Here is a 144,179-nt window from a genome sequence, read left to right as displayed (position 1 = left end):
CCCATCCATACTCCATCACGCCCACCCTTGCCTGGGTACATCGAATAGGGATAAGCTAGACTACAAGTCTCACCGTTGCCCATTCTGGCTTGTGGTTAGTACGTGTAAGACTTACATGGTTTTCGGAAAACCGGTCCTTAACTGCCATGGGCACGATTCTCAAAACCATGCACCCACAGCCCACCATAAGCAATATTTTAGTTGTATTTAATCCACATCGGGAGATTAATAATGATCACAACCATTAAAGGTCTATCAATGTCTAATCAATATTAAATAATAAAAGGTGAGCTAGTTGAACTAAGCATGGCTAAGCATTGCCTAAGCCTATTTCTGGTCAAATTAACCCTGGGATAACAATAATAATAGGTGGGAATCAACGGATATAAAGGTAATTGCCCAATAGATAAATAAAATAAATACATTTGCATAAAACAATGCATGTTTGAATGTAAAGCAGGGATTTTATAAACATGGGTTCAATATGTTCAAAGAAGGGTGCCACTTGCCTTGCTTAGACCCATGAGGAACTTCGAGAACGAACGGCACTGCGACGGGGTCAAAACCTACGACAAACAAGCCAAAACAAGAAAAACAGGCTATAAAACGACTGAAACAGAGAAAGAAACTATTTTTAATGGATTCTTGGCATTTTTTCTTGATTTAATGAAACTTAAATGGACCTAAACGGAGACTAGATGAATTACTTATGAATTTTAGAAGTTTTCTGGGTTTGTTAGCTAAACATAAAAGTCCTAAATCAATTATTGCGCAATTAAATGGGGCGCTGACGTCAGCGAGGAGAGAGGGAGGCGCTGACGGCTGACAGGTGGGGTCCACCTGTCAGTGAGGGGGAGAGGGGAGGAAAGGCTGACCGGCGGGCCCGAGGGGAGGAGAGAGGAGAGAGGGGGGAGAGTCGGCCGGCTAGCGGCTGGGGCCCGCACAGCAGAGGGGGAAAATAGCGGAGGGGGAGAGGAGTTCGGCCGGGAGAGGAGGGAGGCGACGGCCGGCCGAGTGGGCGGCGGAGGGCGGCGACGGCGACGGCGATGGCCAGCGGCGCGAGGGCGATGACAGTGGGAACGAGCGACGGGGAGGGGCGACGGCGGCGGACAGCACGACGATGCTCGGCCGCATGGCGGCGACGGCGCGAGCGACGGTAGCGCGGCGGATGGCGGGCGCGCTCCGGCGGCGAACGGCGGCAACACGACGGTGACGGTGAGGCGACGAGGATGGTGGGTGATGATGCGGCGGCGATGGCTGGCGACTCGCGGCGCCCGGCGTCGACGACGCGGCGAGGGCACGGCGGCGACGGCGGAGGGCACGGCGGCGCGTCGGCGAGGGCGAGGCGGAGGTGGTGACGCGGTCGAGCGACGGCTTGCGGCGTTCGGCGGCGAGATCGACTAACGACGGCGAGACAACGGGGCGCGGCGGCAGCTTGAGCGACGGGCGAAAGGTGGCGAGGCGGCACGGGGGAGGGGAATTTATAGGGGAGGTGGCGCCGGCTAGGGCGGGGGCGGCGGTTGGGGAGGAGACCGAGTCGGCGACGACTGGATTCGGCGGCCGCCGTTGCGAGCGGCGGAGTTGGAGTCGGCGGCGGCGGCGCGGGCTCGGTCCGGCCGACCGAGGGAGGCGAGGCAGACTTGCACGGGCGGGCGCGGCGCACGGGCAAATGGGCCGGCGGCCCAGGAGGAGGAGGGGGAGCGTGCGCGGAGGGGAGGAGAGGGGATGGGCCGGCTGGGCTGGGCTGGCTGGCTGGCTGGGCCAGCCCAAGGAGGGGGGAATGGAAAAAGAAAAAGAAGAAAAATGGAGAGGGGAGGAAAAAGGAAAAAGAAAACTATGAAGAAAGGAGGAAAATTGCACTTCGGCCCAATTTGGGATGGAAGGGAAAAAGAAAGAAAAAGGAGGGAAAAAGGGAGGCCCCACTTTTGCCGAATTTTAAATTAACTTGTTTGGCAAAATTTTATACTCTGTAATTTAAGTTTAAATCTTGTTAATCGATTTGGAAACACGATTTAATTAAATTAATTCCTTTAGAGGGATTTTTCATGAGTTAATTAAGCCAATTATTATTTACGGATTTCTTTTACGAATTTAGGCTTGGGATTAAACTCCGGGCGTGACATAGAAGTAGAAAACAATTAAGATGTTTTCTGACCGTGTTCGACCGCTTTCATCCCTAATGATGACTAGCAGAACCCAATGTTATCTGCACGGTGCATATCTAGCATTAGTACTAAGAACCTTAACTTCAGAATTAATATACACGAAGGGTATTGTGTTCTTACTGTTGGTTGTGCGCACATGATGTACTCCTTGTCTTGTTGGGGCCATAAACACCGGTTCACATATTCAACTACGTCATCAAAGCCCTGTCATAAATTAACCTCGTTGATCATCGATGAACACGGAACACAACCTTGTTACCAAGGTGATGACTCCTGATCCAACACAACCTTAAATCATGTATGTATTAGCACTAATTTATGTAGGAGGCAGTTCATTAAGCTAGGAGTAAGGATTGCACTTACAAGGAGTAGCATTTTAGAAGTCTGGTGTCCAACTTCCGGATCCTGAACAGGTCGAAGAGGTCATTAAGCCTATAGTTACATATGCAGGCCATGAGAAGAACGACTGGTAGTCGTGATGTCCAACTATGGATAACTCCCTCATTTTCCACTTGGCATTGCTCAGCTCCATGTATTGTCTATGTAGCTCTCTACAAGCAACGCCCATCGGGACTAACAGATTGTCATCAACCAATGGCATGCCTAGTACAAATTGGGTTGGCGCCTTCGGGGCTTTCTATGATTTACTGATCACCGCTGAAGTTGCAGCCATGCCCCTTTTTGGTGCCGGCACCGACTCCTCAACCTTCTACTTGCCTTTATCGCCCCTGTGGTCATGTTTCTGTGGGCCCTTAACAACTGGTGGGGAGCTATCGACCTTTCTTGTGGTCTTGATTGGAGCCATGTTTTTAGCAATGTCTTCCAAATCCATATCAGGTACATCCGGTGAATGCGGTAACGACATTGCCGGTCCACGCGGAGCCTCGATAGAAAGCTTTGACTTGGAAGACTTGGGACGTGTGAGCTCCGTCGGTCAACTTGGATGAGGAGTCATCTTGACAACTATGTCTTCCTTAGGCCATTGTATGAATGTCTTGCACGCATCGCCCAAAGTCATGATTTCATCGTTTGGGGGCACATGCAGTGGATAGGCTGACCACTTATCTTTTACTGAATCGATGTACACCTTCGCTTACCCAGATAGCAGGGCTGCGCCATGGACCTTTTCTGTCACCGAGGCTTTCAAAGACATGCCCTTGCCGACTTTTAGAGCAAAAGTTGGGTGCACCCTCACCAATAGGGCACATTGCGGTATGTTCTGCATTTGCAAAGTTCGCAATTAATATTTGAACGTGCAAAGGTGTTGGAGTACATTTGCTCTAACAATAGGGAACATCACCTCTATATTGTCCACTGCCGCTAGTGCTGCAACAGGGAGACCAGGGGCTGACATCTCTATGGATGCATAACTGCTCCTACCAGGGATAGGGCTCGCGTCATGATGTCCCGAGGAGTTAGATGAAAAACATGTGGTGGGCCTTAGGCTATGTTCATGTCTACCAGGACCTTGTTAACCCTTTCTTTCGCCTTGGCGTCCATGCTTGCCTATAGCTCTTGAATTACCTCCACCTTAAGCTTAGCCTTCAAACGAGCGTCCCACTCTTCCTTGGAGACATTTCGTTTCCTATATTGGGAGCTGTACTGTGGCAGGCCATGCTTCTAGGGCACGTCGACGCCAATTCCCCGCATCCAGCCAGGATGTTCTTTGGTTCTGAGTGTCTTCGTTAGAATGTCATCCACGCGCATCTTTGGCACGGACTCCACCTCGCTCTGTGAGTCTTGTTTGGCAACCAAATACAACTAGAAAAAAGTGAGAAAGGTTGTTAGAATCATTAACCATATACAGACGGTAATTACTTAGGCTATGGTGTGATCTTACCAGGTCTTGATAGACGACGGCATCACTTTTGTTCTCAAATGTGATGGAGCCGTCGCGGTTGACCTTCGCAACTGCAGCGGCGGCATCCTCTTGGGCCCATATCTACTCCTTGCCGATGTAGCCGACCATGCCTAGACGATGCAGGTGCTCATTCTGCTGTTGTAGTTGGCGATGTGCCTCGCTTGACTCCCTAAACTTGTCCGTGTTCTTCATTTGGCAGAATTGCTCCCACATTGTATCCATAATTTGAGGATACTTGACGAACGACGTACGATTGCCGAGCGGGATGACGTACTCGTTTAGGAGTTTGGACTTTCAATTCTTCCAAGCTTTACCCATCTTCTGGATTGCCTTCCGCTTAAGCCTGTCTTTTGCTTTATCCAAAAATGTGAACCATTTCTCCATCGCCGTCCAAGCTCGCTCCTTCTCGGCTTCCGAGACCTTCCTGATATCCTTATGTAGGATGCCAAAATTGTCATGTGCCGCCAGTCCGCAGCAGTTAGACCATCTTCCTATCACACTCCTCGGCGCTGTCGGCCTACCACTAGCATCGACCTCTCTTATGACCTGCACTGTGGTCGGCCATTTATTTTGTGTCCGAGGGTTTCTACTCGACCTACTTGCACTAGCCCTGCTGACATCGAGGTCTGTTGTTCCTCTGGCGCATCTGCAACAGAGACAGGAAGTTGGTGTTGCAAATTTATCATGTGTTGCACATTTGTTCTACAATTTACCTTCAGGTTCGAGTTGTTCAGCGGTCGTTGGCGTCGACGGACGACCTGCCGGGACCGTCTCTAGACTTGGGTCCTCTTGTTGTCACGCCCAGAAATTTACACCAAATTTTTGAACAATAGCATGTATTAAATCTCGGTCCAGGCATCAGCCCGAGTACACACTATGACAAATTAATACAAAGTTCCATGACTTAAAAACAAATAAAAACAATTATCTATCGAAATGCAGCGGAAAAGAAAAACAAGACTAGACCATCTAATCTTCAGCTTCAGCTGGCGAAGACGGCTCCACACCACAGGCACTCTCGACGGCGGACTGAACCTTACTTCAACCTTCGGAACAACCTTCTTCTGGGACCGGCTTTGGCACTTGCTCTGGTGGGGGAAAATTAAGCAAGGCTGAGTACAAACCACCGTACTCAACAAGTAACACCCGAGAGAGGAAGAATAATGAATGCAATAAGGTAACAAGGATAGGCTAAGGTAAACTTGCACAAAAGCTGCAGTAATTTAGCAAAACGGTAAATAGAATAGACTGAAATAAAAGTAAAGTAACAATTAAAATAATCATCCACTGTCCAACGTTACACCACGTTGAAACAGGCCCAAACCACTGTCGAACGTTACACCACGTAGCGACAGGGTCAAACCAGTTCCAAGATTAATAAAATTATTAAAGAGGTTCAACTAATCCCAGTGAATCTGTCAGTTCGCCCAATAACCGCGGGCACGGCTATTCGAATAGTTTTACTCTGCAGAGGTGTACAACTTTACCCACAAGACATGGCTGCCAAGCATGTTACCATGCCCCAACGTATCACCACGATACCTCAGTATGGAAACCATGATAAGACCTTTCACCTAGCCCTCCCTAGACAATCGCACCACACTCTAGGTTTCACCCCCTCCTTTACACCAAGTCGAGCAGTCCCCTCTTGTGCCTTGGTAGATCCGGAAGCAGGAGAAGCTTTCGTTACACCACGATTGCCCGTCCATACTCCATCACGCCTATCCTTGCCTGGGTACGTCGAATAGGGACAAGCTAGATTACGAGTCTCACCGTTGCCCATTCTGGCTTGTGGTTAGTACGTGTAAGACCTTCAGGGTTTCCTGAGAACCGGTCCTTAATTGCCATGGGTGCGACTGTCAAAACCATGCACCCACAGCCCACCATAAGCAATATTTTAGTTGTATTAATCCACCTTGGGAAATGAATAATGATAACAACCATTGAAGGCGTACCAAAGTGCAACAATAATTAAATAATAATTGGTGAGCTAGTTGAACTAAGCATGGCTAAGCATTGACTAACCCTAATTCTAGTCAAATTAACCCTGGGATGACAATAATGATGAAGGGATCAACGGGTATAAAGGTAAATGCCCAATAGATAAATACAATAAATAGATTAGCATAAAACAATGCATGTTTGAATGTAAAAGCGGGGGATTTTATAATCATAGGTTCAATATGATCAAAGATGGGTGCCACTTGCCTTGCTCAGACCCACGAGGAACTTCGGCGACGACTTCGAGAACGAACGGCGCTGCGACGGGGTCAAAACCTACGACAAACAAGGGAAAACAAACAAAACAGGCTATAAAACTACTGAAACAGGGAAAGAAACTATTTTTAATGGATTCTTGGCATTTTTCTGGATTTAATGAAACTTGAATGGACCTAAACGGAGACTAGATGAATTACTTATGAATTTTAGAAGTTTTCTGGGTTTTTTAGCTAAACAGAAAAGTCCTAAATCAATTATTGCGCAATTAATGGGGCTGCTGACGTCAGCGGAGGAGAGAGGGGCTGACGACTGACAGGTGGGGATCACCTGTCAGTGGGAAGTGGGCGGTTGACACGTGGGCCCGATCGAGAGGGAGGGGCTGACGGGTGGGACCCGCTGGCCGGTGAGCGGGAAACAGAGAGGGGAGGAGGGCGCGGCCGGCTGGCGGCGAGCGGCGCGACGGCGCGGCGGAGACGGCGAGGGCCGAGGAGAAGGGGGAGGTGGCGACGGCGATGACCGGCGGCGCGAGGGCGTCGACGTCGGCGACATCGACCGGCGACCGGAGGGCGACGATGGCGTCAGCGAGCACTGGCGCGAGGCGACGGGCGGCGGCGCACTGCGAGGCAGGGGTCACGGTGAGCGGTGGGGTGGCGGCGACTGAGAAGGTGGCGATGGCGAAGGTGGTGACGAGAACGGCGACGACGAGTCGGCGCGGAGGAGGCGGAGACCGCGACGGGGTGGCGCGGCTCGGAGCGGCGACGAGCGGCGGGAGGGAAAGACGGTGACGGACGCCGGCAGCGGGGCTTGGCGACCGTGCGACGACGGTGACGAAGGGCGGAGATGAAGGTGGTGGTGGGCGGAGGGGCGACGGCGACGCAAAGATGACGATTGCGACGAAGTGGGGAACGGCGGCGTGAAGACACGGCCGAGAGGGGGAGGGATCGGGGCGACGCGGCGGTGAGTTAGCCAGCAGCGCGGCGGGCGGAGGAGCTCAGCGACGGCGTCGCGAGGGAGAGGGGGAATTTAGAGGTGGCGGCTACCGCGCGTAGGGCGGGGAGGCGGTGACGGCGCATCGCGGCGACGGCGGCGTCGGCTGGGCGGCGCGCGCACGGAGGAAGAGCAGGGGGGATGCAGCAGGGCGGCGGTGCGGGAAAGCGGGGGCGGCAAAACGACGGCGTGACGGCGACGACGTCGGGCAGCGACCCGGCGGCGGCGGTGCGTGGCTCCTAGCGCTTGCCGACGGCACGGGGAGGTCTGCAGCGGCGGCGAAGAGGGAAGAAAGAGGGAGAGAGGAGAGGAGAGCTCACCAACGGCGACAGAAGGCGACAGCACGTCGGCGAGGAAGAGGCGGAGGTGGAGACGCGGACGAGCGGCGACTTGCAATGTTTGGTGGCGAGATCGGTCGACGGCGTCGAGACGACGGGCACGACGGCGGGAGGGACGAAGGGGCGGCGACGACGCTCAGGTGCACACCGGCAGCGACGGAGACCGGCGGGAGATCAGCGAGGTAGGGGCGGCGGTGGTGACGCGGGTGGGCGGCGACGTCCGACGGTCGACGAGGAGATCGGCGGCTGGCGGCGACGGAGGGAAGCTTCGGGCGGAGAGGGGAAAAGTGGCGGCAGGGCGGCGGCGCGGGGATTTTATAGGGTGGTGGCGCCGGCTAGGGCGGGGCGGCCAGTGGAGACCGAGTCGACGACGCGGCGAACTCGGCGGCAGCGGTTGCGGCGGCGGTTGCAGCGGCGGCGCGGCGCGCCGGAGGTGTCGGGGCGGAGGCGGACTCGGCCGGTGCGGCGCGGCGCGGGCGCGGGCGAAGCCTGGTCGCTGACAGGTGGGCCCCACCTGTCAGTGGCACGGGGAAGGAGGGAGGCGAGGCAGACTTCGCAGCGAGCGCTGGCGAGCAAGCGGGCCGGGCGGCGGGAGGGACGAAAGCGCGCGCGGGAGGAGCGGCCGGCCGGCGGGGAGTTGGGCCGGCTCGGCTGAGCCGGCCTGGGAAGGAGGAAAAGAAAAAGAAAAAGGAAAAAGAAAGAGGGAGGAAAATTGGACTTCGGCCCAATTTGAGAAGGAAGGGAAAAAGAAAGGAAAAAGGAGGGAAAAAGAAAAACCCCACTTTTGCCGAGTTTTACATTAATTTGTTTGGCCAAATTTTATACTTCTGCAATTTGAATTTAAATCCAGTTAATTGATTTGGAACCTCGATTTAATTAAATTAATTCCTTTTAGAGGGATTTTTCCTGAGTTAATTAAGCCAATTGTTGTTTACGAATTTCTTTTTATGATTTTAGGCTTGGGATAAAACTCCGGGCGTGACACTTGTGCACGTAGCACCAACGTCGTCAGCAGGGGTTGAACTGCCTGGCCCTCCTCTGTCCCTTAGATGGGTTCTGTCTGTTGACTCCGTGGGGTCATGGAGGACGGGGATGCGGCCGTGGTTTTCATGCTCTATTTATCTGAAAACGCTTACATGGCTGCTATCATTTCAGGACAGGCAATTTCATGTTTTTCTGAAAACGCTTACAATCACCGGTCAACTATGATAGTACAAAGGTATGGCCTCAATTTTGCTCAGAAAATATGCATTAGGGAAAAAAGCCAACTTTTAAACCCAAAAAAAGAACAAGTGTAGATCATCTGTTCTTGAGCATAAAACAACCAACTTTTAAACCTACAAAAAAGAACAAGTGTAGATTATCTTTTGGCGACATTAAATCAGCCGACTTTTAAACCCAAAAAAAAAGAATAAGTGTAGATTATCTGTTCTTGAGCATAAAAAAGCTGACTTTTAAACCAAAAAAAAGAACATGTGTAGATCATCTGTTCTTGAGCATAAAACAACCAACTTTTAAACCCAAAAAAAAGAACAAGTGTAGATCATCTGTTCTTGAGAATAAAAAAGCCAACTTTTAAACCCAATAAAAGAACAAGTGTGGATCATCTGTTCTTGAGCATAAAACAACAAACTTTTAAACTCAAAAATAAATAAGTGTAGATCATCTGTTCTTGAGCATAAAACAACAAACTTTTTAACAAACTTCATCACTGGCCATTACAAAAAAAAAACAAGTCTAGATTCATCCTAAGCATCAAACTCATTGTTAATTCATCAAAAAAATATACATCCTAAGCATCAAAATCAAGCTAGATTTATCGAAATATTCATCCACTACATCAAATTCATCCTCAATTAATACTAAATTCATTCATTGCATCAAAAGAATTATAAATTCATTCTAAGCATCAAAGTCATTCTTACTTCATCAAACAATACATCATAAATATCAAAATTATTTTTTTACCTCTCCTAACTAAAGTACTTTTGCTAATACTTTTGTTAGTTCTAAAGTACTTTTGTTGACATGTGAGATCCATTATTACTTTTTTCTTTTTCAAAACAGAGTATAAATAAAAAACAGAGAATTGATACCACCATTGAGAAGGTTTCTATGAGTATAGATAAATGATACACCCGGTATTTAGCTATTAGAGTCTACAACAGTAACCCTAATACCACCATTCGACACAGTGACACAAGATCCGAAGGTTAGGGAGCATCATTCTCAAACTAAGAACTATTCTCAAACTAAGCATCATTCCCATCAAAATCATCACACAATTAACATTCTCATGATTGCAATCATCAAACAGAGGCGGCGGCCTACATGGTCCAGGAGAAGGAAGAGGAAGCAGTGAGAGGTGGGGGCGGAAGGCGTCGTCGCGAGGTCGAGGTCGGGGCCGCGGCGTAGATGACTAGGTCGGGGAGGCATCGGGGAAGCTGCACCGATAGCGAGGACGGGGAGGTAGTGTCCAAGGGCGCTGGCTGGGGAGGCGGCGCCGAGGGTGAGGTTGGGAGGCGGCGCCGACGACTAGGTCAGGGCGACGACGTCCTGGCCAGTCTTTGGTCGGGCAATGGGGCGGAGGGCGCAGTTGGGGAGGCGGCTCTGGAGAGGAGGCACCGACGACGAGGTCCGGCCTAGGCGACGGTGCACACATGGAGCGCGGGGAGGCAACGGTGAAGTGTGAGAGGGTGAGTGCACGGGAGTATGCGGGTGAGAGTGCGTGGGGAGGCGGCGGGTCTGGATGATGAAGATGCCGGCCAAACCATAGGTCAACCTTGGTCAAACACATCTGTGACGGCTGCAGTATAAGGCGCCGTCACTGGTACACCTACCTGTGACGGGTGGAATACTTGAAGCCGTCAAAGGTGTAATCACCTTTGATGGCTTCACATCTTCCACCCGTCACAGGTAAGAGTACCAGTGACGACCCCTTATACTGCGCCCATCACAGATGAGTTTGACCAAGGTTGACCTAGATTTCGGTCTGCCTATTCATCATCCACACTCGAGGACTACATTATTTTTTAATTAGTTAGTAAAATATAACCATGATTACTATACTAGATGAATACATGATTAATATTATCAATGCACTAGATTAATTAGTAAAATATACATGATGAATATAGTTAGTGCAATAGACTCATAGATAATTAATATAATTAATCATGTAGATTAACACATGATTAAATAGTCTATGGTTAATTAATTACAAATTATTCAAAATTAGTCGTGTAGATTAATTTTATTTTTAAAAACAACTTTTCCATATGAAACTTTCCAAAAATAATAAACATCTTCACAGTTCGGAAAACATGCATGCGCAAAACGAGGGGTATATTAATGAGCATTCATACACGTGCATGCCGACATAAATTACAAAAATAAGCCTTCCTCATGGTCGACGCGGGCATGTTGAATATCATCTTCTTCTTCCTCCTCTTGAAGTGGTACTTCTTGATCTATGTCATGCACGTGCTGGTTGTAATCATCTTCGTCTGTGATAAATTCTAATCCAACAATTCTTCTTTTCCCTTAGCAAACAACATGTAGCTTCTTGTTACACGGATAAAGTATGTAGAAGACTTGAACAACTTGTTTGGCGAGAACGAAAGGTTCATCCTTGTAGACGTTGTTAGCCAGATTGATAGTGGTAAAACATTCAGCATCAACTTTTACATCGCAAAGATTGCTCTAAGACATCAAGACTTCCCTCACACAACCAACACACGTCTTTTCTGCGCACTTTGTCCTCACTCATGCGCACCCGGGAATGACTTCTCCTCACTCATGCGCACCCGGGAATGACTTCTCGGTCAGTCACCCATCCCAAGATTGCTCTAGGCCAAGCACGCTTAACCTTGGAGTTCTCTCGAGATAAGCTTCTGGAAAAGAAGTTGCAACTTGTTGGTATGAGTATCTATCAAATCCTATTAAGCAGGAACGGTCCATCATACCCACACTTGGGCAAGCAACCAGGAACGTTCCCCTCTTGGCCACGTCCGTGTGTCCAGGTCCGGCGCATGTGCCATGTCGTGTCCCCGCAGGGCCCATGCACCGTGCGCAACATGCCCGCGCCCCTGCGCCCACACGTGCCCGTGAAACCGCAAGGGTCGGCTCTGATACCAACTGTCACGCCCCGACCCTAGGAACCCCCTACGTCGGGCCCGTGCTCTAGGACATCAAGACTTCCCTCACACAACCAACACACGTCTTGTCCACACACAATGTCCTCACTCATGCGCGGCAAGCACGCTTAACCTTGGAGTTCTCTCGAGATAAGCTTCTGGGAAAAAAGTTGCAACTTGTTGGTATGAGTATCTATCAAATCCTATTAAGCCTTGGGATGGGTTGTTACACTCAATGCGTAATCCACTATTCTGCACTGTGCATTTACTGTCTTGCTTGATCATGTGAAAGGTGTATCCGTTTATGTCATATCCTTGCCAGGTTGCGGCGCTCCATTCAGGACACTGTGACAACCACTTTAGTGTTTCACTGGACAAGTTCTGCACGTTCGCAATTTTGTTCTTGAACCACTCACTAAAAGAAGGCATGTGCTTGTTTTTAACCCAACTATCTAATCGCCCTAGTTTGTCGTTTTAGAGAAATCCCAATTGTTCATCAACATATGGCACCACGTCAGTCATATGTGTGAATACCGTGAAATGAGCCTTATCATACACCTTTCGATCCATCCTAACTATTTTCTGTCCAACAGTACCCACACCATCAAGCCTCCCCTCATGATAAGACTGTGGTAATCCAATTGAAGAGGTTTCTGCCAGGTAGTCTACACAAAAATCGATGACCTCTTCCCAGGTGTAACTCTCAATGCATGATGCTTCCCTCGGGGTGGGATCAGTTCCGTAAAAGAACCCTTTAGGATCCCCATATACCTTTCACAAGGATACATCTGCGTCATGAAAGCAGACCCATAACACTTTGTTTGTCTGACAAGATGCACTGGAAGATGTTCCACTATATCCAAGAAAGTAGGAGGAAAGTATATCTCAAAATGACATAGCGTTCTCAAAAGTTCTTCCTATAGTTCATCTAGTCCCTTTGGGTCAATGATCTTCTAGCTGATAGCATGGAAAAAGCAGCGCAATTGTATTATCGTGTGTCGCACCTTAGGAGGCAAAATATTTCTTATTGCAACGGGCAACAGCTGTGTGATAGGAATGTGACAATCATGCGACTTCATTTCTACCAGCTTAAGGTCTTAGAATGAAACGAACCTACTAATTCTTGATGAGTAACCAGATGGAACTTTTATACCACTAAGACATGTCAACAGTTCCATCTTCTCATCTTTTGATAGAGTATAGCAGGCTGGAGGAAGGTACACCTTGCCGGACTTCGTGGTGATGGGATGTAGCTCTGGACGAACACCCATGTCTTCCAAATCTCGTCGGGCGTTGAGACCATCCTTTACAGTGGCGAACCTCAAGATCCTTCCAGTATGGTAGTCTCCAAAATATTGACTTCTTCTCGCACGTGCTCTTATCTTTTTCCTTTACAGCTTTTCTCTTTTTTCCAAACTCGTTGGTTATTCCCATCCTAAGTTGTGCACATCTATCCCTGTTAGCTCTTTTGGGGGTCTGGCTGTATCTCTGTGGCCATTGAATTTTTTTTTCATATTCCTATAAGGGTGATACCATGGGAGAAACCTCATGTGACCCATGTAGACCGTTTTGTGTGAATGCTTCAACCATTTGTTGCTTGTTTCCTCTATACACTGCGAACATGCCCATTTCCCTTTGACCGTTTGGCCAAAAAATTGCCAAGGGCTGGATAATCGTTGATGGTATTAAACACCATTGCATTGAGGTTGAAAAACTCCTGTTCATGTGCGTCCCATGTACGTGTGCCCTCATTCCAAAGCATCGTGAAGTCATCGATTATTGGTTCAAGGAACATATCAATATCATTACCAAGTTGTCATGGTCCTTGGATGAGCATGGCAAGCATAATATATTTTCTTTTGAAGAAAAACCAGGGAGGAAGGTAATAGTTCACAAGAAGAACTGGCCATATACTCTGATGGCTGCTCAAATCACTAAATGGATTAATGCCATTTGTACACATGGCAAAATGCATGTTTCTTGGGTCTTCTGAGAATTCCTGGTCAATTCTATCGATTCTCTGCCACTGTACTGAATTTGCTGGGTGTCTAAGCTTGCTATTGACTTTCCATTCTTCAGCATGCCAACGCACTAGCTTTGCTTGTTCCTTATTCGCAAATGTTCTCTTCATGCGCTCCACAATTGGGAGATACCACACAACATTTGTAGGTCCTCCCCTCTTTGACTTACTTCCTTCACCTGCATTTTTTGCTCGTTTGAATCTACAAGCCCCACATAAAGGGCAAGCATCCAAGTCAGCATATTGATTGTAATACAAAATACAGTCGTTCAGACAAGCATGAATTCTTCTGACTTACAGGCCCAATGGACATAACACTTTCTTAGCTTCGTATGTCATCTGCGGTAATTTGTTCACCTCCGGCAACATGTTCTTTAATAGCTCAAGAAGTTCTGTAAAACTCTTATCGGACCATCCATTACTTGCCTTAAGCTTAATGAGTTCCAACAAGCATGACAAATTGATGTGCTTCAACTTACATCCATCATACAAGGGAATCTAACAACCTTCCACCAACTTACTAAACTTCTCAAAGTCTGTCGTTGTCATCTACGTCTTCAATATCATGCAACATTTTAGATAGACATTCAGTGTCCAGATCAATGGTATCTCCGCCTAACGGAGATAGTACAGACATGCTTTCTCGAGCTGGGCAACGTTCACTGTATTTTGATCCGACACTTTTTGATCAGCTTCAACATCAGGTGCCTCTTGCTCTCCATGCTTGCTCCAACATGTATAATTCTCCATGAATCCCTCCTTATCAAATGAGAATGCACTTCTGTACTATCAGGGATCATCTTTTCATTTCTACAATCGTTACATGGACACGATATATATAGGCTCATCATACTTTTCGTGTCATTGTCCATAAATTTAACAAATTCAGTGACCCCCTCCCTATACTCTGTGCATGAACGATGAGCATGGTATCCACCTCCGATCCATCTGCAATATATAAAATAGAGAAATATTATATGATGTTTGATTGAAAAAAATTTATATAATCAACAACATGGTTCATTTAAGTATGCACTCTTTCATGCTTAAACATGTTGCGAACTGTTTCAATAGAGCATAAAATTGATTTTAGGAACTAAGAATAACAATAGGTTATAGTATAAAACAAATGAAAAATGTGCGATATGTTGGGAATAGCTCCTTTTCATAATGTAAGATGTTTGACTTTTGGAATAGCTGTGTTTCATAATGTAAGACGTTTTACTTTTTTACTTGCAACGTTTGACCATTCGTCTTATTCAAAAATTTAGGAAAATTATAAGTTGTGCTTAAAGTTCATTTGATAAGTAAGTCACAAGCAAAACAAATGATATTTCTATAATTTTTTGAATAAGACAAATGGTCAAACATTGCAAATAAAAAGGTCAAACATCTTACATTATAAAAGTGAGATTATTTTTTACCTTCAATTTCTTCGAAAATTCGCCCCCAACCCTCCCAACCGAATTGTGAATAGTGCTCTAGTCGAGATAGAAAGCAGTTGGTGGTATTTACAGCACCAACTCAACTCAAACGGGCTGAACCAACACCTTAGATGGTCTTTCAGAAAAACCAGTCACATATGATAGGATGCCACCTGGGATGGTCTGAAACTGAAAAAGCCGTCGCAAAGTGACAGCATACCAGTAATGGCTTAAGCACTACGGCCCTTCACAGGTGTCACGCCCAGAAATTTCTCACACGAATTTCTGAACTTAATTGTGTATTAAAATCCATGTCCAAGACCAGCCAGGGTACACAAAAAGACAATGTTGATTACATAACCATCGTTCTTAGAAACAACTAAAAATAACACTTATTCTAACGAAAATGCAGCGGAAATAAATGTATACTATCTCCTGCGGGTACGGCTCCAGTCCACAGGCAAAGCTTCGACGACAGACCAGCTCACTCCTGAGAGTCACCTCCATCGGATTCCACTTCTAACTCTGGAGGGGGAATTGGGCAAGGCTGAGTACAAACCACCGTACTCAACAAGTAGCACGGAATAGAGGGTAATAAATGATGCATAAGGATCATCAAGGACAGGCTTAGGGTTAGTTGCAATAAAGCAACACTTAAATAAATAACAGAGAATAAACCGAATAAAGGTAATTAAATACATTAAAGGATAAGTAAATAACAGTTGTAAAATACCACAACACTGTCCAACGTTACACCACGTTGCAACAGGCCCAACCACTACTCAACGTTGCACCACGTTGCAATAGTCCCAAGCGAAAGCCAGTTTACCCAGGTCATTAAGGGTTCAACTAATCACAGTGAAGACGGGAGTTCGCCCGTAACCGTGGGCACGGCTATTCTAATATGTTATACTCTGATCAGAGGTGTACTACTGTACCCACAATACACGACTCCACTACACTTGAACGTGCGCCGACATACCACCATGGCATACCGGAAAGGAGACCGTGATAGGGCCCGTCACATAACCCTCCCTATTTAATCGCACCGCACTTCAGGTTTCACCCCCTCCTTTACACCAAGTCGGTCAGTCCCCTCTTGTGCCTTGGTAGATCCGAAAGCAGCAGAGGCTTTCGTTACACCACGATTGCCCGTCCATACTCCATCACACCTACCCTTGCCTTGGTACGTCAAATAGTTCGAAGCCATGCTTCAAATCCCACCTTACCCATTTCGACATGTGGTTAGCACTAAATTACTTCCAGGGTTTCCCGTGAACCGGTCCTTAATTGCCATGGGTGCGAGTCTCAAAACCATGCACCCACAGCCCACCATAATCAATATTTTAGTTGACATTAACCCGAACCGGGTAGTGAATCATTATTACAGCTATTCAGAACTAAGCATGATTAAATGTGATCCCATGAGCTACTTGTTCTAAGCACGGCTAAGCATTAACCTAGGCCTAACTCTAATCATGTTACCCCTGGTCTAGCATCAATAAAGTTGGATAAACAACGGCATAATAATAAGGTTTACCCGAAAAATAAATACAGTAAATACTTTAATTAAAACAATGCATATTTGAATAAATAAAGCGGGGAATTTGCAATAATGGGTTCAATATGATCACAGATGAGTGCCACTTGCCTTGCTCTGGCCCCTGGCGTACTTCGGCGATGATCTCGAAGTAAATCGGCTCTTTGGTGGGGTCCGAATCTAAGCGACAAAGCACAAAAATAAATCAATTATTACGTAATTAATGGGGCTGCTGGCGGCTGACAGGTGGGGGCCACCTGTCGGTGAGGGAGAGAGGGAGGGACGGTCGGCTGACGAGTGGGGCCCGCTCGTCAGTGGCCCAAAACAGAGGAGGAGAAGGGAGGTGAACAAGGCCGGGAGAGAGGCGACGGCCGGCGGAGCGGGCGACGGAGGGCGATGACGGCGGCGCAGGCGACGCCGGCAGAGGGTCGGCGACGGCGATGGCGACGACGGGCGACGCGAGGGCGACGATGGCGGCGTGAGCACGACGACGGCGGTGGCGAGGGCAACGCCGGCCGCAAGACGACGGGCGGCGGAGGACGGCGTCGAGGACGACGGCGACGGCACTCGGGAAGATGGGCGTGTCACCACATTGGCGTGGCGGTGCAACGTCGGGTGGCACTCTGGCGGCGATGTTCGGCGGTCCACGGCGCCCGACGACGGTGCGGGTAGCCCGGCGGCGGCGGCGGGACGATGGGAGAGGAGGAGAGGGGAGGTGGAGACGCGCACCGGTGGAGTCAGAAGCGGCGGCAAGTTCGACGGGACTTGGCGGAGGTAGGGACGCGAATGAGCGGCGGCTTGCGACGTTCGGTGACGAGATCAGCCGACGGCGGCGAGGCGACGGGGCGCGGCGGTGGAGAGGATGAAGGGGCGGCGAGGGCGCTAGGATGCCCACCGGCGGCGGTGAAGGTCGGCGAGGTCGATGCGGAGGCGGCAACGCGGCTGGACGGCGGGAATCGGCCTCCGGCAGCGAAATCGAACGGCGGCGGCGAGCTTGGGCGTGGCGGCGACTCGGGAACGGGTGCGGCGGCGCGGCGGTGGCTCAGCTTTATCGTGCGGGGTGGCGCGGTTAGGGCGGGGAGGCGGTTGGAGACCGAGTCGGGCGCGGCAAGGTCGGCGCCGGCCGTTGCGGGCGGCGGTTGCGGCGGCGCGGTGGTGGCGTGGAGTCCGGGTCGGTCCGGCGCGGGAGGGGGAGGTGATGCAGACCTGGCGCGGCACGAGTGTGGACCCAGGCGAGCTGGGCCGGCGGCCTAAGCGGAGGGAAGACGGCGCGTGCGCGGGCGAGCTGCCGGCTCGGCTGGGCCGGCCGAACAGAGGAGATGGGCTGGCTCGGCTGGGACGGCCCGAGAAGGAGGTGAGGAGAAAGAAAAAGGAAGACGGAGAAGAAGGGAGGGAAATTGGACTTCGGCCCAATTTGGGAAGGAAGAGAAAAAGAAAGAAAAAGGAGGGGAAAAAGAAAAGCCCCACTTTTGCCAAATTTTAAATTAATTTGTTTGGCCAAATTTTATACTTCTTCAATTTGAGTTTAAATCCAGTTAATCGATTTGCGAACCTCGATTTAATTAAATTAATTTTTTTAGAGGGATTTTTCCTGAGTTGATTAAGCCAATTATTATTTACAAATTTTCTTTACGAATTTAGGCTTAGAACAAAACTCCGGGTGTGACAACAGGTGATGGAATGTCACTTTTGATGGCTGCCTATGTTGGCCCGTCAGTGGTATCCATCACCAGTGACGGGCTACTGCCGGGCCGTGTTCATGCCGTGGCAGGATGCCTCACCTGTGACGGCGGACCTTACAACCCATCGAAGGTGTTGGATACCACTAACAGGGCCGTCGGCCTGTCAGTCGTATCCCGTAACAGGTATGTGGTTCTGGCATAGTGCTGCTATAAAATAAAATACAAAATCAGTGATGGATCTAGCCAATGATATTAGGGGGTCTGAACAGTTATATAGAGTTTCAGATCCCTTTCTATTTGTATTTACCATAAATTTTAGAGGGATCATTGTGAGGGCTGAAATGACTTTAACGAGAGTAGCGGTGGCTCAAGCCCCCACTGCCACCATGCCAAATCCATCAAAAAAAATAGTGCTCACACAGGATAGAGATCAGGCAATTTGCGGGCAAGCGTTGAGAAATTAATCAGGCAAAAACTAAAAAAATAGTATACCACAGACGACTGTACTCAGCACGGCAACAAATGTACGGAGCCGTGCTATCACATGTACGACGACCATGTACAAATAAAGAACACATCTAATGGTATGTTCTAGAACATGCACCTTGTGATCACGTGCTGACACCATGTGATGGCCACTCTATCTGTTTCGTATTGTTTTGACAGTACACGAGGCATCCACGTGACTCTTACCGTTTACACATGAACTGAAACAGTAGATCATTAGTTCGTTTGTAAGTCCAGCTCTTGCAGAGGTCAAATGTCTATGGTAATTATAGGGGCTTCATCGTTTCGCTTATAAAAAGATATATCAAAATGCCAAAAATGATTATTTATCAAGAAAAATAATTTGTGTAAAATTTTTACATATATATATATATGTTTATAGTAATTGAAAAATCAAATGTTATTAAATAACTCATAATATAAAATATAAAATTAACAACGAAACTAAGTTTCAAAATTAGAAATTATGGTTGCAACCGTGAAACACTGAGATCCAAAATATCCTATAGATTGAGACGTAGTGTAGGATGCTACTCGATTGGCACGCTGATCGGTGTAGCCAATTTACCAAAGTCCGATTCGAACTCCTGGATATAGTGGTGGTGCTTTTCATGTGGACTTTTCCTAATGTCACAAACTAATTAGAGTAAATTTTACTAATCTATAATAGTGTAATCTAACTATCATAAAACTAGAAATTTAGGTATGTGTACTTAAAAATACACATTTAAGATTAAATTTATTATAAGACTATAGGTTTAAAGTCCTGCTTCACATAGATATAAAAATTGTAATGAGGTTAATTATAAAAAACTTACAGATTTATGACATAATTAAAATGGTCTAAATAGTTATGCGATTCGCATCCATATATACCCTCTCTTGGCATAACATTATATTTATTGAAAAATATAGGTTTAGTTTTATGCATCAGTACGAGCTAGATACTACGGAGTACTATCTCCGTCGCATATTAAGTTCATTTTTCAGTTTAGATATAATGCCTTGACTCTTGATCCTATTTGAAATATTTTTGTGATTAATAATTTTATTGTTACTAGATGGCAAAACGTGAATACTACTTGTTGCGTGACTAATTTTTTTAGTGTTTTGTATAAAATTTTTAAATAAGACAAATGGTCAAAGCATTGGATATATAAATCGAAAAATGAAGTTATTATGGACTTGAGGTAGTACTATATAACTTCAGGACGGGTCAACGACCGAGATCCCATGTGAGCAGAATATCAACTAGACACAGCTGATCGAGAGGCCTCGGCTACCATGTTTAGTTCCAAAAAACATTTCTTAAAAACATCATATCGAATCTTTGGACATCTAAATGAAGCATTAAATCAAAGGCGGATTTAGGGGGGGTTAGCGGGGCTCTAGCCCCCTACACGCTGGATTCCCTGTGGAAAATAGAGGGGAGGGGAGAGGGAAGAAGAGGCTGAAGGTTGAGAAGGTAATCAGCCCCTCCAATCTTCGAATTCTAGATCCAGCACTGTATTAAATATAAATGAACATTAAAAGTAATTACGCAATTATGTGAGAAATCATGAGACGAATCTTTTGAACCTAATTAGTATATAATTAGCCATAAGTGCTATAGTTACCAACATGTACTAATGATGGATTAATTAGACTTAAAAAATTCATCTCATGATTTGCTGGCGAAATCTGAAATTTATTTCGTAGTTAGACTACGTTTAATACTTTAAATGTGTGACCGTACGTATTGTTGTGACAAGTCTCCAAAAAAATTTTTGGAAACTAAACACAGCCTAAAAATAAGCTTGCTGCAACGGTAGTACGGCAGGGGTTTCACGCTAGTACTTCCGGTACTGCATCAGTACTTTTGTTGGACACAAATTAGTTACGCGCTATTGGGTGGTTATCACGTTGTGGTAATCAGATAACCACGTGGGTGCGCATATCGACATACAAACAAAAAGCTCTCCGCTCAAAGAAAAGATAAATATTTGATTATTTTGTTTTGCTCTTGCCTAATTATTATATTAATGGCTAACAGTCGATCGGATGAAACTTAGAGGCCGCGGCTTGTGTGTTAAAAAAACAAATCGACTCCTCTGTACTTAGCTAGGTGCTGGTTTAGGTCTTTGTTGAAGCCGAAAATATCTTGTAATTAAGTACCTTTTAATCTGTTAAACCGACATGTACTCGGGATTATATATGCAGTAGTTATTATGCCGTGAGGAAAATTTTTGCGGAAGCCTTGGTTGGAGAGCGAGGAGAAAATTAAAAATTAAAATAAATAACAGGCAACTAATTATGTTATTGACGCCACCGGTGAACAAGTGTTACCGTTCCACTTAAGAAATGGAGCATCAGGGCATGTTACTCCTGCAGTTACGATTGTCTTGTTCCAGTAGTTCAGTTGTATGTGGCTTAATTGGTGATGTTTGTCCAAGGTGAGAGCACTTGGTTTAACGGAATTGAAATCGTTACTATACGTCAAAAGTTTGCTCAACTATGGATTCCCTCATTTTTAAACTGGTGTAACTATCTCTTAATTTTTAATGTGGAACAAAATTGCAATAATATCCTCTAAATAAATATAAGGTGTGGTCAAATTTAGCACTGCCTACAATTTCTCATGTACAATACATAGTGCTTGTACCAGAAAATTCCAAATAATAGGAATTATATTTAAATATCAATCAAATGATCCCATTTTTTCTAATAAAATTTAATTACGTTAAACTAATTTTGATAAAATATTATATGAAATAAATCTTAAAATATCTGTGTGTAGAGTGACCTTAATTTCATCCCAGGAATTGGTCGACCTACCTTGCTTGCATTTCTAGGCATTAAGGCCTTAGGGGGCTTCTCCCATATACTTACATAATAGTGTTAAGGATATATGCAGTTTAATATGTCAATATTTGAGCTGATTAGATCAAACCTGGCAAACGAATTGCGACCAAGATATCGATCCAGTACGTATCGTTGCACTTGAAAACTACTCCTCAAGGAACTGTACGGAAAGATTGGTAGCTCCGTACAGTTGTTAGGATTTACAACTAGTATGCATGGATGTCGACATGCTGCACTAAGTCTAGTTGTGTATCCTGTTTAATATTTTAGCTGATCTGGATGAAGATACTGAGTGAGAGATAACCTAATCTTTATATGTACATGTGTGTGTGTATATGAACCGCCATTTATTGATCGCATGCGACAAAGACTTTCGAACGAGCTGGTCTGGCTTGAAGTCTTCGAGTTGACATCTATTTTTCAGAAACTACAGGTGAAGTCATCACACATGTACGGTAGAATCGTCCCTTACAGGCTGTGTTCATTCATTAATATAAGATAAAAGATGAACAAATGAAAGATTTTCAGATGGTTGCCATACTTATTTAATGGTATAATTGATAGAGTTACCTACTAAAAAGCTTAAATTCTTCTTTTGAAAGATAAAATTCTAAATATAAACTTCTTTAGATAAAAAAACACATCCTTTAGAAGTTCAAAAAATATACGTGCGTAAAACCTAACTAGGAATAAGCTGACATGAACAGAACTTTTCTGTGCTTTGGATCCCGTTCAATATCTGATTGTGTCCTACCACTGATACCAGGATCCAAATTTAAATTTTATTGTGGAAAAAACTTTAAAAATATTTTTTGAATACTCCTACCACTCTTAACTATATATGTGTGTATGGTCTCAAGTCATCTGCTAGTTATCTGAGTTAAATTTGTAACTTGTACTAGAAGGTGAGATTCGAACTCTAAATCTTCTCTCCTAACCGACTGTTGATCCATACGTTTGGATATAGATACTTTTCCAATCATATATTTGAGTATCTAAATGATATCAAATGAAAAAATTGTCAACTACAAAATTGCAGATTTCATCTACAGCTATAATTTTCTTACAAATTTTATCTCGATCTTAGACCGTATAAGATTAGATTAATATCATAGACAATTAATACTGATTTTGATCGAGGTCACCTTCATCAGAATCTGGATATTTTACCCAAAAAATGACCATGAACTAGCACTTATGAGGCACTGATCAGACCCATATCACACTGTTAGTGTAGACATCAACCAGTACTGATATTTAGGATAACCGACGCTATTGTCCTGGCCAAGATGAGAAGTTATGTGGTAGTGGACTAAAATTCAAAAAACATCCAACTAAACTTCCGACAGATTTATTAATTAATTAATTTGTAATAGAAGATCATTAAGAGATAATGATGATTAGCCGTAACGGTCTGCTCCCCACTGCGCGTGTCTTGAGCGGTCACTGGAGACGTATGTTCTTGGCTGCACACAAGGCTGCAGAGTGCCATAATAGTGAGCTGTGTCTGGTGTTACAGTAGATTGTTTAGACCAATGCTGTTTCTTGTGAAGTCTTGAAAGTTTACTAACATCTGTAGTAATGTTAGCTTAGAATAGAAAAAAATATTCATCCATGTATTGAAATGATTACTTGAGTTCAGCTTTAATTTTTGGATGCAGTGACTTTAATTTTCATGGGATATTTTTGTTATAAAACTAGTCCCGAACTTAATATCAACAGCTAAATGTGGAAGCGATCACCACTCAAGATCGAGTCATGACGACGACACCGTGAGACGATATTTGTTACCGAGGTTCAGACAAGCCTATTGCAACAAGCACGACCGGTTGGCTATGCCACCGACGGTCACTCCCTAAGACTACTTATGCTCTTGTTATCGTGCAGTTACTACAGGTATGCCTTCCTACACCTAACTTTCATTGTCTTCTTTATACACAATTGGCCGAGTGAAGAGTGCATTCACGCGTCAGCCATCTGTTTAATCAAGGTAGACTGGTTTTTAAAATGGAGTAGCTTAGCTTAGCTACAGGAGTAGTAGCAGTACATAGCCTCCAAACCCCAGGTGATAAAATTAGACAATCTCTAGAAGAGATTAAGCAACCCCAATCCTAAGAAGAAATTAAGCAAGCCTCCACTGTCTCCTATCCTCCCTCCTCATAGGTTCCTTTCAGGTTGTTTCCCTTTCTCTAAAGCTATATATCAAGATAGCTAGCGTATACCTTGTTCTGTGGTATCAGGACGATCATGATACTGGTGACGAAAGTGAGTCCATGGACAGGCGAATCGATCGATCTCCGGCTGGTCGGCGTTGAGGCGGCGCTGGTGCTGAGCTGAGCGAGTCGCCGTGATGGTTCGAGGGAAGACGGTGATCAGGAGGATTGAGGACACGACGAGCCGGCAGGTGACCTTCTCCAAGAGGAGGAGCGGGCTATTCAAGAAGGCAAAGGAGCTGGCCATCCTCTGCGACGCCCAAGTCGGCGTCCTCGTCTTCTCAAGCACTGGTCGTCTCTATGACTACTCCAGCTCCAGGTGATGTGTATTATTAATTAATCAGGATTCGTATGTACTTATGTGATTTTGGTAGCTCGCTGCCTCGTTTTAGGGTAATTAATCATGCATGGTTCAACCAGATTAGCTCTCGATCGATGCATCTTCCTTTTTTTATTTTTTACCTTTGCCTCTTCCTGCCAACAATTTCTAGCATATACACCATCTCGATCTATCGATCTATTAGCCATCTCCATCTATCAACATAACACGTTTGATTGTTTCTGCATGCATTCTATTGGTGTCGAAAATCACCAACAAGCAGTCATCAGAAACAATTTGATGAAAAAGATAATTTTTGCACTTTTGTGGCGACAAACCTTTAAACAAGCTGGGAAAGAAATTAAACTATATGAATATACTCCTAGGCAAACAGAAAAACAACGATCATATTAGGGGATTTCAAATGGCCTCGATCCTAAATATGTAGGGCGTCTTGGGCTCTCTCAACCGAACTAGGCTTAAGTACCACCGTGAAAATCTCTCCTGCTTCCGGCTCAGTCAAAAATCCGACTTGGTCTGATCTTGGCCTGCACGTGCAAAAACTTCTATCCGTATGGTTGTGAAGCAGCAAACATGCCATCTTGGGCTAGCTTTTGGGGTATAGAAAGACTTTCTCCCAATTGGACCAGCGTCTCCCGGTTTTGATCTAACAAGTGATATTAGAGCTAGCCTACAATTTCTCTAGTACCCGTGCACACTCGTATGGTGTAAGTCCGAAGCCTAGTGGACCGCGAGCATGAGACTGTATGTGCCTATGTGTTAGGCTGGTCAGTGGACCACGGGTTTGACGCCAGCCCATATGTGCTCATGTGTAAAGCCGGTTAGTGCTAAGGGGCACCAATTGTGTGATGGGGGAGATTGTTAGGAATAGTCACATATTAGAAGTTTAGGCAGAGTGACACCAACTTAAAAGTGGAGGCATCCTGCCGATTGGGCCGGCCTCTCCCGGTTTCGGGCCAACATTCTTTCCATAGCTTATTTTTCAATCAGAAGTGAAAAGAAAATGCCATACGCAGGTCCTGGGGTCTTTGCATTATAACAACAATTTTGATCTCATATTTTAGTCCTTCCATAAACATTGTCACAAAGTATATGGGATCTACATCCTTTTCATATGACATCAATTAGTGCAAGATACTATCAAACTTCTCTATATCTTCCAGCACTAAGCCCCACTGTCTCATATGATACCTGTGTCTAATCAAAGATTGATGACGATCTCTGATTTATTCCTGCACACCCTTTCAACAAACTGCAGAATGATAGTCAACTCACATCTTCCCTCACGGATTGCAATAAAAAGTGTAGTGTTACCCATAAAATTCATGGTAGCTATCTTAATCCATTTCATCATATAGACTCCATAAACATGAAAGCAAATCATTCATCTGTTTCTCGATAGCTAGCGATTACAACCATCAAAAGATGGAAACGTCAGGGTGGTACACATCCTCCCATTTCTATGGATGTTAAACCGTGGAAACTAGATGCATCTAGGGTCCTAGTTATGGGGATTGCCAAAAGATGGATAAAACTTACCCTATGTTGGGGTGCCTGCTCCAGCAATTTTCATAACTAGCATATTGCCTGTGCGTTGAGACAATACTTTATTTTAAAAATATCATGAACATCCTATTAACATTATTTTTTGACATGTATCATCTTTTAACTGCTACATGTATTTGTTATTGACGTGTGGACCTATTGGTCCCATGTTTTTTTCCTTCTCATAAAAAGTAGATTTGGTGTGAGTGGTTGACATGTGAGATCCACGATCATTTTTTAAAAAAAATAGAGTATAGATAAAAATAAGGAGTTGGTGTTGGCAGTGGCAGATTCATTGGCATGAGCCTCCACCACTACGAAAGTTTATAGGAGTATAGATTTGTTGGAATTTCTCCACCTTAACTTACAACTCTTCCGTGGAGAATTATAGATGATCAACCTGCTTGTCTATCTTAGGTGGTGTTTAGATTGAAAAAATTTTTGGGAGAAGTGTCGCGTCAAATGTTTAACCGGATGTCGGAAGGGGTTTTTGGACACGAATGAAAAAACGAATTTCACGGCTAGCCTAGAAACTGCGAGACGAATATTTGAGTATAATTAATCCGTCATTAGCACATGTTGGTTACTGTAGCACTTATGGCTAATCATGTGCTAATTAGGCTCAAAAGATTCGTCTCAAGATTTCTTCCATAACTGTGAAATTAGTTTTTTGGTTCATCTATGTTTAATGCTTTATTTAGGTGTCCAAAAGTTTGATGTAATGTTTTTGAAAAAAAATTTTGAGAACTAAACAAGGCCTTACAAATACGATATTAATTTTACTACCATTTTCGATGCCTCCTTAGATCTTCAACTTTCCTACCAAAATATCGATCAATGAAAGCATGTGTACTAGCATAAGTACTTCATGGCCCTAACCAAGTCTAATAGACAAATAAAATTTACTAGATGCCTAGACCTATTTAGATATGCCATCAATATATGTTTTATCCTTAGACTCATAAATATTATTTAAAGTAGATTCAATTATACTTTCTTCTTGAATTAGATATAGCCATTAGTGTTTTATCACCAAAGTCATAATTGTTCATTGAAGTATTATACTTTCTTCCTAAATAGCTTTAAGTAACTCCGGTACCACATGGAGTAGTATAACAGAGGCACGTTAATGGACCTTATTCCATAGAGATTTGCTCCGGTCTAACAAAAATTACCTCGAGATGTTAAATCGTTTCCCACCATTGGATCTAGTTCGGTAGGATGTGTACGGTTAGATCCAACGATCAGAAATAATTATACCACGATATACTTTTTGTTGGACTGAAGCAAATCTCTATTCCATATGTTTACAAAAAGGCGTCACATTGAGTGCGCCATTATATAGTCCGGTGAATTAATCTTCTCTGGCACTGGCAACCTCAGTTTGTCTTAGGCGGTGTTTAGGTTGAGAAAATTTTTAGGAGAAGTGTCACGTCAAATGTTTGACCGGATGTTAGAAGGGGTTTTCGGATACGAATGAAAAAACGAATTTCACGGCTAGCCTAGAAACCGCGAGACGAATCTTTTGAGCCTAATTAATCCGTCATTAGCACATGTTGGTTACTGTAGCACTTATGGCTAATCATGGGCTAATTAGGCTCAAAAGATTCGTCTCAACATTTCTTCCGTAACTGTGCAATTAGTTTTTTGGTTCATCTATGTTTAATGCTTTATTTAGATGTCTAAAAATTCGATATGATGTTTTTAGAAAAAAATTTTAGGAACTAAACAAGGCCTTATGTCCTCTGAAGTTCCATTCACATTGGCTAGAGCTGGTACATACCCACTGGGGGTTAGCAGAGGTAGATACCTTAAAACATACGACAAAGCCAAAACCAACTGGTACCGGACTGGTTATAGAAACCCTCTTCCCTATACTGAAAATGTACAGTACCCGGGTACAAGCGCAAACTCAATTGCATTGAATATTTTTTTCATCATTCCAAGCCATACATCTCAAAATTTTCACTGTTCATTATTCTTGCACTTAATTGAATTAACCACGGACCGTATAATCTGTCTCTCAAAAAGAGGTAAAGAAATTAACCATACGCCAAGATCAATGGTTGTGTTGAGAATAACTGATCCTTTCATTAATATTTACCGGAAACATGGTTTAGTACAGTTATATAATATTGCATTTTCACATTAAATTATCATAAAATAATATTGTAATTAATTCTTGTAAAACTAACAATTTGCTAAATTATGTTAAAAACCACCATATTTCTATGTTCTAAATTGGTTATCGAAATCAACAAATTGATCTTTTTAGATTATAAGTTCAGTGTATAAAAAACTGAACTAAGCAGAGTAAAAAACTTTCATTTTAAAAATATTTAAATTGAATATTCTTTAGTCACACTTCTTTCAAATGTAATGTGGATAAATACTATTATTAATCCATCATGTATTTCGTGGAGTGAAAGAATGTACTGCTTTGACTAATTTACAATGAGAATATATGTACCATACATTATTATTAGCAAATCTCGCTACCTAATTACTATTCCACTACTTATATTTTCCTCTTAAACTAGATAAACAATTATCTATTAAGAGATTTTAATAGGCTTCACCTGTGTACCGCAGCATGAGAGGAGTAATAGAAAGATACCAACAGATTAAAGATGGTCAGCAACTAATGAGCGCGAGCACGGAGGCCAAGGTATGACATTATATCGTGCATATATATATATATATATATATATGCATGTAAAACTTATACAGTGCTCTGAGCGCTACGTAATACACAACGCGTAACACAATACAACCATTACTATAGAACCGGTTATCTTTGACAGACATAAATTCATATTTGTGACAGATAATGGTCTGGTCAGTGATGAGTGGTTACTGATGAGAAAAACCTATCATTGACAGGCCAACGTCCGTCACCAATGGACATCATCTTTAACGGGCCAAAAGTAAAAGCCGTCACTGATATGCTCATAGCCCATCACGCATGACTCATCTTTGATGGGCTAAAATTACGGCCCGTCACAGATGAGTCATCATGACGGGCCACGAGATACGGCCCGTCACGGATAACTCATCTGTGACGGGCGCTTATTACGGCCCTTCACGGATAGTGAAATACACAAAAAAAATTTGATTTATTTTGTGGCCTCACGACGTTGCTCGCTATGCTCTCAAAAAAAATGAATGAAGCTATATATATATTCTCAGAACCCCCACATATATATCCATCCATACATTATTTTAATTTTAACACTAAAATAAAAACTACAGCCCGTAGAAATTTTTCTAATCAGTAGTGCACTAAAATAAAAACTACAGGCAAGTAATTAGTAGTGTACTAAAACTACATTCAATTAGTAGTACACTAAAATAATTTCTACTCCAAGCCGCCATCGGATCCCCCGCTCCCGCCACCGGTCGCCCCTGCTCCCACCGCCCACTCCCACCTACAGATCCGGGCAGGACAGGGCCCACGTAGCAGCCCACTTGTTGTCGTCGTCGGGGTCAACGCCGCCACCACCACCCGTGTTGTCGTTGCCGCCCATCGTCGGGGTCGGTGCCACCGCGGAGGGGACAGTCCGAGCGAGGGGGCGACATGCGGGCCACCACGCGCACGCCGCACACTCGAGCTCGACGCCGAGAGAGGAAGTGAAAGAGAGGAAGAGGAGAGAAAGAGTGAGAGATGAAGAGAACGAGTGAGGAGAAGGAAAATATATCAGGAGGAGGAGGGAGAGAGGAGGGAGAGAGGAGGGGGAAAGATAAAAATTTTGAAGTGGTGAGGAGGAAAAGTTTTCATTGGAATTCTTTGATGTTATCTTTGATGGGCCATAGTTATGGCCCATCACGGATGACTCATCCGTGACGGGACTTTATTTTGGCCCGTCACTGGTGAGTGTCATCGGTGACGGGTGTTGATTTTGGCCCTTCACGGATAAGTCGTGTCAGACGTAAATTTTGTCCCGACACGGATGATATGTCATCGGTGACAGGCCAAACTGAATAGAGCCATCGGGCCTTATTTTGGCCCATCACGGATAACCCGTCAAATTTGCTAGGTTCTGTAGTAGTGAACTAAACCAGACCCCACACCACCCACCAATAGAACAACCACCTCGCTTATACAAGATACAGTTAAATTTTAACTATTTGAATTACTTGCGTAGTGCTTCGAATAAAGTAAGTCAAGTTTTGACTCAAACTGGCGAAGCCAGTTATTTTTTTAACTCATACTGGATGTGGCACAACACGATTGGGTAGACGACATGCTTGTTTAAGTGAGTTATTTCTTAACTCTATCACGCATCACGCAACACTGTGCTAAATTCGAAGCCAGTTATTTTTTACTCATACTGTATAATACGACATGCCTATTTGAGTGATTTATTTTTTAACTCAATCTCCAGGGTAGGATATTATATTCTTGCCGCTTATTTTATGGCAATTACAGAATTCATGGCAATGAATCTTCAACGAATAGGCACATCATAACCGACATAGTTATTGCTGCACACAACTTTTCCGGGCATTTTAGTTTTATATCCGTCGATGGGCAATGATGACGTGGACTTAGGGTAAGAGATACAGATGATGAGGACGCCATGCCGATGGACCAGTTGGCTAGAAAGTAAATGAGTCGTCTTGAACAATGTTTGATAAATTCAATAAATTATTTTTTATCCAACTTAGTATATGGAGTTGTTTTTATATACGTTGTAATGGTTATTGTTTTGTATTGTTTTGGATAATTTCGCTATGGCAGCCACAGGTGTTACATTTATAAAACGGGAAATAGTGATGTATAATTTTTTTAGTACTAAAAATCTATCTTAATGTACTTTAGGTCGTCCATTTTACGATATATCCTTTTTTTACTGAAACAACGATAGCATACAAGTAGATCATAAACACAACATGTACCCCAACATGCTTTAAAACATTCACCAAGCTAACTCCCGTGTAAACAAAATTGGTTTAAAAAAGATTAAATAAAAATGCTCACATGTTCTGTGATGCATATGTTTTAAACAGTTATATAGTGACGAGGGAGTATTCTTTGGTTGACAAATACCACAAACTCTAACACAATGAAACAAAATTACTTGTTGCGTGCAAACAAAAATCGTAACAAAACATATGGTCGTGAACACCAAAAGAGTGTGCATGCAATATAAAAGGAACCGAATACAACCTCAGCTATGTTTAAGCCGCTTGAACCGGGTGGTCAATGACTAGGCATCTCGCGGCAGGGTCTGGTCACATATCTAAAGTTGTATATGTCGTCACCGATCATATCAATGTCATCGTCGTCAACAAAAGTGGGGTGTCGAATGATTGTATCGTTAGGGTCTTCAAGTGGGTATAGGTTGTCAACGTTTGACGATTGTGAAGTACATGGGGTAGACATGTATCCGAAATCCTTGGCATAGATCATGCCATCTTCTTGCGTCGACGGTGACGGCTGGAAAGGGTTGGGGGTGACGGTGGAGGAGGCCTCGATAGACGAAATTATTCTGGCAGATCACATATTTCGTCGTTGTGTTCTAGCGTGGTATGAGTGGTTGGGGTGGGTTGGGAACACTCGGCAGGAGCCTTTTCGGTGCTACACGATGGATGTTTTTCTTCTACGGTTGAGTTGGGTGCGGACTAATGGTGGCGGGGTATGTAGTTTATATGTGGCAACTAATAACGTGATTTCATTCGCCAAAATTCGTGGTGAGAAAACATAGCAATTTTGTTTTAAATGTTAGTTAGCATTCATGAAGGCAATCACTGAGTTGGAGATATTCATTACTTATTTTACACATGACAAAAAGTTAAAAAAAATAACTATATGCTAAATCAAACCACGAACAACATATTAGCATCTCATATAGAATGTGCAGAAGAGTTAAAAATTTACTCTACGTGGATATTATCACAACCATCAGATGCCTAATTAAAAGTTTAATATTAACTCCACGTCAAGCACTCATACAACATGGACATTAGTTAAATTTTAACTCCACGGCGTATCGTAGTAAACAACTTTAGAAATAAAAAAACAACTCCACGACTTAAAAATAAAAAAACAATTCTCTATCGACATCCCGCGAAAAAGAAACAGACTAAAACTCGAACTAATTTTCAACTGGCGATGACGGCTCCACATCACAGGCATTCTTGATGGCAGACTGAACCTCACATCACCCTTGCGAATAACCTTCTAACTTTTGCTCCGACATTTGCTCCGGTGGGGGCAAAAAATTAAGCAAGGCTAAGTACAAACCACCGTATTCAACAAGTAACACCCAACAGAGAAAAATAATGAATGCAATTGGGTACCAAGGAGAGGCCAAGGTTAAGTTGCACCAAACAACATTTATTTAGCAAAACAATATGTAAAATAGACTGAATAAAAAGCAAAGTAAACATGTAAAATACTCATCCACTGTCCAACATTACAACACGTTGGAACAGGCCCAAACCGCTATCCCGCGTTACACCACACTGCAACAGGGTCAACCCTCTGTCCAATGTTACAGTACGTTGCGACAAACACAAACCACTACCAAAGTTACACCACATTGCGTAGGGTTAAACCAGATCCAAAGTTCACCAGGTTATTAATGGTTCGACTAATCCTAGCGAATCTGTTTTACTCTGATTAGAGGTGTACAACTTTACCCACAAGACATAGTTTCACTACACATCAACGTGCACCGGTGTATCACCACGATACCACGGAACGGAAACTGTGATAGGACCCGCCGCATAATCCTCGCTATTCAATCGCACCACATTTCAGGTTTCGCCCCCTCCTTTACACTAAGTCGGAAAGCGCCCTCTTGTGCCTAGGTGAATTCAGAAGCAACATAGGCCATCATTTACCACGATTCCCATCCATACTCCATCATGTCTACGTTGAATAGTTCGAAGCTACACTTGAAATACCACCGTTGTCCACTCTCGCTTGTGGCTTAGCACTAAATTACTTTCAGGGTTTCCTGCGAACCGGCCCTTAATTGTCATAGGTGCGAATCTCAAAACCATGAACCCACAACCCACCATTAGCAACATTTTAGTTGGCATTAACCCTGACCGGGTATTAAATCATAATTAAGAGCTATTCAAGTCTAGCCATGATTAAAGGGTTCCCATGTGCTACTTGTTCAAACCAGAGCTAAGCATGACCTAGGCCTAACTCGACTTGAATTACCCCGGGTACATGAATAAAGATGGATAAACAACGGCATGATAGTAGGTCAAAGCCCAGAAAATAAATACAATAAATACTTTAAGTAAAACAATGCATGTTTGAAAGAATAAAGCGAGAATTTATAATAAACAGGAGCAATATAATCAAGATGCGTGCCACTTGCATTGCTCAGCCCCAGGAAGTATCTCTGTGACAATCTCGAAGTAACCCGACGCTTCAATGGGCTCCGAATCTAAGCGACAAAGCACAAATAAGTAAAACAAGCACAAACTCTACAGAAACAGCAAAAGAAACTATTTTTAATGGATTCTTAGCATTTTTCTGGATTTAATAAAATTTGAATAGACTAAAACAGAGACTAGATGAATTAGTTATGGATTTTAGAAGTTTATTGTGTTTTTAAACTAAACAGAAAAACCTTAATCTAATTATTGCACAATTAATTGGACGATGACATCAGTGGTGGAGAGAGGAGACAAGGCTGACAGCCTGGGCCCACTGGACACAGACACAAGGGAGGGAGAGAGGCGGCCCTACGGCGGGGCCCACTTGGCGGTGATAGAGAAAGAGAGAGGGAGAGCTGACAGCGCAGGCCCAGGGCGGCAGTGAGAGTGAACAGGGGAGGGAGAGGCGACGCCTTGGCCTATCGGGTTTGGGCAGCACGCGGCAGCGACGGTGGCCGGCGAGCGATGGCGATGGCCGGCTGACTGGCGGAGACGGCTGACGGCGCTAAGCTGCGGCTGTGGCGAGCGAAGGCGCTCGGTAGCGGCGGTGGTGGCATGGCATGGCGTGGCGATGGCTAAGCACTGGGTGGCGACGACAGAGCAACGATGGCATAGCGGCTTGGCACGGCGGTGGCAACCGGTGACGACCGACACAGAGGTGTCACGGCGGCACGGTGGCGACGGGTGCGCGTGAGCGGGCGATGTACAACGGTGAGCCGAGGGAGAGAGAAGGCGAGGTGGCAGGGTACTCCGATGGGGGTGGCTCGGCGAGTGTGTGGCGACCGGCTTGGTAGCGACGCAAGGTTCGATGCGGCTAGTGGCGACGAGCAGTGCTAGGTGGCAAAGGGCAAGAGGCTATGCAGGCGATGCGGCGAGGTGTCGCCGGCCTGAGAGCGTTGCGGCAACAGCTGGGGAGAGAGTGGCGGCGGGCTCGACCAAACTGCAGTGACGGCCAACGGTGGCATAGTGGAGAGGAGATGAAGGGGAGGGTATCGGGGAGAGGAGGTAAAGGGAGCAAGGGGCGGCGATGGTCGGGGAAGGGCGGTGAGCGCGGTGCAGCGGAACGGGGCGGCGTGCGGCCGTTGACTCGGCGTGCGCGAGTGGGAGGCGGAAGAGAGGAGGAAGGGATGCGGGCTTACCGGCGTGATGACAACGGCGAAGCGGAGGAGGAGGGGGAGGAGAATATGCTCATTGACACGACGACGACAATGGCGTGGTGGAGAAGAGGTGGCGTAGCGCAGCGCAGCACTTGATGGTGGAGATCGGTGTCCGGCGGCAAATTCCGGTGGCGGACAACGACATGAAGCGGTGGTGAGAGGCGAGCGCAAGAGGGGAGCGAAGAGGGGCGGCTGTATGGTAGGGGGGTTTATAGAGATGGAGAGGTGACGGTGATTGCGGTATTACCTGTGGGGCCGAGGAATTCGGCAGTGATGCGGCGCGTGACTTGCGGCGGCCGTTACGCCGGGATTGGCAGCGGAATTATGGCGACCAAGATTGGTGGCGGTGGCTGCGAGTTACGCGCACGGCGAGGCTGGGACACGGCGGGGACGCAGCGTGCGTGGGCAGGGTGGCTACGCGGTGCGGATGCGGCGGCGCTGGCAGAGGTGGCAGCGCAGTGCGCACGACGTGGGCATGGCAGCGGTGCGGCGTTGCGGCGAAAGCTAAGCGAGGCAGCGCAGCATAGACGCGGGTGAGCTACACAACATGGCGGAATGCGAGCGCGAGGGTGCGAGGCATGAGCACGCGCCGCGGCGAGACGACGGCGCGATCCGGCGGCGACGACGATGGCCGCAGTGCGCGGAGCGACACGGTACGTGAGGGCGGGTCGTCGGCCGGAGGTGGAAGGCGATCCTGATAGGTGGCATCCACCTATCTGTGATCGGGAGGGAGGTAAACCGGACCTCGGGCACGGGGTTTTGGGCTGCAGCCTGTTTGGCCCAGGTTGGAAAGGGAGAGAGGAAGGGGAGAGCAGGGCGAGCTGCGCTGGGAGAAGAGCTGGGCCGGCCCAGACAAAAGAGAGGGAGTGGGAGGAGACATGCTGGGCGGAGGGAGTGGTCCGGCTGGCTGAGGCGGTGGCCTTCTGGAAGGGTGGAGAGGGAAAAGGGGGAGTGGGCCATGGGAGTACCGGCCCACTCGGCTCGGAAAGGGAAAAGAGGCAAAGAAGAGGGAAAAGGGGAGATAGAAAGAAAGAAAGAAAGAAAAAGGAAAAAAAGAAAGGGAAAAGGAGGGAAAAGAAAGAAGGAAGGAGGGAAAAAGAAAAGAAAAAAGTTTTGTCTCTAATTTCGCAAATTTTTATTAAGTTTATTTAGGGGAATTTTATGCTCTGTAATTCAAATTTCCGTCCTATTAGTCATTTAAAATGATTTCGGGACTTTTTAAAATATCCAAAAAGTTTCCAATTAAATCAAAATTAATTGCACTGGGTTTTCCCTTGAAATTTATTAACAAATTATTTTTAATTCATTATTTTATTCCTTTTTGGCTAGGGAAAAACTTTGGACGTGACATATATAAAGAGAGATTTATTAACGTCCACCTATGATGGGCCAATATCCTTAGCAGTGTTGGGAAACGCCACCGTCAATACGAAGAGGTCATAGATATGTGAAGTTATCTCAATCGGGCATTTGGCCGTCATGGATGATAGTTATCTCAATCAGGCAGAAGCTCAGGCCCGTCGCGGATGAATATGCTTCTGTCGGCTCTAGAGTTCATGCCTGTCACGAATGGTGACATCTCTAATGGGCATTTAGTAATGCCCGGTCACCGATAAGTCGAATAACCAACAAAATAAAATCTTTTTTGGGGGCTAGCCTCAGGCTTTTGCTAGCCATGCCCGTTGTGACAATGACAACATAGATATATACATTTCCCTTCCCAGCACTAGTATAAGTATCAGCATTTCCGAACATCGAACATTCAACATTCACATATCCCATCACAACCATTTGAAGATAAAAAATTACACATAATGGTACACATGTTTGCTTACACCCAATGTGTCAAGTTTGGGGCGAAAATGTTGCAAAAAAAGAGAAATTCAGTTTGTACTCAACAAAAGAAATCATCCGCGCACGGGAAATTACAAGTAAAAATCCAAACGAGCATGCACCATCAACCGTTGATCATAGCAACTGCAAATTCAATTGCGAAACTGATCCATAGTTGCACATTCATCCACAACTTCCTCCAAACCTACTTGGTTTGCATCCGCCTCGTCGGCAACATAATTTGGGTCCTGATCACATCGAGTGAAATCCTTGTCACGAATGCCACTAACCCTCACGGATTTATGCAATGCACAACAGACAACTATGATTTGGGTTTGCTTGTGAGATGCGTAGGTTGGTATCTTATTCAACATCTACCACTTCATTTTCAGCATGCCAGACGACCTCTCTATCATATTTCATAGAGAAGAGTGTGCATAGTTAAAGGTCTCTTCTTTACCTTGTGGTGCACGGACACACTCCTTTCCCTTATACTACGTTCCCTTATATGTAGCAAGATATTCGGCCTGTCAGCATACCTAGAATCAACTAGGTAGTACTTTCCTACAAAATTAAACATCATGTTAGTTAGGGTTTCAATGTTCAACAATCAACATGTACGAAAGTAGCAACAAAGGAGTGTACTACCTGCCGGGGGGTGTGGAAATAGATGTCCATACGTCGACATTGTATCCTCAAACACTCTCATGTCTTGTACAGATTCAGGCCAACTAGCAAGTACAAAAGTAAATCTCATGTCAAAATCGCAAACGGCCATGACATTTTGTGTTGTCATGCCTTTGCGACTCATGTATTGCTCCACCTTATTACCCGGGACAACACACGGTACATGAGTCCCATATATGGCTCCAATGCAATCCTTGAAGTATGGATAGAACCTACGATTCCTTAATCTTGGATGCATCTCTGTGAAGTGCGGGACCCGTGGCTTAATGACATCACTAGCAAGCTTGGTCATGGACTGTAAAACTTTGTTGAACATGCTGCTAACAGTACCCAAAGACCCAAAAACCTCTCAAACCTGTCTTGTGCTTACCTGACAGACTGTGGTACCCCTACCATCAAAAGGAAAAAACCAAGTGCTTCTATGGACGTTGACTTTGCACTTGATTTTAGGCCATAAAACTGGACCAACAGATCATGCAATCGATAAAACATACCTGGACTCATTCTAAACATGTTGTGGCACCTCTACATATCATTCAATTTATCATTAACCCATTCCAAATAAGATATTTTAGGTGTCCTATATTTGCCTCTATTAAGGTGCTTGTCAATGTCTACAGCAAGGTGGCACATACCAGACAGCCATGCCACGTGAGCGTTAAATGTGGTTACGAACACATCATCTGCCTCCTCGGTGTCGTTGTCATTGAGATCGTGTTCTACATCCTCTTCCACTGCATTACTGTGAACATGCTGCATTGCCCATGTTATTTCCATAGCGCAACACATGCTTGAGGAAGAGAGATGCAACACATGCTTGAGGAAGAGAGATGCAATATTACAACAATATAGGAGATCTAGGTATTGACCCTGACTTGTTTCTTGATCATGATAAGTCGTCCTTCATGGGCTAGTGTCAATGAACAAGTCCATGATTATCACACCCCAACCCTAGGAACCCCCCTAGGTCGGGCCTGTGCTCTAGGACTTCCCTCACACAACCAACACCCATGTCTTTTCTGCGCACTTTGTCCTCACTCATGCGCACCCGAGAAATGACTTCCCGGTCGGTCACCCATCCCAAGATTGCTCCAGGCCAAGCACACTTAACCTTGGAGTTCTCTTGAGATAAGCTTCCGGAAAAGAAGTTGCAACTTGTTGGTAAGAGTATCAGTATCTATCAAATCCTATTAAGCCTTGGGCTGGGATGTTACAATGATACTTTTGTTCTTGATGGTCTCGACGACCTCGGGGAACAAGGTAGGGGCATGGCTTGGATGAACTCCGGACTCCTTGGCCAGCTTGTTGACAAGCTTGACCTTCTTCGCACGGCAACAAACGTGCTTGTCACATTTTGACGCGCTGGTTATCTAGGATGGTATGTAGGGACTGAAATAGGTTGCGACCCATCTCATGGTAATCATTCAAGCTGTTGTACATGGCACAAATAGTTGGACTCATCGACCTTTTCCTTAGGCTTGAACCAGTTGTACTTGTTTTGTTTCCCCACTTATGGCCATGGCTCCTTGGAGTGAGATCTTCGTCTTCATTTTCGAATTCGTCGTCATCATCGGAGTTTTCGTAGTCGACAGGCTCAGTTGCAGTTGCAACATAAGAAGTGGATCCATTGACCGCGACTCCCTGAAACATCCTATCCATTTTAGGCAGATAAACGGGAAGATCGGCCTTGAATTTCTTCCAATCCGGATGTCCCTGCAAACATGGCAATGAAAGCATTTGTAAAAGCAAAAAGCTGCAAACATGTAAGATGCAATTGTCATAAGAACTTCTACCTTTATGTTAGTATCCTACAACTAATCGGGGGCAACAATAGTGCCATCGGGATCCATCCCTAGGCCCAAGCCTGTGCGGAGCTTGTTACAAAAACTCCACTGAGCCCTAAGCTGTTTGAATCGACCGTGGAACTTCTGCTTGTCATGAAGCAGTCCGGTTGGAGAGTAGTATTGATTTATAATGTGCTTCCACCCGGAGTTGTTCATGACACCCTTTATGTAGTTCTTGATATCAATTTGATGGCACCATAGCGAACAAAATGGGAATGTATTCTCGATGGACCAATTTGCCTTTGACTTGCTAACCTAAAGTGGGTACGACACAAGCAAATTGGTTGTATGAATCAAATCATATATAACAAGCTACCACCTAAGACAGTTGTATGTGATGCAATATATGGACTCCCTTCGACATTACCATATTTATTCGCAGTGAGTAAAAAAAGGGTGGGGGTACATACCAAAAGGTTGTCGGTGTCGTCTACGTAGTCCGTACCCCTAGAATGTCCATAGCTTCATGTCAGCTGCGTGGTCCACGGCCACCGCCAAAACCTAGGGTGGCCAAAGCCGACTGTGCCCTCAGCCGGTGGCATTTTGCGACACACGGTTCGGCGCGAATCGACCAGCGTCGCGTCCCGAAAGTTGACCTTGTGGTGGCATGGGATGAGATCCCTCCTTGAATGTTGCCATCTCCGCCCAGGGGCCATCGTCATTGAGGTTGAGAGACTGCATCCTAAGGCAGCCATGGGGGTTCCCACTACTCGAGGCCCCGTGAATGTTCTAGTTCGGGTTCTACCTACTCGATCCAGCATGGGGGTGGGGGCCGGACACCCACGGCTTCAAGACGAAAAAGGCTCCGGAGCCGTAGGGGCTGTCACCGGTCCGGGTGAAGCCTCCGGAGCCGTAGGTGCATGTCAGGCTCCAGAGACAAGGCCGCCGCCGGTGTGGTCATCGAAGCCGCCGTCCAAGTCAGCATCGAACCCACTGTCAATGCCGCCGTCGAACCCACCGTTGATGCCGCTGTCATTGCCGCTGTAGAAGCCGCCTAAGGGTCACCGCTGGTCCGGTCCACACGTGACATTTCCGAAGTCGGCACTGGGCGTGTCGCGGATTGACTCTTTAAAAATGTATATTATAAAAATGTATTAGCAAAGTATATTATTGCGGAATTAAAAGAATTATGTACCAGCAAATTAAGTCAACAAGCCACTGTGTGCATAGTACTAAGCTACCCTCAGATTTTTCATCGACTGTAATCTGTGGAACATAGTACTAAGTTACTATCATAGCAATATTATGCATTAAGTCTGTCTTATGCCGCATTCTTACTAACACATCTTTTATCATTTTTCGCACGTATGCTTCGCGAACTACTAAATAGTGTGTTTTTTAGGAAATTTTCTATAGGAAAGTTGCTTTCAAAAATCATATTAATCTGTTTTTCAATTTTATATAACTAATAATTAATTACTCACGTAGAAATCTATTCATACATTTTTCGCATCATCTTATCTTCCCATCATCACATCATCTATTCATGACAACTTCTATCTAAGCACTGCATGCATCATCTGATGAAAAAGGCGACAATGCTGCGGAGGAGCAACCTCTGGCGGCAAGCTCGGGGAGCAGCGTGACCTTGCTATGGGATGGAGGCAGCCTCAGTGCGGACCGGCCGTCAGGGCAATGCGGCGCCGATTTTAGGGACGCCGGCGTGGTCAGGAAGGCCTCACCGACACGCCAGCCGGCGTGCTCGGGCACGGAGGAGGCGCCAGTGTGTTTGAGGAGGAAGCGGCACCGACGTTGTTGACGAGGAGGCGGTGCCGGCATTGTGGACAAGGAGGCGGCGTCAGCCGGAGGGCTAGCCTCGGGGATGATGGAGGAGGAGGCAGCGGTAGCGGCGGCAGCGTGGCTGAGTCTAGTGAGAGTGAGCTACAGAGTTACGTATAGATCTGGATTTGAAAAAAAAAACCTTGGTTAGCATATCTCTGTAGGGCATACATGTCAAGCCTGTCACGGATGAGTGTCTTCCTTGACAGGCGCAAGTACTACAATGGGTGTTGTCACGGCCGCTTACTTATCTCAATTGGGCCTTACTTTGAGCCCATCACAGATGACACTCAATCGGCTCTACAGTTTTGCTCGTCACAAATGAGTATCATCGGTAACAGGCTATAGATATGTGCACCTTGTAAGAGTATATCTACGACGGTGTTCGTTTAGGCCCATCACGGATGTCACATTACTGACGGCCCACAAAGCATAGTCACGTGACAGACCGTCACAGATGACCGAATCTGTACTAGTGATATATAAATCGAAAGATACCGGCATCCAATCTTAATGTGAAATGGAGGTCCCTGAATATCCTGGCTGCGCACTTGTGCCGGCTATGTGACAACATCTGCCTGTCTTCAGAAATGATAAGTTCCAAAATAACACACTAGGAAACCAATGAAGGGTCAACTAGTCATCTCCAATAGTTTATGCAACCGTGGGAGAACAGTTTCTCCGTATCAAATGGTTCAATAACCACTAACAATAAATATTTCAAGATCTTAAAAATTGCCATTGAATTGTTTTGGAGTAAGAGTTGATATTAGAATTTACATGGATGTTTCTCTGTGCTTACCTAGCGTATTATAGTAAGCCTTACAAACAACTTAATATCCAGATGGAGTGCATGGTGTTTACATTTTGAGCATGTACATATATACTCCCTTCGTCTCTAAATGTTTAACGCCGTTGACTTTATTATACATGTTTGACCATTTGTCTTATTCAAATTTTTTTTAAAATATGTAAAGCTATATATATGCATAAAAATATACTTAACATAAATAAAATGATATAAAAATAATTCATTTGAAATTTTTTGAATAAGACGAATAGTCAACGCACATAAAAAAGTCAACAACGTCAAACATTTAGGGACGGAGGCAGTATAACTAACTTGAGTACCTAGAAGACCCTATATGACTGGGAAAAAATAAAAATGCTTTACAATTGATGTTAAAACTACCTTCGATTTTTGATAAAAATGAATTTGACTTATTTTTAATTTGCAGTATGTATTTGAATAATCTCGTTGGGTTGTACTACATTTTCATGTTCTTGAAAATACTAATGTATTAAGGATTGCTATGTTGTTGCTCATGCTAACAGTTTTGGCAAGCGGAAGCAGAACGTCTCAGAGAAGAACTGCATAACTTGCAAGCAAATCATAGGTATGACCACCAAATATTCTAAACTGATAAATTACCATTCTTCCTTAAAATATACTTGTTTGCATATGCCATATTCAGAAATTGTGTCAACTATGTTTGGGAAAAATCTATATATGCATGTATTCCACATAAATGGATAATATATTAAGGTTGTATTATTTCCGTGGATGAAAGATTATTTGTTTTTAATAGTTGTTTAATGGTATAAATGATGGCACTAAATATTATAAAGTTGAACATCTACTTTAGAAAGTGAGATAATTAACTTCTATGTAAAAACGTTTTTGCAAAAATACATGGTTTAATAGTTTGTGAAGCATACGTACGTGTAAAAGCCACAGTTTAACATCGCTGCAAGGCCGCAACCTAAGTAGTGCAAGAAGAATGGAAATTACTTATTATACCGATTAATAACATGCAAATATTACAAAGGAAACCGCTGCAGGCAGCTACTAGGACAAAATCTCTCTGGCCTCGACGTGAATGATCTGAAGGATCTGGAAAACCAGCTTGGAACAAGCCTGCTAGACATTCGTGTAAAGAAGGTAGTATAGCCCATTCCTTTTCTGAAGATGAAGAATGCGAGTGCATCTAACAATGTTTTTTACAGGATCAAATCCTGGTTGATCAAATTGAAGAATTGAAAAGGAAGGTTGGTCCATAACTACTATGTACAGTTAATATTATAGCTCAAAAACCATTAACAATGAATGAACTGGTTTTCTCAATACTTACAAGTACATAATTAGCCATGTATGAATGACTATACAATTATATGTATGTACACCAGGAAAGCATCATGCACAATGAAAATGTGGAACTAAAACATGAACTCAACACGATTCGTCAAGAGAAAGTTAATTTGCATAGAAAGGTACATTGGAACGGAGCCAACACTCCATAGTCAGTGTTCCATAATGCGAGGTATTAAGAATATGGTACGTAACTATATATATTTTTTCTTTCGTTTGCAGGTGTATGGAAAACAAGAACTAAATGCAGGACAGAGCTCTGTCACTATGAATAGCACCGATGATGAAAAGGAAATTCGCCTGGAACTAAGCCAACCACAAGTTGCAGGAAATAAGCAACCCAAAGCAACGGAATTCAGGTAATATCTGGTACTTTGTCATAAGATTAATTGCAACATTTAATTTTCTAGTTGGCACTTGAGCTTATGTTATTATAACTAAATTAAAATTCAATAGAGGCTTCGATGAGATTCATGACCTGCCAAAGATGTCTGAGAAGAGTGATTTATGAACAAGCTAGAGGCCAGCGGCCAGCCATGACTGTCACGAGAAATTACCATTTCAAGGATTATCAATATACATCATACTTGTTAGCGTTGAAGTGGAAATTCTCTATAGATGGTGGATGAACAACGATGTATTTCGTTAGTACCATCTGAACAACTGTGATTTTTTTGTCGATGCCATTCATTGTGGGATTCTGTACTGAAGGACTATTAATAATCATGGTCGGTCCGGAAAATCTCAGCAGGGCCATTTTGCATTCTATTCCAAGGAGATAACCTTTTAACAACAGGAGCATGAACCGTCTCTTCTCGTGCTTGTCATTCACCTCATTCTATGCCACAGGTGTCCATGGGCAAAACATCGAGGAAGCGCGTCATGTCTCAAATAAACATGATCGATGTTAGCAAACGATCTGCAAATAAACGACGAACACAGTAGATCAATCATACAACACATAAGATTTACTGTGTAAAACCATCCTAAAGCATGATAGAAAAAACCGTGGCTTACAAGAGGTATATATAAGGTGAAACCCTAGAATTCGTACCTGAATCTGCTTCGCTCCGGCCCAAGCCTCCTGGCGACGGTCTTGCGTCGCTTCGCTTCGTTGAAGTCGGTCATTCCACTAGCACAAATGAATTTGGATCATAACTCAACAAACTCCACCTTGAGACAAATTCGTTCTTGTAGCATAAACCAAACCTTCACCCTAAACACAACAAACAAAACACTTTCGACACCAAATAGCCTCTTGGGCTAAACAGTTATACCACCTAAGCTTGAGAAAAACTCAAACTTAGCAACTCAAACTTTGTCATCATATCAGCAGGATTATCGTAAGTGTTAATCTTACATATCTTTAGTTTACCTTGTGCGACTACATCGCGAACATAATGGTACTTGATGACAATGTGCTTTGTTCTATTATGGAACATCTGACATTTTGTAAGGTATATATGGCACCTTGACTATCACAAAATAGGTTGATACAAGAATTAGCTCCACAAAGTTTAGCAAACAATCCTTTCAACCAAACTACTTCCTTACCTGGTTCAGCAATATCCATGTATTCTGCTTTAGTTGTAGACTAGGCAACAGCAGGCTGCAATGTTGTCCTCTGAGAGATCTTCTCTTATCCAAATCAGCAACAAAGTCAGAATCCACATAGCCAATAAGTCTCTTATCAGTTCTGCCAAACTTTAGGCAAGTATCTGTTGTTCCTCGAAGATACCTGAAAATCCACTGAACAGCCTTCCAGTATTCTTTGCCAGGATTAGCCATGTATCTACTAATCAAACACATAGCATGAGATAAATCCAGGCGAGAACAAAGCATGGCATACATCGAAGAACCAACAACACTAGAATATAGAACCTTTGACATGTATTCTACATCCCCATCAGCACTAGCACATTGTGAGGTTGATAATTTAAAGTGAGGTGCAATACGAGTACTAACAGGCTTTGCATCATACATATTGAATCACCGAAGAACCTTCTTATTGTAACTTTGCTAACTAAGAAACAACAAACCAGAATGTCGGTCTCTAGTAATTTCCATATCTAGAATTTTCCTAGCAGCACAAAGATCCTTCATATCAAACTGACTACTCAATTGTTTTTTTAATGTAGTAATTTCTCCCTTGCTACTATAATGATGTCTTGGCAGCAATTAGCATATCATCAACATATAACAGTAAGTATATAGCTAATCCATTAACTAATTTAATGTACACACAATTGTCATATTTAGACCTCTAAAAGCCATGTTACAACATAAACGAATCAAACCTTGTATACCACTGACGAGGAGACTGTTTCAAACCATATAAGTATCTTTTCAATTTGCAAACATAATCCTACTTACCAGGCACTATGAACCCTTCTAGCTAGTCCATGTATATCTCCTCCTCAAACTCTCCATGTAAAATGCAATCTTCACATCTAACTACTGAAGCTCAAGATCATGCATAGCAACAATACCGAAGAAAGTACAATGAACTATGCTTTACAACTGAAGGGAACACAACATTATAGTCAACACTAGGAATCTGACTAAAGCCTTTTGCTACTAACCTTGCCTTAAACCTTGGAGGCTCACTTCTGGACAAATCCCTTTCTTTTGAAGATCCATTTGCAACGGATAGACTTCTTCTATTTTGGCAACCACACAAGCTCCCATGTGTCATTCTTCTCGAGAGATGCATCTTGTCCTGCATAGCTGAAATCCACTTCTCACGATCACTAGAAACAACAACTTTAGTGTATGTAACTGGCTCATGAGTATTCTCCACCCGTTAAACACAACTCAAAGCATAATGAACCATATTATATTTCTCAATTAAATCGACTGGTGGTCCAACACTCCTCGTTGGTCTGCTATGTGCAATAGATTGATCTTTTGGCTACAAAGCAGGGGGTGAGTGTTGAACATTATCATGATCATCTACGTGCTCCACGTCCATGCTGATAAGTTGTTGCTCCTCATCAGAACTATCTGGTATGACATCTGTGGACAAGCTGTCATTAAACATAACAGATTCATTGGAAACAACACTCCTGCCCATGAAAGTATTTTTAGTTTCAGGATTTCATAACTTATATCCTTTTACTCCTGAACCATAACCAAGAAACAAACACTTAATAGCTCTAGGCTTAAATTTTCCATTATCAATATGAGCATAGGTCGTGAAGCCAAAAACTCTCAACTCTAAACAATCAGCATGCTTACCAGCACACACGCCCATGCCTGCTGTGAGTCTAACCCCCCCCCCCCCCCGCTAATAGGTCACCCACCGACAGAGTCCCCTTCCCCGCGCACCGACAGGGTCCGTGTCGCCGTTGACTCCCCGCAACCGCCGCCACCGTTCTAGCCTCCGCGAGACCCGCTCGTGCCCGACGAGGACTCTAACCACCTTCCCATGCGCCGCCGCCTTAACCCTTCAGACTGATCCCGCCGCTCATCGCTAAATGCCTCAACCGAGCGTCGTCACCATCTCTGCCCCGATCTCACCGACTCGCCGCCGTCCTTCTCGCCGCCGGTGTGCATTCATCTCCCCTTCTTCTCCCTCCTTTCTCTTTGGCCACCGCCACTGACCCGTGAACCATTGCCCCGCGTCCGCGCCACCCCGTCACCAACAACGCCTACCTCGGTGTCATCTTACGTGCCTCACCATCACCATTGCGCCATTGTTGGTGCCCGTGCATCTCCGACGTCGTCGCGTGCCATGTCGACTTCTCGACGTCACCGCCTCCTTGGACCTCCTTCGCCTTCGTCGCCGCCGCTCTCCGCGTCGTTGCCAGTCGTCACCGCCTGCCGAACGTTGCACCGCTATCCCCACCGCCTCCCGCCAGCCGTCGTCGTGCCCAAGCATCGTCGCTCTCTCCCCTCTCTATTTTCTTGTCGCCGAAGTGTGGGCCCCACTCATCAGTTACACACCTCCCCTCTCCCTCTCTCTTCCTCCGCCCCGGGGGCTCATTCGCTGATAGGTTGTACCTACCTATCAGTGTCGGCTTGCCTCGGTGCTGACATCCATGCCTGATTAATTGCGCAATAAATTGATTTAGGACTTTTTAGTTTAGTAAAAAAATGCAAAATACTTCTAAAATTCATAGCTAATTTATCTAGTCTCTATATTCAAGTCTCATTAAATCCTGAAAAATAACAATAATCCTATAAAAATACAATCTTGTGATGTTTCAGCAGAGTTAAAGCATGTTTTGGTTGTTTTCGTGTTTTGTCGCTCAGATTCGGAGCACGTGGACCTACCGATTTACTTCAAGATCATTGTAGAAGTACCTTAGGGGTCTAAACAAGGCAAGTGACATTCATCTTTCATCATGATTTTCTCCTATTATTATAAAATTCTCGCTTTTATTCAAACTTGAATTATTTATTTAACGTACTTACTTTATTTATTTTCCGGCCTTTACCTATTTATGACGTTCTTTATCCTTTAGTATCTATGTTATACCAGGGGTAATAAAAGTAGAGTTAGTACTAAGATTTGCTTTGCTTAGTACAAGTAGCACATGGGATTATATTTAATAAATGATAGTCTTGAATTGCTGTTGATTTAATACCCGTTCAGGCTTAATGCCAACTAAAATATTGGTTAGCGGTGGGCTGTGGATGCATGGTTTTTAGAGTCGCACCCATGGCAATTAATGACCAAATTGCAGGAAATCCTGGAAGTTATATTAGTGCTAACCACAATCCAAAATGTGCAACGGTGGAATTTGAAGTATTGCTTCAAACTGTTTGACATACCCAGTCAAGGGTGGGCGTGATGGATTCAGGATTGACACCGCGATGGTCTATGCTGCTTCTGGATTAACCTAGGCACAAGAGGGGGATGCTCGACTTGGTTTAAAGCAAGGAGCAAAACCTGAAGCATGCTGCGATTGAATACGGAGGGTTATGCGACGAGTCCTATCACATGTTCCTATCTGGTGTGTCATGGTGTCATGTCGGCGCATGTTCATGTGCAGTGGAACTATGTCTTGTGGGGGTACAGTAGTACATCTCTGATCAGAGTAAATCTATTCAAATAGTTGTGCCCACTGTTGTGGGCGAACTGCCAGATTCACTGTGATTAGTCTCACTTTTAATAATTTGATTAATCTGGAATTAGTTTGGGACTGTTTCTACACGGTGTAACGTTGAACAGTGGTCGGGCCTATCGTAACGTGGTGTAATGTTGGACAGTGATGTTGCTAATTTCAATTACTTATTTATTTACTTTATTTTATATTACTCTATTTCAATCACTGTTGTTTATTAAATGCTGCTTTACGCAAATAACCATAGCCTGTCATTGTGATCCAATGCATAAGATATTACTCCTTTTTCGTGCTACTTGTTGAGCAGCGTGGTTTGTACTCAGTTTCCTAATTTCCCCTCAGAGGTAGAACTCGACTCAGACGGAGGTAACTCTTAGGAATGAGGCTTAACCAATCGTCAAGTGTTGCATGTGACTACAAGTCCATATTAATCTTTTTCCACTGTATTTCGTTAGACTATTTATTCAATTTCATTTGTTTCTAAGAAGTGGTTATGTAATCAACATTGTTAATTTGTGTACCCTAACTGGTCCTGGATAGGGGTTTTACTGCATAGTTAGTTCAGAAATTCGTGTGTGAAATTTCTAGGCGTGACATTGACTTCGAATGGCCTCTACCATTCTAGTTCTTGTCACGATCATTATGGTCATTGTAGATTTTCTGCTCAGATCTACCTCAGACCTGGAATGCTTATCCCTTAGAGGACAGCGCGTCAGACTGAACCATATTTTTCATCTTCTCCTTGTTCTGGAGTGCCTTATAAACTTCTTAAAGGGTTAGTTCATCACGGTTTTGTAGTATGGTGTCATGAAAATTTGCATATGAAGTTGGCAGTGATCACAAAGAGACCTAAATCTTCATCATCAAACTTTACCTCAAACGACCCTAGGTCGAAAATGATCTCCTTGAAGATTGATATGTGATTCAACATTGAACCACCCTCCTGCAACTTGTGCAAGAACAACTTCATCTTCATATGTATCTTACTTGTTAGATCCTTAGACATGCAGATCGATTCCAATTTCAACCAAAGTTCTGTAGCAGTTTGTTCCTACGGCACGACACTTATTGCAAAATATCATTAGATAGATGAAGTTGAATTAGCGACAGAGCCTTACGATCTCGCCGCTTCACTTCAGCAGTCCAATCAGCCTTGCTCTTGCCAAAGCTTTCCAGCGCCTCATCAAGATCTGACGATTGTGCCAGACTTGCCTGCAGCTTAACTTGCCAAAGCAAGATTCTCGTTTTGTAGTCTATAGTAGCAGTAGATCAAACTTCATCGATGCCATCACGAAACTCTAATATGCAAGGCTCTGATACAACTTGTGAGGAAACGATCGGCAAATAAACGATGAACACAATAGATCAATCACAAAAGGCGCAAGATTTAACGTGAAAACCTTCGTAAAGCAAGAGAGAAAAAAGCAAATATCTTCACTATATCGAAATAAGGTTACAACGCCGCACGACGGCTTACAAGAGGTATATATAAGGTGAAACCCTAGATTATGTACCTGAATCCACTTCGCTCCGTCAAAGTCGGCCTTTGTAAGTTCAAGTGCCATTAAGTTGGTTTTGGTGACTAATGACAAGTCTAGTTACTTAGGACTAATGTTTTTATGAGGTTATCTTTGACTAGTTTCGTTTGGATATGGAAATGAAAATAGTGAGGTATGTACTAAAATACTTGTATTGTCATTTGATCTCTCTCATGGATCCAAAATATAGAGTGCCTCTCTCTTTGATCTTGATTGACAGTGTGTGTGTTTCCTTATCATTCATATGTATGCACTTGTACTGTCATTTGATCTCTCTCATGGATCCAAAAATTAGAGTGCCTCTCTCTTTGATCTTGATTGTCGGTGTGTGTGTGTTTCCTTATCATTCATATGTATGCATACCTTTAGGGAGCTCATCTATATTTTGTTTCATATATAGTTGATGAATTTTTTATTTCACTAATGTATGACATTTTTATGAATTTTCATCTCATCTCTATATATTTATATCGGGTTATCATCTATCACCAAAGACACAAAAGATTGAAAGATTTTGGCTCGATAGTTTGGATGATAAATCATGTTTTATGAGATTAACCCTTTTCTTTTGCATAATTTGTTGATTAGGTTATTTCTCAACAATGTGGTGTGATAGTCATTTATTGTTTGGCGGCGGATCTAAGCTTTAACAAGGATGAGCATACATGGAGATCATGCGATATGTCTCTCTTCTTATCTCCATATACATATTGATATGTTCTTGTATATGTTTTCCATGTTATGGATATATATGTGTGTGAGGCTAACTTTTATTTGAGTCATATCCTATTTAGTCTCTTTTACATTGGGAACATGGAGATCATGAAGGTATGCATATATGTTCATTCATATAAATATCACATGCCTTCTACATTTCTATAAGATATACTCCCATTGATCCATCTTTATTGTTCATGCACTTGTTTTTCATATACATTGTGTATGCATATAATTAGGGGAGCAAATCATATACATTTGTCATGGATGTTATAGATCCATGTTGTTCACATACATTTCCTTTTGGATATTTACAATTGAGCATATATTTGAGTATATGACATTTGGTGCTAACGGATATTCAACAGTTTACCTCATATCATTCATATAAAACCGGTTGGTCATCAAGTGGAGAATGACAACCGATTTGTTTGTATTAATGTTTTTCATGAGTTGTCTAAAAAAATAGGTCCTACCATGATGATACTAATGGATGACACCATGGGTTGATGGCCATCAAGCCAAGTGCATCAAACCAAATTTCTGAACAATAGCATGCATTAAATCTCGGTCCAGGAATCAGCCCGAGTACACACTATGACAAATTAATACACAGTTCCACGACTTAAAAACAAATAAAAACAATTATCTATCGAAATGCAGCGGAAAAGGAAAACAAACTATACCATCTAATCTTCAGCTTCAGCTAGCGAAGACGGCTCCACACCACAGGCATTCTCGACGGCGGACTGAACCTCACTTCAACCTTCGGAACAACCTTCTTCTGACACAGGCTCTGGCACTTGCTCTGGTGGGGAAAAAGTAAGCAAGGCTAAGTACAAACCACCGTACTCAACAAGTAACACCCAAAAGAGGAGAATAATGAATGCAATAGGGTATCAAGGATAGGCTAAGGTTAAATTGCACAAGGCTGCAGTAATTTAGCAAAACAGTAAATAAAATAGACTGAAATAAAAGTAAAGTAAACATTTAAAATAATTTAGCAAAATAGTAGATACAATAGATTGAATAAAAAGTGAAGTAAGATTTAAAATAATCATCCACTGTTCAACGTTACACCATGTTGCAACAGGACCAAACCACTGTCCAGCGTTACACCACACTACAATAAGGCCAACCTTGTGCCCAACGTTAAACCACGTTGCGACAGACCCAAACCACTGCCAACGTTACACCACATTGCGCAGGGTTAAGCTAGTTCCAAAGATTAATCAAATTATTAAGGGTTCAACTAATCCTAGCAAATTGTTAGTTCGCCCCATAACCACGGGCACGGCTATTCGAATAGTTTTACTCTTATCAGAGGTGTACAACTTTACCCACAAGACATGGCTCCACAACATGTTACCATGCCCCAACGTATCACCACGATACCTCAGACAGAAACCATGATAAGACCTTTCACCTAACCCTCCCTAGACAGTCACACCACACTTCAGGATTCGCCCCCTCCTTTACACCAAGTCGGGTAGCCCCCTCTTGTGCCTAGGTGAATCCGGAACCAGCATAGGTCATCGTTATACCACGACTCCCATCCATACTACAACACGTCCACCCTTGCCTGGGTACGTCGAATAGGGACAAGCAAGTCTGCGGATCTCACTCTTGCCCACTCTGGCTTTGGTTAGTATGTGTAAGATTTCCAGGGTTTCCTGAGAACCAGTCCTAAATTGCCATGGGCACGACACTCAAAACCATGCATCCACAGCCCATCATAAGCAGTATTTTACTTATATTAATCCACATCGGGAGATTAATCATGATCACAGCCATTAAAGATATATCAAAGTCTAACAATAATTAAATAACAACAGGAGAGCTAATTGAACTAAGCATGTCTAAGCATTGTCTAAGCCTATTTCTAGTCAAATTAACCCTGGGATGACAATAATAATGAGTGGGAATCAACGGGTATAAAGGTAAATGCCCAATAGATAAATAAAATAAATAGATTTGCATAAACAATGCATGTCTGCATGTAAGCAGACATTTTTATAAACATCGGGTCGATATGATCAAAGAAGGGTGCCACTTGGCTTGCTCAGAACCACGAGGAACTTCGGCGACGACTTCGAGAACGAACGACGCTTCAACTTGCGAAAAGACCTACGACAAACAGAGCAAAACAAGCAAAGCAGACTATAAAACTACTAAAACAGAGAAAGAAACTAGTTTTAATGGATTCTTGGCATTTTTTGGATTTAGTGAAACTTGAATGGACTAAAACGGACACTAGATGAATTAGTTATGAATTTTAAAAGATTAACTATGTTTAAACTAAACAGAAAACCTTAATGCATTTAATTGCGCAATTATTGGAGACGACGTCAGCAAGGAGAGAGATGGAGTGCTGATGCACTAGGGTCCACTTAGCAGTGGCACAGCCAAGATAGAGAGAGGACCATGGCTGACACGTGGGGCCCGCGGGGAGAGAGGGGGAGAGCTGACAGAGCGGGCCCTCATACCGGCGGTGGGGTCCACCGGAAGAGACAGAGGATAGGAGGCCGATGGGTGGCCCCCGGGTGGCAGAGAGAGAGAATAGGGAAGGGGGGAGAGCTTGGCCAAACGACGGCTGCTAGCTCGGCGGTGGTCGACGGGACGACAACAACGGCGGTGACGGCGGTGGTGGACGCCGGCGGAGATTATGGGCGGCGGGGACCAGCAAGCGGCGGCGCTAGGCGAGGCGAGCGGAGGCTATGTGCACTATATGCGCGCGGCGGTGGTGCGCTAGCAGTGAGCAGCGTGCGACGGGAGGCAACGACGCGGCTAGCGGTGGCGGCGACGACTACGGCGATGGTGCGCGGAGGCTAGCGGCGGCAGAGCTAGCAGTGGCAAGCGGCGGCGATACGAGGGCTAGGGAAGCATGGGAGTCAACGGCGACAAATCGGCGACTGTGAGGCGGAGGTGACGGCGTCGGAACAGCGCGTCAATAGTCGCTGATGGCGCAGCGATGCAGTGAGCGCAGCGGCCGGCGGCTAGGCCAATGGCGCTAGGCGGCGCGGGGAGCGGTAGAGGGTGGAGCGACGCAGAGAGGAGGCGACGGCAACGGTGGTGGCGCTTGGCGGCTGGGGTAAGCGTGCATGCGCGCGCACGGCGGCGGCGTGACGAGGCGCGGTGGGCGGAGGCGCTATGCGGCGGCCGTGGAGAGGCCACGAGAGCCGCGCAAGGATGTGGCGCATCGCAATGAGCCGATGAAGGGAGAGGGATGAGGGAGGGATACAAAGGCAACGCCGGCGGGTTGGCCCGACGTTCGTGTGACGACATGCACCGAGATGGGGAGAAGGAGGAGGGGGAAGAACGGTGACGGCGGCCAGGAAGTAGCACAAGATGACGGCCGACACCGAGGGAGAGCGAGGAAGAAGGAGGGAGGGTAAGCAGGGGCTCACCAGTGAGGGCGCAGCGATGTTGGCGACGACGTCCACGTCGCAGCGGCGAGAGAGGGACGGGGGCACGATGGGATCCACGACATCGCGTGGCGGCGGTGAAGCGGTGGCCCAGGAGCGGAAGCGAAGGGGAGCGATGGTCGCCAGGAGTAGGGGATTTATAGGGTACGGGAGGCAATGCTGGCGTGTAGGGCGGGGAGGTGGTTACCGGCACGGCTGGGATGCGCCGCCGGGAAAAGTGGCATAGAGGTTGCGGGTCACGGGCGCGGAGGAAGGGGACGGTGGTTGTGGGAGAGTGGCCCGCGAGATCGGCGATGGCCGTTGCGGATCGGGTGGCAACCAGGAAAGGCGGAGGTGGTTGGCGTGGATGCGGGGAAAGCGGCGCGCGGGAGGAGGCATCGCGGCACACAGGATGCAACGGAGGCGATGAGGCAGGCGCGCGAGAAGGCGCAAAGCGGTGGCACGCGGGCGGGCCCGGCACGGGCGGCGAAGCTGGTGCGGCAGCAGCGACACGGCAAAGCAGCACGAAGCGGCACAACGCGACGGCGCTAGCGACGTGGCGAGCATGAGGCGGAGAGCTTGCGCGAGGAGGCTGAGGCACGGGAACAGTGAGGCGAAGCAGTAGTGCGGGCGAGTGGTGGGACGACTGCCACGGCGCCGACGAGGTGCGACGGCAGCAGCGCTAGTGCAGTGCGGCAGAGCGGCGGCGCGGCGAGATGCGCACGTGGCGAGGCATGGGTGCAGCGCCGGTTGGAGGGGAATGATGGGGACTTCGAGCGCGGGTTGGGCCACGGCTTGCGAAATCGCGAACAGAACGCGCATTCGTACGACAGAAGCGAAACGTGCATGAATCGGAGATTCGTACAACGAATCAGTCACGAAATGTGAACCTATGCACTGTTAGGGGAACAACGATAGAAGTTAGCGACCCGTTAAATCAAGATTTAACGACTCGATAGACTGTAAACTAAATAACTTTAATGTAAAATGAATCTACATGTGCGAAATTAATCTCCACACTGTAGATCGATCTCACGTTAGCTAATTAGATTAGAAAACCTAAACAATTACACGGTGGACCAAAAATAGATTGATTCGCATGAGTAAAACATACGCGAACCTGAGATTTGGTGGAGTGATCATCGACGGATTACTGTTATTCCTCGCTGTTCGGCTAGGAAACCTAAACAATTTAACGGTAGATGAATTTAAATTGATTCACACAAGGAAATGACATGCAAATATGAGATTCCGGGGAAGAAAACCGACAGATGGCTACACTACCGCTTGTTGCTCGACAGGAGGCGGCGTCAGCGAAGCAGAGCGATAGTGTGGTAGCAGTGTGACTGAAAAAAGATGGGGAAAAGTGAGGGCTTGGGGGTCTATTTATAAGGAAAAACTAGAGATAAATCTGTAAATCCATCCTCTATTAAAAAAGAAGAGATAAAGTTTCAAAGGGATAAGAAATAGTCCTAATAGATTGGGAACTGATTTTACGGTGAGAAAGGGAGTTGGGGCTGACTCACGGCTGTGAGGTTGGGCTGGAGGCGGCGCACAAAGAGGAAGTGGAAGTGGAGTGCGGTTGTGGTCTTGTGGAGGGTGGGGGGAGTTGGGGTGGAGATGGGAAAAGGCAGATGGGAGTTCGGCCAGGGAGGAAAAAAAGAAAAGAGAAAGAGAAAAGGGAAAAAGGGAGAAAGGTAGAAGGGAAAAAGAAAGGAAAGAAAAAAAGAAATTGTCTCTAATTTGCGTATTTTTAATAAGTTTATTTGAGCAAATTTTATTGACTGCAATTCATGTTTAAATCCTGTTAATAATTTAAAACGCTTTTCGGGACATTTTAGAACATTCGGAAAAGCTTTCAATTAATTAATTAATTTATACACTGCTTTTCTCCTGAACTTCAATTAACAAATTATTTTTAATATATTATTTTATTGAGTTTTAGCTAGGGTAAAACTCTGGACGTGACAAAAAACGCCCCTCCCGCCCCAATCAAAGTCTAGTCAAAGCGCTTCTCTGCCGCTCAAACCTGCCCTTTGGCTTTCCCGCATAGCCTACCTTTTGTCACCGTTGGTTGTCTGAAACAGGACAGTAATACAAAAGCTAAAATATAGTAACATGGTGACTAATTTGACATAACAACGTCAAAATATAGTCATGACAGATATAATTTTTTAATCACTTTTCTAAGCATTGTAGTAAAAACGGTTTTTAAAAATAATATAGGACATGACAGATATTGCTATCCAAAGATTTGGACTATAATCTTTTCATTGTGATGTTAATGTCAAATTGTAATAACTTGAAAATTTTGTAGTAACGTATGCATGGTAAAAAAAATAAATTATTACCAACGAGTCATGCTCATGGTCACAATTCTTGTGTTAATGCATTTCTATCACAATGTTACTGCATTGTGCAGTAAGGACACACATATTTTGTGGCAACATGGTGTGTTAGTGCAATTCGCTAATGTTAGTATGATGTGTTATTCCATGTAAGCAACTATATTCTTAATTTAGTATGTGAATTCGATTTGCATGAGAGTGTAGATATGACATCCATACGGAATCATGCTTCAATAGATTGCCATAGCATTAGTGTACACTTGTACAATTTCTATTGATATTTTTAAGATTTCAAACTTTAAATAAATTTATCTCTCGGCTCATATATATTATTTTTTAAAAACATGTTTACCCCATTGTTAGAAAAAATGCTTAAAAAACAAGATGTTTCATGGTTATGTTTCGATATTGTTAGTATATATAAGTTGTGTTGGTACCGCGTAATTGGTTTTGGGGCCTTGGAAGGGAGCATAGAATAGTTCCCCTATAGGTGGTAAATAATAGTCTATATATATATACACGAAACGAATAACAGAACGTATATTGACCTACACCAGAGATCTGTATTGTCCGTCTAGGTTAAGATGTGTGCTAGTGTTTTTTTTTTTTTGCTAATCCATCTATTAGTATATGGAAAAGGGATAGGTTCGTACACATTAGACTAACATGCACCTGCTGCTTTTGGGCTGCAGGCCCAATAAACAGGCTGCAATTTTTCTTGCGTCCTCCATATGGAGTAAAGATGTCATGATTTCGAGTTCTATAAGCCATTTATACGACTTAAAATCTGTTGACTTATAGCCACTGATGTGTGACAATAGCAAGATACTTGGTAAAATGTTTTACAAAAATTGAGGCCCTTTTTGGTGAATTTAAAATTCAAAAAGCATCATTTTGACCCACCGGAGATAATTAATGTGTGATGAGCGGTAAGTTATAACTTAGGTGTTCACCTATCTTAGATGGGATTCTCTTATCACTTATCATTTCTTAGTTATAGTTAAGGCTATAAGATATACTGTGTAGTGGTGATTGTATCCATCACATACATACGTACGAGTTATTATTACCCATCATATATATATATATACATATAAAAGATGTTTGCAATAAACTACACTGAATAAACCAGACGCTAATAATCTTCCTTATTTTTCATGCAACTTATATAAGGATAGCCAAAACTCGTATAGGAAGGACGAGCCTTGAGCGTTATTAATTGTGAAAAAAGGAACCACTATAGTTAGTTCTCTGGTCCCCTGGTATATATGATATACCTCCCGTCATGTTTGCTGAGTCGATCATTATTCTGTTTAATTTGGAGATGATACGGAGAAGCAGAGATGAAATGTGTCCAGCCATATATATCGAGATCGACAACACGATGTCACGTATGTGCAATAATCAAGAAAAGTAAACAGGAAGCCGTACGTACGTACGTACGTGAGCAGGTACGTAGCTCCGCTGATCGGTCGAGCGAACGCGAAGCAGCGCGCAAGCGCAGGCAAGGCAGGAAGCCTACAAAAACCATGTACCACCACCACCGGGCCGGCGTGGGCTTGTCATCGACCCGTCGCGCGCAAGCAAGCGTACTGCGTACGCGGCCGGTGTCGTCGTACGTGTATGTTGTGGGTTGGTTATATATATCCGGAGGGGTCCGTCCGGCCGGCCGGGGATGCATTGGACGCGTCGTCGCCATCACGTGTGTCGCCGACCGATGCGGTTTTGTACAGCGCTTGTATTTATGAGCAGGGGGGACCGTTTGCCTCCATCTGCCTCCGCTCTCTGGCGCTCGCCTCGCCCTCGCCTGTGAGTGTGACCGCCACGCCACGGACACGCACGGCACAGCGTCCTCAGCTTGTGGCTGCCACGCCCCCGGTGAAAACGCCCGCCAGAGAATCTCTCCGATCAATTCCGCTGCTTTTTCATCAAATCACATTTTTTACTATCAAAAATTAATTTATACATAAAACAATTACATATATATTCAATTCCAAATTAACTCCAAATGTAAGGATAAAAATCTAAATTTTTGGCTTATTAGCATAAGGAGAATATGGAGATATATACTTGTTTTGCCTCTGGGCTCGGCTATGGCCGTAAAGCTCTCTTGTTTGTTCACTTTAAAGTGTCTACTTTCACTAATCTAGGATACCTTCCATTCGGGCAATAGCTAGTTAGAGTGCGTCGTCAGCCCAGTGCTTTCTCCGATGTGTCTCTAATTCAACGTATGAGTACACTCCCTTTATTATCTTCCTTGATTATAATTCTTCTCTTTCACGATAAATGAATTATAGGTTCTTAATTAAAAATATAACTATACGAAGAATTATTTATGGTTGGCTAATTTATTTCCGCATATCAAATCCCAAATATGAGCAAGTTCTCACATAATGCGTGTTTTTCAGATTTTGGATGTAGACATGAATATATGTTCATATCGAGGAACCATGTAATTAATTAAACATCGAGAAGTACTACATCTCTTCGCAAAGAATACATTTTTAGCTTCTCTCATTTATTCTATAACTAAAATCTTTAACAATAATTTCATCCGTAATTTAGTAAACTCGGGAACAAATATATATATATATATATATATTCAAAATTTAAAAAGAAGGAAACAAATGCATTGTGATTTGAAAAAGTAAACAAGTTTATAGAGACTTTAGGATATTGTATTAATTTATACTATGTAAGTTAAAAATTAAGCCTTTTTATATGGAAGAAGTAACTCATAAATTATCTCACTCTAACTTGCGCGGTAATCTGACTTACCCTCTTAAACTCGAATAACAGAATTTCACATCCTAAACTTTTTTAATCGGGCAAATGTAATTTAGATTGAACTCAATCATCAACGTTCGGTACGGTGGTGGCAATCCCAGTCGTTAATTAGTCGTCTTTCGTCGTGCATGTAATATAATCATCAGTTGTTTCTGCGACTGACAAATATCGTCTATATAAATGAATTAGATCTACAACTAATTAACTAGGAGGGTAGATCTAGCCTGTTCGAAGCAGCAAGTAGGTTCATGCTTGGAGAGACTGCCCGGACAATTTGCACGACCATCGGCGGCGCTCGCAACAAATATCTGGATTGATTGGCTGAAAGAGCTTCTTGGGCACACATCAATCAAGACATTGCCAAAGGTCGGTCCAAAGCCCACGTTAAAGATAAGCCTGATTGCTTTATTAGTTCTTGGATCTTTCTGCTTATTTCTTGCATATGGATCGAGCTGGAAGCACATAGTTTATACACTTTTACTACTGTCTTGCACTGTACAGTGCATGAAGGCTCCCGTGCATGCACATCTCATCTCTTCGTCAGAAAGCCATACACTGGCGGCCGGAATGATCCCCAGATATACACCCCGGCGCCTTTTCACCTGCTGTATGGCTGTATGGCTATTTTGAGCCAAGTTAGCTGCGCTGTGCACGCTCTTATAGCAAAATCTGACTGGGCGTGTTACTAATAGTTGTGTTTAATCTATAAATTTGGAAAAACCTACCACTTTTTAAGAAACAAAACAGGATAATAATTAGGTCAGTGCGTACTCTTGAGATCTTGATCGTCGAAATGTTTTGGGAGGTAGAAATTAATTCCATTTGCTCAAGTAAAACAAGTTTCACCTGCATTGGTTGTCGTTTAGCTTTACATACATCAATGAAAATAATAAAACCCATACTTGCGATATCTTCATATTTCATCCATTTCTGTACGCTGGCGCACAAGAAATTATTCTTGAAGCCCTGTCAGTGTCCATTAGGTAAAAACCGGTACAGATAAGTTGGTTTCCAGCCCCACGGACACTGCGCGCGCTGAAAATATGAAAAACCGGATGCACCGATGACTCCATATGAGTGAGCGTTTTATTTAAAAAAAACTGACATGTTCAGTACCGGTTTTCTAAACCACCCGATACTCATTAATAATTATCGGGTCTTTATATAAACTGGTACTATAATTATCATTAAAATAGTTTTCGTTTATCTGGACTGGATCTATTGATATGTGACCTTGTGAATTTGTGAAATCGATGAGGTGGAAGCTTTGGCTCTATTTGAGCCAGCTTGCTTTCGTTAAACCCTGTTAAACAACATCACTGCATGCTGGGTACCATATCCATCACTGATGCCCCCAAAGATGTAGGGGTTCTAGAATCAGCATTGACGCCCATTTTTGTGGCGGTGATAGATCGAACACATGGGAAATGCCAAACCTAAACACAAAGTTGGAATGAGTTCTTATATATATACACATTTTTTTGTTCAAAATTCCAAAAAATTCAACTTGTATTACTGTAAAAACGCTTTCAATGCTGGACCCAAAGCACTCTCAGGTGAAAGATATGCAACCGGTACTTGGTAGGAAACACTAATGAGGGGAGGGGGGTTGGGTGCCAAATTTCAGAACTAGCCGTTATTGATTTGATCCATTAGCTGTGAATTCGATCGAGCTGATATTTCCATGAAAAGAAATAATATATGCTCATCACAAGAATGAATTTGTTCAACCCAGACAAATATATATAATTATTAACGCCAGATTTTGGAAAATAGCTATTATGAATTAATGCACGATTAGAGACCGAATCAGATAGGAAAATAGCAATCGGACGGAAGAATAAACTGAAGACAGTTCGGCTTCAGCTGATAGAGTTTGGATCGCATAAGAATTAGAGTTCGATTGGGCCCAGATGGTTAGAGATAGATTCCGAACTAATCACAGTCCGCGTAATTTAGCTTTATCCGTAGCTTAGAGTTTATTTAGGATTTTATATATAATTAGAGTCTGTGTGTAATAGGTTAATTTCTAATACGGACCCGTATCCGGTTAGGTTAGTTAATTTCTGGGATATAAATAGGGTATCTAGTAGCTTTGTAAAAATAAGAATCAGTTCAATCATACTACTTTCGGCGTATCGCTAACCTTTTCGGTAGAACGAGCTCTCGGCGCGAGGTTTGTCAGCTTTGCAATATAGTTCATGCTTGTCAACCCGTCGATTGGCTAGAACAGGACTGTCTCGATTTAGTTCGAGTTTCTGTCTAGTTGGTCGGCGGTCTATCTAAGGCTTGTTATTGCTTTAATCTATTCTTGGTTTGAAGGAGTGATAGGTTCTCGATCAAGTCCTCATGAGTTCTTTATTCGATCTGTCGATATGAATCTATTCAACTTGATTCTGTCTCGGTTTAATCCGATCAATCTAGTTGGTTGTATTTGTACCGTCAGATTGGATCAAGTATTCGTGAGGGCTTATCGCTGAAGTTCTGGCCAGCAGTATCTTAAGTAGTTCATCGGCTTATTTATTAAGCTTATAGATCTTCACATTTTCTATAGTTATATCGAGCCCGGCTACATACTATCTCGGTTTGGTCCGATCTATGTAAGTTTGGTCCGCTCTGCCTATAGAAGCTTGTCCGATCTGCTAAGTTTAGTAGACAAGTCAATGGGTTACGCCGCCACTTTGGTATTTAATTACTTATATATCGCAATGATATGCTGATTTCATGAATGGTTCTATTTAGATTTAAACTTTCTTGGTTTGGTCCGATCTTCTAGGTCTAACGTGAGCATGTGCGTATTTAGTTATTACTGTTTTATGTTAGTAATTAGCATAGCAATCTGGTTTTACTTTGAATTACACGCTTAGTGTCCTATCAGCTGCTGACTGCATGTGCAATAAGTGCTAGATCGGTCTGATCGACTGGTTAATCTCAAAATTGTCTTGGTTAAGTCCGATCTTTTGAGATAAGTTGGTTGATTGAGCTATTTAGTGGTTGTCCTACTCATAATTTAGCCGATAGGGCATATTTTTACATATTATCATGAAATTCCTATAATGTCTATCGTCTAGCGCATCGGTTAGGGTCGTGAAGTGGTATCGGTTGTCCGACCGATAGCGGTTTAGGTTTAACTGCTTTCCATATTTATATCTTATCAGTTATAGGATCAAACTGACTGACACGCCCAATTTTCCGAGAATCTAGGCCCTGTACTAGAACGTTCTGAGAAGTGATTCCCAGGCCTTTGTGTGTGACACGTTGATCACATTTTCGACATCAACAATAATACATCAGGAAAAAATACATGTATAATAGATCAAGACCAATATGTCCCTGTTGTTGCTCACCATTGGTGGAGACATCTGGGAGAGGGGAGGTTTACGTGTTCACAGATCGCACATTTGCTAGCTTCGAGATCATTGTTAAGCTCACTGTGGTCGGACCTAGCCGCTCCCAAGCGCTTGGAAGCGAGAACTAGTGGCCCTGACGATCCATGCAACTAGAGTTGGTTGTGAAGAGGACTAGTTACATTGGTGGCAATAACTAGTTGGATTGCCAGTGAAGACTAGTTCTATCAAGCCGGCAAGATTTGGTCCCACAAGGGAGGAAGAGAGGCGTCGACCAATATCAACTACTGGTGCTCGAGCCATGAGAGATGGGTGGAGGCAAAGAAAGGCTTGTGTCTATCATCCCTTTGCAACAGTGGTGAATCTCAGTTGGAGAGTAGGGGAGGATGAGAGATGAGTGGGATAGAGGGTTCTGAGGGGGATGCAAAATATTGATAGCTTGGTAGGTTGCTGAGTATGCCGCATACCGATGAGAAGGAAAAAAGTAATTTGTGTAAAGAAGGTTGCTGAGTAGTCTAATCTGGGCACAAATACGACTATCATGCTTGTATACGGTAATGATTCCTTGAGTCCTACTAGGAGGAGGGGTCATCCCATGATATAAATATAAAGGTGAAGATAACATATTTCCCATTGTTCCGTCAGGATATGATAACTCTCAATTTTGGCGGAGATGAGACTGATCCAGGTTCTGATCTAAATGACTCGAACCTCACGATCACAACACCATGTCTTCTCTTGTTGGCCTCACCGAGAAGTGTAACCCCTACTGTGTGCTGCCTAGTTGGCCTTGCCGATTGAAAAGTGTAACCCCTACATGCAAATCTAAAAACACATGAAATAACTTGGAAGATTGCAACTGAATTGCATATTATGAATGATTAATTAGTCGAAGCTAGGGACTCCCAAACCAATGAATAACAACAGTATTTAGCAAAAAAATTAAATATAAGCAAATACCAACCCTAACTCAATGATGACAACTGGCTATAAATACCTTGGGGTCAGCCAATGAGCCTTGGACGCATACCTATTGGACTCGAAATCGACGCACATCCTAGAGGCCTAAAAGATGGTGACACAACACCCTGCTAAATCTTGTTTTGACAGTTCCTATTAATAAACAAGGAATTTCGATGTTAGACAACATCCATTGGAAAGTTGGTCTCATTATGTTTCCACCCAAAGAATGTCGAACAACGGAGGTTAGACGAGACTTGAGCAACTATTTTAATGTAGGTACTCTTGGACAACAAGGTGGACTTGAACGGGAATTGAATCGGGCCCTAACCTGACTCCAGCCTTTTCTGCCTCCTAGCCAATCTCCGAGCGCTCCCTGGACCTCTCAATATTGATTCCTAAGCACAATAAAATCATTAGGTGGCAATCAGTACACAAGAGCTTAAGAGTGAGCTCACCTATAAATTCAATTGGCATACACGAGCTCAAGTAGTTGCACCTTACGTAACATTATGAGGATCATGATATATGAGCGATGTCCTCATCAAAAGGCCTACTAGGAGGCAGGGGGATTAAATATTTAACTCAAAAATTAGACAACATAAAGCACATTGAGCCTTTGCCACGGACTTTGGTTATCAAATACAGCCTCTGCCGTTTCGATGAGATTGCTTGGTAGGTTAGTTATACACTCCTCACGAATCATACTTGTTATAATTTTTAGTCCAATAAACTAGATTGGGGAAATTATCCACTTTGGGAGCCTGATGACCCTATGGCCCCGAACTATCATAGTCGGGATCTTAATATTTCACATACGTGTTGATGATTTTTTTGATGAACTGGCAAACTTTATATGAATTTTTTTTATTTATATATTTATGATTAAAACATTTACAAAAATGTAATTTTTAGTTTTAAAAATGCAAAAATATATCACCAACACTCTATGGGAGGATTTTTCTAAAACATCATTTGGCTGATAGAGGAATATGTTGGCATTTGCTCGGGTTGTTCTTTTTTTTGCAGATGGCCTCTTGCCGCCCTAAAGCCCAATTGTCGGTGAGGGACTAGGAGGATAGCATTTTTTCCCTATGACCCCTTGCGGCCCTCCCAGTAGAGATTTTATAGGGGGGAGGGGTCAGATGCGCCTTTTGCAGCTTACACTCTAAATAGAGAAAATTCCTTACATGCCCTTAAGAATTTACTCAATCCCCTCTATACACCTGAATTTTTCCTCATCCCTTTATACCCCCTGAGTTTTTATTTTGATTCCCTCTATACCATTTCCGTTTGTTGACCATTACTTAACCGTTAAATATTTTTCAAATGACTATATTACCCCTCTTATACATATTTGCTACCTTCTTGATGAATTTTCATATGCAAAATAATAACTTATACTAAAATAAAAGGATATAATGAACTAATGCCAAACTTAAAAAATAAAACTTATTTTTCAAAAATAAAAATTTAAAAATATGATTAAATCCAAACATTAATTTCAAATATGTTTTTATAGTTTCTGATGAACTAATTACATCCCCTTTGTTTTTAAAAATGAATCTTTTTTCATTGCATATTCATTGAAAAGTAATTTTCAAATTTGATGGGGAGCTTGATTTGTTTATAATAAATATTTTTTAATTGTTAACGAAATTATGTTTTATTTATAAAAATATTTAGTAATTTATCTCTTATTATTATTCACAACCCAAATAATTTACAAATCAAACATTTCTATAGCTTTTAGCAATACACCAAGGACGATAAAGTCATTTCTACAATAATTAATGGTCAAACTAATGGTCAACTAATGGAATAGACATGTAAGGGATCCAAATAAAAACTAACAGGTATATAAGAGATGAAGCAAATCTTAGGGGCCTACGAGGGATTGGAGGAACTTACAAGGGCACATAGGGAATTGACCCCTCTAAATACCCCTGGTAGGGTGACAACGGGGGCGCCTATAAAGAAAGGCCCTCTCTAGGTAGCGTTTTTATAAAAAAAAACTCCACAAGGGCATTGAAGGTATATTTTAATAAAATGATTGTAGGTGTTGATTTTAGTTTTAGATGAAGTGGTACATATGAATTAATGAAGTGCCACACATAACATAACAGTTTGAGTGATAACCATATGTTGCAAGAAAACATCTCAAAATTTAAGTAATTTGGCCATCCCATCTCACATTCCCAGCTAAATTATATGTTCCAGTGAAACGTACTAGATCTGACATTGATGCCTAGTATAGAAATTTAAGCAAAAAAGGCATATTTAAGTTCAAATTCAGCCTAACTTATTTGAAATAGTTATTAAACAAGTTAACGTTCATACCAAAAAGTTTTAAATTTTGGCACTTATTCAAATTAGCTACTTCCTCGGTTCCAAGATGTAATCGTTGCTATTATTTGAATCTTGTACCAAAATATAATCATTTATGACAATATTCGCAGTAATATTTGTCCATTCAATAACTTCTCTTTCAACTTTTTTTATATTTTTTCCCCGCCTACTCTTTCATCATATTTTCTCATTTATTAATGGACATATAGTATTTTCTTTTCATCATCTGGAACAACCTAAAAATACATGGATTTTCAAATGGAGGTAGTATTTACCTAATTTGACTCTTGAGACCCGGGGTTGAACCAATTAATTTTCTTATAATTGGTACATCAAATTACTGCATTCAATTTCCCACAGAAAGTATTTATTGAGTATTCAACAACACATTAGCTGATGTCCAGAAATATAGTCTGATGATACCAAACGAAAGTGAACGTACTATATGTGCTGAACTACTAATGAAGGAGCTCGTTTTTTTAACAATCCACAAAAAAAAAGTGTGTTTGTACTAATAAGATAAAATAAAACAACACAAAGAAAAACAACATCCCCAATAGGGAAATACCAAGGAAAAAAACAAAAATTTTGTAAATATCGATTTCTATAACACTATATAATCTGCAACATTAATGCATGAAAATTTAAATGAGGTGACAGCGAAACAAGGAAAAACGAGCCGATGGTGCTAGCTGAATGCCCCACGCTCTACCTGTTCTACCCGGATATGAACAAGGTTCTTATGCTCATTAATTGAACTAACTTAGATAGCTAGGCTAGCTAAATCTTGCCATGATGTTTTTGTGAAAAAAAAATCTACATGTGAATATGATCATCCGTTGGGTCCATATGTATTCATATTCTTTAGGCATCGTTATGAGATTCTATTTCTTAAGTGTATATATTAATGTATACGGATGAAAATCCATACCACTGGTAGAAATAAATCTTTATTTCTATTGTATTTGGGTAATTAACAAAGTTAAGTTTAACTGCATTTGAAAAACAGAGCTATATTGTTGGAATAATATTTCATGTCCCAAGTAGGCCTTGTTTATTCCATTGTAAAATTACTGTATTTTCTTCTTCGTCATAGTGAAATAACCCAATTGTACTTTATGTTCCACATGTACATGCTTATGGTAAACAACGTAGATATTACGGGGTTAATGTAACATAGGCATTTCTTCTATATGAAATATGGATGGCACATATTTATAATAATATATAAAATTATGACCATAACATATGTTATCACATGGCACACAAAAACACTAGTGGTGTGTAGGTTGAGTCATGGATGCATGACTCCACCCAGAAGGGTTTAAATCCTGCTACCCAGAAGTATTATGCACATACAAAAGAGCTTTCAACTAGAGTTTAGAGAAATCAAGAATATGTCCCTAGTTTGTCTCTTTTTGCATGCATGTGTTAAGAGGTGCATTCATGGGTGTGTGAATATAGTGTTGTATGTGTAGTGGTACATGTGCGTGTATGACTGTCATTTAATAAAAGAGCGTATTTTTACAGTTGTTCATTAGGTACCGAGAGGTATAAAATTTTAGTAGAAAATTTAGTACCTCTTGGTCGGTATCAAGGACCGTAAAATTGCTCAATAAAAAAATATTACCACATGGCTATCAGCAATGTAAAAAATAAGGGAAAATTGCAACCATGCCATTATAAGGGAAAATTGAAACCATGGCTATAAATAATGCAACCCATGCAATAGAAGAAATACTTGACATGATAAAATTTGGCCAAAATAGTCACCATGTATTTCAATAATTATATAAATAGGAAAAATATCAAAACAAAAGTAAAGGTCTGAATTTTGATGGGTACAAAAATTTATATGTGCAGCTTTCTTTGTAACAAACAGTGAAGCTGTCAATTTCTTAGGCACTGTCCATATATATCCACATATATCAACATCAAGATGACAGAGATTTTAATTATTTAATACAAAAACTGTATCGATACATATGTGGTCATACGGATTAGGCAATACTGTCATAATCTTCCTCGTCTCAACTATCTCTTTGCCTGTCCATCTATGGGCCCGTTAATAAACGCCAGTTCTTCCCACAAGAGATTGTTATCACTTATGTTCCGTGTATCTAAACTTGTTCATAACGAATATATAATCTGTCAACCTGCACATAACGAATTGATTCAGTGAATTTAATCTGTAGTTGACGCATGACTAAGTATCTGTCGTGATCATCCTGCACTGTCACTACAGGGGAATCGGTTATCAATGGCGGGTTTAGATGCTCATCTCTAATGGGTAAACCCGTCATTAGAGATAAATGGTGAGTGATAATAAAAACTAGATCTGACATTGATGATACACACTATTGATGGTACACACATGTGTCGGTCAGTATTATAGTATGACAGGTGATGAGGACGGATTGTAATTCTTGCTTGTCATACGATGTATATGAAGTAAAAAAGATGATTGACACCCTGTCACTTGTGTACTCCCACCGTCCCAAAACAAACCATTTTTTTATTTTTTACCTATAATGTTTGACTCTTTATCTTATTAAAACAAATTTATGATTAATATTTTTATTTTTATTAGATGATAAATCATGAACAGTGTACTTAACGTGTGACTAATTTTTTTTCAAATTCTTAAAAAAATCAAATAAGACGGATGGTCAATCGCTGGACATGGGAACTAAAAAGTTGGCTTATTGTGGGACGGAGGGGGTATACTTCTAGTGAAGAAAAATGGGAAAAAAACACTTGCCTGCTTAATTGGTCCTAGCCATCAAGAGAAACCCAATCACACCAAAGAGACAAGTGCTAACGCTACCAGTTTAATCCAACAGGGGGAATAATACACACACTGTTGGATCTGAGAACTAGCCGTGTCAATTCTCCCAAGGAACTTGAGGTGTGAATCCCATCCATGCATCGCCATTACACCATGCATCCAAGTCATTTACCTTGTGAGTCATGCAAAGGATGGGTATGGATGAACATGAGGTAATGAGTTTGAATCTTATGCGCCACTATGATCGATAAAGTTATTGTTATATATCGGCATATTTGGTCTCGCCACTATCAATGGTATAGATAATTTTGATTAATATGGTAATTTTTATGGTTCTAGTTATACCGAAGATGATGACATTTTTTTAGCAAATATATAACCACTAGGCAATGTTTTCTGGGACAAAATAATATTTCTAGATTTTTGCACAGAAGCATCCCAAACTTTTAAACTGTATAATTTTTTCAAAAGGGTTTTTATATAGAAGTTGATCATATTGCATTTCTAAAGTAAATTTTTAATTTTGTATCAGCTAATTTTATTTTTTATATTGCCCAATTGCTATCTTAAATTGGAGATAATCTTTCGTCTTTTATGTTCATCTATATAAGAGAAGAACGCAGCCCAGATAGCTGGCTTACTGAGTAATACTTGTATTAGGTTACAGTAGATGAATTCATTGGTTATATCTTGGGTTTGGCTGAGCTCGTGAGCCAAGTAAACCTTATCTCCCAACGTACCGCTGAAAAAAAAAACGTTGACAAGACGCGTAGTTCCTAATTATGCCAAAGCAGCACCGATGTCACGCGCACTGTTGTTTTGCCGCTGCTTAGTTTCTAGCGATTATACAAATCCTCCTCTACAATCTGAACGCGTTGCCACACTCGCAGCCCCTCTCTCTCCTGATTAAAAAAAAAAGCACAGGAGACATGAGCAGAAGCAGCAAGGACAGTCTCCAGCCGATATACATGCAGCCCCTGTCACGTTTTTGTTGTCTTCTCCCTCGGCCTTGTCTGGCGAGGGAGTCCACCTTACCATCTCTCTCGGTCTCGGATCTGTGTGCGTTTCTGTTCTTCGCATCGACCGGCCGGGAGCAAAAAATACAGTGAAGCTAGCGCGCGCGGCTCGCCCTCGCCCACCCCAAAAAAAGGCTCATCCACACACCGCGGCGCGCGCGCCCGGCCGGCAATAATTTTGCGCAAGCCACCAAGCTGCACTTGCGCTCGCGGACAAGGCCACCCATCAAACGAATCGGAGAAATCTCCCGCGAGCTAGCTTGTGGTCGACGTGCCTCCTCCCGTCGTCTCCCCGGCCCTAGCGAATACTCCCCGGAGATTACGTCTTTCTCCTCGCAACTAACACAAACCTAGCTAGCTTTGTCACTCACCCACCGCACCAACTGGGCAAGCTCGCTCGCTCTCGAGTCTCGACTGATGCCGCGGCTAGCCCTGCGCCGCGCGTAACCTAACGTCTCGTTTACTTGCGTTGCACTGCTTCTTGAAGCTGGGCGGTGGTGACACAAGTGGGCCGAGATGCTCGCCGTTTCACCGGCGATGTGCCCCGACGTCGACGAGCGCGCTGGACTGGCCGGCGCCGAAGTCGTCGCTGCTGGCATGGAGGTCGTCGGGAGTGTCGGCATGCCGTCGGACATGGAGTTCGACTTCTCCGTCGATGACATAGACTTCGGGGACTTCTTCCTCAGGCTGGAGGACGGCGACGTGCTTCCGGACCTCGAGGTCGACCCGGCCGAGATCTTCACCGACTTCGAGGCGGCCGCTGCGAGCGGCGGCGAGGGGGACGGGGTGCAGGACCAGAAGGTTCCCACCGTCGAGCTTCTGGCCACGCAGGATGTGCTGGATCCGTGCGGGGATGTCGCCGTCGAGGAGAACGCGGCGATTTCCGAGGCCGGACCAGGACATGAGAAGGCAGGGTGCAACCAAGATGACGACGCAGCGGAGGTGAATGCCGACGTCGGCGGCGACGCAGCCGCGGTGGCAGAGGCCAAGGCGTCGTCACCGTCGTCGACGACGTCGTCGTCGCAGGAAGCTGAGAGCCGGCACAAGTCGTCGAGCAAGAGCTCCCAGGGGAAGAAGAAAGCGAAGGTGCACCCATATTAACCCTAGAAAATCTCACGACATTAGACTGTACTAGTTGTGTGGCATTGCGTATTAATTGTTGCTCCATCTGCAGGTGGACTGGACGCCGGAGCTTCACCGGAGGTTCGTGCAGGCGGTGGAGCAGCTCGGCATCGACAAGGCCGTGCCGTCGAGGATACTTGAGATCATGGGTATCGATTCGCTCACCCGGCACAACATAGCCAGCCATCTCCAGGTGCGTGCATGGCGGAATCTCGCCTCTCTCTCTCTCACACACACACACATACGTGGACAGCATTAGTTTTCAACCTGTGCCGTTCTTTATTACAATTGAATTTTCTTTTTTTGTTTGAATCCGAATTTTTGGTTGAAATCCCGGCTACGTTGTTGCTTTTAAATTTTAAATTGTAATCTTGTTAATCTTTTGAATGTTCAATTCGATATGGACAAAACTAATTAATTCTTAGTCACTGCTCACTGCGAGACATGTTCTAATGAATATATGAAACCGTATTAATTACTACTTGAATTTCAAGGTTACCTATATTCACTACGTTTATATTTCTGGTCGGATAAATATACTTATATGCGTGCATTAGGTTTGGCTCGTTGGTGCAAGGGTGGTTATTACAAATTTACCTTAGTTTCTAGTATAGTTTTCCATTTTGTTCCACGTGGAACTACACGAGGGAGAAGCTTCCAGCACATAATTAAGTTCATACAATTGGATGAATTGGTATTGCGGTAAGAAATAAGTTAATTAGTTAAAGCACAGAAAGATTCCATACTTCTTCTTTATGTAAAAAAATGATTCATACAAAGTATAGTAATCTATTCAAATGTAACAAGCCTTTACCCCTGTATTAGTTAATTGCGAAAATTTCATTGGCTCAGCTGCAGATTGCGGTCCAAAAGATTTTAAATTTTAACGTTTGATTTTGAAGAATAAACTTGGCTCTAATTTGCACCTGTCATCTTAAGTGCAAGTGCCAATTAGGAACATGCAGCCAGGCCAGTAAATAAAGCTCGATGAGAAAACCCATAAGAAGAGGATGTTTGGAAATACAAAACCCGCTTGGGAACAACTTTTTGCCATAACACGATATATGAAAGACTGCAAAATAAATTAAGTATATATATGAACCAAACACATGCACGAAACACGAATGACATGTCACAAATTGCAAAATTCAATTCTGGGAAAACCCCATAGTTGAAGAGCGGCGTGGCATACCCTGCGGTAGAAAAATTTTTGAACCTGGGTCACACACGCCCATGGATATCAATATCATAAATTACGTACAAGCATCCAAAGTTGAGCTACTGTTACAGAGTGTGACAGTGAGAATGTCATCACTCTGTCGAGTGTGTCCACCCCCCCGCCCCCCCCCCCCCCCCCCCCCCTCTCTCTTCCCATAGTACGTACCTGTCATCTGTGAGCTGTAAGTTCACGGATTGAACTGTAAAACTTTGTACGCAGACTATTGTTTTGAGTCTCAGTTCTGTCCAAGTGGGACCTATTATTATTCAGCACGCACAAGGAGCGAAATATTTTCCTTCTCCATGAAAGTATGGTTGCTCAACTCTCACTTAGCTTGTTGACGGTGTTTCCCTAGGACTGATACATAACATCTTCACATTGTTCAATGCACATGTAAACCTTTCAGCTAATTAGGAGACACTATATGGCCTGAGAACTTCCTCGGTCATTCCCAGAATATAGTTATGTATAGGATTAAACTTGACGCATCCTAGTATCCAAGTGTCGATCTGTCCTAGTTAAATTTTGAGATGGATGTCACATTTCATTATTAGTGTTTATTAGTGTTGTTGTGTAATAATCCTGATAGACACGAAACCTGGAGGTCTTAAAATATAATAATAATAATAATAATAATAATAATAATAATAATAAATGTTTTGGTGTTTCTTGTAAAATAAAAAGTTTTGATTACTGTAAACACATATAAACAAATGTAAAATCTGTGGGGATTAAACGTTACGTAGGATTAGATAAAAAAACTGGCAGGTGGAAACATCGATTTTTATGTGCTTCGAAATTCTGGAAAGAAATTTTTTAAATTTTGATTATGTGCATACAGAAATTATTTTTTATACCATGAATGCCATGCGAAGTTAATGTATATCCCATTTTTCCTCTGTGTACATGACAATTCTCTGCTCCTCATTTAAACAATAGCTATATGAGCTTTCTAACCATTCTTGACTATATAATTTGACATACAACATTTTTACAGTATTTTTGGGTACCTATTAAAAATTTACAATAAAAATTAGTATATCTACATATTTTCTCTGTAAAATTCCTCCATCTACATTATTCCCACTCTGTTGCCATATCATGGCTGGTCGGCGTATGTGGTGGGTACCGGTCCCTCAATAGTTTAATTTACATGTAATAGCTACTAGAAACCATGGTGTTCCAGGTAGCAGTGGCACCCTCCATACGAGAATAGTGGGAATATTTTATGGTAGTTTTAGGTAATACTTACTATATAAAGATACTATGTTTTCTATGGCTAGTTATTCCTATGTTCTACAAGTTGAACGTAAAGTTTGGGTTACATTTTTTTAAGAAACTGTATCACTTATTACTGGATGTGATACACGACTCATCAAACTTCATATTAATTATGTGCAGAAATACCGGTCACATAGAAAACACATGCTTGTGAGAGAGGCGGAGGCGGCGAGTTGGACCCAACGGAGACAGATTTACGCTGCGGGCGGAGGTACAGTTGCCAAGAGGCCGGAATCCAATGTATGGGCTGTTCCTACCATCGGCTTCCCTCCGGCGCCGCCACCACCTCCACCACCGCCACCCATGCAACACTTCAGCCGACCATTGCATGTCTGGGGCCACCCAACGATAGACTCGCCTCGGGTTCCAATGTGGCCACCAAGGCCGCATCTCGTCCCACGTGGTCCGGCACCGCCATGGGTTCCTCCTCCGCCTCCGCAGTCGGACCCTGCTTTCTGGCACCATGCTTACATGAGGGTACGTACATGCTACTAATGTTGTATAATGCTCAATAGAATGATTATATATATAGAAGTACCTTTTGTTGAAAATGTATACTTTAAGGTTTTGTGATGGTTCATAAATTGTTTACCTACTTTATTGCTTATGTAGGGGCCAGCACATATGCCGACTCAAGGGACACCTTGCATGGCGATGCCAATGACAGCTGCGGTAAGGAACTATATATAACTCGATCGTTTTAGTTAGACTAGATGGGCATGTCATCTCAGCACAATGTATAATAGTCCACTTTTTCTATTGATCAAACGTTTGATTTTTTTTCTTCTGTTAAACACGCCCGTAATGCGCGGGGGCTAGAGGGGTGCGTGTATGGGTTTTTTGACTTGCGTGTGCACGTCTTCAGATTATCATTCAAAAACAGTGACCGGATTTAATTGATAAAATTAGAATTTTCAAACATTTGATCAATAGTTGGACCATACTAGTTTCAGTTGGATGATATTTTGGCGATAGTCTACATAATCTGATGGGGTTGAATGATATCCCGTTTCAGAGATTTCCTGCTGCACCGGTGCCAGGAGTTGTCCCGTGTCCAATGTATAGGCCACTGACTCCACAACCGCTGGCAAGCAAGACCCAGCAAGATGCTCAGCTTCAACTACAGGCACAACCAGTAAGTGCCAAACATTTGTACTACCTCATCATTTGTACCAGTAAGTGCCAAACATTTGTGCTCCACCGGTGCCAGTAGTTTTGTATCTGAAACTAATTTCACATATCTAAAGACACAAACCTCATCAGATCAAGGAAGATTCATATCATAGGCTTCTTGGCTCACATTTTATTTTTTGTTTCAGTCAAGCGAGAGCATAGACGCGGCAATTGGCGATGTTTTGTCGAAGCCGTGGCTGCCTCTGCCTCTTGGACTGAAGCCGCCATCACTGGACAGTGTGATGGGCGAGCTGCAGAGGCAGGGGGTTGCAAACGTTCCTCCAGCGTGTGGATGATGAATGCTTGCTTGCAAGGTCGATGGGCTCGATCCGTTCCTGACTCGATCGATCGCTGCTTGTCAGCTGGTCAGTGCACCGGCCGAAAAAGAAGAAAAAGAGAAATTCGCCGACATGTCCTTTTCTTTTCTTTCTCCGTTTGGAGACCTCGCTGTTCTTGGACCTCTCGATTACTTTTTAGCTTGTGCAGATCTTGAAAGACATCTTTGTTTTGACTTCGGGAGCAATTAACCAGAGTATGTACATGTAAATGTAAAATGTATTGGCTGTCAGTTCTCAGCTACGAATAAATTTAATAACGGTTGTTCCGAATAGGGCTTATTTTATTTTTGTACGTTGATTCGCTGTTGGTTCAAACACTCCAGAAATCTACCTTCCGCGTTATTGTTATTTTCACTTAAGTACAGTATCATTTTACAATTTTGTGTAAGCCGCTACACATGAACAAATTGAGCCTCTCATAATCAGATTAATATATCCAGCCAGGAAAGTATCAATGGTAATACACTGATACTATTGTTGACAAATACGGTTTTGCATATTTTATTTGGTGCAAAGCCCAAGAGTTATACTTATGTTTTATATAAGATAGGATTAATCTCACCATTAATATACAAGCAATTTTATCGTTCTTGATAAAGTATTAGGAGATGTTGCATTTTAGTGTAAAATTTTGTTTCTTTAGGTACTAACATTTTGAGCTTTCAGAGTAAATTCCAGTACGTACAGTTTTTTCTTAAGGATAATAAAATTCCCCTTAGTACGTACGTACGTACGTATGTATGAGGAGCTTCTTTAGCACCCTTGAGAACAGATTGAGGACAACGTTTTCCAGTGTAAAAACATTTATAATATCAGCTGCTATGTTCTTTGAGTCACTGGAATTTGAAATGAAAAGTTTAGTCCATATAGGTACTTTCATAAGAGCCATAAGTTTTCTTACCAATATTTCTTCAAATAGAGATCCAACTATAGTATTTATTGATATATATAAAGTTCAGCTGGTATCAACATAGATGAAAGACAAAATCAACAAAAAAAGACACAAGATTTTTTATGCAGGCTGAGACCCATTAGGTATTTATACACGCTCTACGCTTGTCAGCCTCAGGTAGTTATACTTTTATATGATAAATAGAAGACTTGGAACTCTCTACTCAGCTATACTACACTATAGCTCTATGTCAAGCTCAGTCGTACTAGATTTATCTTGCCGAGTGCACTCCTTAATTAGTTATTGTGGGACGTGTATCTTTGATTGCCCCTAAAGCTCTATTGTGTTGTTCCCACTTATCTTATCCCCCGAATCTTGTATTTATATCCATGATTGAGCTCTTGTCCAAGTAAGACTAGAGAGACAAGTATATATTCTATATGAATAGTCTTGACAGTAAGCAAGTAAAACTTTGTATTTATTTCCTTATTGGGTACTCATTTATCGGTTGTCTAGGATTCTATCCATCTTTATAGAAATTTCTTTCATATAGGAAGAGCTAGGTGATAATCATACCGAGACAAGTACAGATCTATATATGAGGTATCCTATATCCTTAACACTAACACAATAAAACATGTTTGATTATATTTTTGTCTTTCAGGTGCGGGGGCTGTTGTCATATTTGCTCACTGTCATGCAACCGAAACGATTTCTTCTGTCACTGCTCTATTATATATATTTCATAAACCAGCCACACAATTTTATATTTTCTAATATAGTAAAATAAGTGTTTAGCCTAAACATAGTCACACTTGCGGAATTTAGAGGAGCAAAACTGATCGGCCATCCATGCAGGCTCATCGTTTCTTCTTCATATGTAGCATGCCATGGATATGCTATGAAGGATCATTTGCAAAAGTGAAAGATAAAAAACACGCAGTCACTGCTCATCCTGCTCACTCATAACCAACCAAATATAATGGGTTGGGCCCATTAATAGCCCACACGACGCTAAACACAGGGGCCTTATGGAGTATGGACGCTGGGATAGATCGACCACAAATGTTATCCCTACGACTGATTCATTTGATTTGATTAATCTCAAACTTATAACACGGCGGATGATCCACAGATCACAATGAAACAATACGCTCAGAGAATATGTATAATCTAGTAGGATCGAAATAGTGCACACCTACTATCCAAACCCAAAAATCTTTTAGCGGAAATAAAAGATTATCTCTGGTTACGTCGTTCTTGAGATTACCTCTAGTTAATTATGCCGCTCCTATGCCGCCGATCAGATCGTTAGGATCTAAAAAACCACCAGCAGATAAAAGCAGAAGATATAGATTGATTGCTTTCAACTTTATTGCATCAACTGGTATTTACAAAGTGCACCAATATTTCTCCTATTAAAATCATCGACTTAGAATCAACAACTAAATCTAAAAAGACATGCCAGATATATATCCCTTGATATCTATTTATATTAAAGAAATAGCACTCCTTTGTCCTAATCAGAATCATCCACGGACGCGACCGCACGGGCCGAACCAATCTGCCGTACGCAACGCACCGCATGATCAGAAACCAATCCAGCACGACTGCCCTGCATATGTACGGCCATCCATGTATGCCCCATACATGCATCTCTCTTCCGCGCGCTACAGTGACCGAAAATACTGTAGCACAAATAATCAAACTGCTAAAGGCATCCGACAGCAGAATCCATGCACATGGTGCCTTGGCGCAACCTGCTGCTTGACCGAGTACGTACGTACACACCGAACGTACAGAACTCCTTCAGCGGTACAGTAAACCGACTGGTACAGTATCTACGAGTACTGTAGCAACGCGTACTATAGTAAACTCCGTCTCCCTTTTCTTATCCAATTTTTATCTAATTTTGATCTGATTTAGTTATGATTTTTCAGCGCTTACACATATAACATATAAAGCCCGTTATGGTTTTTTTCACACGGTGTTCCTACACCATGTGCCACCTCGTATTTAACATCGTCAGCCAATATCCTCGATTGTCCGGACCTTAGTTTCTTCCCGAGTTTAGTCATAATGCCACCGCCGTTGACCGATATTGACCTCTAAGGATCATAACTCTACTTTAACCATGTCACGTGGCATCCCAACTATTCAGACCTCGTTTTTTCTCTGAATCTCATGGTCCTCGTCATTCATGAGACAGATCGTTAAACGTTAGATATAAATCTTAAAAATAAAGGTTTTTTGGACGGAGGGAGGGAGTAACCAGCTCGGCGAGTAATTGCTTGTTTTTTTCTGATCTGTAGCCGTATGGACAGTGAGAGGCCATAAAATAGGCACTATATATTCTGAAGATGCTCTTGGCATCACATAGGATGCCTGCACCAGTTGCGGCTGCCTGGAAGGCTGGCTAGCTGCAGTCAGCACGAACCAAATATTGAAGAACAACAAGGTTTCTTTTGACTTCTTATTAAAAAGAAAAAAACAAAACTCGTGTAATCAATGATTTTGGAAACGCAGAATGCTTGTTTTTTGAAATTATACGGATTTTCCTCATTTGATTTTCGCACTGATTGTGGCTTATGCTTTTCCTCGAAATTTTTGCTAGAGTGGGTAAAATATGTCGTTGAGCCCACACGACGAGGTGATATTGGATAAAACAGTGACCTGTCGCCCGGCGTCAAACCTGCAAGCTGCTGCTCAATGACATCTAAAATGGAGTAACATGCTATCGTACTTTATCTTTTCGCTTTTATTTAAAGTTAAAATTTAAATATTTAATCGTAACATAAGTTGGTTTTAGTTTTTCGTAGTAATTTATTTTTCATTCTTTACTTTTATATCACTAATAACATATATAATATATATATATTATTAATAAATAATTTTTCGTTCACAGTTACATCATTTGGATTTTTTAAAAAAGTCAACAAATCAGCCGGTGCCCTGGTGATAAGAATATGATAGGCAGCAACAGTAGCTAGGCGCAGAGGTGGAAACAGGACAATCCGTAGTCAGAGCAACGGGCAGGACAGCCACGGCGACGGCACGGCGCACAGCCGCTGCGCCTTGAGCGCGGTGAGCCCGAACACGTCGTCCATGTCGATCTCGTTCGGCCCCGTCCCGGCCGGCAACGACCAGTCGAAGCAGTGCAGCAGCTCCGCGAGGGCGAGCTCCACGGCGAACATGCCCAGCTGCATCCCCGGGCACGACCGCCGCCCAGACCCGAACGGCAGGTACTGGAAGTCGGCGCCCCTGAAGTCCACGCCCTCTCCGGCGAACCGCGACGGCCGGAATGCCGCCGCGTCGGCTCTCCACAGCGCCGTGTCGCGGCACATGGCCCAGTTGTTGATCCAGACGCGCGATCCGCGCGGGACGGTGTAGCCGCCGATGGTGCAGTCCCGCAGGCTCTCCTGGAGGAGCAACGGCAGCGGCGGGTGGAGGCGGAGCACCAACTTGGTTATGCACCGGAGGTGGGGGAGATTGCCGAGGTCGCCCTCGTTGACCCTCCGGTGGAGCCCTACCACGCCGGCGAGCTCGTCCTGCGCCAGCTTCAGTTCGCCGGGGTTGCGGAGGAGCTCTCACAGTGCCCACTCGACGGTGGAAGCTGTTGGAACTATTAATTGGGCCAAGGACCATGTGTATAATAATTTCAAGGAAAATCACAAAAGCCCACCTCATGAAAATATGCATGAGAACATTTAGTACCATCTTGCTAGTTCTATGAGAGTGAGACCTACTTAAATAGGAGAGTGCTCTCTAGGCTCTTGAGTAAGAAGAAAATAGAGCAACATGCGTGCGCTCGCTCGCTTGGCTGGGTGGCGTGCGCGCACGACATGCGCGTGAATGGTCCGCCAAAATTGGCTCCTTGCGCGGATGCGGCTTCATTTTGCAGTTTTGTTTTGCTGCGTGAAACGAAAATTTCGGTGATCAGTTTTAGAAACTTATCGTATCGGATTCTTTCTTACGCGAGATAGCTTAGAGTCCGGATAGGTTACGCGCGGCCTATCCGGTTCAGTTACGACCTGGTAGGCGTGCTGATCATACGTCCTATAAATACCGGACCGCTACCTCGTTGCAACGTACGTAAAAAAACAATCTAGGGTTTGCCTCTCCTCTGTGCTGCGCCGTCACTGTCGTCTACTCCGTCCCCTTCGCCGGCGTGCACCAGCGATCGGGAAAGCAGGTCTCCAGAACATTCGTCCTCATAAAGTCCTACACCGGGAGAGGGCGAATAAGGTTTTTGGAAGCGCTTTGCGCGACTGCTTGCTGTTCGTCAACGACGGCTCATTTTCCCTGTCGATTGGTCGCGGCTCGCCGTCGTCAACATCCTATGTCGCGAGTCGTTCGTGCTGCTTCCAATCGTGTTCAAAACAACCTTCGGTACAAGTCAATTATGTTTAATCTAGTTCTGCATCTATTTAATCTATTCGTGTGTATCTATTTCGCATACATGTTTAGATTAGATCTGTACATGTTGGTTGATCTATGTGTTCCCATGCTTTCGCTTTACAATGTCATGATTTATTTACGCGATAGATTAAATCATTATGTGCTTATACTTTCAACAATCTAAAAACCTTATTATAGGCACTCTGATTTTTTGATGGCTGGTTTTGCCGATGCACTGAGGCCGGATAAATTCACTGGTGTGCACTTTAAGAGATGGCAGATCAGGGTCACTCTGTGGCTAACGGCTATGAAGTTCTTCTGGGTTAGTACTGGTAAACCTAAAGGGGTTCTCACTGCTGAACAGCAGAAAGAATTCGAGGAAGCCACTACTATGTTTGTAGGAGGCATTCTTGGTGTTCTTGGTGATCGTCTTGTAGAGTCATATATGCATATGACTGACGCTAAGGAGTTGTGGGATGCGCTGAATACCAAATTCGGTGCCACTGATGCTAGAAATGAGTTGTATATCATAGAGCAATTTCATGATATTAGGATGGTTGAAAACCGTTCTGTGGTCGAACAGGCTCATGATAAACAAACCATCGCTATGGAACTCGAACTCGTAAAGTGCGCCTTACCCGACAAGTTTGTGGTCGCGTGCATTATTGCGAAGCTGCCTTCTACTTGGAGAAATTTCGGCACTGCACTAAAACACAAGAGACAGGAATATTCCATTGAGGGTTTGATTTCGTCTCTTGATGTTGAACAGAAGGCTCGGGCTAAGGATGCTGCGTCTAAAGGCGATGGGGGACAGTCAAGTGCTAATGTGGTGCACAAGCCCTCTCACAAGAACAACGGGAAATTCAAAGCCAAGCAGAACACTAACTTCAAAAAGAAGGGTAACAATGACAACAAAGAAGAGAGGACTTGCTTCGTGTGTGGCATGCCTAGCCATCTGGCTAGGAAGTGCCCATGACGTAAGGGCATGAATGCACCTGCTGGACAGACTAAAGATAGGACAGGGTATGGTAATTTTCCTACTGATCTTTCAGTCAGTCAATCTACTAATTGGTGGGTTGATACAGGAGCCAATGTACATGTTTGTGCTGATATCTCATTGTTTACCTCTTATCAGGCCATCCGAGATAACTCCGTCCTAATGGGGAATGGGTCGCATGCTTCTGTTCATGGTGTTGGCACGGTGGATCTGAAGTTTACTTCGAGAAAGATCGTGCAGCTGAAGAACGTGCAGCATGTCCCTACTACCGACAAGAATCTCGTTAGTGGTTCCCGTCTATGTGGAGACGACTTTAAGTTAGTGTTTGAGTCTAATAAAGTAGTCGTGTCTAAACATGAATATTTTATTGGTAAAAGCTATGAGTGCGGAGGCCTTTTCGCTTTTCCCTCTCTGATTTTTGCAATAAGTCTGTGAACCATATTTGTGGCAGTGTGGATGATGAGGCTAATGCTTGGCACTCATGTTTATGTCATATTAATTTTGGTTTGATGTCTCGGCTTTCTAGTATGAGTCTGATTCCTAAATTTTCCATTGTCAAAGGTTCTAAGTGCCATAGTTGTGTGCAATCAAAGCAACCTCGTAAGCCCCACAAGGCTGCCGAGGAGAGAAACTTGACGCCATTAGAACTCCTTCATTCTGATCTGTGCGAGATGAATGGGGTGTTGACAAAGGGTGGAAAATGATACTTCATGACATTGATTGATGATGCTACTAGATTTTGCTATGTGTATTTGCTAAAAACGACAGATGAGACTCTAGACTATTTTAAAATCTATAAGGCAGAAGTTGAGAACCTACTTGACAGAAAGATAAAAACACTTAGGATCATGGTGGAGAGTTTTTCTCAAACGAATTTGACTTATTCTGTGAGGAACATGGCATAATATATGAGAGGACGCCTCCCTATTCTCCCGAATCCAACGGGGTTGCCGAAAGGAAGAACCGCAGACTCACTAACTTGGTGAATGCCATGTTAGATACCGCGGGGCTACCTCAGGCATGGTGGGGGGAGGCATTGTTGACCTCGAATCATGTACTTAACAGAATTCATAACAGAAATAAGGACAAAACACCATACGAGGTATGAATTGAGAGAAAACCATCACTTTCTTACTTGTGTACGTGGGGGTGCTTGGCAAAAGTCAATGTACCAATTCCTAAGAAACGCAAGTTGGGACCCAAGACCGTGGACTGTGTCTTTCTAGGATATGCTCATCATAGCATTGCTTATAGGTTTTTAATAGTTAAATCTGAGGTACCGGACATGCATGTTGGTACAATTATGAAGTCTCGAGATGCTACTTTCTTTGAGAACATTTTCCCAATCAAAGATGGAGATAACACTTCTAGCTAATCTTCTGAGATGGTGCCGAGTTCAGTCACTCCAACTGAACGTTTGGAACCTATACATGAAATTATTATTGAGGAGGATGCCAGTGAAGCTCCTAGGAGGAGCAAGAGACAAAGGACGGCTAAGTCCTTTGGAGATGACTTCACTGTGTATCTCGTGAATGATACTCCCAAGTCAATTTCAGAAGCTTATGCATCCCTAGATGCAGACTACTGGAAGGAGGCTGTCCGTAGTGAAATGGACTGTATTATCACTAACAGGACTTGGGAGGTGACAGAGCGACCCTATGGATGCAAACCTGTAGGATGCAAGTGGGTATTCAAGAAGAAGCTTAGGCCTGATGGTACTATTGAAAAGTATAAGGCTCGGCTTGTGGCTAAGGGCTATACTCAGAAAGAAGGCGAAGATTTCTTTAACACTTACTCACCTGTTGCATGATTGACCACAATTCAAGTACTACTATCTCTGGCTGCCTCACATGGTCTTCTCGTTCATCAAATGGACGTTAAGACAGCTTTCCTCAATAGAGAGTTTGATGAGGAAATTTACATGAATCGGCCTGATGGATTTGTAGTAAAAGGTCAAGAAGGCAAAGTGTACAAGTTGTTAAAATCTTTGTATGGTCTAAAACAAGCTCCTAAGCAATGCATGAGAAATTTGATATAACACTAACATCTGCAAGCTTCACAGTCAATGAGGCAGATAAGTGTGTATACTATCGCCATGGTGGGGGCGATGGAGTTATTTTATGTCTGTATGTTGATGACATACTGATCTTTGGGACAAACATTGAGGTGATTAAAGATGTTAAATCATTTTTGTCTCAAAACTTTGACATGAAGGATTTAGGAGTAGCTAATGTTATTCTAAACATTAAGCTAATTAAGGGTGACGATGGGATTACACTGTCGCAGTCTCATTATGTGGAGAAGATCTTGAATCGCGTTGGCTATATTGATAGCAAACCTTCTCCAACGCCTTATGATCCTAGTATGTTGCTTCGCAAGAACAAGAAACAATATAGGAATCAACTTGAGTATTCTCAAATCATTGGCTCACTCATGTACCTAGCTAGTGCAACTAGGCCTGACATCTCTTTTGCTGTGAGCAAGTTGAGCCGGTTTACCTTTAATCCGGGAGATGATCATTGGCAAGCGCTCGAGCGAGTTATGCGCTATCTAAAAGGTACTATGGACTTGGGACTTTACTATTCTGGTTATCCTGCGGTGCTAGAGGGATATAGTGATTCAAATTGGATCTCAGATGCTAATGAGATCAAAGCCACTAGTGGATATGTCTTCACACTAGGTGGTGGTGTTGTTTCATGGAGGTCTTGCAAACAGACCATCTTGACGAGGTCAACCATATAAGCAGAGCTTATGGCACTAGATACTGCTACTGTTGAGGCAGAATGGTTGAGAGATCTACTAATGGATCTACCAATTGTTGAAAAACCTGTGCCAGCTATCCTAATAAACTGTAACAATCAAACTGTGATTGTTAAGGTGAACAGTTCTAAGGATAATATGAAATCATCCAGGCATGTGAATAGATGATTGAAGTCTGTCAGGAAATTGAGAAACTCCGGAATTATAACGTTGGATTACATCCAAACAGCTAGAAACCTGGCAGATCCCTTTACTAAGGGGCTATCACGGAATGTGATAGACATCACATCGAAGGAGATGGTTATGAGACCCATATGAGTTATCTATGGTAGCAACCCAACCTATGTGATCAGAGATCCTGTGAATTAGGACCTGGGAAGAACAAGCCATTAGTTAACTAGAGGAGAGTATTCTTAATTAATAAACCCTCTCTAAGTAAAGATGCATGTACTCTCTTGCTACAAGGCAGGTTGGCAATGCCTTAATGTGTTCTGTTGGCTTTAATTAGCGAAGATACTATCTTGTAGAGAAATCTAGAAAGAACACACCTATATGAGATTGACTAGTAGTCATAGTCTATAGAGATTTTGGGTGAATCTTCTAGGAAGCTCATGAATAGACCATGGAGTATGACTTATAGGCTCCACCCGTGGGGTAGGCTACTAGCAGCCTAGTATCAGTCAAGGCTCTAATTGAAACTTACTTGCACCAAACTTGCAATTCAAGGCATAGTCCATTGTTCAAGTTGTGAGTAAGTGTAGCTTCTAGGTAGATGTTCAACCTTAATCGGTCTCCATCGCAATACTGGTATCTAAACAGAACGTTGGGATAGGCAAATCTCTAAGTCTTTTGAGATTTGCTGGGGGATTATTGGAATTATTAATTGGGCTAAGGCCCATGTGTAGAATAATTCCTAGGAAAATCACAAAAGCCCACCTCATGGAAGCATGCATGAGAATATTTAATACCACCTTGCTAGTTCTATGAGAGTGAGACCTCCTTAAATAGGAGAGTGCTCTCTAGGCTCTTGAGCAAGAAGGAAATAGAGCAACACGCGCGCGCTCGCTCGCCTGGCCTGGCCAGGTGGCGCGCGCGCACGACATGCGCGTGAATGGTCCACCAAAATTGGCTCCTCGTGCTTGCGCAGATGCAGCTTCCTTTTGCAGTTTTGTTTGCTTCGGCCGGATGGTAGTGGATCCCCAAATCATAATCTTTGATTAATTTAAACCATCTTTGATAGCGGAGATTCAAATCCAGCTGAGTAAAGATATACTTTAGACTCTTATGATCCGTATAGACTTCACATCTATTACTGATGAGATAGTGTGACCAGATTTTTAAAGCATGAACCACTCATGCTAATTCCAAGTCATGTGTGGGATAGTTACCCTCATGCGGTCTCAACTAACGAGAAGCATAAGAACTACTTTTCATTCGTGCATCAACGCACAACCTAAACCAGCTTTGGATGCATCACAATACACATGGAAATCTTTCGTCTGATCTAGCAAAATCAAAACTGGTGCTGACGCCAATTCTGCTTGAGCTCTTCAAAACTTTTGGTGCACTCAGCTGACCAGTTGAACTTCTCTTGTTTCTTCAATAATTGGGTCATTAGTTTAGCAATCTTCGAGAAATTCTCGATTAACCGACTGTAGTAGCCCGCAAGTCCTAAGAAGCTTCTGATATGAGTGACTGTCTTCGGCGGTGTCCACTTTGTAACTAACTCCACATTGCTAGGGTCTACTACGACTCCTTGAGCATTGATCACGTGGCCCAAAACCTTTACTTCATGCAGCCAGAAACTATACTTACTGAACTTGGTGTAAAGCTAGTGCTCTCTTAGCTTCTCTAGCACTATTTGCAGATGCTTCTCATGCTCTTCTTCAGACTTGGAGTAGATAAGAATGTCATCAATGAAGATAACCATAAACTTGTCCAAGTACTCCATGAATACCTTGTTCGTGAGGATCATAAAGAATGCCGGGGCATTGGTGAGTCCAAAAGACATTACCGTGCATTCATACAGGCCGTAACGAGTAGTGAACGTAGTCTTGGGGATATATTCTTCCCAGATCATTAACTGGTGGTAACCTAATCTCAGATCAATCTTGGAGAAAACTTTTGCACCCTTCAACTGATGAAATAGATCATCAATTCTCGGTAGAGGATACTTATTCTTGATGGTAACATCATGCAAGGCACAGTAATCAACACACATCCTCTTTTTCCTGTCTTTCTTCTCAATAAATATAACTAGAGCGCCCCAAGGCGAAGTACTCGGTCGAATATAACCCTTCTGAAGTTGTTCATCAACTTATTTCTTTACTTCTGCCATCTCATTGGCTATCATTCTGTAGGGCCTCTTGTATAAAGGTGTCGTCCTAGGTACTAGATTGATACGGAACTTAATCTCTCTTTCAGGCGGCATGGTAGTGAGATCATCTGGGGAGACTTCTAGATACTCACAAACCACCGGTATGTCTTCCAATCTCTTTGAATCTTCATCTGCTTTTGGCGGTTGCTCTTTTGTTTTCGTTTGATTCAAACTAGTCCCCACTTTCATTTAATCTGGGGACTAATACGTTACATCGTTACCACTTTACCACCTTCACTGGTCAAGGTGATGATAAGGTTACAACAATCAATCACTCCTTGGTGTTTGGTAAGCCAGTCCATTTCCAAAATGACATCTAGGTCTTTGGATTCAATAAGGATGAGATTGGCTAGAAATCCTGCTCTTTGGATTTCTATGGGCACTATTGGGCTATAGCTGTTGAAAGTGACGGTATTTCGTAGGGTACTAACCTGCATCGGGTTCTTTAGTTTTTCTTTCCTTAACTCATGAATCCTCACAAACTTCCTTAAAATAAATGAATACGTAGCACCAGAATAAAAAAGTATTGTAACAGGTATAGAGTTAACAGGGAGCGTACCCAGTATCACTTCTAGTGCAGCTTAGGCCTTTTGTGCAGAAACATGGTTGACGTGAGCTTGCACAAACTTCTACCTGTTGCGCTTTGGCTTCGGACACTTGTCTGCAAAATTTCTAGGCTCACCGCAGTTAAGGCAAAGCCCAGGCTTCACACCTGAGTCTTTCCTTGCTAGAGCTGGTTGTGCTGATGGCGCGGAGGTATTCTGTGGATGTTGGGCTAGAGCTAGGAGGAGATGCTGTGCTGGGGCATGCTGAGACTGGCCCCCACTATGGTTAAATTATTGTGATTGTAGGGACGGTGCTGACGGACAATCAAGGCATATTGCCCTGCTGTTGGCTGGGAGGGTGTTGATCGGTATGGAACGGAGGCTTCTAATGGTTCTGCTGATTAGGCCTGAACTGGGTGGCCTTCCTCTTCTTGTGCATCTAGAGGTGTTGGTCTTCCTAGTGAATAGCTTTATCCACCAGCTTCTCAAAATCAGCGTAGTCGCCCAAAAGCAACTACTTCTTCAATTCATCCTCCAAACTTCCGAGGAACTTCTCTTGCCTTGTGGCATCAGTGCGGACATCCTCAGGAGCATATCGCGTGAGGCATCAGTGACTGACTCCTGCTTCTTCTAGGTGACAATCCCATCAGGAACGTGGGCCTTGCTAAGACGACGGTGCCGGGGAGGACAGCGACGACGGTGGGAGGATGCAAACACGCGGTGGTGGCGCCGGGCTCGACGACGATGGCTGGAGGGAAAAAGGAGGAAGGCAAGCGGGAGGAGGCTCACCGGCGGCTGGGAGGAGGCGGCGGCGAGTCAGCGTCGGTGCAGCACATGGTGTGATGACGACCGGCGGCGACTTTCAACAGTGGCACGTCAGTTTGGGAGCGGGGTTCGGGTGGCGACATTTGGGAGAGTGGTGGAAAACCGGCGATGGCAGCGAGGGGGTGGCTTTAAGTAGGGGAAGAGGAGGGCGCCGGTTAGGAAAGGGCGGTGATTTGGGGTGGGGGAGCGAAATCCGATCGGGATTTTGAGGCACAACTGGTGGCGGTGACAGGCAGAGCCGGCAACATGGGAGGCCGAGTCGGAGAGGGAGAGGGGGGGTATGATGGGTGGGGTCCACCTGTCAGTGGCGCGGGGATGGGGGAGGTGGACTTGGCGGCACGGGCACAGGTGTTGGGGGAGGTGGCCCAGTCAAGGGGAGGCGTGTGTGCGAGCACGGGAGGGAGAAGGGGGAGGCAGGCCGCGGCTGCGGCCGGCTTGAGGGGAAAGGAAAAAGGAGAGGGAGGGAGAAAAGAAAGAGTGGGAGAGAATTTGGCTTGCTGCCTAAATCTGAAAAAAAAAGGAAAAAAGTAGGGGAAAAGAGAAAAAAGAGAAAAACCCGACGTGGCCAAATTTAAATTTATTTTTGGATCAAAATTTTATACTCTGCTATTTAAATTTAAATCATGTTAATGATTTCTCTGTTTCTGAGATATTTTAGAATATTCCGATGAACTTAAATTTAATTAAGTTAATCTTTTGAGGGATTTTTCTGTGTTAATTAAGTCAATTATTATTTAGTAGTTTTCTTTAATGATTTAGGCTTAGGATAGAAACTTGGCGCGTGACAGTGAATCTCACCTGCTCTCCTGCAAAAACGAAAGGACGATATATCTGGATGATTTTGTGTAAAAAGAAGTAGGTCTCGGTTCGCCACGTTTCAATATGCATGGGACAACATAGAAATTCACCGGCCATGTTTCTACCATGAGGTGGACACAAAAATCCTACTAGAAAAGAGCACAAATCTTGATGCTGGATGGATGACTACAAAATCGTCTGACATTGGATGAGTTTTCAGGCAGCTGAAAACTAGCAAAGCCGATATGAAAAAAATCTACCTGAAAACTAGCAAATCCGATATGAAAAATGTTCTATACTCCCTTGGATTATGTAGTCGTGCTCCCATTTTAAATGAATCCGTTCATAAAGATGATAATAGAGTCGCCAATCACTATTTCATAAGCTCACAGGTAGTATTCATTTTTCCGTCCGACAAATTAGTATCCATTGCCCCTCAACTATAACATTTCAAGTTTTTATCTCGGATGGATTCAAAGTGATTTTAGCTACGTGGTGCTGATTTAGTTGCCACTCGTGCTGACTCAGATTTTGATTGGTTTAACTCTCCGGCGTGCAGTCTCCCTGCCTCCCCAAATTCTCCACTGGCATTGCCTGCTCTCCCATCTTCGATCGGTAGTAGCTTCTTGTAGAGATATATTTCCAGAGGTGATCACTTAATACTTCAATTGCAATCTCTAGAGATAGCAACACACTAAAGGCCCTGTTCGTTCCCCCTCTATCTAAACCCAGATTCCCTCGTTTTTTTATGCGTACATATGCCGAGGTGTTTTTTTGGAAATTTTCTATAGACAAATCATATTAACCTATTTTTCTAATTTTTAAATTAATAATTAATTAATCATGTACTAATCTATTACTATTACTATGTTTTCCTCACCAGCTAACTTACCGTAAGCCGAACGTGGCCTTAGTATGTGTTGGCTCTCTAGAAATCACACATTCATGGATGCACAATATCAAAGTGGGAGAGGCTGAAGACAAGTGTTTTTTTTTTTTTTTGTGGTAGCGACAACTATTGGATGGTTATCGTGGGAGAAGGGAAATATGCCGAGTTACAGAACCTAGAATCAATGTTTCCAACGTATCGATGTTAAATAACAGTTACCAGATATGACTTTCAAAATCTTGCTGGTTGATTCTGTCCTTATTGTCCATATTAAACTATGAATCTAGCAGATTTGCTCATATATTCTTTCATCAATACAATTTAATCCCACGTAATGATCAGAATATCCACTTTATTGCTCATATCATACCATCAATACTTGCTGATTCCATTTTTTCTCTGTGGGCTCTATAAATACCAGCAGAATAACCAAACCTTTACTCATCTCCCAACATTTCAAAACTAGCCAATATACTCCATAGAAAATCTCAGCCATGGCATCGAAAACCTTGGTGACTCTTGCTTCTCTCCTGATACTGGCACTCCTTTTACCCTCAGGTAACAACAGATCATGCACGCAGTTAGTTTCATATTTACACAGACAGACATGTGTCCTAGATGTTAACACGCTTTCATGAAATGGATATATATATATATATATATATATATATATATATATATATATATATATGCAGAAGCTCTAGTGTGCAAGAAGTACCCCATCAGTGATATGAGCTGCCCATCCGTGGACGACTGTGTGGACCGGTGCCACAGGCTTGGGTACCCAATTGGCATCTGCTTGACTATCTCTGATGAGCTGATATGCATGTGCTCCATCTGCTCGCCGGAGACGGTGAAGGTCGGCAGGCGCATGGCGGCAGCACAGGCGGCGCCGGCGGTGCAACGTATGGGGCTGTGAAGATCAACAACGCCTAGGGAAAAAAAATAATAATGTGAGGACTATGTTGCTTTAGTTGTATTTTTTACTATACCTCCAATTTTGTATGGAAACTATCGTCTTAGAATTATTTAATTTGCAACTCACCACCAATTTAGCTAAGAAAAATGGACTCTGCTGCTGACGTATGGTTGTTGCGGTTTTTTTGTAGTCATAGAAATTATTGAATACAAAAAAGGAGTTCTTTGGCAAACCTGTCGTGTCAATGAACAAAAGAATGTTTGAACTCTGACAAGTTACTAGCAACAAACTGGAATGCGTTATGCGTGTGCGTTTAGTGGCTATTTGTATTTAGGGATTTTTTTTAATCTCTTGTCACATCAGATGTTTGATGTTAATTAGGAGTATTAAATATAGATCGATAATAAAACTAGTTGTATAATGAAAGACTATTTTATTACACAAATTTTTTAAGCCTAATTAATCCATGATTAGCAAATATTTACTGTAGCATCATATTCCCTAATCATGGAGTAATTAGGCTCAATAGATTCGTCTCACGAAATAGTCCAGAGTTTGAGGTGGATTTTATTAATAATCTATATTTAATACTTTTAATTAACATCCAACCATCCGATATGACATGAAATTAAAAAAAATCTTTTGATCCAAATAACACCTGCATAGTGTTCCAAGCGTGTTGCAAACATATGATCGTCCAAGCAGGGCTCAAAGATATAGGCAATCAGAGGGCGGATGCTTAGCTAGAGGAAAGCCGTCCGTGGGGTGGATACATGTTAATCAATGCCACTAATCAGACGGACATCAAATTGGAAAAAAAAGCTTCCAGGTTGTTTCTAATAGACATAAAACTTCTATGATTAATAAAAAAATAAGAGAAAATGAAAAAAATCAATCGGAAAAAAGAAAAAAAACAATCGGACACAAAGAAAAAAATCAAAAAACGAAAAGGATTGATCACGTCAATTTGATCGGACATAAATAGAAAAAAATCAATCGAAACAACAGCCTGTCACAATCATATACCGTAGTTGTTGTCCAACTCCAAAAAAAGGGGTATTTTCCCATTCTCTCTTAGGATACACGGACTGTATTTTCCTTTTCTCTCTCTTATGATACACCGACTTTTCATTGTCCGACTAAAAAAAGTAATCTTTTCTTTTTTTTCTCTTATTTTTTTATTAATCTCAGAATTTCTAAACCGTGAAAGAATGTAGAGAAAAATAAAAGATATGTAAATACAATTTAGAAATATCTAAAATTTCGGTTAAAAAGAACCAGATTAGAAATAAAATTTAGGAATTAAAAATAAAGAAAAATAAAAAAGAGTTCGCCGACGGTTGATGTCGGCAATAAACTTATCGGGTGGCTATTAGGCTCGGTATTCGATGGTAAAGATGAAGAGGAAGACGATTTACCCAGCTTCAGGCTCTCGACTTGCCGAGATAATACTTACTACTGCTTGACAATCGTATTACGTAGATGATTCTCTGTTGCCCAAAAGGGGGCGCCCCGTACCTCCTTATATAGTGGGGGATGGGCTACAGATATGATAAAGTCCTAATCTAACAAGACTAAGATGTATCCTAATTCGTTTACGGCTCGGGTCCAGTGTACACGGCATGTAATCCGGTACGTACCAAACTCTTAGCCGACACCACACAGATATAATCTCCTTCCTATTCGGTACCCCATTGACCGTACGTATTCGTGTAGTCTTCGGATTCTCCCGGTATAGGTATCCCATAGCAGCCCATGAAGTCGTCCATAATAAAGAAAGTCATCCATGTAGATCATTGGTCATCAGGCGTAAACCTGCACAATATGTTTGATACTATGCGAGTGCTTCCTAGGCGATTCCCAAGTGCTTCCCAAGTGATCCCGAGTACTTTGAGATGATTGTAGAGGCTATGGAGGGCTCCAAAAGGAAGAAAAGTTTAGGTGCATCGAAGATGCACCTATGTGACACCATGAGTTTATCCCAAGCCTTAATTCGAAAAAGAAACTATTAAGAAACAATTGGTTAATTAACTTAGGAAAAAACCCTGTCAAAGAATTAAGGTAAATCATAGGCCGCAAATTATTAACTGGATTTAAACTCAAATTGTAGAGTATAAATTTTTGCTCCAAAAAGTTATTAAAACTCGGTAAAAAGTGAGGCTTTTTATTTTTCTCCTTTTCCACTCTTTTTTCTTCCTTTTCTTTTTTTTCGGATTTGGGCAAGCGCAATTCTCCTCTTCCTTTTTCCTCTCTTCTTTTCCCTTCCCCTCCTTCCTTTTTCCCTCGGGCCGGCCCAGCCGCGCGGCCCATCTCCTTCCTTCTCTCCCTTCCTACTCGCCCTTCTCACTCTCGCGGGCCAGCCTGCCAGCCGACCGGCCCATCTCTCTTCTCGCCACGCATCCCCTTGTCACACCCGAAGTTTTGTCCCAAGTCTAAATTTGTAAAAGAAATTCGTAAATAATTATTGGCTTATTTAACTTAGGAAAAATCCCTCTAAAACAACTTTATTTAATTAAATCGAGGTTCGCAAATCGATTAACTGGATTTAAACTCAAATTAAAGAAGTATAAAATTTGGCCTAGCAAATTAATTTAAAACTCGGCAAAAGTGGGGTTTTCTTTTTTTCCCCTCCTTTTTCTTTCCTTTTCCTTTCCTTCCCAAATTGGGTCGAAGTCCAATTTTCCTCCTCACTCCTTTTCTTTTTTCCTTTTTCTTTTTCCCCTCTTCCTTCCCGGGCCAGCCTAGCCGAGCCGGCCCATCCCTCCGCCCCTCCAGGCCAGCCCAGCCGAGCCGGCCTTCTTCCCTGCGCGCGTGCCCCCCCCCCCGCATGGGCCGCCAGCCGCCTCGGCCCAGCTCGCCTGCTTGCCCGCGCGCCACGCCCGCCCGTGGAGTCCATCCTCCCTCCTTCCTCGCGCCACTGACAGGCAGGGCCCGCCTGTCAGTGACCACACTCCGCTGCGCTGGCCGCGCCCGAGTCCGCCTCCACCCCGAGTCGCCGCACCGCCGCGTCGTGGTCAAGCCCGCCGCCGCCTTTTCCGCGCCGTGGCCGGTACGGCCTCTAACCACTGCCTCCGCCCTAGCCGGCGCTCCTTCTCCATAAAACCCACGCCGCCTCGCGCCGCCGCTCATCTTTTTCTCCTTCGCCACCTAGCCGCTGCACCCCGTCATCTCGCCGCGGACGTGCGATCTCGCCCTCCATCGCCCGTCATCGCCGTCCAGTCGCGTCGTCGTCTCCGCCTCGACGTCGCCAACCCTCCGCCGGCCTTCCTCGCCGCCGGTGCGCACCTCAGCGCCCTTCGCCGCCCCTCCGTCCCCTTCGCTGCCACGTCCGACCCCTTCACCGCCGTATCCGATCTCGCCATCGAATGCCGCTCATCGCCGTCCATCCACGTCACCCTGCCGCCTCGACGTCGCCGACCCTCCGCCGTTTTCGCCTTCGCCGGTGAGCAAGCCCACTATCACGCCCAGAAATTCCTCACACGAATTTCTGAACTTAATTGTGTATTAAATCCCTGTGCAGGACCAGCCAGGGTACACAAAAAGACAATGTTGATTACATAACCATCGTTCTTAGAAACAACTGAAAATAACACTTAATCTAATGGAAATGCACCGGAACGAAAGGTAGACTTGCTCCAGCGGGTACGGCTCCAGTCCACAGGCAACGCTTCAATGGTAGATCAGCTCACTCCTGAGAGACACCTCCATCGGACTCAACTTCTAGCTCTGGAGGGGGAAAAAGTTGGGCAAGGCTGAGTACAAACCACCGTACTCAACAAGTAACACGGAAAAGAAGGTAATAAATGATGCATAGGGATTATCAAGGGTAGGCTTAGGGTTAGTTGCAATACAGCAGCAGTTAAACAAATAACAGAGATTAAAATAAATAAAGATAATTGAATACAGTAAAGGATAAATAAATAACTGTTGTAAAATACCACAACACTGTCCAACGTTACACCACGTTGCAACAGGCCCAACCACTACTCAACGTTACACCACGTTGCAGTAGTCCCGAGTGAAAACCAGTTTACTCAAGTTATTAAAGGTTCACAAATCACAGTGAAGCCGAGCTCAGACGCGGCCGGCGCAGGCGCGGGCGAGCTGGCGCGGCCGCTGACAGGTGGGCCCCACCTGTCAGTGGCACGCGGGAGGAGGGAGGCGGCACGGACTGGCGCGGCGAGCGAGCTGGGCCGAGGCGGCCCGGCCGGGAGGAGGCGCGCGCGTGCGCGGGAGAGGAGCGGAAGCCGGCTCGCCTGGGCCGGCCGAGCGGGGAGAGGTGGGCCGGCTCGGCTGGGCCGGCCCGAGAAGGAGGAGAGGAAAAAGAAAAAAAAGAAAAGGAAGGGAGGAAAATTGGACTTCGGCCCAATTTGAGTAGGAAGGGAAAAAGAAAGGAAAAAGGAGGGAAAAAGGAAAACCCCACTTTTGCCGAGTTTTAAATTTATTTGTTTGGCCAAATTTTATACTACTGCGATTTGAATTTAAGCCCAGTTAGTCGATTTACGAGCTTCGATTTAATTTAATTAATTTCCTTTAGAGGGATTTTTCCTGAGTTAATTAAGCCAATTGTTATTTACGGATTTCTTTTTACGATTTAAGTCTTAGGACAAAACTCCGGGTGTGACAAACCTACCCCCCTTAAACGGAATCTCGACCCCGAGATTCGGAGGTACTGGCGAAGAGGTGCGGACGGGCGGCCTTAAGCTCATCTCTTTCCCACGTCGCTTCTTCTTCTGAGTGGTGACTCCACTGAACTCTGCAGAATCTGATCACACGGTTCCGAGTCTTCCTTTCACTGGTTTCTAGAATCCGTGCTGGTTTCTCCACATAAGTCAGATCTTCCTGTAGATCGATGTGCTCGGAATTGGTCTGTTCTTCAGGCACGCGGAGACACTTTTTGAGCTGCGACACATGGAACACGTCATGTATTCCGGCCATGTTAGCAGGGAGTTCTAACTGATACGCAACTTCTCCCCTGCGTTCCATTATTCGGTATGGTCCCACGAAACGTGGTGCCAATTTTCCCTTGGTCTGAAACCGGTGTACTCCTCGCAAAGGTGTGACGCGGAGGTACACATAGTCTCCTGCTTCGAAGGCTAAGTCCCTTCGACGGTTATCTGCATAAGTTTTCTGTTGGGTTTGGGCCATTTTCAACCTTTCACGGATTATTCTGACTTTTTCTTCCGCCTGACTTAAAACTTCGGTCCCAAAAACTTGACGTTCTCCTGTTTGATCCCAGAAGAGGGGTGTACGACACTTTCGCCCATACAGAGCTTCAAAAGGTGCCATTTGCAAACTGGCTTGATAACTATTGTTGTATGAGAACTCTGTGTACGGTAAATTCTTATCCGAAGTTCCACCAAAGTCGAGAGCGCAAGCTCTGAGCATGTCTTCAAGATTCTGATTTACCCTTTCCATCTGAACATCTGTCTGGGGATAATAAGCCGTACTAAAATTCAGTTGGGTTCCCAATTCTTCCCGTAACTTCTGCCAAAACTTTGAAGTAAACTGACTTCCCCGGTCAAAAACGATCTTTTTAGGTACTCCATGTAGACACATGATCCTAGCCAAGTAAATCTCAGCTAATCTTTTCCCCGAGTAGGTAGTGTGAACTGGTATGAAATGGGCGACCTTCGTCAATTGATCAACGATTACCCAAATCGAGTCATGACCGGCAGCGGTCCTTGGTAAACCAGTGATGAAATCCGTCCCGATTTCTTCCCATTTCCATTCTGGAATCTGAAGAGGTTGCAACAGTCCTGCTGGCCTTTGGTGTTCTGCTTTGACTCGTTGACAAACATCGCACAAGGCGACATACTCTGCAATTTCCCTCTTCATACTAACCCACCAGAACTTTTCTTTGAGGTCTTGATACATCTTGGTACTCCCGGGGTGAATAGAGTACTGGGTTTGATGAGCTTCTTGGAGTATCAACTCCTTTAACTCCTTGTTATCTGGTACACACAACCTGTTTCCCCATCCAGATTGTCCCATGTTCATCTTCTGAAAAATCTCGAGCTTTACCGACTCGCATATTCTTCTTTAGCTCGGCTATCTCCGGATCATTCGCTTGGGATTGGCGAACTTGATCCACCAAAGTGGGTTGCGCTTCTAGGGCTGCCACAAAACCTTCTTCGATTAAGCCCAAATTTAGTCATTCAAACTCCTACTGTAACTGCTCACAAACTTCCGTTGATACCGCAGCATTGCAGTAATTCTTCTGGCTTAAAGCATCTGCAACTACATTTGCTTTGCCTGGGTGGTAATGGATACTTAAATCATAATCCTTGATCAATTCCAACCATCTTCGCTGGCGGAGATTCAAATCCGGTTGCGTAAAGATATACTTTAAACTCTTGTGATCCGTATACACTTCACACTTGTTACCAATTAGGTAGTGTCGCCAAATTTTCAGGGCATGCACCACTGCTGCTAGTTTCAAATCATGAGTCGGGTAGTTACCTTCATGTGGTCTTAGCTGACGAGAGGCGTAAGCAACCACCTTTCCTTCTTGCATTAGCACACATCCAAGTCCTGATCTGGATGCATCACAGTAAACCTGGAAGTCTTTCATTTGATCTGGCAAAATCAACACGGGTGCTGAAACCAACCTTTGCTTGAGCTCTTCAAAACTCTTATCGCACCCACTTGACCATTTGAACTTCTCTTCCTTTTTCAACAACTGTGTCATTGGCTTGGCTATCTTTGAAAAATTCTCAATGAACCGGCGGTAATAGCCCGCAAGTCCTAAGAAACTCCTGATTTGGGAAACTGTCTTAGGTGGGGTCCACTTGATTACTGACTCCACATTACTGGGGTCCACTGCTACACCATGGGCATTGATCACATGACCAAGGAACTTCACTTCGTGCAGCCAGAAATCACACTTGCTAAACTTGGCGTACAGCTGATGCTCTCTTAGCGTCTCTAGCACGATTCGCAGATGTTGCTCATGCTCTTCTTCTGACTCGGAGTAGATAAGAATGTCATCAATAAAGACAACCACAAACTTATCCAGGTCTTCCATGAACACCTTATTCATGAGATTCATGAAGAATGCCGGGGCATTAGTAAGTCCAAACGACCCGTACATTCATACAAGCCATAGCAAGTAGTGAATGCCGTCTTGGGAATATCCTCTTCCCGAATTCTCAACTGGTGATACCCAGATCTCAAGTCGATCTTGGAGAAAACTTTGGCTCCCTTCAACTGATCAAACAGATCATCAATCCTTGGCAGGGGATACTTGTTCTTGATGGTAACATCGTTCAAAGCACGATAGTCCACACACATTCTCTTAGTTTTGTCCTTCTTCTCAACAAAAATAACCGGGGCACCCCAAGGAGAGGTACTCGGTCGGATGTAGCCTTTCTGAAGCTGTTCATCGACTTGCTTCTTCACTTCTGCCATCTCATTAGCTGCCATCCTATAGGGTCTCTTATAGATCGGTGCAGTTCCTGGTACCAAGTCGATATGGAACTCGATCTCTCTTTCTGGTGGCATCGTTGTGAGATCATCTGGAAACACCTCCGGATACTCACAAACCACTGGTATGTCTTCCAACTTCTTCGGATCTTTCACTGTTTCCGAGGGTTGCTCTTCGGCTTCCATCTGATTCAAACAAGTCCTGATTGTTACTAACTCCGGCGACTGATAAGTCACCACTTCACAACCTTCACTGATCAAGGTGACTATACGCTTGGCACAATCAATCACTCCTTGATGCTTGGTAAACCAGTCCATTCCCAAAATGACATCTAGGTCTTTAGATTCGAGAAGGATGAGATTGGCTAGAAAGGATGTCCCTTGGATTTCTATGGGCACATTAGGGCTATAAAGGTCCGAAAACATAATATGCCCTGGAGTACTAACCCGCATCAGGTCTCTTAACTTTTCCATTCTTAACCCAAGCATTCCCACAAACTTTCTTGAAATAAAAGAGTGTGTAGCACCAGAATCAAAAAGTACTGTAGCAGGTACGGAGTTGACAGGAAACGTACCCAGTGTTACTTCTGGCGTAGCCTGTGCTTCTTCTGCGGTGACATGGTTCACGCGAGCTTGCACGAATCTCTGCCCGCTACGCTTCGGCTTCGGGCACTTGTCGGCAAAGTGACCTGGGTCACCATAGTTGTAGCACACTCTAGGCTTTGCACCTGCATCCTTCCTGGCTAGAGGAGGTTGAGCTGTTGGTGGAGGAGCATTCTGTTGTCGGGGAGCTGGTGCAGGGAGACCACGCTGAGGTGGAGCACGCTGGGACGAGCCACCACTGTAGAAGTTGTTGGGGTTGTAGGGACGGTGTTGGCGGACAATAAAGGTCGATTGCCCGTGCTGCTGATTCTGAGGATGGGGGCCGGTGTGAAACCGGGGCTTCTGAGGAGGCGGCTGGTTAGACGTGAACTGTGAGGCCTTCCTTTTCTTGTCCATCTGGTGGTGCTGGTCCTCCTGACGGATGGCCTTGTCCACTAGTTTCTCCAAATCGGCATAGTCGCCCGAAAGCAACTGCTTCTTCAACTCATCATCCAAACCTCCGAGGAATTTTTCTTGTCTTTCGGCATTACTGCGAACATCCTCGGGGGCATATCACGCTAGGCGATTAAACTCATAAAGGTACTCTGTCACTGTCTTGGTACCTTGCTGCAAAGCGCAGAACTCACGCTTCTTCTGGGTGACTATCCCATCAGGGATATGGGCCTTACGGAAGTTAAGGCAGAACTCCGTCCAAGTTACTTCCGTGGTAGCGGTGCGGGTAAACAGGAAATTATCCCACCAAGCAGAGGCGGGACCCATCAGTTGATGTGCGGCGAAGGAGACTTTCTCTTGGTCAGTGCACTGCAGTAAGTTGAGCTTCTTCTCGATGGCATGGAGCCAATCACTTGCCTCCATGGGGTTGGTAGTGCTTGAGAAGGTCGGGGGACGAACACGGAGAAACTCTGGCAACTTGGACTGCACTGGGGGTGGTCCATGCTGTTGTTGGTTGTTCTGATTCTGGTTCAAGAGCTGTTGTAGCACCTGCTGGTGTTGCTGCTACTGCTGTTGCATCTGCTGCATCATCCAAGCGAGCATCTGGGTCTGGCTAGCAAGAATCTGAGCGAGTGACGGGTTCTCTGGTGGAGGCGGTGGGGGCGGTCCTCCGGTGCTGGACTGGTCGGTGTCGCGGTTGCCGTGGCGGGTGTTTACCATCTGCGGGAGCGGGAGAGAACAGAAAGAGAAAGAAGAAAAAGAAACGGCTAAGCAAACAGGGGCTTTATTTAATTTATGAACTGTAATTGTCTTGCTTAAGAAACACACTTAAAAACCACACAACTCCTCACGGTACAACCATAACCCCACTACTGCTATGGTTCACCACTAGCCCCAAGCGAAGCAAACCTAACAAACCAAAAGTAGCACACAACAACTAAGAACGAAGCTAAAGGCGACGTCTAGGGCACGGAAGGAGAGCGACGATCGACGACAGGGGACGGATCTTCTTCCTCGTCTTCAGAACGGCTCCTAGAGTCGCTGGGGAGACCATCTTCATCTTCACCAGAAGCGGACTCGCTACTGCTAGAGACTGTGACGGTCCCATTGCGGCTTCTTGCAGCGTTGAAAGGGGAGACACCTTCCTCGGGCACTGGGGTCGGAGAGGTTGGCACCATCTGCATGAGTGGTCTTGGTTCGTCCGGGGCACCGGGGTAAGACTGAACTCTTGGTGAGCCACGGGTTCGCTTCCTTGCCGTGGTGCGAAGCCTTGCACCGCCGGGCTCTGGGAGTCCTTTAAGCCTGGCGTTCTCCTTCTTCAAACGGTCAATCTTATCCTGCAGACGGACGATCTGAGTGAGCTTAGTGTCGTTCAAGGCCTTGGACGCTTCATGGAGGTCGTGATGCATCTGGTTGAGGCCCTGCAGCACCGTGCACATCCTACCGAAGGTAGGGTCTTGCTCACTTCGGGCAGACTGAAACCTACTGACCATGGAATTGGGTCCACGACCAAGGTGATACCGGTATGTCGAATGCCGAAACGTCAGGTCGTGCCTAGCCCGGAGCGTTGTCATCAGACTGTAAGCAGCTTCCTGGCAGGCATGCTCATGCGAGCCTCCGGCTCCTTCTGCTTCCAAGTTAGGGAGGAAACCGGGGATTCCATGTAGCTCCAATCTGACTCGGTGGGGAAACTCGCCTTCAAGAGGGTGGATCGTGGTGTACTCTGGCTCATAGGGGTATCCTGCCGTGAATGAGACTCTTGGCAACTCTACCACGAATCCAGCCATTCCGTTTCCACGATGATACAAGGGGTGGTCAGCCATCTAAAGAACACAAGGGTTTGGAATCAATAGATGCAAAATTTTGTTTCAAGATAAATAAATCATAAAAGAAACAAGGTAAATAAAGTTTTACCCGTAAATCGATTTACTCACGCTTTTCAACCAAAGTGATTTTGTCTTTTTAAATCACTCACACTTTTGAAAAGCACTAACCCATTTTCAAAACACTCTAACTTTCACAAACTATGCACAAACATGGAAAGCAGAGGGCTCTTAGGGTTTCCATTGGGTTGATCCTACGGTCAAAGGAGGCTTTGATACCAACTTGTCACGCCCAGAAATTACTCACACGAATTTCTGAACTTAATTGTGTATTAAAATCCCGGTCCAGGACCAGCCAGGGTACACAAAAGACAATGTTGATTACATAACCATCGTTCTTAGAAACAACTGAAAATTACACTTATTCTAGCGAAAATGCAGCGGAAAGAAAAAGGTAGACTAGCTCCAGCGGGTACGGCTCCAGTCCACAGGCAAAGCTTCGACGGCAGATCAGCTCACTCCTGAGAGACACCTCCTGTCACGCTCGGAGTTTCATCCCAAGCCTAAATATGTAAAAGAAATTCGTAAATAACAATTGGCTTAATTAACTCAGGAAGAATCCCTCTAAAGGAATTAATTTAATTAAATCGAGGCTCGCAAATCGACTAACTTGATTTAAATTCAAATTGCAGAAGTATAAAATTTGGCCAAACAAATTAATTTAAAACTCGGCAAAAATGGGGTTTTCCTTTTTCCCTCGTTTTTCCTTTCTTTTTCCCTTCCTTCTCAAATTGGGCCGAAGTCCAATTTTCCTGCCTTCCTTTTCTTTTTCCTTTTTCTTTTTCCTCCCCTCCTTCCCGGGCCGGCCTAGCCGAGCCGGCCCACCTCCCCCTCGGCCGGCCCAGCTCTCCCCCGCCCCGCCTGGGCCGCCGCCCGGCCCAGCTCGCCGCGTCGCCCGCGCCCGCGAGTCCGCGCCGCCTCCCTCCTCCCTCGCGCCACTGATAGGTGGGGCCCACCTGTCAGTGACCGTCTCCCCGCCAGCGCCCGCGCCACGCCACGCTGAGTCCGACTCCGCGCTGCCGCCGCAACCGCCGCCGCCGAGACCGCGTCGTGCCCGACCCGGTCTCCAACCTCCGCCGGCCCTAGCTGGCGCCGCCACCCTATAAATCCCGAGCCGCCACGCGCCGTCGCCCACTTTCCCTCTTCGCTCGAGTCGCCGCCGTTCGCCGCCACCGTTCAATGTCGCCGCCAGCCGCCGGTCGTCGCCGTCCAGCTGCATCACCGCCTCCGCGCCGCCGTCGCCGTCGGATTGCCGCCCCGTCATCGCCGGTGGACATCCCCAGCGCCGTGCGTTCCCTCTCCGCAAGGTCGCCGCAACGCCTCGTCGCCTCGCCGTCGTTCGTCGATCTCCGCCGCCGTTGCCGATCTTCCGCTCCTACCCGCGTCGCCACCTCCGCCTCGATCTCGCCGACCCGCCCGCGCGTGCGCCGCCGCCGGTGAGCGTCTCCATCCTCCTCCCCTCTCTCTCCCCCTTACCGGCCGACCGCCGCCGAGACGCACACCGTCGCCGGACGGGTGCGGAGCTCGTCCTCGCCGCCGGCCGCTGCGGTCGTCGTCGCCTTCGCGACGCCGTCGTCTAGCCGCCGTCACCTGTGCTTGTGTGTGCCCGCGCCCGCCGCTCGCTCGTCGTCGCCGCGCCAGACCGCTGTCGTCGCCTTGCTCGGTTGCGCCACGTGCGCCGTCGTCTCGGTTGTCCGCCGTTGCCGGTCGCCGTCGTTGCCGTCGCGCCGTCGTCGCTGTCGCGCCGTCGTCGTCGTGGCGTGCGCCGTCGCCAGGCGTCGCCACTCTCGCCGCCGCCTGCTCCCGCCGCCGGCCGCGCTCACCTCCTCTCTATTTCCCCCTCGCTGACGAGCGGGACGCACCCGTCAGTCACCCCGTGCCCCTCCTCCCTCTCTCCTCCCCGGACCCGCGTGTCAGTCTCTCCCTCCCCCTCTCCCTCACCGACAGGTGGTCCCCACCTGTCAGCCGTCAGCCTTCTCTCTCCTCGCTGATGTCAGCAGCCCCATTAATTGCGCAATAATTGATTTAGGACTTTCCTGTTTAGCTAAAAAACCAAGAAAACTTCTAAAATTCATAAGTAATTCATCTAGTCTCCGTTTAGGTCCATTCAAGTTTCATTAAATCCAGAAAAATGCCAAGAATCCATTAAAAATAGTTTCTTTCTCTGTTTCAGTAGTTTCATAGCCTGTTTTGTTTGTTTTGCCTTGTTTGTCGTAGGTTTTAACCTCGTCGCAGCGCCGTTCGTTCTCGAAGTCGTCGCCGAAGTTCCTCGTGGTTCTAAGCAAGGCAAGTGGCACCCTTCTTTGATCATATTGAACCTATGATTATAAAATCCCCCGCTTTTACATTCAAACATGCATTGCATTCAAATGTATTTACTTTATTTATCTATTGGGCATTTACCTATATATCCGTTGATCCCCATTCATTATTATTGTCATCCCCAGGGTTAATTTGACTAGAATTAGGGTTAGTCAATGCTTAGCCATGCTTAGTTCAGCTAGCTCACCAATTCTGATTTGATTATTGATTAAACTTTGATAGACTTTTAATGGTTGTAACCATTATTAATCTCCCGATGTGGATTAATACAACTAAAATATTGCTTATGGTGGGCTGTGGGTGCATGGTTTTGAGAGTCGTGCCCATGGCAATTAAGGACCGGTTCTCAGGAAACCCTGAAGGTCTTACACGTACTAACCGCAAGCCAGAATGGGCAACGGTGAGACTCGTAATCTAGCTTGTCCCTATTCGACGTACCGAGGCAAGGGTAGGCGTGATGGAGTATGGACGGGCAATCGTGGTGTAACGAAAGCCTCTGCTGCTTCCGGATCTACCAAGGCACAAGAGGGGACTGCCCGACTTGGCGTAAAGGAGGGGGTGAAACCTGAAGTGTGGTACGATTGTCTAGGGAGGGTGAGGTGAAAGGTCTTATCATGGTTTCCGTACTGAGGTATCGTGGTGATACGTTGGGGCATGGTAACATGCTTGGCAGCCATGTCTTGTGGGTAAAGTTGTACACCTCTGCAGAGTAAAACTATTCGAATAGCCGTGCCCGCGGTTATTGGGCGAACTGACAGACTCACTGGGATTAGTTGAACCCCTTTAATAATTTTATTAATCTTGGAATTGGTTTGACCCTGTGCAACGTGGTGTAACGTTGGCAGTGGTTTGGGTCTGTCGCAACGTGGTTTAACGTTGGGCAGAGGGTTGACCCTGTCGCTACGTGGTGTAACGTTCGACGGTGGTTTGGGCCTGTTGCAACGTAGTGTAACGTTGGACAGTGGATGTTTATTTTAAATGCTTACTTTACTTTTATTTCAGTCTATTCTGTCTTCTGTTTAGCTAAATTACTGTAGCTTTGTGCAATTTAACCTTGGCCTATTCTTTGTACCCTATTGCATTCATTATTCTCCCTCTCTTAGGTGTTACTTGTTGAGTACGGTGGTTTGTACTTAGCCTTGCTTAATTTTTCCCCCACCAGAGCAAGTGCCGGAGCTTGAGTCTGAAGGTTGTTCCGAGGGTTGAAGTAAGGTTCAGTCCGCCGTCAAGAATGCCTGTGGTGTGGAGCCGTCTTCGCCAGCTGAAGCTGAAGATTAGATGGTCTAGTCTTGTTTTCCTTTTCCGCTGCATTTCAAAAGATAATTGTTTTTATTTGTTTTTAAGTCGTTGAACTGTGTATTAATTTGTCATAGTGTGTACTCAGGCTGATTCCTGGACCGAGATTTAATGCATGCTATTGTTCAGAAATTTGGTGTAAATTTCTGGGCGTGACACCTCCATCGAACTCGACTTCCAGCTCTGGTGGGGAAAGTTAAGCAAGGCTGAGTACAAACCACCGTACTCAACAAGTGACACGGACAAGAGAGCAATAAATGATGCATAGTGATTATCAAGGACAGGCTAGGGTTAGTTGCAGTAAAACAGCAGTTAAACAAATAACAGAGATTAAAAAGAATAAAGATTATTGAATACAGTAAAGGATAAGTAAATAACAGTTGTAAAATACCACAACACTGTCCAACGTTGCACCACGTTGCAACAGGCCCAACCACTACTCAACGTTACACCACGTTGCGGTAGTCCCGAGTGAAAACCAGTTTAGTCAAGTTATTAGAGGTTCACTAATCACAGTGAAGCTGAGAGTTCGCCCGTAACCGTGGGCACGGCTATTCGAATAGATTATACTCTGATCAGAGGTGCACTACTGTACCCACAAGACATGACTCCACTACACTTGAACGTGCGCCGAGATACCACCATGGTATACCGGAAAGGAGACCGTGATAGGACCCGTCACATAACCCTCCCTATTTAATCGCACCACACTTCAGGTTTCACCCCCTCTTTACACCAAGTCGGGCAGTCCCCTCTTGTGCCTTGGTAGATCCGGAAGCAGTAGAGGCTTTCGTTACACCACGATTGCCCGTCCATACTCCATCACGCCTACCCTTGCCTCGGTACGTCAAATAGTTTGAAGTCATGCTTCAAATCCCACCTTACCCATTTCGGCATGTGGTTAGCACTTAATTACTTCCAGGGTTTCCCGTGAACCGGTCCTTAATTACCATGGGTGCAACTCTCAAAACCATGCACCCACAGCCCACCATTATCAATATTTTAGTTCACATTAGCCTGTACCGGGTAATGAATCATTATCTCAGCTATTCAGAACCAAGCATGATTAAATGTGATCCCATGAGCTACTTGTTCTAAGCACGGCTAAGTATTAACCTAGGCCTAACTCTAATCAAGTTACCCCTGGTCTAGCAATGAATAAGGTTGGGTAAACAACGGCATAATAATAAGGTTTACCCGAAAAATAACATACAGTAAATACTTTGGTTGAAATAATGCATGTTTGAATAAAGAAAGCGGGAAATTTGCAATAATGCGTCCAATATGATCAAAGATGAGTGCCACTTGCCTTGCTCTGGCCCCTGGGGAACTTCGGCGACGTTCTCGAAGTAAACGGGCTCTTCGGCGGGGTCCGAATCTAAGCGACAAAGCACAAAAATAAATAAAACAGGCACAAACTCTACTGAAACAGCAAAAGAAAGTATTTTTAATGGATTCTTGACAATTTTATGAATTTAATGAAATTTGAATGGACCTAAACGGAGACTAGATGAATTACTTATGAATTTTAGAAGTTTTCTGGGTTTTTTAGCTAAACAGAAAAGTCCTAAATCAATTATTGCGCAATTAATGGGGCTGCTGACGTCAGCGAGGAGAGAGGAGGCTGACGGCTGACAGGTGGGGGCCACCTGTCGGTGGGAGAGAGGGGAGAGGATAGGCTGACAAGTGGGTCCCACAGGAGGAGAGAGGGAGGAGGGGCGCGGGGCAACTGACGGGTGGGGCCCGCCCGTCAGCGAGGGGAGACAGAGAGGGGGAGGAGAGCGTGGCTTGGTCGACGGCGGCAGCTGGCGGCGGCGGCAGCGGCGACGCACGGCGACGGCGCGCGGCACGGCGGCGACGGCGCGACTGCGACAACCGGCGTCTGGCGACGGCGCGCGGCGCACGACCGAGACGGCGGCGCACGTGGCACAGCCGGGCAAAACGGCGGCGACGTACTGGCACGGCGGTGACGACCGGGCGACGAGCGTGGGTGCGGACGGGCGCGGGCGGCGACCGGGTGGCGAAAGAATGCGCGGCGCTGGGGATGCTCACTGGCGACGACGGGGGCGGCGACCAGTCGGCGACGACGGGGCGGAGGTGGCGACGCGGCTGGACGGCGGCGAAGGACGTCCGGCAGCGAGATCGAAAGGCGACGGCGAGGAGCGGTGGCTGCAGGAGCTTCGGGCAGCGAGGGAAAAGGTGAGCGGCGGCGCGGCGGCGGTGAGGATTTATAGTGCGGGGAGGCCGGCTAGGGCGGGGCGAAGGTTGGAGACCGAGGCGGGCGCGGCGAGGACCCGGCGGCGACGGTTGCGGTGGTGGTTGCAGCGGCGGCGCGGCGTCCGGCTCGAACGCGGCCGGCACGGGCACGGGCGAGCTGGCGCGGTCGCTGACAGGTGGGCCCCACCTGTCAGTGGCACGTGGGAGGAGGGAGGCGGCACGGACTGGCGCGGGCGAGCGAGCTGGGCCGAGGCGGCCCGGCCGGGAGGAGGCGCGTGCGTGCGCAGGAGAGGAGCGGAAGGCCGGCTCGGCTGGGCCGGCCAAGCGGGGAGAGGTGGGCCGGCCCGGGAAGGAGGAGAGGAAAAAGAAAAAAAAGAAAAGGAAGGGAGGAAAATTGGACTTCGGCCCAATTTGAGGAGGAAGGGAAAAAGAAAGGAAAAAGGAGGGAAAAAGGAAAACCCCACTTTTGCCGAGTTTTAAATTAATTTGTTTGGCCAAATTTTATACTTCTGCGATTTGAATTTAAGTCCAGTTAGTCGATTTACGAGCTTCGATTTAATTAAATTAATTTCCTTTAGAGGGATTTTTCCTGAGTTAATTAAACCAATTGTTATTTACGGATTTCTTTTTACGATTTAAGGCTTAGGACAAAACTCCAGGTGTGACACGCATGGTGACGGCGCGCGACATGGCGGCGATGGTGCGACGGCGATGACCCGCGTCCGGCGGCGCACGACCGAGACGGCGGCGCACGCGGCGTAGCCGGGCAAAGCGGCGGCGATGGACTGGCGCGGCGACGACGACCGGGCGACGAGCGCGGGCGCATACGGGCGCGGGTGGCGGCGGCTTGATGACGGCGTCGCGAAGGCGACGATGACAGCGGCGGGCGACGGCGACGACGTGCACCGCACACGTCCGGTGACGGCGTGTGGCTCGGTGGCGGTCGGTTGGGAAGGAAAAGAGAGAGGGGAGGAGGAAGGAGACGCTCACCGGCGGTGGCGACCGTGCGGGTGAGTCGGCGAGGTCGATTCGGTGGTGGTGACGCGGGTAGGCGCGGTCGATCAGTGATGGCGGCGGAGATCGATCGGCGACGGTGAGGAGGTCGGGCGCGGCGGCGGTCGGGTGGCGAGAGGATGCGCGGCGCTGGGGATGCTCACTGGCGACGACAGGGGCGGCAACCAGTCGGCGACGGCGAGGCGGAGGTGGTGACAGCGCTCCGCGGTGGCGACCGGCGGCGAGACGCGGGATCGATCGGCAGTGGAGGAGGACAGCGCGGCGGCGGCGAGAGCTTCGGGCGGAGAGGGAAAAGGTGAGCAGCGGCGCGGCGGCGGTGAGGATTTATAGCGCGAGGAGGCCGGCTAGGGCGGGGCGGTGGTTGGAGACCGAGTCGGGCGCGGCGGGGACTCGGCGGCAGCGGTTGCGGCGCTGCGGCGGCGCGGCGCGGGCTCAGACTCGGCCGGCGTGGGCGCGGGCGCGGTCGCTGATAGGCGGGCCCTGCCTGTCAGTGTTGCGAGGGAGGAGGGAGGTGGCGGCAGACTTCGCGGGCGCGGACGAGCGAGCTGGGCCGGCGTCTGGCGGCCCAGGCGGAGGGAAGGGCGCGCGCGGGAGGGGAAAAGGCCGGCTCGGCTGGAGGGAGAGGTGGGCCGGCTCGGCCGGGCCGGCCCGGGAAGGAGGAGAGGAAAAAGAAAAAGGAAAAAGAAAAGGAAGGGGAGGAAAATTGGACTTCGGCCCAATTTGAGAAGGAAGGGAAAAAGAAAGGAAAAAGGAGGGAGAAAGGAAAGCCCCACTTTTGCCGAGTTTTAAATTAATTTGTTAGGCCAAATTTTATACTTCTGTAATTTGAGTTTATATCCAGTTAATTGATTTGCGAACCTTGATTTAATTAAATTAAGTTCTTTTAGAGGGATTTTTCCTGAGTTAATTAAGCCAAGTGTTATTTACGGATTTCTTTTTACGATTTTAGGCTTAGGACAAAACTCTGGGTGTGACAAACCTACCCCCCTTAAACGGAATCTCAACCCCGAGATTCGGAGGTACTGGCAAAGAGGTGCGGAGGGGCGGCCTTGAGCTCATCTTCTCTTTCCCATGTCGCTTCTTCTTCTAAGTAGTGACTCCACTGACCTCTCCAGAATCTGATCACACGGTTCCGAGTCTTCCTTTCACTGGTTTCTAGAATCCGTGCTGTTTTCTCCACATAAGTCAGATCTTCCTGTAGATCGATGTGCTCGGAGTTGGTCTGTTCTTCAAGCACACGTAGACACTTTTTGAGCTGCGACACATGGAACACGTCATGGATTCCGGCCATGTTAGCAGGGAGTTCTAACTGATACGCAACTTCTCCCCTGCGTTCCACTATCCGGTATGGTCCCACGAAACGTGGTGCCAACTTTCCTTTGGTCTGAAACCGGTGTACTCCTCGCAAAGGTGTGACGCGGAGGTACACATAGTCTCCTGCTTCGAAGGCTAAGTCCCTTCGACGATTATTTGCATAAGTTTTCTGTCTGGTTTGGGGCGTTTGCAACCTTTCACGGATTATTCTGAACTTTTCTTTCGCCTGACTTAAAACTTCAGTCCCAAAAATTTGATGTTCTCCTGTTTGATCCCAGAAGAGGGGTGTACGACACTTTCGCCCATACAATGCTTCAAAAGGTGCCATCTGCAGACTGACTTGATAACTGTTGTTGTATGAGAACTCTGCATACGGTAAATTCTTATCCCATGTTCTGTCTGACCATCTGTCTGTGGATGATAAGCTGTACTGAAATTCAGTCGGGTCCCCAATTCTTCCTGTAGCTTCTGCCAAAACTTTGAAGTAAACTGACTTCCTCGGTCAGAAACGATCCTTTTAGGTACTCCATGTAGACACATGATCCTAGCCAAGTAAATCTCAGCTAGTCTTTTTCCCGAGTAGGTAGTGTGAACTGGTATGAAATGGGCGACCTTCGTCAATCGATCAACGATTACCCAAATCGAGTCATGACCGGCAGTGGTCCTCGGTAAACCAGTGATGAAATCCATCCCGATTTCTTCCCATTTCCATTCTGGAATCTGGAGAGGTTGTAACAGTCCTGCTGGCCTTTGGTGTTCTGCTTTGACTCGTTGACAAACATCACACAAGGCGACATACTCTGCAATTTCCCTCTTCATACTAACCCACCAGAACTTTTCTCTGAGGTCTTGATACATCTTGGTACTCCCGGGGTGAATAGAGTACTGGGTTTGATGAGCTTCTCGGAGTATCAACTCCTTTAACTCCTGGTACACACAACCTGTTTCCCATCCAGATTGTTCCATGTTCATCTTCTGAAAAATCTCAAGCTTTACCAACTCGCATATTTTTCTTTAGCTCGGCTATCTCCGGATCATTTGCTTGGGATTGGCGAACTTGATCCACCAATGTCGGCTGCGCTTCTAGGGCTGCCACAAAACCTTCTTCGACTAAACCCAAATTTAGTCGTTCAAACTCCTGCTGTAACTACTCACAAACTTCCGTTGATACCACAGCATTGCAGTAATTCTTCCGGCTCAAAGCATCTGCAACTACATTTGCTTTGCCAGGGTGGTAATGGATACTTAAGTCATAATCCTTGATCAATTCCTAACATCTTCGCTGGCGGAGGTTCAAATCTGGTTGTGTAAAGATATACTTTAAACTCTTATGATCCGTATACACTTCACACTTGTTACCAATTAAGTAGTGTCGCCAGATTTTTAGGGCATGCACTATAGCTGCTAATTCCAAATCATGAGTCGGGTAGTTACCCTCATGTGGTCTAAACTGACGAGAGGCGTAAGCAACCACCTTCCCTTCTTGCATTAGCACACATCCAAATCCTGATTTGGATGCATCACAGTAAACCTGGAAGTCTTTCGTTTGATCTGGCAAAATCAACACGGGTGCTGACACCAACCTTTGCTTGAGCTCTTCAAAACTCTTATCGCACCCATTTAACCATCTGAACTTCTCTTCCTTTTTCAACAACTGTGTCATTGGCTTGGCTATCCTCGAGAAATTCTCAATGAACCGGTGGTAATAGCCCGCAAGTCCCAAGAAACTTCTGACCTGGGAAACCGTCTTAGGTGGGGTCCACTTGATCACTGACTCCACATTACTGGGGTCTACTGCTACACCTTGGGCATTGATCACATGGCCAAGAAACTTCACCTCATGCAGCAAGAAATCACACTTGCTGAACTTGGCGTACAACTGATGCTCCCTTAGCGTTTTTAACACGATCCGCAGATGTTGCTCGTGCTCTTCTTCTGACTTGGAGTAGATAAGAATATCATCAATGAAGACAACCACAAACTTATCCAGGTATTCCATGAATACCTTATTCATGAGATTCATGAAGAATGCCGGGGCATTAGTAAGTCCAAACGACATTACCGTACATTCATACAAGCCGTAGCGCGTAGTGAATGCCGTGTTGAGAATATCTTCTTCCCGAAATCTCAATTGGTGGTACACTGATCTCAAATCGATCGTGGAGAAAACTTTGGCTCCCTTCAACTGATGAAACAGATCATCAATCCTTGGCAGAGGATATTTATTCTTGATGGTGACATCGTTCAAAGCACGATAGTCCACACACATTCTCTTAGTTTTGTCCTTCTCAACAAAAATAACCGGGGCACCCCAAGGCGGGGTACTCGGTCGGATGTAACATTTCTGAAGCTGTTCATCCACTTGCTTCTTCACTTCTGCCATCTCATTAGCTGCCATCCTGTAGGGTCTCTTATAGATTGGTGCAGTTCCTAGCACCAAGTCGATACGAAACTCGATCTCTCTTTCTGGTGGCATCGTTGTGAGATCATCTGGAAACACCTCTGGATACTCACAAACCACTGGTATGTCTTCCAACTTCTTCGAATCTTTGACTGTTTCCGAGGGTTGCTCTTCAGCTTCCATCTGATTCAAACAAGTTCTAGCTGTCACTGACTCCGGTGACTGATATGTCACCACTTCACCACATTCACTGGTCAAGGTGATTGTACGCTTGGCACAATCAATCACTCCTTGATGCTTGGTAAGCCAGTCCATTCCCAAAATGACATCTAGGTCTTTAGATTTGAGAAGGATGAGATTGGCTAGAAAGGATGTCCCTTGGATTTATATGGGCACATTAGGGCTATAAAGGTCCGAAAACATGCTATGCCCTGGAGTACTAACCCGCATCGGGTTTCTTAACTTTTCCCTTCTTAACCCAAGCATTCGCACAAACTTTCTTGAAATAAAAGAGTGTGTAGCACCAGAATCAAAAAGTACTATAGCAGGTACGGAGTTGATAGGAAACGTTCCTAGTATTACTTCTGTTGCAGCTTGTGCTTCTTCTGCGGTGACATGGTTCACGCGAGCATGCACGAATCTCTGCCCGCTACGCTTCGGCTTCGGGCACTTGTCGACAAAGTGAACTGGGTCGCCACAGTTGTAGCACACTCTAGGCTTTGCACCTGCATCCTTCCTGGCTGGAGGAGGTTGAGCTGTTGGTGGAGGAGCGTTCTGTTGTCGGGGAGCTGGTGCTGGAAGAGCGCGTTGAGGTGGAGCACGCTGGATGAGCCACCACTGTAGAAGTTGTTGGGGTTGTAGGGACGGTGTTGGCGGACAATAAAGGTCGATTGCCCGTGCTGCTGATTCTGAGAGTAGGGGCCAGTGTGGAACCGGGGCTTCTGAGGAGGCGGCTGGTTGGACCTGAACTGGGAGGCCTTCTTTTTCTTATCCATCTGAAGGTGCTGGTCCTCCTGACGGATGGCCTTGTCCACCAGTCTCTCAAAATCAGCATAGTCGCCCGAGAGCAACTGCTTCTTCAACTCATCATCCAAACCTCCGAGGAATTTTTCTTGTCTTTCGGCGTCAGTGCGAACGTCCTCGGGGCCATATCGTGCTAGGCGATTAAACTCATGAAGGTACTCTGTCACTGTCTTGGTACCTTGCTGCAAAGCGCGGAACTCACGCTTCTTCTGGCTGACTATCCCATCAGGGATATGGGCCTTACGGAAGTTCAGGCAAAACTCCGCCCAAGTTATTTCCGTGGTAGCAGTGCGGGTAACCAGGAAATTATCCCACCAAGTAGAGGCGGGACCCATCAGTTGATGTGCGGCGAAAGAGACTTTCTCCTGGTTAGTGCACTGCAGTAAGTTGAGCTTCTTCTCAATAGCATGGAGCCAATCACTTGCCTCCATGGGGTTGGTAGTGCTTGAGAAGGTCGGGGGACGAACACGGAGAAACTCTGGCAACTTGGACTGCACTGGGGGTAGTCGTTCTGATTCTGGTTTAAGAGCTGTTGTAGCACTTGCTGATGTTGCTGCTGATGTTGCTGCTGTTGTTGTTGTTGCTGCTGCTGTTGCATCTGCTGCATCATCCAAGAGAGCATTTGGGTATGGCTAGCAAGAATCTGAGCGAGTGACGGGTTCTCTGGTGGAGGCGGGGGGGGGGGGGGGGGCGGTCCTCCAGTGCTGGACTGGTCGGTGTCACGGTTGCCATGGCGAGTGTGTTCACCATCTGCAGGAGCGGGAGGGAACAGAAAGAGAAAGAAAAAAGAAACGGCTAAGCAAATACGGCTTTATTTAATTAATGAACTGTAATTGTGTTGCTTAAGAAACACACTTAGAAACCACACAACTCCTGGCGGTACAAACATAACCCCACTACTGCTATGGTTCACCACTAGCCCCAAGCGAAGCAAACCTAACACACCAAAACTAGCACACAACAACTAAGAACGAAGCTAAAGGTGACGTCTAGGGCGCGGAAGGAGAGCGACGATCGACGACAGGGGACGGATCTTCTTCCTCGTCTTTGGAACGGCTCCTAGAGTTGCTGGAGAGACCATCTTCATCTTCGCCAGAGGCGGACTCACTGTTGCTAGAGATGGTGACGGTCCCGTTGCGGCTTCTTGCAGCGTTGAAAGGGGAGACACCTTCCTCGGGCACTGGGGTCGGAGAGATTGGCACCATCTGCATCAGTGGTCTTTGTTCATCCGGGGCACCGGGGTAAGACTGAACTCTTGGCGGCCCGCGGGTTCGCTTCCTTGCCGTGGTGCGAAGCCTTGCACCACCTGGCTCTGGGAGTCCTTTGAGCCTGGCGTTCTCCTTCTTCAAACGGTCGATCTCATCCTGCAGACGGACGATCTGAGTGAGCTTGGCGTCATTCAAGGCCTTGGACGCTTCATGGAGGTCGTGATGCATCTGGTCGAGGCCTTGCAGCACCGTGCACATCCTACCGAATGTAGGGTCTTGCTCACTCCGGGCAGACCGAAACCTACTGACCATGGAATTGGGTCCATGACTAGGGTGATACCGGTATGCCGAATGCCGAAACGTCAGGTCGTGCCTGGCCCTGAGCGTTGTCATCAGACTGTAAGCAGCCTCCTGGCAGGCATACTCATGCGAGCCTCCGGCTCCTTCTGCTTCCAAGTTAGGGGGGTAACTGGGGAATCCATGTAGCTCCAACCTGACACGGTGGGGAAACTCGCCTTCGAGAGGGTGGATCGTGGTGTATTCTGGCTTATAGGGGTATCCTGCCGTGAATGAGACTCTTGCCAACTCTACCACAAATCCAGCCATTCCAAGTCCACGATGATACAAGGGGTGGTCAGCCATCTAAAGAACACAAGGTTCTGGAATCAATAGATGCAAAATTTTGTTTCAACATAAATAAATCATAAAAGAAACAAAGTAAATAAAGTTTTACCCGTAAATCGATTTACTCACGCTTTTCCACCAAAGGGGTTTTGTCTTTTTAAATGACTCACGCTTTTGAAAAGCACTAACCCATTTTCAAAGCACTCTAACTTTCGCAAATGATATACAAACATGAAAAGCAGAGGGCTCTTATGGTTTCCATTGGGCTGATCCTACGGTCAAAGGAGGCTCTGATAGCAACTTCTCACGCCCAGAAATTCCTCACACGAATTTCTGAACTTAATTGTGTATTAACTCCCTGTCCAAGACCAGCCAAGGTACACAAAAAGACAATGTTGATTACATAACTATCGTTCTTAGAAACAACTGAAAATAACACTTAATCTAATGGAAATGCAGCGGAACAAAAGGTAGACTTGCTCCAGCGGGTACGGCTCCAGTCCACAGGCAACGCTTGGATGGTAGATCAGCTCACTCCTGAGAGACACCTCCATCGGACTCAACTTCTAGCTCTGGAGGGGGAAAAAGTTGGGCAAGGCTGAGTACAAACCACCTTACTCAACATGTAACGCGGAAAAGAGGGTAATAAATGATGCATAGGGATTATCAAGGGCAGGCTTAGGGTTAGTTGCAATTAAGCAGCAGTTAAACAAATAACAGAGAATAAACCAAATAAAGATAATTGAATACAGTAAAGGATAAGTAAATAACAGTTGTAAAATACCACAACACTGTTCAACTTTACACCATGTTGCAACAGGCCCAACCACTACTCAACGTTACACCACGTTGCAGTAGTCCCGAGTGAAAACCAATTTGCTCAAGTTATTAAAGGTTCACTAATCATAGTGAAGCTGGGAGTTTGCCTGTGACCGTGGGCACGGCTATTCGAATAGATTATACTCTGATCAGAGGTGTACTACTATACCCACAAGACACGACTCCACTACACATGAACGTGCGCCGACATACCACCACGGCATACCGGAAAGGAGACCGTGATAGGACCCATCACACAACCCTCCCTATTTAATCGCACCGCACTTCAGGTTTCACCCCCTCCGTTACACCAAGTCGGGCAGTCCCCTCTTGTGCCTTGGTAGATCCGGAAGCAGCAGAGGCTTTCGTTACACCACAATTGTCCGTCCATACTCCATCACGCCTACCCTTGCCTTGGTACGTCAAATAGTTCGAAGCCATGCTTTATATCCCACCTTACCCATTTCGGCATGTGGTTAGCACTTAATTACTTTCAGGGTTTCCCGTGAACCGGTCCTTAATTGCCATGGGTGCGACTCTCAAAACCATGCACCCACAGCCCACCATTATCAATGTTTTAGTTGACATTAACCCGAACCGGGTGCTGAATCATTATTACAGCTATTCAGAACTAAGCATGATTAAATGTGATCCCATGAGCTACTTGTTCTAAGCACGACTAAGCATTAACCTAGGCCTAACTCTAATCAAGTTACCCCTGGTCTAGCAATGAATAAAGTTGGATAAACAACGGCATAATAATAAGGTTTACCCGAAAAATAAATACAGTAAATACTTTAATTAAAACAATGCATGTTTGAACAAATAAAGCGAGGAATTTGTAATAATGGGTTCAATATGGTCAAAGATGAGTGCCACCTGCCTTGCTCTGGCCCCTGGGGAACTTCGGTGACGATCTCGAAGTAAACTGGCTCTTCGGCGGGGTCCGAATCTAAGCGACAAAGCACAAAAATAAATAAAACAGGCACAAACTCTACTGAAACAGCGAAAGAAAGTATTTTACTGGATTCTTGGCAATTTTATGAATTTAATGAAATTTGAATGGACCTAAACGATGACTAGATGAATTACTTATGAATTTTAGAAGTTTTCTGGGTTTTTTAACTAAACAGGAAAGTCCTAAATCAATTATTGCGTAATTAATGGGGCTGCTGACGTCAGCGAGGAGAGAGGAGGCACTAACGGGTGGGGTCCAGCTGTCGGTAGGAGAGAGGGGAGGATGAGGGGCTGACAGGTGGGTCCCGGGGAGGAGAGAGGGAGGAGAAGGTGTAGCCGGCGGCTGACGGGTGGGACCCGTCGGTCAGAGGGAGAGAGAGAGCAGGGGAGCGGGGAGAGCAGCTCGGCGCGACGATGCGACGGCGGCGACGATGCGAGGGCGACGACCGGCGTCCGGCGACGGCGTGCGGCGCACGACCGAGACGGCGGCGCACGTGGCGCAGCCGGGCAAAGCGGCGATGACGGACTGGCGCGGCGACGACGGCCGGGCGACGAGCGCGGGCGCGTACGGGCGTGGGTGGTGGCGGCTTGACGACGGCATCGCGAAGGCGACGACGACAGCGGCGGGCGGCGGCGACGACGTGCACCGCACCCGCCGGCGACGGCTTGCGGCTCGGTGGCGGTCGGCCAGGAATGAAAAGAGAGAGGGGAGGAGGAAGGAGACGCTCACCAGCGGCGGCGACCGTGCGGGTGAGTCGGTGAGGTCGAGGCGGAGGTGGTGACGCGGGTAGGCGCGGTCGATCGGTGATGGCGGCGAAGATCGACGGCGACGGTGAGGAGGTCGGGCGCGGCGGCGGCCAGGTGGCGAGAGGATGCGCGGCGCTGGGGATGCTCACCGGCGACGACAGGGGCGGCAACCAGTTGGCAACGGCAGGGCGGAGGTGGTGACAGCGCTCCGCGGTGGCGACCAGCGACGAGACACGGGATCGATCGGCGGCGGAGGAGAACAGCGCGGCGGCGGCGAGAGCTTCGGGCGGAGAGTGAAAAGGTGAGCGGCGGCGCGGCGGCGGTGGGGATTTATAGCGCGGGGAAGCCGGCTAGGGCGGGGCGGTGGTTGGAGACCGAGTCGGGCGCGGCGAGGACTCGGCGACGGCGGTTGCGGCACGGCGGTTGCAACGCGGCGGCGGCGCGGCGCGGGCTCAGACTCGGCCGGCGCGGGCGCGGTCGCTGGCGTGGGCGCGGTCCCTGACAGGCGGGCCCCGCCTATCAGTGGCACGAGGCAGGAGGGAGGTGGCGGCAGACTTCGCGAGCACGGGCGAGCGAGCTGGGCCGGCGGCTGGTGGCCCAGGCGAAGGGAAGGGCGCGCGCGGGAGGGGAAAAGGCCTGCTCGGTTGGAGGGAGAGGTGGGCCGGCTCGGCCGGGCCGGCCCGGGAAGGAGAAGAGGAAAAAGAAAAAGGAAAAAGGAAAGGAAGGGGAGGAAAATTGGACTTCGGCCCAATTTAAGAAGGAAGGGAAGCCCCACTTTTGCCGAGTTTTAAATTAATTTGTTTGGCCAAATTTTATACTTCTGCAATTTGAGTTTATATCCAGTTAATTGATTTGCGAACCTCGATTTAATTAAATTAAGTTCTTTTAGAGGGATTTTTCCTGAGTTAATTAAGCCAATTGTTATTGACGGATTTCTTTCTACGATTTTAGGCTTAGGACAAAACTTCGGGTGTGACACCCACAACCCTCTCCCACCTCGTCCTTCCCCTTCAGTCGCCATCGCCGGCCTACGTGCTGTCGCCGCGCTCGTGCGCCACAAGTCACCGCCTCCGCGCCAGCCAGGTGCCGTCTCCACCGCCACGTGGTCGCCATGCCATCACCGCTGGCACCCGTCGACGCCAGCCGTGTGTCGTCGTCGATCGCCAGTCGTCCCAGCGTCGTTGCGCCGTTGCCGTGCGCCGCCGCTGTCGCCGCCCGCCATTCGCCACCGTCGGTCGGGCGTCCTCCTCCTCTGCTCTGGGCCACTGACGAGCGGGTCCCACCCGTCCGTCGGCGCCACCCCGTCCTCTCACTCCCTGACCGACGGGCCCCACCCGTCGGCCGCCCCTCTAGCCCCTCTCTCTTCCCCACGGGTCCCACGCGTCAGCCAGTCCCCTCCCTCTCTCCTCCCGGGCCCAGCTGTCAGCCCCTCCTCCCCTCTCTACCTCACCGACAAGTGGACCCCACCTGTCAGCCGTCAGTGCCTCCTCTCTCCTCGCTGACGTCAGCAGCCCATTAATTGCGCAATAATTGATTGAGGACTTTCCTGTTTAGTTAAAAACCCAGAAAAATTCTAAAATTCACAAGTAATTCATCTAGTCTCCGTTTAGGTCCATTCAAATTTCATTAAATTCATAAAATTGTCAAGAATCCATTAAAAATACTTTCTTTTACTGTTTAAGTAGAGTTTGTGACTGTTTTATTTATTTTTGTGCTGTCGCCTAGATTCGGACCCCACCGAAGAGCCGGTTTACTCCGAGATCGTCGCCGAATTACCCCAGGGGCCAGAGCAAGGCAAGTGGCACTCATCTTTGATCATATTGAACCCATTATTGCAAATTCCCCGCTTTATTTATTCAAATATGCATTGTTTTAATTAAAGTATTTACTGTATTTATTTTTTCGGGTAATCCTTATTATTATGCCGTTGATTATCCAACTATATTCATGCTAGACCAAGGGTAACTCGATTAGAGTTAGGTCTAGGTTAATGCTTAGCCGTGCTTAGAACAAGTAGCTCATGTGATCATATTTAATCATGCTTAGTTCTGAATAGCTGTAATAATGATTCATTACCGGGTTCGGGCTAATGTCAACTAAAATATTGCTAATGGTGGGCTGTGGGTGCATGGTTTTGAGAGTCGCACTCATGGCAATTAAGGACCGGTTCACGGGAAACCCTGGAAGTAATTTAGTGCTAACCACATGCCGAAATGGGTAAGGTGGGATTTGAAGCATGGCCTCGAACTATTTGACGTACCAAGGCAAGGGTAGGCGTGATGGAGTATGGACGGGCAATCGTGGTGTAACGAAAGCCTCTGCTACTTTCGGATCTACCAAGGCACAAGAGGGGACTGCCCAACTTGGTGTAAAGGAGGGGGTGAAACCTGAAGTGCGGTGCGATTAAATAGGGAGAGTTATGTGACGGGTCCTATCACGGTCTCCTTTCTGGTATGCCATGGTGGTATGTCGGTGCACGTTCAAGTGTAGTGGAGTCGTGTCTTGTGGGTACAGTAATATACCTCTGATCGGAGTATAACCTATTCGAATAGCCGTGCCCACGGTTAGGGGCGAACTCCCAGCTTCACTGTGATTAGTGAACCTTTAATAACTTGGGTAAACTGGTTTTCACTTGGGACTACTGCAATGTGGTGTAACGTTGAGTAGTGGTTGGGCCTGTTGCAACGTGGTGTAACATTGGACAGTGTTGTGGTATTTTACAACTGTTATTTACTAATCCTTTAATGTATTTAATTACCTTTATTCGGTTTATTCTCTGTTATTTACTTAAGTGCTGCTTTATTGCAACTAACCCTAAGCCTGTCCATTATAGTCCCCTTGCATCATTTATTACCCTCTTTTCCGTGCTACTTGTTGAGTACGGTGGTTTGTACTCAGCCTTGCTCAATTTTTCCCCCTCCAGAGCTAGAAGTTGAGTCCGATGGAGGTGACTCTTAGGAGTGAGCTGGTCTACCGTCGAAGCTTTGCCTGTGGACTGGAGCCGTACCCGCTGGAGCTAGTCTACTTTTTTTCCGCTACATTTTTGTTAGAATAAGTGTTATTTTTTAGTTGTTTCTAAGAACGATGGTTATGTAATCAACATTGTCTTTTTGTGTACCCTGGCAGGTCCTGGAAAGGGATTTTAATACACAATTAAGTTCAGAAATTCGTGTGAGGAAATTCTGGGCGTGACAAGTTGGTATTAGAGCCTCCTTTGATCGTAGGATCAGCCCAATGGAAACCAGAGCCCTCTGCTTTTCATGTTTGTGTATAGCTCGTGAAAGTTAGAGTTGCTTTGAAAATGGGTTAGTGCTTTTCAAAGGCTTCCTAGTTCCGCTCCAACCAGTCGCACCCACAGAAGTCCCGGTTCCACACCGGCCCTCACCCTCCAAGTTAGCAGCATAGACAGTCTACCTTCATTGTCCGCCAGTACCGTCCCTACAACCCCAACAACATCATCAACAACTGCGGCCCGTCGCAGCATGCCCCAACTCAACGTATCCTCCCAACACCAGCTCAACATCAGTAGAATGCTCCCCCTCCGATGTCAGCTCAGCCTCCTCCAGCAAGGTAGGATTCAAGTGCCAAGCTTAGGGTGTGCTACATCTGTGGCGACTCGGGCCACTTCGCGGACAAGTGCCCAAAGCTAAAGCGTAGCGGGCAGAGGTTGGTGCAGGCACATGTCAATCATGCCTCCGCGGAAGAAGCACAGGCCGCGGCAGAAGTAATACTGGGTACGTTTCCTCTCAACTCAGTGCCTGCTATAGTACTTTTTGATTTTGGTGCTACGCACTCTTTTATTTCAAGCAAGTTTGTAAGAATGCTTTGGTTAAGAAAGGAAGAGTTAAGGAACCCGATGCGGGTTAGTACTCCAGGGCATAGTATGATTTCAGACCGTTATAGCACCGACGTGCCCATAGAAATTCAAGGAGCATCATTTCTAGCCAATCTCATCCTTCTCGAATCTAAAGACCTAGATGTCATTTTGGAAATGACTAGCTTACCAAACACCAAGGAGTGATTGATTGTGCCAAGCGAACCATCACTTTGACCTGTGAGAAAGGTCAAGTGGTGACTTATCAGTCGCCGGAATCTGCAAAAATCGAAACAAGCCTGAATCAGATGGAAGCGGAAGAGCAACCCATAGAAGCAGTCAAAGGTCCGAAGATGTTGGAAGACATACTAGTGGTCTGTGAGTATCCGAAGGTGTTTCCAGATGACCTCACCACCATGCTGCTAGAACGAGAGATCGAGTTCTGTATCGACATGGTACCGGGAACGACATCGATGTATAAGAGACCCTACAAAATGGTAGCTAACGAGAAGGCGGAAGTGAAGAAGCAGGTGGATGATCAGCTTCAGAAGGGTTACATCCGACCGAGTACCTTGCCATGGGGTGCCTCGGTTATCTTTCTTGAGAAGGACAAAACCAAGAGAACGTGTGTGGATTATCATGCTTTGAACGATGTCACTATCAAGAATAAGTACCTTCTGCCAAGGATTGATGATTTGTTTGATTAGTTGAAGGGAGCTAATGTTTTTTCCAAGATTGATCTGAGATCGGGATACTACCAGTTGAGAATTCGGGAAGAAGATATCCCCAATACAACATTCACTACTTGCTACGGCTTGTATGAGTGTACATTAATATCATTTGGACTTACTAATGCCCCGGCATTCTTTATGAATCTCATGAATAAGGTGTTCATGGAATATCTAGATAAGTTTGTGGTTGTCTTCATTGATGACATTCTTATCTACTCCAAGTCAAAAGAAGAACACGAGCAGCATTTGCGGATAGTACTAGAGAAGATAAGAGAGCATCAGCTGTATGCCAAGTTTAGTAAGTGTGATTACTGGCTACGTGAAGTAAAATTCTTAGGTCATGTGATCAATGCTTAAGGAGTAGCAGTGGACCCTACTAATGTGAGTCAGCGACACAGTGGACACCGACTAAGACAGTCTCACAAATCGGAAGTTTCTTAGGACTTGCAGGCTATTACCACCGGTTCATTGAGAATTTCTCGACGATTGCTAAGCCAATGACACAGCTGTTGAAGAAAGAAAGAAGTTCAGGTGGTCTGCCGAGTGCACTAAGAGTTTTGAAGAGCTCAAGCAGAGATTGGTGTCAACACCAGTGTTGATTTTGCCGGATCAGGCGAAGGATTTCCAGGTTTAGTTTGATGCATCCAAATCCAGGCTAGGATGTGCGCTAATGTAGGAAGGAAAGGTGGTTGCTTATGCCTCTCGTTAGTTGAGACCGTATGAGGGCAACTACCCAACTCACGATTTGGAATTAGCAGCCGTAATGCATGCTTTAAAAATCTGGCGACACTACCCAATTGGTAACAAGTGTGAAGTGTATACGGATCATAAAAACTTAAAGTATATATTTACATAGCCAGATTTGAATCTCCGTCAGCGAAGATGGATGGAATTAATTAAGGATTATGACTTAAGTATTCATTACCATCCTGGCAAAGCAAATGTGTTTGCAGATGCCCTAAGCCAAAAGAACTACTGCAGTGTCTCTATGTCAACCGAAGTTGGTGCATAGTTGCAATAGGAGTTTGAATGACTAAATTTGGGTTTAGTGGAAGAAGGTTTTGTGGCAGCTCCAAAAGCGCAGCCTACATTGGTGGATCAAGTTCGTCAGGCTCAGGCAAATGATCCTGAAATAGCAGAATTGAAGAGGAATATGCGAGTTGGTAAGGGTCGAGACTTCTTGAAAGATGAGCAGGGAACAATCTTGATGTGTACCTGATAATAAGGAGCTAAAGGATTTGATATTTCAAGAAGCTCATCAGACTCAATATTCTATTCACCCTGGGAGCTCAAAGATGTATCAAGATTTGAAAGAAAAGTTCTGGTGGATCAGTATGAAGAGAGAAATTGCAGAATATGTTGCCTTGTGTGATGTTTGTCAGCGAGTTAAAGCAGAACACCAAAGGCCGGCAGGATTGTTATAGCCTCTCTAGATTTCGCAATGGAAGTGGGAAGAAATCGGGATAGATTTCATCCCTGGTTTGCCGAAGACCTCAGCCGGTCATGACTCAATTTGGATAATCGTGGATCGATTGATGAAGGTCGCTCATTTTATACCAGTTCACACCACCTATTCAGGGAAGAGACTAGATGAGATTTACCTAGCCAGGTTCATGTGTCTACATGGAGTGCCTAAAAAGATTGTTTCTGATCGAGAGAGCCAGTTCACCTCAAAGTTTTGGCAAAAGTTGCAGGAAGAATTAGGAACTCGACTGAATTTCAGTACCGCATATCATCCGTAGATAGATGGTCAGACATAAAGAGTGAATCAAATTCTTGAAGACTGTCACGCCGTGAGTTTTACCCAAGCCTAAAAATAATTAAACAATGCATTAAAAATAATTTGTTAATTAAAGTTCAGGAGAAAAGCAGTGTAAATTAATTTAATTTAATTGGATGCTTTTTGGATGTTCTAAAATGTCCGGAAAGCATTTTAAAATTATTAACAGGATTTAAATTTGAATTGCAGTCAATAAAATTTGCTTAAATCAACTTAATAAAAATCGGCAAAATTGGAGACAATTTCATTTTTTTTCCTTCCTTCCTTTTTCTTTTCTTTTTCCCTCCTTTCTTTCTCCCTTTCTCCCTTTTCTTTTCTCTTTTCCTTTTTTTTCCTCCCTGGCCGGCCTCCTCTGCCTCTCCCCCGTGTGCACGATCTCCACCCCCTCCCCTTTGTGTCGTACCCCACCTTTCCACCCCCCTTCCGTGCGTGCGCACAAGTTCCCCCTGCCAGCCGTGAGCCACCCCTTCTCCACCTCTCTCATGTCAAACTAATTCCAATAAATTAGGACTCCAACTTTTATCCCTTTGAAACATTATCTATTCCTTTTTAATAGGAGATAGATAACTAGATTTATCTCTAGCTCCCCCTATAAATACCCCCCTACAGCCTTGCCTCTTTTCCCCATCTCCCTCTCCCGTGCCCATCCTGCCACCTCGTGTCTAGCAGCGAGCAGGTTCGCATCTATTTTATTCTTGCGAATCAATCTAAATTCATCTACCGTTTATTTGTTTAGGTTTTCTAGCCAAACGACGAGGAACACCAGCAATCCATCGTCGATCTCTCCACCAAATCTTAGGTTCGCATACGTTTTACTCATGTGAATCAATCTATTTTTGATCTACCGTGTAATTGCTTAGGTTTTCCAATCTATTAGCTAACGTGAGATTGATCTACAGTGCGGACTTTAATTTCGTACACGTAGAATGGTTTTACGTTAAAGTCGTTTAATTTCTAGTTTAGCGAGTCGTTAAATCTTAATTTAACGTGTCGTTAATTCCCGTCGTTGTTTCGCTAATAGTGCACGGTTTCGCGTTTCGGATCTAATTCGTCGTGCGAATCTATATTCGCGCATGTTTTAGTTCTATTTCGTGAGTACATGTTCTGTTCGCAATTTTACGAGCTGCGGCCCAACCCGTGCTCAAAGTCCCTATCGCCTCCCTCGGCCCACTCTTCCTTTCCCCTCTCCTCCCGGGCCAGCTAGCCGGCCCACTCCCTCGCTCGACCTGTCTCCTCCCGTGTTGGGCCGACCTAGCCGAGGCCCAGCCATGGCGGCAGCGCCCTGGCGCCCCAAGGTCTAGGCACCCCTCTCCTCCTGGGACACTAACGGGTGGTCCATACCTATCAGCCCCGTCGTCTTCCTCCAGCCGCACGCACGTGCCGTGTAGCGCGCCGCGGCCGTTGTCCCGTCCCGGCCATCCTCCGCCGTTCCATCGCGCCACGCCATGTTCCCGGCCGATCCACGCCTGTCGTGCCCTTGCCGCCCCACCGTCACGTCCCGGCCGGCTACTCTGCCTCGCACTCACCGCCACGCTAGCGCCGACGCCGCCGCCTCGGGACGTCGCCGATCGCCGCTGAGCGCCGCCCTCCTCACTCCTCCTTCCCGTCGCCCGGGCGCTGTTGGTCTTCGCCGCCGTCGAACGCACCGCTCGGCCGACGTCGCCATCTCCGCCGCCATGGTAGCCGCCTCCTCCTCTTCTCCTCCTCAGCGTAACCACCACCCCCGCTTCTCCCGGCGCTGCCCCCTTTCCCACGCCCGCCACCAACCGCCTCCCGCTCTTCCCGGCGCCACGTCTCGGCCACTGCGCTAACGGCCGGTGCGCCCTAAGCGCGACACCGCTGTGCTAGCCTCCCTCTTTAAAACCCCGGGAGCGCCGCCGTTGCTCCCTCTTTGCACCGCCGCCCTCTGCCTCACTTCGCTGCCCCACCGATCTGTCGCCGTGTCGCCTCTCACGCCGGCGCGTCGCTGCACCCCTTGCCGCCTCACCTCGCCTCTGCTTGTGCCACTCTCCGCCCATGCGTATGGTCCACCAACACGCAGCGCGTTGCCGACGTCGACGTCATTGCCAGATCGCGCCGACGCTTCGCCCATGCACGCCTGCTCGACCGCGCCATGCGCGCCGCCTCCTGCCACCCTCCACCCGCGCTGGCGCAACGGCCGACGCCATTTTTCCCGCACCGGCCACTGCCGAATCTGTCGCCCGGTGCAACCACCCCTCTTTCTCCGGCGCCGCTAACCACCTCCCCGCCCTAGCCGGTGCCGCACCCCTATAAACCCCCTCTCCTTGCGCGCCGCCGCCACCTCTTTCTGCAAGCACCACTGCCGCCTCAATCGGGCATCTCTCCCGCTGGCGAACACCGCCCGCCGCTCGATCTCCTCCGTGCGACGCCCCCCATCGATCCAGCATCATCGTCACCATGCCAGTCGCGCCGCCCTCGGGTCGCCGCTACTCTGCGTCGTCGTCACCGTCGTGCCATCCCCGGTGCGCTCCCGCTCTCCTTTCCCTTGCTCCTCCTTTTCTTCTCCATCCCAGTTGCCACCACGAGCGCGTGTGTGTCATTGTCATTCTGCCGCCGGTCACCGCTCGGTGTTGCCGCCGCACCGCACGATGTCACGCCGACACCGCCGCCACTCCCCGGCCACTGTTGCCCTAGCTTCCCCCTCTCTTCATCCTCCTCTGCCTCCCCGCGCATGCGCTGCACCGCCAAGTCATCCGCCTCGTGCCGCCTCCCAATTGCGCGTGCCGCACCGTTGGGCCAACGGCTGTCGCCGTTGCTTGGCTGCCGCAGCTGCTAGCGCGCCGACGCCGTCACGTTCACGCTGCCCTTCCCTGGCCGCCACTCTCTCGCACTCGTGCCGCTGCGTTCGCTGCTGCCCTTCCCTGGTCATCGCCGCTGCCGGTGGCCGTCGTCGTTGCCGGTAGCCGCCGTCCACCGCCGTCGCCTTGCACCACCGCCCTTCGTCTTGTGCCACTCCCCTTCGTCGCCGGCAGTCGCCGTCAGTCGCCAACCGCCGCTGCTCGCTGGAGCTCGCTGCCACCGGCACTCGTCGCCACCGACGCCGGTTGCCGCCCGGCCACTCCCTTCCCCCTCCACGCCGCTCAGCCGCTCCATCGGCCCCCTCCCCTGTTTCCTTCGTATGACTGGTGGGGCCCACCCACTGGCCACCACCTCTCACCAGACCGTGGGGCCGGGTTGTCAGCCCCACACCCTCACCTCTGGACAGTGGACCCACGTGTCATCCCCTCTGATCTCCTCTCTCTGTGATTGCCAAGTAGGTCCCCTCTGTCAGTGAGTGTCCTCTCTCCTCGCTGATATCATCACCTCCAATTATTGCGTAATAAATCAATAAGGTTTTTCTGTTTAGTTTAAAACATAGTTAAACTTCTAAAAATTCATAACTAATTCATCTAGTCTCCGTTTAGGCCCATTCAAGTTTCATTAAATCTAAAAAAATACCAAGAATCCATTAAAAATAGTTTCTTTCTCTATTTCCATAGTTTTATAGTCTGTTTTTGCTTGTTTTGCCTTGTTTGTCGTAGGTTTTGACCCCATCGCAGCACCGTTCGTTCTCGAAGTCGTCGCCAAAGTTTCTCGTGGGTCTAAGCAAGGCAAGTGGCACCCTTCTTTGATCATATTGAACCTATGTTTATAAAATTCCCCGCTTTACATTCAAACATGCATTACTTTATGCAAATTTACTTTATTTTATTTATCTATTGGACAATTACCTTTATATCCATTGATTCCCACTCATTATTATTGTCATCCCAGGGTTAATTTGACTATAAATAGGTTTAGGAAATGCTTAGCCATGCTTAGTTCAACTAGCTCACCAATTATCATTTAATTACAGTTACACTTTGATAGACCTTTAATGGTTGTAATCATTATTAATCTCTCGATGTGGATTAATAATAACTAAAATATTGCTTATGGTGGGCTGTGGGTGCATGGTTTTGAGAGTCGTGCCCATGGCAATTAACGACCGGTTCTCAGGAAACCCTGGAAGTCTTACACGTACTAACCACAAGCCAGAATGGGCAACGGTGAGACTTGTAGTCTAGCTTGTCCCTATTCGACGTACCCAGGCAAGGGTGGGCGTGATGTAGTATTGTCACGCCCAGAAATTTACACCAAATTTCTGAACAATAGCATGTATTGAATCTCGGTCCAGGCATCAGCCCGAGTACACACTATGACAAATTAATACACAGTTCCACGTCTTAAAAACAAATAAAAACAAGTATCTGTCGAAATGCAGCGGAAAAGGAAACAAACTAAACCATCTAATCTTCAGCTTCAGCTGGCGAAGACGGCTCCACACCACAGGCACTCTCGACGGCGGACTGAACCTTACTTCAACCTTCGGAACAACCTTCTTCTGACACAGGCTCTGGCACTTGCTCTGGTGGGGGAAAAAGTAAGCAAGGCTGAGTACAAACCACCGTACTCAACAAGTAACACCCAAGAGAGGGAGAATAATGGATGCAATAGGGAATCAAGGGAAGGCTAAGGTTAACTTGCACAAAAGCTGCGGTAATTTAGCAAAACAGTAAATAAAATAAACTAAAATAAAAGGTAAAGTAACATTTAAAATACTCATCCACTGTCCAACGTTACACCACGCTGCAACAGGCCCAAACCACTGTCGAACGTTACACCACGTAGCGACAGGGTCAACCCTCTGCCCAACGTTAAACCACGTTGCGACAGACCCAAACCACTGCCAACGTTACACCACATTGCGCAGGGTCAAACCAGTTCCAAGATTTGTAAAATTATTAAAGGGGTTCAACTAATCCCAGTGAGTCTGTCGGTTCGCCCAATAACCGCGGGCACGGCTATTCGAATAGTTTTACTCTGCAGAGGTGTACAACTTTACCCACAAGACATGGCTGCCAAGCATGTTACCATGCCCCAACGTATCACCACGATACCTCAGTACGGAAACCATGATAAGACCTTTCACCCAGCCCTCCCTAGACAATCGCACCACACTTCAGGTTTCACCCCCTCCTTTACACCAAGTCGGGCAGTCCCCTCTTGTGCCTTGGTAGATCCGGAAGCAGGAGAAGCTTTCGTTACACCACGATTGCCCGTCCATACTCCATCACGCCTACCCTTGCCTGGGTACGTCGAATAGGGACAAGCTAGATTACGAGTCTCACCGTTGCCCATTCTGGCTTGTGGTTAGTACGTGTAAGACCTTCAGGGTTTCCTGAGAACCGGTCCTTAATTGCCATGGTTACGACTCTCAAAACCATGCACCCACAGCCCACCATAAGCAATATTTTAGTTGTATTAACCCATATCGGGAAATGAATAATGATTTCAACCATTAAAGGTCTATCAAAGTGTAACAGTAATCAAATAATAATTAGTGAGCTAGTTGAACTAAGCATGGCTAAGCATTGACTAACCCTAATTCTAGTCAAATTAACCATGGGATGACAATAATAATAAATGGGGATCAACGGGTATATTGGTAAATGCCCAATAGATAAATAAAGTAAATACATTTGAATACAATGCATGTTTGAATGTAAAAGCGGGGGATTTTATAAACATGGGTTCAATATGATCAAAGAAGGGTGCCACTTGCCTTGCTTAGACCCACGAGGAACTTCGGCGGCGACTTTGAGAACGAACGGCGCTGCGACGGGGGCAAAACCTACGACAAACAAGGCAAAACAAACAAAACGGGCTAAAAAACTACTGAAACAGAGAAAGAAACTATTTTTAATTTATTCTTGACAATTTTCTGGATTTAATGAAACTTGACTGGACCTTAACGGAGACTAGATGAATTACTTATGAATTTTAGAAGTTTTCTGGGTTTTTAGCTAAACAGAAAAGTCCTAAATCAATTATTGCGCAATTAATGGGGCTGCTGACGTCAGCGAGGAGAGAGGAGGCTGATGGCTGACAAGTGGGGACCACCTGTCAGTGGGAGAGAGGGGAAGTGGGCGGCTGACACGCGGGCCCGGGGAGGAGAGAGAGGAAGGGAGGGAGAGAGGGCAGGGTGTCCGGCTGACATGTGGGCCCCACTAGCCGGCCACACAGAACAGAGAGGAGGGGAAGGACAGCTTCGGCCGGGCGGAGGAGGGCGGCGGCAGTGCGGCGCAGAGGGCGGCGGAGGACGGCGGAGACGGCGAGGGCCGAGGAGAAAGGGGAGGTGGCGGTGGCGATGACCGGCGGCGCGAGGGCGTCGACGTCGGCGACATCGACCGGCGACCGAAGGGCGACGACGGCGTCGGCGAGTACTGGCGCGAGGCGACGGGCGGCGGCGCACGGCGAGGCAGGGTCACGGCGAGCGGAGCGGTGGCGGCGACTGAGGTGGTGGCGAGAACGGCGACGACGAGTCGGCGCGGAGGAGGCGGAGATAGCGACGGGGTGCCGCGGCTCGGAGCGGCGACGAGCGGCGGGAGGGAAAGACGGTGACGGACGCCGGCAGCGGGGCTTGGCGACCGTGCGACGATAGTGACGAAGGGCGGAGGTGCGATGACGAGCGCCGGCAGCGCACGACACCCAGTGACGGCGCGAGGGATCAGGTGGCGGTGGAGCAGAGCGGAGGAGGGAGCTCAGCGACGGCGTCGCGAGGGAGAGGGGGATGAGATGCGTCGTTCAGCCCGGGAGGCGGCGTCGGCGCAGCAACGATAGCGTCGGCGACGACGTCGGGCGGCGACCAGCGGGCGGCGACGACGACGACCGGCGTCCGACGACAGCACGTGGCGCGCGACCGAGCGCGGCGCACGGCGACCAGCGGCACGGCGACGGCGGGCGGACGCGGGAAGCGGCCATGCGGGAAGGCGCGGGTGGCGCGAGGACAGCGTGACGACGGCGGAGCTGGGCGACGGTCTGGCAGGGGCTGCCGGCGACCGGCGGAGTCCGACGACGACGGCGCGGGGGAGAGCTCGGCGGCGATGGAGGGAACGGGAGAGGGAGAGGGGAAACGCTCACCGGCGGCGACAGAGAAGGCGGCGTGTCGGCGAGGGCGGGGCGGAGGTGATGACGCAGACGCGCGGCAGCTGGCGACGCGCGGTGACGAGATCGGCCGACGGCGTCGAGACGACGGGCACGGCGGCGGGAGGGATGAAGGGGCGGCGACGACGCTCGGCGACCACCGGTGACGACGAGGGCCGGCGGAAGGTCGGTGAAGCCGAGGCGGAGGTGCTAACGCTGGTGGGCGGCGACGTCCAACGGCCGACGGGGAAATCGGCGGCTGACGGCGACGGAGGGGAGCTTCGGGCGGAGAGGGGAAAGTGGCGGCGGGGCGGCGGCGCGAGGATTTTATAGGTGGTGGCGCCGGCTAGGGCGGAGCGGCCGGTGGAGACCGAGTCGACGACGCGGCAAACTCGGGGACGGCGGTTGCGGCGGCGGAGCGAGCGGAGGACTCGGGGCGGCGGCGGACTCGGCCGGCACGGCGCGGCGCGGAGGCGGGGGCGCTGGCGAAACCTGGTCGCTGACAGGTGGGCCCCACCTGTCAGTGGCGCGAGGGGAGGAGGGAGGCGAGACGGACTTCGCCGCGAGCGCGGGCGAGCGAGCGGGCGAGCTGGCGAGCTGGGCCGGGCGGCGGCGCGAGGGAGAGGAGGCCAGAGCGGGAGGCCGGCTCGGCTGGGCCGGCCGGGCGGGGAAAGGTGGGCCGGCTCGGCTGGGCCGGCCCGGGAAGGAGGAAAAAGAAAAAGAAAAAAGGGAGAGGAGGAAAATTGGACTTCGGCCCAATTTGAGAGGGAAGGAAAAAAAGAAAGGAAAAAGGAGGGAAAAAGGAAAACCCCACTTTTGCCGAGTTTTAAATTAATTTGTTTGGCCGAATTTTATACTTCTGCAATTTGAATTTAAATCCAGTTAATCGATTTGCGAGCCTCGATTTAATTGAATTAATTCCTTTTAGAGGGATTTTTCCTGAGTTAACTAAGCCAATTGTTATTTACGGATTTCTTCTTACGATTTAGGCTTGGGATAAAACCCCGGGCGTGACAAGTATGGATGGGAATCGTGGCGTAACGATGGTCCTATGCTGCTTCCAGATTCACCTAGGCACAAGAGGGGGCTGCCCGACTTGTTGCAAAGGAGGGGGCGAAACCTGAAGTGTGGTGCAATTGTCTAGGGAGGGTTAGGTGAATGGTCTTATCATGGTTTTCGTACTGAGGTATCGTGGTGATACATTGGGGCATGGTAACATGCTTGGGAGCCATGTCTTGTGGGTAAAGTTGTACACCTCTGCGGAGTAAAACTATTCGAATAGCCGTGCCCGCGGTTGTTGGGCGAACTAACAGATTCACTGAGATTAGTGAACCTTTTAAATAACTTGATTAATTTGGAACTGTTTGACCCTGCTCAATGTGGTGTAACGTTGGCAGTGGTTTGGGTCTGTCGCAACGTGGTGTAACGTTGGGCAGTGGATGATTATTTTAAATGTTTACTTTTATTTCAGTCTATTTTATTTACCTATTTTGCTAAATTACCGCAGCTTTGCGCAATTTAACCTTAGCCTTTTCCTTGACACCCTATTGCATTCATTATCCTCCCTCTCTTGGGTGTTACTTGTTGAGTACGGTGGTTTGTACTCAGCCTTGCTTAATTTTTCCCCACCAGAGAAAGTGCCAGAGCAAGTGCCAGAGTTTCAGTCAGAAGGCCGTCCGCAGGGTTGAACTGAGGTTGAGTCTGCCATCGAGAATGCCTGTGGTGTGGAGCCGTCATCGCCAGCTGAAGCTGAAGATTAGATGGTTTAGTTTGTTTTTCTTTTCCACTGCATTTCGATAGATAATTGTTTTTATTTGTTTTTAAGTCGTGGAACTGTGTATTGATTTGTCATAGTGTGTACTCGGGCTAATTCTTAGACCGAGATTAATGCATGCTATTGTTCAGAAATAGGTGTAAATTTCTGGGCGTGACAGCCAAACGGCGCAATGGCGGCCGAGGAGACCCGAGGTGGTGATGGCGGGCAGCGCAGCACGGCGCGGCGGCGACGCCAACCGACGTGGCGCGCTCGTGAAGGCAGCGGAGAGGGGAGTTGGGCAGTTCTCACCGGCGGAGTACGGCGACGGCGAAGTGGAGGAGGGGCAGAGACGCAGCACCGCGATCAGCAGCGAGCGGCGCCCGTTGGTGGAGATCGGCGGCGGAGGCTACGGAGCTCGTGTGCGGGAAGCGCAAGCAGGCGGCAGCGTGGGGGAGGTAGAATTTATAGGGGCGGCCAACACGTAGGGCGGGGTGGTGGTTAGCGATGCCGGAGAAAGAAGAGTGGGATGCGTGTGCGGACACAGCAGCGCAGCGCACGGCGCGCGACGGCTCGGGCTCACGGCGCTCGCTGGCGGGGAGGCGAAGTGGAGCAGAGCAGCGGCAGTTGCGGGATGCACGTGGCGCGGTCAGGACGCGATGACGACACGGCGTGCACGCGGTGCAGACGGGGCTGCAACGTGGGCACGATACGGTGCATGGCTGTGGCGGCTTCAAGGAGCGCGTGATGCTAGGCCGGGCGTGGTGCGGTAGAGGCGGCGACTCAACACGGCGCAAGGCAGAGCAGCGGCTCTGTGGCGTGTCAGCGAGCAGGCAAGGCAGCGGCGCACGCGTGGCATGGCTCGATGGCTACGCGTCGCGGCAAACACGCGGCGATGCTGGTGCGAGCGTGGTGAGGCGGTGCGGTGCGGCGCACAGGAACTGCGGTAGCGAGCGACAGAGGACTTGATGGCACGGCAACGACGCATTGCACGCGCGGGCATGGGCGAGGCACGGGCGTGGGCAGAGGGCGGCCGGCGATGAGGCAGCGCAGAGGCGAGGCACAGTGTCACGACATGGCCAATGTGGCTCGGCGAGGCGTGGCCAGTGGCATAAGCATGGCGCGGCTGGGAACGCGACACGACGCGTGCGGTAGCGATGGAGGGAGGCCGGTGGTGCCGCGTGGTGCAACAGCGGTGAGCGACGGTGAAGTGTGGGCACAAGGGCGCGACGGTTGCGGCCGGTACAGCGAGCAGTTGGCACGACGCGTGCTGGATGTGCGTCAGCTGGAGGAAGTGGACGCCTCCGATAGGTGGGCCCCACCTGTCGGCGGCCGAGGGAGAGGGGGAGGTGAGCCGGACCGCGGGCGCGGGTGTCGGGCCGCAGCCTGGTTCGGCCCAGACGGGAAAGGGAGAGGGGAAGAGGTGAGTGGGGCGAGCTGGGCTGTGGTGGGCCGGAGAGGAGTGTTGGGCCAGCCCAGGAGAAAAGAGAGGGAGGAAAGGAGGGAGCGGGAGGAGATAGGCCGAGGGAGATGGTAGGGTATGGCCGGCTCGGGAAATTGCGAACAGATAACGTTTACGCGTAACAGAACATAAACGTGCACGAAACAGGGATTCGCACGATGAATTAGATTTGAAACGCGAAACTGTGAACTGTTAGCGGAACAACGATAGGATTAACGACTCGTTAAACAGTGATCCGACGACTTTAACGTAAAACCAATCTATGTGTAAGAAATTGAATTTCATACTGTAGATCAATCTCACGCTAGCTAATTAGATTAGAAAACCTAAGCAATTACATGGTAGATTAACGATAGATTGATTTGCATGAGTAAAACATATGCAAACCTGAGGTTTGGTGGAGATATCAGTGACGGATGCGGCTGTTCCTCGCTGTTCGGATAGGAAACCTAAAGAATTAAATAGTAGATGAATTTAGATTGATTCGCAAGAATAAAATATATGCGAACCTGAGATTTGGTGGAAAGAAACCGGCAGACGACTGCACTGCTGCAAACAGGGATGCAGCAGGGCAGCTAGAGGGCTTGCTGCGCAGCTGCTGGACAGGAGGCGGTAGGAGGCGGCTCGAGGAGCACGGGAGAGGGAGACGGGGAAAAGAGGTGAGGCTCTAGGGGGTATTTATAGGGGAGAGCTAGAGATAAATCTAGTTATCCATCTCCTATTAAAAAAGAATAGATAAAGTTTGAATGGGATAAGAAATAGAGTCATAATTAATTGGAATTGATTTTTTAGGTGGAGATAGAAATGGGGCTGGTTGTTTGGCCGCGGGGGAGGGAGTGGGCTGACTCACGGCTTGGAGGGGGAGAGGAGATGGCACAACAGGGGAGAGGAAGAGGGGAGGTGCGACAGGGGAGGAGTTCGGCCTGGAGGAGAGAAAAAAAAGGAAAAGAGAAAAAGAAAAGGGAGAAAGGGAGAAAGAAAGGAGGGAAAAAAAGGAAAAAGGAAGGAGGGAAAAAAAGAAAATACCTCCAATTTTGCCGATTTTTATTAAGTTTGTTTGGGCAAATTTTATTTACTGAAATTTAAATCTAAATCCTGTTAATCATTTAAAATGCTTTCGGGACATTTTAGAATATCCAAAAGGCTTCCAATTAAATTAAATTACACAGGTTTTCTTCTTGAATTTTAATTAACAAATTATTTTTAACGCATTATTCAAATGAGTTTTACCTAGGGTAAAACTCAGGGCGTGACACCGGCCCATGTCTCCTCTCGCCGCGTGTCCCCTCTCCCTCCCGCCTGGGTCGTCGCCTCAGCCTAGCCCCACTCCGCGTTGCGCCGAAGTCTGCCTTGCCCCCCTCCCGGCCGAGACGGACTCCACCCGCCGCCCGCAACCGCCGCCGCCATGGCTGACTCGGTCTCCAACCGCCGCCCACCTTAGCCGGCCATGCCTCTCCTATAAAACCTCCACCCTACCACGCGCCACCGCCAGTTTCCCCTCCCACACCCAAGCCACCGCCGCACCCACACCTCGCCGCCACTCCTAGCCACCGATCAATCTTGCCGCCGCCGACGCGACCCCGCTATCGTAGGGACGCCGCCGTGCCTGTCGCACTGCCACCGTCACCTCCACGAGCCGGCCAGCATTTCCGTTGCGTCGCCATCGTGCCCGTCGCTCGTCGGCCGTGCCGTCCTGCTGGTCTCCGCTGCACCGTCACCCATCGATCGCCGGTGCACCGTCGCTCGGTGTCCTCGCCGCTGGCCGACGCTACCGCCGGTCATCATCGGCTGGGCTGGTGCCAAGGCCTGTGCCCCCTCTGTTTTCCCCTCACCTCCGAGTGGTCCCCACCTATCGGCCTCCCATCTCCCTCCCCTCTCTCTGCCGTGCGGGCCCTATCTGTCAGCCTGGCCGGTGTTTCTCTCCCCTCTCTCCCCCTCGAGCCCACTTGTCAGTCCCTTCCTCCCTCCCTCACCCACCGACAGGAGGTCCCGACTTGTCAACCACCTCCTCTCTCCTTGCTGATGTCAGCGCCTCACTTTGTTGCACAATAATTGATTTAGGACTTTCTGTTTAGTTTAAAAACTCATAACTAATTCATCCGATTTCCGTTTAAGTCCATTTAAATTTCATTAAATTCATAAAATTTTCAAGAATCCATTAAAAATACTTTATAGCTGTTCATTATGATTCATTACCTGGTTTGGGTTAATGCCAACTAAAACATTGGTAATGATGGGCTATGGGTGTATGGTTTTGAGAATCGCACCCATGGCAATTAAGGACCGGTTCACGGGAAACCCTGGAAGTAATTTGGTTCTAACCACATGCCGAAAGGTGGGATTTGAGGCATGGCTTTGAACTATTTGACGTACCAAGGCAAGGGTAGGCATGATGGAGTATGGACGGGACATCATGGTGGAACGATGGCCTCTGCTGCTTCTGGATCTACCAAGCCACAAGAGGGGACTGCCCGACTGGGTGTAAAGGAGGGGGTGAAACTTGAAGTGCGGTGCGATTAAATAGCAAGGGTTATTGATGGGTCCTATCACGGTCTCCTATTCGGTATGTCATGGTGGCATGTCGGCACACGTTCAAGTGCAGTGGAGTCGTGTCTTGTGGGTAAAGTAGTACACAAGTGATTACAGTATAATCTATTTGAATAGTCGTGCTCACGGTCAAGGGCAAACCCCAGAGTCACTGTGATTAGTTGAACCTTTAATGACTTAAGTAAACTGTCTTTCACTTGAGGCTACTACAACGTGGTGTACCATTGAGTAGTGGTTGGGCATGTCGCAGCGTGGTGTAACGCTGGACAGTGATGTGGTATTTTACAACTGTTATTTATGTATTTATTCTTTTATTTACATAATTACCTTTATTCAATTTAATCTCTGTTATTTATTAAATGTTGCTTTACTACAATTAACCATAGCATATCCTTGTTGATCCTTTGCATCATTTATTACCCTCTTTTCCGTGCTGCTTGTTGAGTACAGTGGTTTGTACTCAGCCTTGCTCAGTTTCCCCCTGCAGAGTTAGATGAGGAATCCGATGGAAGTGACTCGCAAGAGTGAGCTGTTCCACTGTCGAAGTGTTGCCTGTGGACTAGAGCCGTGCTCGCTAGAGCTAGTGTACGTTACCTTTTCGCTGCATTTCTCGTTGGAATAAGTGTTATTTTCAGTTGTTTCTAACAACGATAGTCTTTTTGTGTACCCTGGCTGGACCTGGAGAGGGAATTTTAATACAAAATTAAGTTCAGAAATTCGTGTGAGGAATTTATAGGCGTGACAACCTAATAGGTGTAGTCCCCCACTCTATTCTTAAATGCGTAACAATTAAACATAGTCTTCTATGGACTGTTACCTAGAAGGCTTTCTCGAGGCTTCGAGCTTCCTAACTTGAGCAGCACTGTTTGGATTGCTTTCGGACTCGAGTGGTTTGGAAATGATTTTGTGTCGTGTTTCCCAGACATATAGCCTATAATCTGCCCGTGGGGTAGGTTACACCGACTAGCTTAACCGTTACAACCGAGTAGTTAGTACCGAGTCTATTTGGGTTTACTCAAAGTTTAGGCACAGGCTAAAAGGCGCAATTAAGTGCCATTGGCGGTATCGACCGACGCATGCCCGAGTGCAGCCTTGAGCCCGTAAAATAGGCATACCGTCGATTCCCGATTTGAAGGAAATTACGAATTTCATATCACCATCTGGCGTTGTCCATAAAACTCATAACACTCCCTTTAAAACAGCACGGTATCCGTTATGCCAGCACTGAAAATTTTGAAGCTCGCAGGGAGACATAACAACACTTAGCCTAGTAACGGAATTTTCTAGCTGTTGGGCCCGTTAGCAGCCCCTTTAAGCCTCCCATTACTCTGCATGTTTATCTTCTTCTCCGCCGTCGCTCTAGTCACTGTAGCCCCAATTTGCTCCAGCATCCCCTCCGCTCACCGCGCCAGCACTTCCCCTCCGATCCACTGAAGAACGCCGCAGATGGCCTCCCCAATGTATTCAGGGAAGAGATTGCGGCTGCACGCGTGGCACCCCTCCATCATCACCGACCAGCACCTCTCAACGCTGTCCGAAGCCGGTTTGATTCAAAGCAAGGAGATAGCAGGGTGCCGCAGCGCTCAAAGTGAAGATTTCCCTAACCCCGACTCGCGGGAAGTAGTAGTATTCGAGCCGTTCTTCGAGCGAGGTTTTGGGCTGCCAGAATCTTCCTTATTCCACGGTTTACTGGATTTCTATTGCATCGCACTCCATCATTTGAACCCCAATTCCATTCTTCAAATTGGACTTATCATTTGCTTTTTAGGTGCTTCTGACTCTTGGCCTTTCTGCAGGACCACTATCAATTTGTGTTGGGCTTTGTCCGTACTCAAGAGGGGGTCAGAAACTTCGGCCGATGAGCCCGACGCCAAGAGAATGGCATTCGAACCTAGAGCCGAACCTGCCCGGGGGTCAGGGGACTTTGATGCCCTGAAACCGACTCATTCACTGAGTCCTCCTCCCTTGAGGCGCTTATGGAAGCCTGTCTTTAGAACGGGATCAAGGTAACGTAACTCGGACTTTGTGTCATGACCCATTTTGGATTTGCATTCGCTGGCCCCACCTCATATAATCTTCTTGGAAGTCAAGCAACATTGACCCGACTACCCCGATAGGTTTCGAGGATGTTCAGTCCCCGCATCCATCGAAGGCCATCATGCCAGTGGCGTCGGAACAGATCCCTGTAGCAGTAGCTATCCCCGTCATGGAGCCGGCCACCGATGCATCCCTTTAGATTGTCCCGACCACAGTTCCAGCACCAGCTTCAAGGCCTTAGCCAAGCTAGGGGCATCCCACCGACGCATCCCATCGAAGGCCATCATGCCAGTGGCACTGACGACAGCTTCAGGGATAGCCAAGCCAGGGGCGAGGTATCATCCCTATGCCCAACATCTGCCCACTTTTCCTTTGATTCGGCTGCGAACAGAGAGGGCTTCAAACCTGCAGCCCCTCCCCAGCAGTTCTTCCTTGGGTCTCCAACACTCCTCAACCAACCCAAGTCCAAGCAAGCCGCGCCGAGCAGGTCAAGGTTGATCTGTCGGACGACTCCCAGGAAATCGCCAAGACTGAGAGATACATCGAGAAGTCAGTTAAACTAATGAAGGCACATCCTTCAGCTAGCGCCCTATGCACATGACTCCGTTAGCTAGCAACGTGGTACGCAGGGGATCGAAGCACGCTCCAAGGCGGAGTCGGAGATCTTGCGCTCATTGGACCCGTAGTTGGGAGACCTCGACGCCTTGCGTCGGGATTGCGACGAGATCCTGGAGCACGCGAAAGCTATGCTGAGCCGCCTGCAAGGTGAGATAGCTGAACTACATGTGGAGCGAGTATTAAGTCACGCTCGAATCAAAGGTGCAATGATCTGACTTTGGCCATCAATTCTGGTTTGTGGCTTAAGGTTGTCTTTTCTTGCCAGGTCAAGACACCGCTTTGGGGATGCTGAAGAAAGTGAACACCGGGCTGCAAGCCGAGTGTGCGAAGTTGTTGGCGGTGAAGGCCGAGATTGAAGCCGAGCGCTCCCAGCTATTGGCCTCGAAGGCCGTGCTGGAAGCCAAATGCGCTCGGCTTAAGAAGGCTAAGGATACCGCCACTGCCGAGCTTCTGGGTAAGTCCTTTCTATCCCGATCTTTGCTTCTCTCCCCATATGCTTACTGATGTCGTGCCCTACTAGCAAAGGCACAGTCCCGGGGAAAATCCGTGGTGGAAGCCACCGAGGCCAAGACCCAGGAAGCTGAGCTGGCTCGGACCGACTTGTTACCATTGCCCTCAATGTGCTTGGGGCGACGCTGTTTTTGGTGCAGGGTTCCTTGTCGATCAGCATAGAAGGCGTAGTCCAGCAGCTTGAGGGGATGCCTACGGCTCATGTGCCAAGTTGCGGGAGACGGCAAAGGTTGCGTCTAGCCATACCCTCGCCATCATAAAGTCCATGTACCCCCGAGTGGAACTGGATGTCGTGTGCGACGGGTTTGCCACTGACTACGACGAGGAGACGGGGATGAAGTACATCCTTGAGGCATAAGGGGCCGCTGAGTCCGTCGTTGATGCCCTTGGCCTATAAAGAGATGGGGAAGCTTGTAGTAGTCAGCTGTGTTTAGGCTGAACAATTGTGATGTGGTTTATTTAATCTATTTGCTTTTGAGTCTTTAGCTGTGGTGTGTCTGGTCGTCATGTGAAGAGTTATCCTCTTGGCATGTGCCTATCCCAATAGCCCCCGGGCCCGGGCGGACTTAGCCAGCGTGGGGCTTAGCGTAGTGTTACCCGGTTCGGTGGCGAGCGAGGTGTGGCTGAGCGAATGTGCAACCGTATCCGGACTTCGATTTAACCGACATTGTAGCCCTCGATTGTTCTCCTGAGTAGGAACCACTTGGCGAGGGCAGTGTTAAAAAGAAAAATTACAAAAATCGACAATGTGTGGAAGGGACGTAGCTGTTCGATGTTCAATGAGTTCTCTAGTAGCCTTTCGTCTTCCGTCCTTAGCTAGTATGAGCCGGGCCGAGTGACCTTGGCTATGATGAATGGTCCCTCCCAAATCAGGGAGAGCTTGTGACGATCTTTTGTGGTCTGTACTTTGTGTAAGACCAGGTCACCAACTAGGAACGCCCATCCACGAATGTTCTTGTTGTGGAATCGGTGCAGTCCTTGTAGGTAGCGTGCCAACTGGATGGTTGCGATATCCCTAGCTTTTTGGAGCCTATTGAGGTCATCTTCCCTGGCCAGGTTTGCTGTGGACTCATTCTAGTTGCGTATGCGAAAGAATTCATGGTCGACTTCGGTGGGTAAGACTGCTTCTGCTTCGTAGACAAGGTAGAAGGGCGATTGTCCCGTGGCCCAACTAACAGATGTGCGGAGTGCCCAGAGTACTGGGGGTAGCTCCTGTACCCATCGTCCAGCGTAGGGATGTAGTCTGTCCAAGACTCTGGTTTTTATTTCTTGAAGGACCATGCCATTTGCTCTCTCGACCTGCCCATTGCTAGAGACGCATAGCAAAAATCTTGATCCCACGCTCCTTGCAAAAATCATGAAAAACTCTAGAGATGAACTATCTACCATTGTCCGTGATGATACGGTTCGGGATATCGACGCGGTAGATGATGTTCTGTATGAAGTCTCTCGCGTGCGTTGAGTCGATTGTGGTGACTGGTTTGGCGGTTGGTCAGAAAAATCCTTGTATGTATGCCTTTCCGACAAGTGTCTTGGCTGAGGCGTGATTGCCACAGAGGTCCGAATTGGGGAGCACGCAGCGCATAAGGAGTTCTCCATCTGCCACGATGTAGCAGTAGCTTCGTTGGCTAACACGCTTGGCTTCTGCCTTATCAGTCGGGAGGACTTCCTCTATGAGGAACTTGATGAACGGGGTCAAGTCATCGCTGATGACTGCAACTGTGCCTTCGTATGATATATCACTTAGGATTTGTCTGGGTTCGTCCTTCTTTTTGACTATTGACACCTGTAGGTGCTTCGATCCGAGGTTGGCTAATTTGTCGGCGGCTTCGTTATTGTGCCATAGGACGTGGACTGGCTCAAGCCTGTTGAACATGTCTTCGAGCTTGTGTACCTCCTGATAGTAGGCTTGCATGTTTCCGTCAGCAGGTCCACTCATTAATGACCTGGTTGACCACTAGTTGGGAGTCCCCACGAACAAGGAACAGCCTAATCCCGAGGGATATAGCCAACTGCAGCCTGTGGAGAAGCGCTTCGTACTCGGCTACGTTATGTGGAGGGCGGGAAGTGGATTTGGAGCACGTACTTGAACTTCTCACCATTGGGTGATATAAGCACCTATCTTGCCCCAGGCCTTGACATGCATAAGGAGCCGTCATGGTACGTTGTCCAGTGAGGCAGTTCTTCTGGTGCAGCTTTCAACTGTACGTCAGTCCACTCGGCTACAAAGTCTGTGAGTGCCTCTGACTTGATTGCGGTGCGGGGCTTGAAGGTGATGTCGTATGGCATCAACTCCACTGCCCACTTTGCGATGCGGCCTTGCACCTCCTTGTTGTGTATGATGTCGCTGAGTGGGTAGGACGTGATGACTGAAACCTGGTGGGCTTGGATGTATTGAATAAGCTTCCTTACTGTGATCAGGATGTCGTAGAGCGGGGTTTGTCAGCTTCACAATGTAAGTTCTAGTTCGTCAAAACCCGTCGATCAATTAAGACAGAACTGTCTCGGTTAAGTCCGATCTTCTGCTTAGTTGATCAGCAGGTTGGGTTCTGTCATTATTTTAATCTGTTTAGCTTAAGGTAATGGCGGTGCTCGAGCATGTCCTCGTAAGCTTTTCTGTCTGATCTGTTTGCATGGGTTTTGTTGATCTAGTTCTGTATCGGTTCGGTCCGATCAATTAGGTTTGAGAAGTTCATGTTATCAGATTGGATTGGGGGCTTACGACCGCTTATCGCTAGAGTTTTAAAGAGCAGTATCTTGAGTAATTCATCGATTAGTTGGTTAAACCCGTTGATCTTCATATTTCTGTGGTTATATCGTGCTAGACAGCATACTGTCTCGGTTAGGTCTAATCTATGTATGTTTGGTGTGATCTATTCGTAGAAGTATGTCCGATCGGCTGAGATTAATAAATTAGTTGGTGGATTATGCTGCTTTGCTATCTCGTTATTTGCATGCTATAATATTTGTCTGATGTCATGCATGGCTATGTTTAGATCTGTACTGTCTCGATTAGGTTTGATCTTCTAGATCTGGATTGGACACGTATGTTATTAGTGTTTATTGTTTTATGCTAGTAATTAGTATAGCATTCCAGTTCACGTATAATTACATGCTTAATCCTATGTCGGCTGATAAGTTTACATGCGATAAATATTGGAGTGCTCCGATTAGCCGATTAATCTTAAGACTGTCTCAGTTAAGTCTGATCTTTTAAGATTAACCTGCTGGTTGTCTTATTCAGTATTCATCTTACTTCTGATTCGGCCGATTAGGCATATTTATGACTGTTATAACAAAATTCCTGTAAAGCCGATTGTTTAGTCTATCGGCTAGGGTCCTGGAACGGTATTGACTGTCCGGTCGATAGTGATTTCGGGGTTAACTATTTTCCATGTTATATCTTGTCAGTTATAGGATTAAACTGACTGACACGCCCGGTATTTCTAAGAATTAGGTCCTGTACTGGAATGGTCTAAGATTGATTCCTCGGCCTACGTGTGTGATTGTTGATTGTTATTTTCAGCGTCAACATATTTTTGGCACGCCCGGTGGGACACGTGTCAAGGATGCAGCTCAATAGTCAAGCGCACATCAGGACAAGATGACAGTAATGGCCACGAAGGAAGTCAACGCGGAGAATATTCTCCCTATCACCTGGGAGAGTCTCACTGACGAACAATGAGCCCTAGTGCACCGCGACATGGACAAATTGCAGAAGCTATGCCTTGAGTCCTTCAGCATGACTCGGGGCGGTCCGGTGTAGAAATCTCAGCTTCTGACGCCAAGTTCAGAGCGTCGGAAAGGAGGTGACGCGGGGAAAGGTAGCGACCCTCCCCTAGAGAACCAGCCGAATCTACAGGACATGGTAGATTCGGCAGTACACCATGCCCTCATCAACCAATCGGGGGTACTGGTAAATACCCTGTTGGGATTGATTCGGCTGGTGGCCGATGGAGCTCCCGATGGGGAATCGCATCAAAGGGGGCCTATATTTCCCGGATGGGGAAAGACCTAGGTATCGGTAGTACAGGGATGAAAGAGATTCGAGAGAGGAAGAGCCGATACCGCACAATCCCCGCGTGCACTTGGAGGAGATCCCAGAGAGGCCAAGGCAACCTTACCAGGAGAGGACTTGTCACGCCCAGAAATTCCTCACACGAATTTCTGAACTTAATTGTGTATTGAATTCCCTGTCCAGGACCAGCCAGGGTACACAAAAAGACAATGTTGATTACATAACCATCGTTCTTAGAAACAACTGAAAATTACACTTTTTCTAACGGAAATGCAGCGGAAAGGAAAAGGTAGACTAGCTCCAGCGGGTACGGCTCCAGTCCACAGGCAACGCTTCGACGGCGGAACAGCTCACTCCTGAGAGGCACCTCCATCGGACTCGACTTCAAGCTCTGGGGTGGGAAAGTTAAGCAAGGCTGAGTACAAACCACCGTACTCAACAAGTAACACGGACAAGGGGGAAATAAATGATGCATAGGGATTAACAAGGACAGGCTAAGGTTAGTTGCAATAAAGCAGCAGTTAAACAAATAACAGAGATTAAAAAGAAATACAGGTAATTAAATACAGTAAAGGATAAGTAAATAACAGTTGTAAAATACCACAACACTGTCCAACGTTACACCACGTTGCAACAGACCCAACCACTACTCAACGTTACACCACGTTCCAGTAGTCCCGAGTGAGAAACCAATTACCCAAGTTATTAAAGGTTCACTAATCACAGTGAGGCTGGGAGCTCGCCCGTAACCGTGGGCACGGCTATTCGAATAGTTTATACTCTGATCAGAGGTGTACTACTGTACCCACAAGACACGACTCCACTACACTTGAACGTGCGCCGACATACCACCATGGTATACCGGAAAGGAGACCGTGATAGGACCCGTTACACAACCCTCCCTATTTAATCGTACCACACTTCGGGTTTCACCCCCTCCTTTACACAAAGTCGGGCAGTCCCCTCTTGTGCCTTGGCAGATCCGGAAGCAGCAGAGGCTTTCGTTACACCACGATTGCCCGTCCATACTCCATCACACCTACCCTTGCCACGGTACGTCAAATAGTTCGAAGTCATGCTTCAAATCCCACCTTACCCATTTCGGCATGTGGTTAGCACTTAATTACTTCCAGGGTTTCCTGTGAACCGGTCCTTTATTGCCATGGGTGCAACCCTCAAAACCATGCACCCACAGCCCGCCATTATCAAAATTTTAGTTGACAGTAACCCGAACCGGGTAATGAATCAATGTCTCAGCTATCCAGAACTAAGCATGATTAAAGGTGATCCCAATGAGCTATTTGTTCTAGGCATGGCTAAGCATTAACCTAAGCCTAACTCTAATCAGTTGACCCCTGGTCCATCAACGAATAAAGTTGGATAAACAACGACATAATAATAAGGTCTACCCGAAGAAAATAAATATAGTAAATACTTTAATCAAAACAATGCATATTTGAATTATTAAAGCGGGGGAATTTGCAATAATGGGTTCAATATGATCAAAGATGAGTGTCACTTGCCTTGCTCTGGCCCTTGGGGAACTTCGGCGACGAACTGGAAGAAAACCGGCTCTTCGGCGGGGTCCGAATCTAAACGACAAAGCACAAAAATAAATAAACAGGCACAAACTCTACTGAAACAGCAAAAGAAACTATTTTTAATGGATTCTTGACAATTTTATGAATTTAATGAAATTTGAATGGACCTAAACGGAGACTAGATGAATTACTTATGAATTTTAGAAGTTTTCTGGGTTTTTAACTAAACAGAAAAGTCCTAAATCAATTATTGCGCAATTAATGGGGCTGCTGACGTCCGCGAGGAGAGGCTGACGGCTGACAGCTGACAGGTGGGGACCACCTGTCGGTGAGAGAGAGGGGGAGAAAGAGACTGACGCGCGGGCCCTGGGAGGAGAGAGTGGAAGAGAGGCGCAGGAGCGGCGGGCGGCGCGGCGGCGGCGGCGCACGGCGACGGCAACGACGGCGCGACGGTGACCACGGCGCGACGACGACGACCGGCGTCCGGCGGCAGCGCGTGGCGCGGGACCGAGCGTGGCGCACGGCGACGACGGCACGGGGAGAGCTCGGCGGCGATAACCGGGCGACGAGCGCGAGTGGCGGCACCAGGTCG

General features: G+C 46.2%; 2 protein-coding genes and 1 pseudogene across 2 annotated transcripts; 2 read left to right on the top strand and 1 right to left on the bottom strand.

Moving 5' to 3' along the window:
- Positions 1 to 24,002: 24,002 nt before the first annotated feature.
- On the top strand, positions 24,003 to 43,418 carry LOC102712177 (MADS-box transcription factor 23-like). The gene is made up of 8 exons (XM_006655997.2): positions 24,003 to 24,253; positions 28,412 to 28,487; positions 41,856 to 41,917; positions 42,363 to 42,462; positions 42,528 to 42,569; positions 42,708 to 42,791; positions 42,892 to 43,028; positions 43,126 to 43,418. The coding sequence occupies exons 1-8, from the start codon at positions 24,072 to 24,074 to the stop codon at positions 43,178 to 43,180; spliced, it is 738 nt and encodes a 245-aa protein (XP_006656060.1). The 5' UTR covers positions 24,003 to 24,071; the 3' UTR covers positions 43,181 to 43,418.
- A 25,782-nt stretch (positions 43,419 to 69,200) lies between these two features.
- LOC102711894 (probable transcription factor GLK1) lies at positions 69,201 to 74,458 on the top strand. The gene is made up of 6 exons (XM_006655996.3): positions 69,201 to 70,078; positions 70,167 to 70,307; positions 72,735 to 73,091; positions 73,227 to 73,286; positions 73,630 to 73,749; positions 73,934 to 74,458. Exons 1-6 carry the CDS (start codon positions 69,509 to 69,511, stop codon positions 74,081 to 74,083), a joined length of 1,398 nt encoding a protein of 465 aa, XP_006656059.1. The 5' UTR covers positions 69,201 to 69,508; the 3' UTR covers positions 74,084 to 74,458.
- A 3,579-nt stretch (positions 74,459 to 78,037) lies between these two features.
- LOC121054712 lies at positions 78,038 to 124,227 on the bottom strand (annotated as a pseudogene).
- Positions 124,228 to 144,179: the final 19,952 nt, after the last annotated feature.

The sequence above is a fragment of the Oryza brachyantha genome, chromosome 6 (genome assembly GCF_000231095.2).
Source record: "Oryza brachyantha chromosome 6, ObraRS2, whole genome shotgun sequence".
Taxonomy (NCBI): domain Eukaryota; kingdom Viridiplantae; phylum Streptophyta; class Magnoliopsida; order Poales; family Poaceae; genus Oryza; species Oryza brachyantha.
Note: the sequence above shows the minus strand (reverse complement) of the source record. Positions and strands in the feature narration are given on the sequence as shown.

Excerpts from the sequence above, each read along its gene's own strand:
- LOC102712177 (XM_006655997.2), top strand. The coding sequence starts at position 24,072 with ATGGTTCGAGGGAAGACGGTGATCAGGAGGATTGAGGACACGACGAGC. Across the intron at positions 41,918-42,362 it reads AACTTGCAAGCAAATCATAG|GCAGCTACTAGGACAAAATC; the intron begins GTATGACCACCA and ends AAACCGCTGCAG. Across the intron at positions 42,463-42,527 it reads TAGACATTCGTGTAAAGAAG|GATCAAATCCTGGTTGATCA; the intron begins GTAGTATAGCCC and ends TGTTTTTTACAG.
- LOC102711894 (XM_006655996.3), top strand. The coding sequence starts at position 69,509 with ATGCTCGCCGTTTCACCGGCGATGTGCCCCGACGTCGACGAGCGCGCT. Across the intron at positions 73,092-73,226 it reads GGCACCATGCTTACATGAGG|GGGCCAGCACATATGCCGAC; the intron begins GTACGTACATGC and ends TTGCTTATGTAG. Across the intron at positions 73,750-73,933 it reads TTCAACTACAGGCACAACCA|TCAAGCGAGAGCATAGACGC; the intron begins GTAAGTGCCAAA and ends TTTTTGTTTCAG.